The following is a 144,179-nucleotide window of genomic DNA, read 5'->3' on the forward strand; positions in this document are numbered from 1 at the left end:
GTATATATAGAATTCTAAAGAGAACATTCGTAGTCTCTGATTTCCCCTCTCCCCCCCCATTTCTGGGAATCTCATGACAATGTCACTGTCTATTTTGAGATTAGAAAGGAATTGGGAAGCATTGTAGTTTATAGTCAAGCCATCCCGGCTTAAATCTTGGCTCTGCTGTGTACTAGTTACATAACCTTGGGTAAAAAAGGCAACCATGTGGCTCAACCTCTTCATCAGTAAGATGGGTTAATAATTCTTCCTCTTTAGGTGATTGAGAAGACTTAATGAGTATCAATATTGCCTCATATGGTATCTGGAATATAGAAAATATTCTAATAAATATTCTAATTAAAAAATGTCTGAGCTGCAAGGAATCTCAGAGTTAATGATGTAGACCAACTTTTTCATTTTGCATATGAAGAGTCTGAGGCACAGAGAGATGAAATAACTTACCCAGAGTTTTTACCTAACGAGTGATAGTGTTGAAACTGGCCAGGTAACTAGATTTTCATGAAATTCCAAGGGAAAGAAGTCAACGTCTTATTGTCTAGGAGCAGACGAATCACGCAATAGTGCAAAATGGAAAGCATTTCTCTTTACATTTCCTGAGTTGGAAGAAAATTCTGTAGTATTAGCAAAGCTTCCCACATCAGGCATCTCCTTTTGTTTTGGGTTTTGGAGTATACGTATATTTACTACTTGATATCTGAGCTCCGTTTCTAGAATTTCCAGTTAGTAATCAACATAGGAAGTTTAGAAAGCCTGAGTTGGCTTTAAAAAAAAACAAAACAAAACAAAAAACAACAAGTTTATTGAGGTATAATTTACATATCATAAAATGCACCTCTTTCAAACATAGTTAATTGATTTTTCAGTAAACATATTAAGTCGGTCATCACAATCCAGTTTTAGGACATTTTTGTCAACCCATTAAGATCCCTTGTACCTGTTTATGGTTTATATTTCTTAACCCGAGTCCCAGGCAATCACCTCTATAGAGACTTTCTGTCTCTGTAGTTTTGCTTTTCTGGGCATTTCATGTAAATACATTTATATAATATGTGGCCTTTTGTGTCAGGCTTCTTTCAGTAGCATATTTTTGAGGTCTTTCCTGTTGTAGCATGGACAGTGTTTTGCTTCTCTTTACTGCGGAATCTGTGTTGACTTTCAATACAGGTTCTATTTATGTAACAGAGAAGTGGTAGTGGGGACAAGAAAAGGTTTCAGCCTCTCCAAATGTGTCACCTGATAAGCCTGCTTCTACAGAGTTGCCCAAAGTACCGCTTCCCACAGGGAATACACCAAGGTTGTGTCCTCTGGCCCTTTGCCCAGGCTGCGGGGAAGAAATGTTTACATGCTTGTCTCTGATGATTATGCCACTAAATGGTTGGAAAATTGCCCAACTAGGAGGCGGCAACTCAGATTCCAGCCGGTTAATAACAGCCTTGAAGTGCACATTAGTGAGGGGACAGTGCTGCACCTGCCGTTGAACTTGGGAGTTGGGGAAAGGAGTGAGTTCTCCTGGGGAGGCCAAGGAATGGTTGTGTAAGTGCCACAGCTGGGGGGGACCCTGGCAGGGGGCAGGTGTGTTTTCTGGCTTTTCTGGCTGTAAGAGAAAAGTACTATTGTGTAGTAGTTAAGCACACAGACTTGGAAGTCAGACAGGATTGGGTTGACCGCGTGACTTTGGGCGGATTGTGAAGCCTCTTGGGAGCTTTTGTTTCCTCGGATATGATGGAGTATATAGTCCAAAACTCGCAGGACTGTGAGAATTAAATGAGATGATGCAGACAAAATGCTTAGTAGGATTCTAGCACCTGGAAAATATTAAGTAGACATTTAATTTTTAACTCCTTGGCACTAGAGAGTCAAATCTACTGTTTGTGGTTTTTTTGTTTGTTTGTTTTTCTTGCTTTATAAGTGTCTTTAAACTAAAATTAATTGTCTTGAGTTAATAAAGCACTACATTTCTAAAATAAAAAATATTCAAAGGGTTAACAGTTTTAACTCAGAACTTACAAATTAATTTGCTTTCTCTTTTCCCTTCCTTTTCCTTGCCCTCGTTCATTTTCTTCCCTCCCTCCCTCCCTCCTTCCCTTCCTTCTTTCCTCATAGATGAAATAATAATATAACTATAATCCCAACAGCTAATATTTATGGTGCTCGTTTTATTTATTTTCTATTTTTATTTTTTATTTTTTTAAAGATTTTATTGGGGAAGGGGAACAGGATTTTATTGGGGAACAGTGTGTACTTCCAGGACTTTTTCCAAGTCAAGTTGTTTTTCTTTCAATCTTAGTTGTGGAGGGCGCAGCTCAGCTCCAGGTCCAGTTGCCATTGCTAGTTGCAGGGGGCACAGCCCACCATCCCTTGCGGGAGTTGAACTGGCAACCTTGTAGTTGAGAGGACGTGCCCCAACCAACTGAGCCATCCAGGAGCTCAGCGGCAGCTCAGCTCAAGGTGCCGTGTTCACTCGTAGTTGCAGGGGGTGCAGCCCACCAGGGGCCTCGTCCAACTGGCAAACTTGTGGTTGAGAGGATGCACTCCAACAAACTGAGCCATCCAGGAGCTCAAGGTGCCATGTTCAATCTTAGTTGCAGGGGGTGCTGACCACCATCCCTTGCGGGAGTCAAGGAATCAAACCGGCAACCTTATGGTGCAGAGCCCACTGGCCCATGTGGGAATCGAACTGGCAGCCTTCAGCTTTAGGAAGGCATGGAGGTCTAACTGCCTGAGCCACCGGGCTGGCCCTATGGTGCTCATTTTAGATTATAAAGCATTTTTCATGATTTTACCGCATTTGATCCCCACAGCAGTCCTGGAGAGAGCTATTATTATTATTATGTCCATTTTAGTATTGGAGATAATGTGATCTGCCCAATGTCACACTGCTCATAAGTGGTGGATCCCACCCGCATCATTAGATATTGGGAAATAGGTATTGTATTAGTTTCCTAGGGCTACAGTAATAAATTACTATAAAGCAGGTACCTTAAAACCACAGAAATTTATTCTCACATTTCTTGGAGGCTAGAGGTCTACACTGAAGATGGTGGCAGGGTTGACTCCTCCTGGAGGCTCTGTGGAAGAATCTGGTCCAGGTCTTTCTCCTGGTTTCTTACGGTGGCTGGCAATCCTGGTGTCCCTTGTCTTGTAGCCGTGTCATTCCAACCTCTGCTTCGGACGTCACATGGCATTCTTCCCTGTGTGCGCGTCTTCTGTGTCTCTGGTTCTGACTCATCTTTTCCTCTCTCTCTTCTAAAAACAGGAGTCATTAGATTTAGGGCCCACCCCAATCCAGGGCCCTATCTTAACGAATCATGCCTGTAAAGACCTTGTTTCCCAACAAGGACGCATTCTGAGGTTCTAGGTGGACATGAATTTTGGGGGACGCTATCCAATCCCCTACAGATCTGGAAACACAATTCTTAGTCTAATCTGAGAGATGGGAATTTAAATAATTATTCTTAATGTAAAGTTTAATCAGTATGTTGGAGAATGAGAATGGCAAGGAAGGGATTCTGGGCAGAGGTCACTGCCAGAGCAGAGGGTTGCTATGTCCTGAATAGCTTTTGTTGAGTGGTTATGTCCTTCAGGCCCAACAGAAAAGGAGCAAAGGGAATACCAGATGTATTTCCAGAAATGGAGGGCCTTATATATTCACCTAAGGAGTAGAAAATAGCAGAGCCGCTGAGCATTTTGGAAGCTTTCAGTGACTTGGCTTATCAACCATTGAGAGACGACCTTCTTTGATTTTGTCCATTTAGTCAAGAGCTGGGTGGAGTCAGGAAGAAAGGAGATTAAGTGAGCTCAGCTGGTATACCCAGCAGAGCTGAAAGGAGAGGTGGGGGAGGCATAGGTAGGGAGGGCTGGCAAGAACAGGTGGCTACATGGAGCTCCTTGTACCTGCCCTCCTTGAATGGGAAAATGTGACCTTCCCAAACTGAATTAAAACAGAGGAGGCAGCAGCTGTCTTATGGAGTGAAGGGCATATGATAAAGGCCCAAACAGCCATATTATATAAAGGTAAAACTCCAACCAAATGTCATCCAAAGAAGGGTGTTTGAAACTAATAGGCCAAGAATAACAACAGTAGCCTTTTACGGATTGCCTAGCAGTAAAATCTTAAAGAGCAAAGAGGCTGAGTTCATGGGGGAGGTGGGTGAGGAGTCAGATTCCTATCCTATTGTTGGATGGGAAACTCAGGGAAAAAGATGGATACAGGCAGCTTTATGGAGGAATGTACTGCTGGGCTGATGCTTCATGCCTGTGAGAAGAACACAAAGGGTTCAGTGGATCCCAAGGAATCTGAGAGAGCACCGACTATGTCTGCTGTGGTCACTGCTGTGGCCTCAGTGTGGGATAGTATCAGAATTAGCCAGTGCTCAGTGAAGGTTGTAAGCACAGGGCATGAAGGCGATTCAGAGCTTCCAGCACAGCCTGGACGTGCGAAAGAGCAGAGTGGGTTAGTGGGCAGATGGGCCTCTAGCACAGGTGGCTTGGAAGATGCTCCTCATCTGGGCCTAAATTCCTAATCAGCATACTCCAATCTGCCAGGTGTGCTCTGAACACGGGCTGGCCTGGCTCACCCTGCTTGGCCATGGCAAAATTCTAGATCTGCTCCATGTGACTTGTTCTTAGCATATAGCCCTGCTGCACTTGACACTCTCCGATGCCGAGTCTGCTCTTCTCTTTTCTATGTCTACATGTTGCCTTTGGATTAGACTCACCATTTCTTCCAGCTGGAACTTTGTCTCCCTCTGCTCTGTTCCCGCCATCTACACCAGGAATCTTGAGTCCACTCATTGTGGGCACCGCTCCTGGATAGTGTCTTTACCTGGATATCCCTGGCCTCCTGAGTGGGGCCGAGAATAATGGGATACAAAGACAGGCCCGTGTAATAGATGGTTAGATAAAGGAGCTTGTTCTTAAAGGAAGAGAAAAAAGGAAGCTGTTGAATTCGTTTTGGGAAAATTAGTCTGTATGTTTGAGCACACTCTTGATTAATGGGGGTTTCTATCCACTAATCTTCATTTTGAAATAATGAAGTATCAACAGTCCCCAAAATGTAACCCTTGAAGGCACCACAGGGTTTCAGTTTTATGAAAAATATGACTGCTCCGTTGCAGTCTGTTCGTTCAAGAACCATCTCTTCAACACCTGCCATGTGCAATGTGCTAGGCTTCATATAGGTGGAAACAGGGAAGAGGAGACACATTGGGTCCTCTCCCTCTCTACAAAATTCAATAGGTTGTGGGGACTCATGACCTGTGTGCACTTGACTAAAATACAAGGCAAAAAATAAAAAGAAAAAAGAAAAAAAGAAAGGAAAGGGAGGAAGAGCGATCACGCCCTGTGGGGGATTCAAAAGCTGAGTTTGAATCCAGCTGCATTGTGGTTTCTGTCTGGTTGACCCCAAAGGGTGGCTGGGTGGGGAAGGCAGGTTTTCCTGTCTAGAGTTTTAGATCAAAGCCTGCTTTCTGCCTGGCCCAGGAGTGCTGCTCACAGGGGGTGTGCCGCCTGCCTGCACCTCAGACAACTGCTCTTCAAACTGATGCAGACGATTGGCTGAAGCCTGCAGTTGGCTGCTCTATAATTCACCCTGCTGGTGGCTCCCCAGGTCCTCTGCCTGGCAAGAGGCTTCATCAACAGCAGCTCAACAGGATGTCCTCCGGCTCCACTCCCTTTCAGTGCAGGAGGTCTTATTTATAAACGCTGATATGTCCCTGAAGGCGATTTCTTCCTCCCAAAAGCAAGGAGGGAAAAGGGCCTTTTGCAGGATTTCAATCACTGAAACCACAAAATGAGAGTGCGAAGACACTCATTAACCTGCATAATGTGTCCCTTGGGGCCCAGCTGGGGTGTTTTCTTCTGTACATATGTCCATTCTCTGCTTGCTGAGCCCCGAGAGGTCAACCTCAGAGCTCTTTCTGTTTTTAGTGTTTTGTCCTGACCTTTTCCTTTTTCCTTGGGCCCTTTGGCATTTAATTTATTTCTACAGTACAGGTGGAATATCTATTATTTACTCAGCCCTTAGGAAGGTGATCTAAGACAGTGCCTGGTCTCAGATTGTTCACTTCATTTGACGGGAGGCAGACATATCTCTTGCCTTTTGGTGCTGTTGGTAGATATTTGGAAGATCAGGAAAAATTGCTTCCATTAACGGCCTACACCACCCAAACGCCATTGCACTTACATGGGTTTTTATTATAGTATTTGCACATGTGTCTTGTTTTGATATTTTAAAACAGTAAATCTGATGTAATAAAAATGAGATTTGGAGTCAGAGAAATCTCGTCATGCTATAGACTCAGTATTTGTTAGCTGTGTGACCTTGACCTCTTTGATTATCATTTCCCTTAAGTATAAGATAGGGGCTGTTCTGAAGATTAGACTAACACAGCATAACACAGCAGCAAAACAGGTGCTCAGGAAATGTTTCTTCTCCATCCCTTCCTCTTTGTCCTCCTAGAGAGAGGGATGACATTTGCCCCATTTGACTTCCCTTTCAGTGCCTTCCCTTGCACACAAAAGGAAGGGAGTAAAAAAAGTCCTCATTGATTAAAACAAATGAGTACATTGATGAATGAGTAAATTAAAGTCTATCTTCCTTCTTCAGAGGCAGGACAAATGAAGGAATGTGGTCAGCTTAGGCACATAGGTAGAAAGCAGAGCTACAGGAGGGCTGATAACCCTGCTGCTCCTGAGCTTGAAGGATAATGAACCCAGGAGAGAGATCTAGATCTGGAAAGGTGACTTAGCGCTGCCCATCTGGCAACAAAAGGGCCATTCCCAGAGCCTTCTGGGACAAGGTTTAGTGAACAGTGAGCTAGGCATTTTGTCTGACCTTGAGCACTTGTCTAGGGATCAACCTCCTTTTGATGACTTTGTGGAAGGCTGGTTAGGCCATCTGTTCTTTATTCACACCAATATCTTCTTCTAGTACTTGAACTCAGGCAAGAGAAGCCCCTGCCTTGGGTCCTGCACATAAGAGAGCACCACATAAAAAATTAAAAAAAAAAATTAAAGATACTTTATTACATCTATCATTCAAGATCCAGCATGACCTGTAATTCTAAGTATCTATTATTTGACTATTACAGTTCAAGCCCCAGGAGAAAAGTTTCTCCACATTTTTTTGCAACTTCAAACCAAAAGGTGATTGTGAAGGATTATTTAAAGGTTTTTCAGTTGTGATCTGGCTGGTGTCATAGATAGATTCCATTTTGGCCTACAGGAAGGATTTGAGCAGAGGTGCTTAGGTAAGAGAAAAGACTAATTAAGTTGTCAAGCCTTCCTCTCAGACAGCATGAATACAATAAATTCTTGCATAATGAACCATCATTTTCCAGGAGTACCATGTCCATTTTCTTCTCTTCATGTTCAGTTCAGATTTATATATCGAGAAGTACTCAAGTATCAACACAATATCTTCGACAGTTACCCATGAAGGAGAAAGAACACTTTACAATATTGAACAATTTATATTTTAAAGTTGTTTTAAACATAATGTGCATAAAGCATGATACTGATTCTTTACTCTGAGCTTAGATATTGCTTTAAATGATAACGACAATCATGGCATAAGTCATAGTGAATTGTATATTGAAATTAAAATAGAACATTTTTGCTATATGATGATTTATCCCTGTGACCCATACAATTCTAAACATGGTATGTACATTCATTTCTGAGTCTACATATTGTTTTGAAATGGGCAATTCCAGTCACCAAGTACAAATGCCGAGTTAGTACTTGCACGGCTGAGAGTGAGTGCTTCCTTAAATTTTGCACCCCTGGTGTTTTACTCTCCTCACCCTACTCCTAGCCCTGCTTCAAAGGGCAAGCTGGTAAATATATCCTGCTTTGCAGGCCATACAGTTTTGCCGCAACTATTCAACTCTGCCAAAATAGCATCAAAGTGCCCATAGACAATATAGAAATTAATGGACATGGCCCCGTTTCAATAAAATTTTATTTACGAAAATAGGCAACTGACATAATAGGGTCATAGTTTGCTAACCCCTGGTTTAAACAACAAACCTACTTTCTTTTCATGCCACCTATCCATTTTGGGTCACTATGGTTTCTTCCCCATATTTCTTTCTGAAACCCAGGTGGATAGAGCCTTGAATATTGGTTGTTGCTGTGTCAGAGGGAAGGAAAGGGATTTTAACTTGCCTTAGCAATTAAGTGCTCAAATCAGAAGGAACACATATTATTTCAGCTCACAATCCATTGGCTAGAATTAGTCATAGATCCCACCTTACCACAAAGGAGTCATATGAGCTATGATGAAGATTCTAATTAGGTGTCGTGAGAGAAAAGAGCAGGGCAACATAAAATCTAATTAGAGTTTAGGGAAAGACTCACGGAGGTTACATTTGTTCTGGGTTTCCAAGTATAGGTATTTTACAATAGAATTTAATTAGTATATGTGTTTCAATTAGAGTTAACATGGTATATATGTGTATGTGTGTATATATGTATATGTGTACCATATTAACTCTAATATATGATGTCAGATGAAGTTCACGAATTCATCCTAGAAAAAGTGATGCATACTGTGTTTCCCCGAAAATAAGACCTCGCTGGACCATCAGCTCTAATGCGTCTTTTGGAGAAAAAAAAAAAAAATAATGTAATGTAATATAATATAATATAAATTACATATTTTATATATTTATATATTATATATATAATATATATTTATATATGTTATATTTAAATATATATAATATATATTATATATATTTATATATATATATATATATTATAATATGTATAATATAATATAAGACCGGGTCTTATATTAATTTTTGCCCCAAAAGATGCATTAGAGCTGATGGTCCGGCTAGGTCTTATTTTCAGGGAAACACAGTACCTCATTGCTGAATGTCACTATGGTCACCTTCCAAGTACATCCGTTGGGAAGCTGTGCACTGATAACAGCGCCTTGTCAACCCTTCAAAGCAATTTTGGAACTCTTTTTCTGGCATGGCCATCAGAGCTGTTGTCATATTACCCTTTATGTCCTAAATGTCTTCCTTTCAATATTTCCTTTATCTTTGGGTAAAGGAAGAAGTCATTGGGGGCCAGATCAGGTGAGTAGGGAGGGTGTTCCAATACAGTTATTTGTTTACTGGGTAAAAACTCCCTCACAGACAGTGCCGTGTGAGCTGGTGCATTGTCATGATGCAAGAGCCATGAATTGTTGGCAGAAAGTTTGGGTCGTCTAACTTTTACACGCAGGCTTTTCAGCACTTCCAAATAGTAAACTTAGATAACTGTTTGTCCAGTTGATGCAAATTCATAATGAATAATCCCTCTGATATCAAAAAAAAGGTTAGCAACATCGTTGCAACAAGTTCACGTACTTAATTATCTTACCTTACTTCGTATATATATAAACTCTAATATGTGTTTATGTATATTCATATTATATATGTATTTCAATGTCTTTATTTACAAACTATGTATATCTTTATATTTTAAGTTGGTTTCTTGTAGATAGCATATAGTTGTCTGCTGCCTTTTTATTCATTCCGAAAATCTGTCTTTTAACTGTGTTTCAACATTTAAAGTTATTGACATGCATGATAGATTATCTTGCTAATTGTTTTCTATTTGATTCATCTGCTTTTTATAGTTCCCCTTTTCTCTTTTTCTGCCTGCTTTTGGGTTAATTGATAATATTTTATAATTCTCTTATCTTCAATAGTAGTCCATTATTTAAACCAGTTCCAAAAAAGTTTTAGTGGTTTTCTGGGGTACATAACATATATCTTTAATTATTTACAGCCTATCTTCAAATAATGTTATACCACTTCACATTTAATCTAATAACCTAAATTATTTTACTTCCAATTGGCCACTTTCTTAAATTTTGCGTTTTGTCTTACAGCTCATTTTTACGTATTCTATATACCCAAAATACATTGCTATTATTTTGTTTGCCTTAGTTAACTATTTCTTAGTGAGGAAAAAGAAAAGAAAAACACATGTTTCATATTTACCTGCTTTTGAAATATTTGCTATGATTTCGTTTTATTTTTAAGAGATCACTGTCTCTGTAGTGTAGATCTCCTGGCGGTAAATTATCTAAATTTTTATTTGTCTAAAGAAAGTTCATTCATGTTTGAAAGATATTTTCACTGGGTTTGAAATTCTTTCAGCACTTTAAAAAAGTCATAGTGTTGTCTGACAGCTTGCATAGATTTTGACATAAGTCTGTTGTATTTCTTGTATTTATTTCTTCTTTTGCATCTAATTCTTTAGCTGCCTTCAAATTTTTTTTTAATCTTTGATCTTTAGTAGTTTGAATATGAAGTATTTTAAGTTTTTGTTTGTTATTTATCTGGCTTGTGGTTCTCTGAGAGTCTAGAAAATGTTTAGCCACAATTCCTTTCGATATTTCTTCTTTATTTTCTTTCTCTTCTTCTCTAGGAATTCCAAGGATACATGTGTTTGGCATTGCCCCTCAGCACTTAGATCCTGTATTCTCTTCCCCCCCCCCCCATAAGGTTTCCTCTTTCTTTTTCAGTTTGTAATAAGTTCACTTATTCTTTCCTTAGTTGTGTTGAGTCTGCCGATGAACCTATGGCAAGCATTCTTAATATTTGTTTTTATCCTGAGAGTTTCCTTTTCCTCTTTATTATAGTTTCTATCTCTGTGAAAAATTTCTGATTTATTTATGCCTGCCATCCATCTTGTCCACTAACATATTAATAATAGTTAATTATATTAATAATTGTTCTTCTAAATTCCATGTCTGACAGTGCCACTATCTGAATCATCTGTGAGAGACTCCTTTGATTTTCTTTTCTCCTCATACTGGCTGGCTGCACAGTGTGTGTGTGTGTGTGTGTGTGTGTGTGTGTGTGTGTGTTGCATGTCTTGGTATTTTGGGGCAAACGTTAGATATTTTGTGTATAACAATAGAGACTGAGGTAAGACTAGGTATGCCTTCTGGCACATCTCTTCTGCTTGGCTCTTAGGGTGTGATATTGACTAAATTTAGTCATTAGTTGATCTGGATTTGGAATCTGTTGTTGCCATGCTTACGTTCCGCGCACCACTGACTTCAGATTTCTCAATCTTTACTTTGTACTTAGGGTGGAGTCTTGTTTGCTGGAAGTTTTTCCTCAGTGGTCCCGATTAACCTTCAGCATTAGGCCTCCCGTGTACTCTTCTCTTACAGAAGGTCTCTCTGCTCCTGACATTCGTCTGGCAGGAGACTGCTAGTGATTGTTATTTTGTACTTGCTTAGCCTGGTGGTCAAGGCCTTCTTGGTGATCCTGGGCCAGCCTCAGACTCAGTCAGGCCCTGTGTCTGGATATCAGGAGTAGCCTTGTCTCAGTGACATTGCTTCTCCCCACGAAGTGGGATACCAATGGTCATGGCCCAGGATGATGTCTTACCTGTCTCCCATTCCTTCTATTCTTAACTGCAGCTGCAAGGGGTGTGTAACTGTGTCTTGGGGCCACAGTGTTTGATGCCCTTCCCCCAGCAGCTGAAACTTTTTGTTTCTGAGGGGAAAAGGCTGAAAGTAGGACTCTTCCGCCTTTCCTATAACATGGTTGCTCCCTTCCCTGAGGCTCACACTGCCTGGATTTTCCTGGGGGTCCTGCTTTGCCCATAATCATTTTCATGAGCCACCAATGGAGGTCTGTGAGGAAAAACTGAGAGGGAGTGACTTGGTGTGTACAGCTCCCCCAAGCCAATGTTTCTGTACCCTCACACTATTGCATATTCAGCATCTATGCAGTCATTAGACATTTTAGTCAAATGATTTGTATCCACTCGTGTGGTGACTTTGTCTTCCTCATATGCTCTGCCACAGATAAGCAAGTGCCCGACTCTCCTGGTATGGAGGCTGATCAGTTGCCCTGCAACCCGAGTTCTCTAATGGGCTCAAGAAAATTTATGATTTTATAGATTAAGTGACTCTTTCTTTTTGTTACGGTAGGAAGAATATTCTTGCTAACTGTTTCTGTCCTAGTCAGAAGTTGGGGTTTTTGAATGACACCTGCTCTCCATGAGGACTGTGTTCTGCTTTCCATACTTTGGACAACACTGGTTGGGAATGAGGTTATTTTCTAAGGCTTCATTGCAATAATGCGTTTATAACATGAAACTGAACTATGATTATGAACTTATGTGAAATTACTTTGTCAAGTTATTTCTAACCACATTTGATTGAGTATTTTCATGTGATGGGAAAAACAAACAAACAACTCTTTCTTCAATGTCTAAAGACTTAGGTCGTGATCCTGTCTCTGCCACTTTCTCGCTTAGTGATCTCTGACCAAGTCTCTGGTCTTCTGGTTCTCAACTTCCTCTCTATAAAATTAGGATACTGAGCTATTGATTTCTGTGGTCCACAATCTACTATAAGGTCGATGATGCTGTAGTAACCTTTTATTCACCTAGTTGTACTACAGGTATTATTATTATTATTATTATTATCATTTAACGAAGAAGCAATGCAAGGAGAAGCCAATATTGTGTACTCTGGCATTGAATTCAGCAGAGTACTGAATTGTGGAGCTTGAGATTGTTGTTGAGAGAAAGTGGGGTTAGACCAAAACAGGAAGTAGGTGCTATGTTTTCAGCATACAGAATTCTAATCCAAAATTACATTGTTTCTGTTTCTTGAAGAAGGTCTAATTCAGTTACCCTTAAACATGCTGGATAAGTCACATGATACTGAGTGTGCAACTGAAATTATTTTATTAATCATTGTATGCGTGAGAGAGACATATATATATATATATATATATATATATATATATATATATATATATATATATATATACCTAAAGGGATGGAATAAGATCTGAGGTCTCTCACCTTTGATACCAGTGTCCTTTTACTGGGTCATGGTTCCTGCATGGGAGTTGCTATTCTCACCTCTCGGTTGTCTTAAAGAATCAGAGGCTTTTCTGGCTCAAGAATTTTTTAAAGGTTAATGTACGTGTTTTTTAAAGATATCTTTATTGTAAGGTAGGAAATTCAGCACAAAAACTAACTCCCTGTTTGGAATCACATTTCAAAGAATATAAACCTTAGAAATATACTCCCTTCTTTTATCCAATGGTACTGAATAAGAGAGGTCATCTCACTAGCTACATAGTGTGTGTGTGTGTTTGTGTGTGAGTGTGTTGTGTAAGCAAAAACCATGATATTGATTCTGAAATGAAAATTCATTCCGACCTTCCTCTCAATCTATCCAAAATTTACCCATCCTTCAAGATATAATTCAAATCTTACCTATTATAAGATAGCTTTCTTGACGAATTTTAGTCCAATTTCTGAAGTCCTGTAATATTTATATATTTCTCAAATGATTTAATTTGATAAATTAGCATAAATTGATTGAAGGAATTTTCATATTTCTACCTTTTATATCCTCAGCAAATGAATCGTAGGAACATAAGAAGTACTCAGTAAATACATTTTTTAAGCTTTTTTTTTCCAAAGGATTTTTAAATATATATTTATTATGTTTGGTATTAGGAATTAAAATGTATATGAAGGGTATGTTAAAATTTAGGTTGAAAAAAGTTATTTTCTTTTTTAAAAATATAATTTTATTAGTTTCAGGTGCACAAGACAAAGCAATACTTAGACGTTTATTGTTTATATCCCTCACACTGTGTGAATGCCCCTCCCCCATCCACTATCCCTCTGACATCGCACACAGCCATTACATTTCCACTGTCTCTATTCCTAATGCTGTACTCCGCTTCCTGTAATTAAGCTTATTTTTTGTTGAGATTTTTTAACCTCCTTCAAGATAAGAACAATATCTTCTTTATTTCATTTTAAAATAAATATCTATTGACCAATGGCTATATTCCAAGCATTTTTCTAGACACTGGGGAACTAAATAAAATAGGCAAATTCCCTGTCCTCAAGGAGCCTAAGACACATGACAAACAAACAAAAACATTGCAATGGAGATATGTTCTATGAAGAAAAATAAAATAGGGTGAGGGCCCTAGACCATGACTGCAGAGGGCTGTGTTTTATTTTATACAAGGCGGCTTCTGTGAATAAGTGACATTTGAACAGAGCTGGTGGAAATAAAGTAGCAAGCCATAAAGATCTCTGCAAGATAGTTCCCATGGTAATATTGTACAAATGCACGTATACTATATGATAAAGTATTTCATTATATTGAAGTCATGAATATTAATGGTTAGAAAGGTTGAGGTTACTGTGCTATCTCTCTTTGCTCTTGATTAGGGATTCGTGATAATTTGTGATGAAGAAACACACTTTTCTTATTTCCAGAAACCAAGGACAATAGATATGGAGAATTTTCTTCTTAGGAGGCTAATCTTATTAATATAACTCCCAGTTGAGCAAACCTTTTCTTTCTGAAGGATGGGGTTACCCGGAGATAAAAAAGATAGTTCCTGCTACACTGAATTCAACTGGAAAAAGTAGTAGAATGAAAGAAAAGGACACAGTCCTGGTTGGATAGTGTATGAGGTGGGTAATGTCATATTGGAAAAATGAAGTAAGCAGAAGTTTTGCTTTGAAGCCCCAAAAGAAGAAAACAGAAAGATACAGAGACAAGGGGCTCAAAAGTGTGATGGTTAATGTGTGAGGGAAATAAAGACTCAAGGTATAGGACTTATTATACGTTAGAGTAGTTGAAGAGAAGAGATTAGTGTGATGAGGACAAGAAAATCAAAGGCATAGCCAGACCTAGCCCCGTGTGGCCTGGGGATTGTCAATTGCTGAGTCAGTTCCCTAAGTGAGGAGGGATTTTGCCAAGTTGAATTGTAGATAGAATAATACAAGCTCTTGCACTCATGAATATTTTATTTATGTTCGTATTACATTGTCACTTCATGAATGAAATAGAGAGTGGTTTATTTAACAATGAAGAATGCTAACTCTGGAGTCAGACTGCCTAGATTAGAGGCCTGGCTCTGCCCCTCTCTCGCTATGTGACCCTGGCAAGTGACTCCATCTCTCAGTGCCTCAGTTTCTCCATCTAAAGTAGGATCATAATGGCACACATCTCCTAGGGCTGTAACGAGGATTAAATTAATTAAAATAGCTAAAGCATTTAGATAATATTTCTATTATTTGTGTTAATCCCTTTTGGTTATGTTGCAGTTTAGGAAGCTTTGCATAACATTGGTTAGCATGCTATCTGAGTATGTGTGGACCTTGCTATCCTTGCTAACTACCTTGATGTCCAGGCTGACAATTTGCTTGAGTCTACCTGTGTGTAGTGACTGGCTACAAAGGGGACTGAAGTATAAACATACGTATGTTTTTTAAGTTAAAGAGGGATGAGTACAATTGTACAATTACAATTTCACCATTAATCATGAAAATATGTTCTCTGTCTCAGGCTACCTGAAACTTGGAATGATACTTTTATTATTAGTAAAAAATAAAAGCTCTATCAGAAGGCATTGTGCCTATCCTGATTGTTGTAGCCAGCCCCCAGCTCAGTGTCACATTCAGTGTAGAATCTCAATAAAGATATGTTAGAAGGATGACTACGTGTGTATTTTAACCAGTGTACCGGAACTTAGAAACCCAAGAGTCGTCTTTAATAGAAGCTACACATGTCCCCACAGACCCCCCCTCAATGACCTTCAGGTCCAGATTTCAAAACATGAGACAGAGCAAGTCACATTTACATCAGAAAAGCTGTAAGGCCCAATTGCTATCATTAGTCTTATTTATCACACTTGGATTGTTAAAATTAAATGGATTTTTTTTAAAAAAAGTAAATTGCCCTCAAATACAAAAATTGGTCTACTGATGAGTTATTTACACCTGTGTGTGTTGGGCAGTGAAGGACCTCTTCTAGACTAGATCTCAGACAACTGGAGTTTAAAAACTGTGGGAATGTGGGAATGAGGGTGCAGCCTTCCAAAGGAGACATTGGAAAGATTGAAGGTGAGAACACTCCTTTGGATATGCAACTTCTAGAATGTTTGTTAGGAGGTCGGTCGTGTTATCATTACACCTTACACTGTGTCTCTAAGAAGACCAAATGAAAAGAGATGTGAATTTAGAGTGAATGAGTGAATCACTGCAAAGCTCTGCACAACTCTGGGGCCCTAAAGAAAATATTTGTGAATATTGTTGAGTTGAGCTTTTTTCAAGGTATATGTTATGCAGCTGGGATTACCTTTTAAAATCCGTTCTATGCATTATTTGGGAATGAAGGATTTTGCTTACAGTTCAGTTTCCTGTTTCACGATGTAAAAGATTTATATATGAAGGCTCTATGGTCAGTCGTATTGACCATAGGTTGGTGGTCTGGTTTATTCTCAGGAATTAGATGACGACTCAATTGTAGATCTGATGACCAGATTGATTAGACAGTAAATGATCAGGCCAAATAGAAATTACTACTTGGCATCAGTCAATATGACAATTTATAAATGGAATTGACTTAAAATATTTAATATAGTGCCCAGTCTAGAAAAGGATATAAAAGTTATTATCTAGAGCAGTGGTTCTCAAACTCTGGGTGTATCAGACTCACCTGTAAGGCTTGTTAAAGCACATTGCTGGGAGGGACTGCAGAATTTACATTTCTAGCAAGTTCCCAGATAATGCTAATGTTGCTGGTGCAGAGATCTCACTTTGAAGAGTATTGCGCCAAATAAAAATAAAAGAAAATAATTAAGCTATGTTAGTTGAATTGAACATATCAAACAGATATAGGTCATAACAATTATTTTCAGGCAAGAGCCAACAGAGCTGGGATTACATTTAGATATCGACTGAGAGGTATGGACTATGTAATATCTGTACCCCAGTAGTTTGAATATCAGGCAGTAGAATCTTTCAGTAATTACACTCCCAAACTGTTGCTTTACAACCAGAAATGACTGTTGACTGAACACAAAGTACATTTCAAATGAAGTCTTTTGGACAATGCAAGTTACTGGTAAAGAGGAGTTTACTTTTAGTGAAATCAATGAGCACTAGTAAGGACAGGCAGTGAAATCAGGCTTCAATCATGACAAAGTATTTGTCTGTGCATACAGCACTAGGATGCACTGAGGGGACTTAAAAGACTTAGCCCCTATGACATAGGCTAGTCCTTATCACCTCGAAGCCCAAAATCTCCAAACATAGGGAGCAAAAAGCATCAACAAGCAGCAAGGCATTATGGGGGCTCTACTGGATGGTACCGGAAATTGATTTTTACAGAATACAGAGGGAAGCAGATAATGGGGCTTCCAGTGGCCAGGCCAGGATTCATGGAGAAGTTCATCTTGGCTTTCACTCGGTACCATTCACCAGTAATGCCAGTTAAAACCAAGAAATTGAGGAAACTCTGTTTGTATAATTTCTGCTGCTTATTTTTTGTGTGTGGACTATTCCCAGAGAAATGAAACAGGTTAATTAAGATGCTAACTGTTGCCATAATTTCTGAGTGCAATAATACCACACAAGATTTCAGTATCACTAACTGATGTTTTCTCTTGCTTGCAAAAGCTGTGTTTATACAACTGGGGCAGAGTCCAAAAGGACTGAAAGAAGTTAATTAGTTCAATTTTCCAAGGCCTTGTCATCTGGTTCCAGGACAAGGGAACAGATTAACTCAATGAATATGCATCTATACATATATGCAAAAGATTGTGGTGATGATTAAAATTAATATAATTATACATTTTCACACTATGAAACCTTTGATTAAATAAATTATTAGCACCAAATGCAACACAGTTCAAGAATTTTACGATGGAAAGTTAGAGATAGAAAACATTTATCCAGATATTAGTGGTTCTCCAGCCATTGCCCAGTGCCTCAAAAATCACCTGGGTTTTAAAAACAATACAAATTCTAGGCTCTCATCCCCAGAGTCTTATTCAGAATATATGGAATGTATCCTGGCAATCTGTATCTGTTATCCAGTTCACCTAGTGATTTGGTTTCCTAGCCATATTGGGAAAACGTTGGTCAAAATATGTGCACAAGATGTGCACACACACTATACTATGCACCGAAAGAACTGGAATACTGGTAGGCTAGTCTTTGCGGTCTAGAAGTCCACAAGCTAGTAGAAGGAACATTTTCCAAACATATAGAGCGATTGGCAACACTCTGAAGCAATGCATTATAGGGACCATACTTGATACTACTGAGAATGTTTGGGGGAGGGAGGCAGGAAGGTACAACATTCTAGGGGCAGATCCTTGAGCAATAGGTGACCAATTCGTTTCTGAGATATCACATTCAAAAGATTGTTAATGAAAAAAAAAAAAAAAAAAGATGGTTAATGAGGGACCTTCAGCTTTGTCTGCAGCATGGCAGAGTGAAAGGGTGGCTAGGCTTGCAGTCTTTTGGATAGAAATGTTTTCTAGTCCGAGTGCCTAGGACAGTGTCTCACACAGAGTGGGAGCTCAATACAGATGTATGCATTGTCCTCTCTGGTCACACCTGTAATCTGTACCTTCATTCATGTCGTCCGTGGTTCAGTGTTGGAGACACTGAAGTCTGTGGATGGGAGGCACCCTGAAGGAACGCCTCAAATGAGCTGAAAATGATGACGTAGCACTTGGAGATTTCCAGTTCTTCTTGTGATGAGGCAGAGCCTGTCATTCATTTGATATATCAATGTGCCTCAGATAAGTCTTGCAGGGATGTTTGTCTCTCAGGGATACAACTCATTAGCATATGGAGCCTTCTCCAGTGACAATTACCTGATAATGCGTGTGGACTGCCTTTGCACAGATATTCAATGTAATTGTGCTTCAGGGGGCATTTTGACTAATAAGGCAAACCCATTACTCTTATTCATCGACAACAGTAAATGAATTGAACAATTAGTAGGAATAGCTTGAATGTACAAAACAAGGCATCTTGCATCCCAAAGTACTATAACTGACAAACTATGAGCACTGATGCTCCACCAGTGAGAGATGGAGCAACCCGCTTCACTATTTCCAGTCAGTAGAAAGAGAATGGCATAACCAGCTGAAAGGGAAGAATTCACCAAAGAAGATGGAACTGGATGATGTAACTGGCTCCACATGTGCCTATTGGATTGCTACCAAGAGAGTAAACAACATGTTCCATTTGTTGATCACAGAAAGAGGTTGATGTCACTAGGTAGCCGGAGCTTCAAATATAGAGTTGAAACTAATATCAGAACCATTGTCTATGTCTCTATATTTTAAAATGGAGTATTTGTGGATTTGAGGGGCTTGATAGGAGGGAGAAGAGAGGGTTGGGGAAACGGTAGGCCTCCATTTTCATATTAAATCATTTCTCTCCTCACAAGTATTCTTAGGCAATAAGAGATTTTGATTGCAAGTCACCATATGATTGTCAGCAGTACCATGCTGTGGTTGGAATAGCTCTTCAGGTCCCCTTGTTCTGTAGCAGGCCCTGTGTGATGCCTGCTTCCACCCTGCTGGTAGCACTTAAACACAGAACTATTAACAAATGCCATTAGCATACGTTCCTATCCTGGGCAGATAACCCTTATGTGCTAATGTTGAAATACGTGACTATAGCACTGTGGACTTTGATAAGTTTAGAAAAGGTAATTTGCAAATGATAGAACAACATTGTAATGTCTTCTTTTGCTATAGATTGATTCATAGGAAATATCTGAATTTTATGTACAGTTGGCTATTCCCCCCCCCCCCCAAAAGAGGGTATGAGTATCATTAGCACCTTCTTGACAGCACATGAATAAATCCCTATATACTCATACAGTGCCAGATAACATGGGGGAAGCAGAGCTAGACTTCTGAAGAATCTTACCTTAGGCTGAGATTCTGTTCTAGGGGAATCCTAGGAAACAATCACTGTCCTCAACTGTAGGCATAAATTAAATTGTTTTCTTTGTTTATGTCCTATGACTTCCTTATTCTCTTCAAATATTATCTAACTCTGGTTGATGTAACATTTCCAAAACTTTGGCTTTTATTTGCCCATCCAAAATATTATAATTTTTCTTCCTGCTTAAAAAAAATCATCTGCTTAATGCATACCACTTTTTTTAGGTTTAGTGAAATAATCTTGCCAAAATATTGCTTCTATAATCTCATTCACCTATTATAAAATTCTCAGTTTTCCATCGCCTTCCAAATAGAATCCAAATGTGCCACTCTGGATTTCAAAATCTTATACAGACTGGTTCCAATTCATCTTCCTAGAATTTTGTTGCCAGTATTCCTCAGGACACACACTTTGTTTTCATTAGACTGGTTAATTACCATCCTCAGAGACCTCTGCTGGCATCCTGGTCTCTGGTCTCCGTATCTTTAGCTTATATTGTTCTCTACCACTTAGACTATCCACCCCCTTCTAATCAAGTTATCTTATATAAATCTCATATAGTTTTTCCGATTCCACTTACGTATATATCCATTGCTCTGTGGGAGATAGAATACACTTGTTCTAACAGGGCATTGGTCTCAATAGCCAGGGAGCAAAAGGCCCAAAATAATTAGGAGGTTTTAGCATTTTCATGGTGCTTGGGAGAAAAAAGTTGGAGTTTAGAACCCATCATAAATGAGGAGATCTAGGAAAATATCCAGACTCTCACATGGATATAGACTTCACTTAGGGACATTCCAGAAGTAAACCTATACTTACGAGGTACAGATCAGTCTGAAGTTATCTCAATACCAAATTAGGCTGAGATGATCTGCCCTCCTACTGCTGCCAGAAGATAGAATGGGTTCTATTTGGAGGAAGACAAACTTTTCTACAGCTTCTATAAATTTTCACTTAAATAGAATTGAATCAAGAATCATCACACATAGCAAAAAGCTATAAGAGAAGACATAGGCAATAGAAACAGACTCACAAGTGACCTAGATATTAGAGTCATCAGACACAGTTTTTAAAATAACTGTAGTAACATAGTCAATTAAACAGATAAAAAGGTCTTGATTTCACCCAACTTAAATGATAAAAAGAAAAAAGAATCAGAATTGAAATGCTAGAAGAGAAAATTTTTATAACTGTCATTAGGATTCCAATAGATTGGTTTAATAGCAGAACGGACACAATTAAGAGATTAGTAAATTGGAAGATAGGTCCATAAAACATACCCAGAGGGAAGAAAGGGTGAAAATTATAGACAGAAAAGTAAAAGAGACATAGAATGTGGTGAAAATATACAGATAATCAAATTTCCAGAAGGAAAGGAGGAAGAGAATGGGGAAAAGCAACATTTGAAGAAATATTATTTGAGAAAATCCACACCTAAAGAAAATATCAAGCCATGTATTTCAGAATCTCTATGAACCCCAAGCTGGATAAAATTTTAATATACCCTTAGACATATTGTTAATTAATTGCTAATAGCCAAAATGAAACAAAATCCTAAAAACAGCCCAAGGGAAAAAAGTCACAAATTTCAAGTGAACAGGAACAAGATTGACAACTGTATTTTCAATAGAAATGATGACTAAATAACGACACATTTAAAGTAATTTTTAAAGTGCTGAAGGAAAATGACCAATAACTTAGAATTCTATATCCACTTAAAATATCATTTAAAAATAAAAATATAGAAAGATATTTTCCCAGACAATCAAAAATGAATTTGTGGCCAGTGGACTCATATTACAAGAAATACTAGAAGTTATTTCCTAGCTAAAACAAATGATTGCATATGGAAGTTTTGTTTAACAGAAGATAGAATGAAGAGCACTTGTAAGGGTAATTATGTACTTAAAACTCTAAAAAAAACCCAAAACCCAAAAACCAAAAACAAAAAAAAGCTAACCCTGGAATGTGGTCAATGGTGTTCAAGTATTTTAAAGATCTTGCATTGTGTGTTTAGTTATAAGCCAAACAATGTGGCCTATGTACCATTATAACTTATTAGAAGTTACTATAAGTTAGCAGACTCCAATAAGTCAAGGAGGTATATTATGATCTTTATCTAGTAAGGGAAAGATAATATTTAAAATTAGTAAACAATAAATGCTATATGAATATTATTTAGCAATATAGAGGTGACTATGAGAAGGAAAAAACCTAAAGAATGCATAATGATTGCCTCTGGGAAGCAGCAAATGTGAGTTAATTCAGAGGACAGTTATTTTTCATTTATTTTTTATGTTTAATTATTACTTTGAGATAAAAATTAAATTAAAATATTTTTAAGTGGGAAAGCAATGTGCTAGTTATAGGAAATATGAGCAAAAAGATAAAATAAAAATTACCCTAATTCTACCACCAGACTGTTCAGTGTTTGGTCATTTATAAAACCCGTATACACAGCTTTGAAAAACAAAATTAAAAGTATATTGCATTGCAATTTTTTACGCCTAAAATTTTATTATGAACATTTCCCCTTTCTATCTAATAAATCAAAAACATACATTTTAGCGTCTTCACAGTTTTCTAGCATGTATCTGACTATTGAGATTTTAACCATTAACCCATGGTTGAATATTTAAAGTGTTTCTAAATTCAGGAGTATTATAAATAATGTTGCGATAAAAATCCTTTTACATAAACATTACATACCATTTTACATAATCAGAGGTTACGTTAAAAAGGCAGCAGTCATTGTCATTTCCTCATAAAAATACTGAGTATTTTTAATGCTAAATCCTTAAAAATAGAACTATTTACTACTTAAAAATATGAATCATTTTAAACTTGATACATGTCACTATAAAATTGCTTTCTATGAAGATTGATGACTAATGATACTATTAAGGTGACGAAGTTGAGTGGTGCAGAGAATATGTGATTCAAAGAAAAGGGCAGATCAGGGTGAGCTGGAGTGGGCAGGGAAGACCCCCTGCATGAGTCTGGAGCTCACATCTTTTGGGAATGTATGCTGAACCATTTACCAGTGATGCAAAATATAAGCGATAAATGAGGGAGAAGTACGCTTCCTTGCAATTCCTGCTTCTTTGCTTTTCTAAAGAAAAATGTTCCCTAAGAACTGAAGCAGCTTCCCTAAGATGCAAAGAAGGTTGGCACAATCTGTGTGCCAATCAACGTCACTCAAGACATCCCCTCCCCCCACACACACACACATACACACACCTGGCTGCCAAACCCCATGCCAAAATTTCAGTTTCTAACTCAAGCTTAGTAACAGCAAGCCTTCCAATTGAAGTTTATCCTAAAGTAGGAGTACTTTTTGGTTCATATACATAACAAGCACATAACAGAGATAGTGAAAGATATATGTATGACTCTTTGTAAAGATTATTACTACACTGTGTTTATGTTAAGGAAATAACTTCTAATGGAAAAAAAAAAAGGAAATCGGTGTAACACCACAGGCTTATTCCTGCCTGCAAAGGCTGTGTTTCTGCAACTGGCACAGTTCTCAGAGTCCAACAGGACTGAAGAGAAAAAACAAACAAACAGGGATTGGTTCAGTTCGCTGTAGCCTTGTCACCTGGTGCCAACCAAAAGCTATCTGAGCATGATTACCATTATTAATATAACTCTTCATTATCACTTTATCAGAGCTTTGGATTTTTAAAAATCTATTAACTGCAAAAAGGATGCAAATGGGATATTTCATAATGGACAGTAAGGGATGGTTTCCCAATGAAGGTCTGTGCGCTAGTGGCCTCAGAATTACCTGGGGAGTTTTTTTTTTTTTTTTTTTTTAACGATTGCATCCCAGATCCATTCTCAGAGATTCTGATGCTCTTGGTTAGGAGTAGGGCCTGCAAGGCTGCAGTTTTAAGAAGCTCCACAGGGCATTCATTTAGTTGCACAACGAGGTTTGAAATTACAGCTCTTGGTCCTGGAGCGGGTACCACACAGTGTCTCTTACTTCACCTTTGCTGATCCTGGAATATATGTATGTAGATTGCAGGGCATATAAAGATGTCTTGACGTAGTTAAATTTGCATTTCTCTTGGTCCTAGAGAGAATGAATATTTTTGTATAAATTTTTGGCATCTTTTTATCTAAGTTGCCGCCTCACATTTCTTTTTTATCATTTTTTTCTATCAGGATGTTTTAAATTTTCTTTATTGGTTCTTAAGAGCTCTTGAAATGTTAAGATTTGCTTTCCATTTTCTAAGGGTATGGAAATGGCTAAAATAAAATTATTTTCTGAGAGGTCAATTTAGGAATTAACACATAACGGAGTGGAACAGAAATATGAAAACTTAGCTTTAAGAGAAAATGGCTACCTGGCTATCAAAAATTGATTGAATAAATGAATTTATTACCATATCTGAAAAAAGATCAGTTCATTGTTAGATAACCTATGGGAGTGAAATAAAATGTAAGTTCAAGTGTCCAGTGTTAGGTGGCCCAGTCAACACTGCGGTCTCGAGAGCAGACTTAGTCCTATCAACACGTTATTTTAGGTCAATGTTATTAAACATTCAAATCACGCCGCTAACCATTACTGATTTGATTTCATTCTCCCCAAGAAACTCCTTCATTTGCTCCCTATATGCCTATAGGGAGAACATGTGCTAGGCAGAGGGCTTGATGGTTTGATGTCTTGGCAGTTTTGATTTTCATTACAAATTAATAAACCAGCACCTTGATTATACTTGGCATCCTGGGCAAGAATGTGTTAGGTGGCATTTAAAATTGACTAGCTCCTTCTGCAGTTATATTTATTATTAATGGAAAAAAATTGCTCTTCTGATTTTATCCGTCAGCCTCATGAGCTTGGTAAATATGAGTCCAGCCCCGATAGATTCACTCACAGCCTCTCTCTGTCTCTGTCTCTGTCTGTCTCTGTTTCTCTCTCTCTCACATACACACACATCTCTCTGAAAACATGAAGATCAGGCTCAGGACTCCAACATCCCTTCTCTGGGTTCTTCTTTGAGACAGCTCATCGCAGCTTCTTGTACTAAGAGAGCCTTTTTGAGTATCAACGAAGATTCACCCTATTAATCCAGAAATAATTTTTATAGTTTATTATTAGTTTTTTTCTATTTTGTTCATAGTGTTTAAGAATACTACAAGATGTCAAATGTGGAATACAATTATGTACTCATAATTGTATGAATATGCTCACATTACATATTTGACTTGGTATTCTCTGGATGTGTCATAAATGCTTGATAATATCCATGAACCCCTGGTCTCTGCATTTTCAATTCTTTCCAGTGAAACTGATCTCTGAGCAAGAAGGGGAGTAGACAGGTGGTCTCAAGCTGAGAGGCTAGGCCCTGATTATACAGGTCCTTTGTCCATCCTTGATAATCTGGTGGTACTTAATTACCATGAGTTTAGGTGTTCTGGTAGATTCAAGAATACACGACTTGGCATGATGTGTGCAGGAAACTACAAAAAGTTGGGTGTTGCCACATGATAAAGTGTGAGTCACACAATAATGGGAGAAGAAGCCAGGGGGTTTAGCAGCAGCCGGAAGAGAAAGTCCTCATGCAACCTGTTAAGACACCAGAATTTACTTTGTAGCCTATTGGGAGCCATTGAGGGGCTTTAAAGCAGAGGATTGGCAAAATGAGTTTCTTATTTTTCAGCTCAATTCAATAGAATTGGAGGGGAGAAGAGAAGCCCGTCGGGAGGCTGTGGCCATAGGTCAGGAGATAGAAGATGAGGGCTGTCACAAGGCCAGTGGGGTAGGGGGCACATGCACAAGCAAGGGAAGCTTTGAAAATAATAGATAGGGCGAGGAGCAAGTACAAACAAATCCTTTTGCAATGTCACTTTGTTACTGTAATTTGAGAATTTTGTTTGAGGAGACATGCCATAAGCCCAGATCAGTAAGAGTTTAAGCATTATCAGAGCATTTATTCGTAATATCCTTTAAATTCTCATGAAACTCTCAGGTGTGATGCCTGCTTTTAAACATCAAGGAGCAGCTGAGGATTGCTTTTAGGCCTCCTGTATTTCTCTTCATTTTTCCCCTCTTCTTTCTTCATCATCGCGTTTGGAATGGTTTCAATTTTCCAAATAAACCTTAGCACCTTTCTCATTACCTCCCGACAGCTTTTACTCCCTTTCACTGCTGCTTTCTTAAAACCCCAAATTCCTATTATCTCCTGTTGCCAGGTCCCTGATATGGGGAGGGAAACCTATGATAATTCAACAACATCCAAGTTAATCTGTATTTCAGGAATTGCCTTTGGGATCAGATCCCAGGAAAAGAACTCTGAAGGGACTAAACCCTAATGGTGGGCAGCTAAGTTGAGAGACCTATTTGGGGGTAGACCAACGTTCCCCTTAAATATATCCACACTGAATGTCAAAGTACTGCTACTTGGTTATTATCACCTTTCAGAAAGGGGCTCATGATCTGGACTCTGCCACTTTCTTTGCATACCTGTGGAAGCACAGGATATTTGAGTAACTGATTTGAGCCTTTTGTCCGGTTTGAGTCCACTGGGGACAAAGGATAAGTAACTGGCAGTTTCATAATTAACAGGGTAGACCCGAAAACTGGTTAACTCAGAGTCCCAAGTGACTCTGTGTCTAAGAATAAGAGTTACATTTTACAGCTGAGACAAAATCCAACCCTTCCTCATTAAGGGTTCACTTCTGCTGTCACAGCTCCCTTCGTTGGCACAGCCCATGCCTTCTGCCCCTGGGCTCTGTTCTACCAAGTTGCTTTGCCAGTTTTGACAAAGTCAGATGTGAGATCTGAAGGGACCTTACCTCAGCCTGGAATTAGACTTGCATCCATAAGTCTGGCTTCCCCGGAGTCTGTCCATATAGTCTTAGCCTGCTGTGTCAAACTGTGTGGGACAGTCTTTAGGATGGGTTTCGTCTCTTTATTTCTGCCTAGTACTCCAGTTCCCCTGCTGGATTTGGAAGCTTGCCTTGAACTACAGCCCAATCAACTAGGATCTTGTCAACATGCCTAGCACTTGACATTCCATGTAATTTGGCAGCTGGGTGCTGTCTCCCTTAGTTCCGGCCACTGACAGGGGCCTTGTTCCAAATTAAATGGACCACCCAAAACTCCGAGGCTGCCACCCACCTGACTTTGTGTAGTGCCTTTGCCTGGTGACTCCTGGTGTCCAGCAGATGGGATCCTCATTAACATCAGGGAAAGCTGGAACCAACACCAGCCCTTTGGACTATAATGCAAATTGTCTTCTGTTCCTGGGGAGAAGGCAATTCTAAAGCCAGCCAATGTTCTCCCCTATGTCTGGTTCTGCCCATTCCCAGCTTCCGATCTCCACCCCTAACATGCCCTAGCGTGCTCTATGAAACTAATATATTAAGTTTCTGGTTTGTCTAAACTAGCTTTATTGACACCAAATCTAGCTTTAGTAGGATTTACTATTTCTGCTGCGTCTATAATATGTTCAGCAAAGCACGTAAACTTACAGAATAAAGATGTGGGAGTATATACTTCAATGCAATATATTTGGAAGGCAATAGTTGACAAACCAATATTACGTGGTAATCTTCTAATGTCCATGTTAGAAATTCAGCCAAGATGAATGAACTCTAAAAGATAAGTTTAAGAAGAGGATACATAGCTGCTCTTGATATGCGAGTGAGAATGCAGAAAAGAGATGCTCATTGTTTGATTTTTTTTAGGCTTCTAAAGGGAAAGAAATTCTTAGGGGGTTTCTTGTAGAATCGTTTGTGTGGAAAACAGTGGTACATAGGAGAGGAGAGAAAAGAGAAGAAATATGAGTAATTGGCTATTGTGAGGCACACCATTTTATCAGAGAAAGCTTTCAGTGAAGGTTTAATATAGAATAGTCCATTAGACTAGGCTCTCGATACTCACAGCTCCAATATTATACTTAATTGAGAGTGACATTATTTTCCATATCTAAGTTTCTAATTGGAAACAGAAAATGCATTTGATGCAAAAAATAGGGACTAAAGAATATCTAATCTCCCCTAAAAAAATCAAGCTTTTACAGTGCCTTAAGGTGAGTCAACAATAAACTATAGACTATGCCAAGTTTATCTTCAAGCCTTGTTCTTCCTATTTAGGCTTTTCATTATGTCCACGCCTCCCCCTGCTCCTGCACTGCTCCCATCTTCTCCTGCCCCATCTCAGATCCCAATGTCCACTTGCTTTTCCCTTTTATTCCCATTTATTTATTTGACTAATACTTATTGAGCATTCTTGTCTGACTCTCCCCCTCCATCTGAGACCTTGGGCATTCCCCCTCTTAGGGGCTGACTCTTCTGGCTGGGAACCTGCTGCAAAGAACTACCTAAATCTCAAACAACAGCCACAAATTCAAAAGTGAGATGTCATTAAGGTAAAGGAATTAAGCTCTAGTGCTTGACTCGCAAGTGTCAAACAGTAAATCAGACTGCTCTGGTAGTCAGCAAAGCTCTTCTGACCACATAGAATCACTTCATAGAGTTAGTAGCTAATTCCTCACACTGTGCAGACCTGCAGAGCTGTGGACTAGGACGCCTGGAAATGGGACACCGGCCAATCAGCTTTCACTCTTCTGTGCAGCTGGGCAGTCAAGTGTGCTAGACTTGAACCCAGGCCACCATGTTGACATTTTACAGTCAGGTCAAAGTTTGGGGCTAATAAAATTGGGCAGTGACTGATAAATCCGTTGCATAGTAGTTTGATCACGGAGTGCCAGCTGACTGATATAGCGTCTGGCATTGGCTCTCAAATGAAGCAGTTGATTGATCAGGCTGAGTTATACAATACAGTAACCGCACTTATCCATAGGGGTATGTTTCAAGACCCCCAGAGATGCCTGAGACAGCGGATTGTACCAAACCATATGTATACTATGTTTTTCCAATACAAACATACCTCTGCCCATCAACTCATAGAAAGGAATTCTTACTTATTTACAAAAATTCTGAGGCCAAAATATATGAAAGGAAATGGAAAGAAAAGTTGGGCAATTGAGGTAAAATAGGCTTATATCTGTGTCTTGGGCGAAATTATCTGGGGTTCTAACTCTAATGCTTAGGATTTTAAAAATGTTTCAAAGAGTAATTTACTAAAAATCGATGAAAATAATATCTATGCATACTTTGATTTTTTTTCTCCTTATGGCATAATATTGTTTTGCTCTGTCACTTACACTATTTAGTCTTTTTTTCAAACGCTAGTCTATTAAACAGGTGGAAAGGAAGCTTCTCATTTGGGCAGCTTCAAAGACAATACTTTTCAAAATATGCCAAATCCAAATAAGATGATAGCAGTAATTTGAGTAAAATAGAGATTATACTGAAAAAAAAAAGTCTTCTGTAACTGCTCCACAATCAAGCTACAAAAACAGATTTCCTCCTGCTTCCCTTTCATAGTAAAGCATTTCCCACAATCTGACCCTTGGCAACTGCTGCTCTGTCCTCCACCCCTATCAGTTATATACTGATAGTATCATAATCCACAAAACAAACATTAACTCTTAGTCTAATACGTAAAGAAAAGATTTTAAAAATAAAATTTGACTGTTGATAAATCCATTGTCTTCAGAGACATGTCATAAGGTGAGTTATTCAAAACTACTTTCAAGCATAAAACACCTAAAATTCTAAGGTAGAAGCTGAATAAAAAATGTGCATTTGGAAGAAAAAAAAGGAAAACATTTCTAACTGTTAAAGCTCATTCATATTAACATAATGAAAAAATGTCAGATATCAATATCTGACATTGAGGGCACAATGATCCAAAATTATTTTTCAGGAAAAGGGAACAAGATGTTGAAAACCAGTCAAATTCTCCTATAGAGAATTATTTCCTCATAACAGTCCTTTCTGTCCACTACCCTTTGCTTTCTCAGTCCTCCCTCTAAACTAAGATAGATATTCTGTTTTCCTTTTATAGCTCCCAATATTTCTCCTTCTCAGCACTTTGATCACTCTTAATTATATATTTAATAATTATTTAATATTTCTCTTCCTCATTAAATGGAGCACCAGGCACAGGCATTCAAACGTACTACTTTACTGATAAAATCTCTATGTCTTATTTAGGACCAAAGCTGAGATCCTGAGGGCAACGACTACATCTTTATATTCACAGGGCCTGGTACTGTGCTTAGCATGTAACAATTTCCAAAAAGTGTTTCATTCAGTGATGAATGAAGTTGTGAGAGGAGAATGCTATGACTCATTTATGCCATTGAGGAGAACCTTTTGGGTACCATGGTAGAATCAAAAGTTCATGCTCACCCTTCTATAATTTGGAGTTTTTAGGAGGCGGCAGTGACTCCTCCTTGGATGACGTTTTCCCAGTTACATGTCAATAGGGATGTACACAGGGGGATGCCTCAAATTTCTGGGCCTGTTTTTGGTTTAATGAAGTCATTGCGTCTTCTCTTTCCCCTTCCACTGACTGGATGCAGAGGTCGCTAAGGCCCCAAGGAATGGCATGTTCTCAAGACGGAAAGAGCCCAGGTCTCTGAATCATTACTTGTAGGAAAACTGCTTGCTGTCGTGCCACCTCACATATAATGCACACTGACATATCTGTCAGATAAACTTTTATTACCTTACGCCAGTGAAAATTGGGGGTTGGTTTGTTATAGCCGCTAGCCTAACCACAAAAGCCCAGTGCTTTTACTGCCTAAGAGAAGAGTAGATGCATGTCTGATTTTTTTGTTTTTTGTTTAAAAACAAAAGCAAAAAACTCAGCAACAAAAATAAAAACATGAGAGTATTGGTGTAGCCAAGTTCCCAGTGATTTAGTAGATTCGAAATGTAACATTTCAACCAAGAGGCTCTATCAAGAGTAGATTGTAGTAAAAAAACAAACAAACAAGAAAACCATACAGCAAAACAACTAGCCTAGTCTAATAAGTGGGAATCCAAACGGTCGTGTTTCTGAGGGAAAATAATCAAAAGAAGAAACATCAAGATAGCCTTTTAATCTGTTTAAAGGAAGTAGGCAGTAAGAGTAGGTGAGGAATTTGCAGCACAGAATTAGGGAGCAAGGGATGCAGACAAGACATTATTGTTGAAAGCCTGAATGAATATTTCTTATGTATTGATTAACTACTCTGAAGGTCACACCTCGGTTACTGAACACAAGCTTCCAGGCTTTCGGGAGCATGGCTAAGAGCAACTTTGAAAGTCTCCTTCCTTCATTTAAAGTTGGAATTGAGTAAAGGAAAACATTGCAGTAGGGACATTTAAAAGCTGAAAGCATCTTTCTGGCTCAGATGAATAATGGTCCATTCCACACACTTTGAAAAACTGAACCAAGGGAATGAAAATGATTTCCACACTGTTTCATATTTCATCCATTTGGTCAAGAAACAACTGTCTACAATGGGCAAAGTGCTGCAGGGAATAACAGAGTTTGTCCTCAGTCAGCTCACAATGTGTGTATTGGGCGGAGTGGGGATTGTGCGGGTAGATGGGGAGACAGGCCGAACAGAGAGCCATGATGTAGCTGTCTCGGACGGCTCTGTGAACTTATGAAAAACGCAGTCTTAGGAGGACTGTTTGCTCTGGGAAAGAATGGCTTCAAGGCAGTTTACAAGTGCCCCTGGGAAGCTGGTATCTTGGCCATGTGGGATTGCTAGAGGCAGTGAAACCAATTTTCCTGCAGAAGTATGGCAGATTCGGATAATATCAGCCACAGAAAGAGTTTCTGCAGATCTGGGTTTGTTAGGTATAGATGACAGCTTCACTCCATGCCACTGGAAAACTTGACTTCAGGACTGAATGTCACTGCCAATCTCTGGGAGACAGCTTAGCTGAAGGTACAACCTGGGTCAATAGGCCACATGCTTCATTTTCTAGATGTCTTTGCTCATTCCTTTCCAATATTTGGAAACGTATACCATATTGCATTAAAGAAAGAAGAAAGAAAACAAGAAAAAGAGAGAGAGAGAGAGAGAGAGGGAGAGAGAGAGAGAGAGAGAGAGAGAGAGAGAGAGAGAGAGAGAGAAAGAGAGAAAGAAAATACAAAACACCATCGCACAGTTTGAAAACGGGAAAGTGGGAGGGAGAGGAATTTGACTTCAGCAGAAGGAACTGGTCAGAATAATTAGGTATCATTGTTAGGCTGAGGGGTCAGAAGAAACCCAGATTTAAACAAAGCTGACCTGAGGAAGTCATCACATCTTTTTAATTTTTTTTTAATTTCTTTGCTTCATTTAAAAAGGGTCTTTCTTTTTAATTACCTAACCCATGTCGTATGCTACCATCATGATAAAAATTCAAGGCATGTTAACTAAATGCCTTGAAGGAGAAAAATCAGGTTGAGATTTTATGGAAATGATAGTAATTGATCTTGACTTTGAAAAACAAATAGGAACTAAAAAACCTTTTACAATATATAACATACATATAAAAACATGTGTATTCCTTAAAGTACAGGTGGCCGAGTATTTTGAAGTAGAAGTAAAATCTTTCTAGCTCTCAAAACTTGTTATGCCCCTTCCCTGACTTTCCTTCTTCCCTAAATGTAACCATTGTTCTGACCTTGAACACCACAGAGTTGTTTTACCTGAACTTGAACGTTATATAAATGGAATTATACAATGTGTATTCTCTCATGTTGGGTTCTTTTGTTAAACATTTTGTTACTAAGTGTGGTCAGTTGCATACTTTAGCTTTTCATTAATTTTCATTACTCTGTGGTATTCCTTTTGATATATATATACTGCAATTTATCCATTCTACTGTTGACACAAATTTGATTGTTTTCACCAGCATTTGGCTCTTATGAATAATGATGTTATGAACATTTTTACATGCTTTCTGGTGCACAGGTATATGAATTTTTCTTGAGTACATATCTGAGAATGAAATTGTTGGGTCAAAGGGTATGCATATGATTAACTTTACTTGGTAATATCAAAGTATTTGCCAAAGTGGTTGTGGAATAGGATTTCACAAAAGACGCTGTGGGGAAGAGAATTAGAGACAGAAAAAAAATCATGGTGAAGAGACAAGAGACATGGAGGAGGAGGTCGTGCTCCTGGACCAAGGAGTGTTTCGGGGTGGCTGGAGTTTCGAGTACATGAAGGATGCACTAATAGATAAGTCAAGTGTAGGTAGGAACAAGAACACAGAAGACCTTAGTAATACCTTTCCTGGAAACTGGAACTTCCTAAGTGATGGGAAATCATCAAAGAATCTGAGATAAGGGAGTGACATAACCAACTGTGCTTTAGGAAGACGAATCAATATAAACTCTCTGCAGGGTAAGGCCAAATATGAGACTCTGAATCAAAATATTGAGAATGGAAATCGAGAGCCATCGAGGCTATACAATAGCTGATGTTCTTATGGGTAAGTGCTATCTGTATTGAGTTCTGGGTTTGTTCTACCTTTCCCCTCTTTTTTTTTCTCTCTTTAACAACCATGGCTATTGACTTCTTTTAGAATGCCTTAATTTATTTCCTCTTAGTAAGATTTTGATTCTAATAATAAGAGCTTCTGTGTGGTCGTGATCAGGTGGAGAAAAACAGCTAAGGAAGGACAATTTTATATCTGTAATGACTGTTAGGTATAAGCAAGAGGTTACCCAGGAGCCTTTGAGCTTAAATAGTGCTGGTAAAAAATGCTGTCTGTCAAAAAGATGCCGAAAGACTTGGTGATTTCTAGTCTACACACCCAAGTATTGAGAAAAGCCCTGTCAATATGTAATGTTCTGTTTATAGTTTTACTAGGAAAGGCTTCGCAGTCTAAGAATAATTTGTATGAAGCCATATTAACAATTGATCACCAGAAGACCAATTTAGTCTGATTGTTTTATGATGGTATTAGCACACTATTAAGGGGACCAGATGGGTCAACAAAGAATTAGATAATTATGTGGCAAAGAAAGAATTCTGTCAATCAGTTTTTTTTCTAACAGCACAGAAAACTACAATAACAACCTCCTCCCCCCCAGTGTCAAAAGCTTGACATTACCCCTGTTTTTTCAACATGAGTCTGCCATCATTTAATAGCTTTGGGGTTTGGGCTCAATTAGTTTCAATCTTTGTGGCGTGAGCCTGAAACCTTGGCTGAGGCAATCACAATAAATATTTGGAAATTCCAGAAGAATAATTGTATTCCCTAGCTACAAGCAATTAAGCACTAGATGTATTCCTTGTAAACCTTTGCAAATGCAATGAAAAACATGTTTTAAAAGACAAATAATTAAATGGCTTCTTTCCTTCAGTGGCATTTAAGTAAAGGAAAATTAAAGCTTGTTTTTTTTACCTAGGAGGGAAAGATATTTCCTGCTATAAAAATCATGATGGTTTGTGCATACCCTGCTGGTAATCTTTCAGAAGTCGTGGAGAATGGGATAGATGCCAGAAAAAAGATGGGCAAAGTTCCCAAAAGTCAAAAAGAGAAAAAGAATGTTTTTCACACATTACTGGGGGAGAAACTTCATTTCAATTCCCTCCCATCTTCTTGAATACATTAATGATAAGCATTTTCAATTTGGAAGTATTCTCAAATCCTGTCCCAATACAATAACCTCCTCTATAATATCCAAATATACCCATTATCCATATAGGAAAAAAAAAAGACAACAAATAAAATTTATTTTGAGGTGTGTGAAGTCGTTAGGGCCTTGTAAAATGGGAAGACTTGGAAATTTACCTAATGAAAGGGAGGTTTTGTTACACCATCTAGAAATTTTTATTTATGGATTAAAAGTAGGAGAGAAAAAGGACATTTGAAGTGACTTTAATTTTTACAACAATCTAGTGAAATGGATACTGTACAGCAGAAAGTGAAAAAACTGAGGCTTCAAGAGATCATGTGATTCATCCAAAGTCACTTAAATAGTAAGTGGTGAGAAATAGATCCTTTGGTTTCATTTTTTCTCTCTTATATCTCTGTATTGGTATTCCCCCCACCAGACTCAGCTCTGTGCCCCATGCAACAACTATCCAAACATGACATTTTTCTTCTGCATGAATGCTTCCTATGAAGGGAAGCCCATTACCTATGATTTTATAGCTTTTTCTTTGCACTGATTTTTATTTTGCTTCTCTGGTTGCTCCTCCCAATCTCCTTTGGTGGCCCTTTATCTTCCACCTGTTCCATAAATGTCTTCCTTCCATAGTACTTCTTGGAATCAACAACATAAACTCCCTGGAGTATCGTGCTCCACGCATGGCTTCACCTAACACCTGCGCACCAATAGTTCCCACATTTACACCTGGGGACCAGATTGCTTTTCTGAGATTCATGTACCAAACAATATAGAATCGCCTAGGTATGATGTTGGATCATGAAATAGTTCAATCATTTGGCCCACATCCTTCCCACAAGCAACTCCCCCAACTCCACACCTGTTAGTCTTGCTGTGATCCCCGCTTTGCATCCCTGCCCACCCATGCACTCATATCAGAAACACCAAGGCCATTTGTCACTTCTGCCTGCCTTTGCTCCCCCCATCCACTTAATCATTAATTTCTGTCTCTTCTTGCTGCAGACGTTCACATCTCCCATCCTCTTCACTTCCGCTGCCCTTCATTCAAACTCACCTCATAGTTTGCCAAAATTACTGCCCAGACTCAGAAATCATCTCTAGTTCTAGAAGGGCACCTTCCCTATGGTAGTCAGGACGATTTAGATAAAACACTTCTCTTACTATGTCACTTCCCTTTGTAAATATTTTCAGCATGTCTGTGTCTTGACAATAAAAGAAACATCTTAGCGTGGGATAAAAGAACATCTATTCTTCTAAATGAGCCACTTCTTCTCCTCTCTGTACCAGGCATTGAGTGGAAAAAGTGTTTTTCCTAAAAAGTATTGAGTGTAGGTGAGTAAGAAGACATCCTAGTAGCTGAGTATCAGAGATTTCTCAAAATGAAGGCACGTTTGAAACCCTTGGAAAACTTTAAAAAAAATTAGGCCTCTATGTCTCACCTTAGACTGACAGAATTCAAGCACCTGGTCTTTGAGTCTGCAATTTTAAGAAGTATCCTGGGTGATTCTGGGACAAGTGTGCTTTTGGGACCCACAGCTGCAATAGATCAGAGGGAAGAAGGAGGACACCTCCCTCTCGTCATGACTTTACACTGTGTCAGGGAAGTTCACATGAACACACTTTTGCAACAACTAGAACATAAGATGAGGCCGATGTTAAGAGATGTGAGAATATGAGGAGTAGATTAGAATTTTTGCTGTTGGAAATCAAAGGTGTTGGAAACCAGGAAGCCACGTTTTGTCAAGGAAGTCCTTCTGAAAATTAGGTCTTGGTCTAGCCTCTCTGAGCTACATTCTTTGCTCTGACTCAAGTCGGGAGAATTTGGATTCCACAGGTTTGTTCTTTTAATATGTTACTTATAGCTTGCAAAATTGCATTTTGTTCCCCCAGGGAAAAGCCTATTATTAAGATACTCATAGAGAGAAGTGAGAGCTGATGGCTACAATATACAGCTGACAGGGGGCAATGAGGTGATGTGTGTGTGGGAAGGGTCTCTTGCCTGTACTGGTGGCTCTCAGAGATGGCATGAGAGTAAGAAGCCTTCCAAATCCACTGGTCCTCCTATGGTCCTCTGCACACACTACACTGTTCTCAACTCCATGTCCTCAGTCAAGCGTGCTTATGGTCCCCTATACACTTCCCTAAATCTTCCCTCTCATTCAAGGTGCACCATGAAAACTGGCTATTCCAGCTCATACTAATCTTTTCCTAAAACGTATTAGTGACCCTTGTAATCATCACCTCTTAACACTTGCTTTATAACAAGCTTTGAGTTAAACATTTACACAAAATATCTAATTTAATTCTCATGATAATTCCATAAATTCAGTAGTATTTTAGTCTTCTTTTTACAGATGTTTGGAGAAATTTGATAAATTGTCCAGAGTCACACAACCAGTAAGTGGCAGAGTAGGTTTTGGACCCCTACTCAATAATTCCCAAGTCCAGGACAGGATACTGTTTACCTTTAGCTTTTTGGTAATTATTTCATATGTGTCAGTTTGTTCTCTGCCCCCCAAGGTCACTGTAGACTCCTCAGAGAAGATCGTTGAATAGGAAGAGAGAGAGAGAGAGAGAGAGAGAGAGAGAGAGAGAGAGAGAGAGAGAGAGAGAGAATATCAGTGATGACTGCTCTCATACAGATTCATTTTCTGTATTTCTCTGCCCACCTCTGTGTCCCAGAAAACTAGCTTCTGTGAACTGTGTTATCCAGAATTTTCTTGACTTCTTTCTTCTGGTTGGGTGTGGCCAATGAGAGTCGGGAAAATGGAAGTAGGAGAGTGGAGGAGAGAGAGGCCAGGGTATTTCTTCTGTGCTTCATCTTTGCTTTGAGCCAACTTTCTTAATCACTGCATCCCTCCATTACTCAAATTTTGAGCTGGTGTCCCTCTTCCACGGTTTAAGTACTCAGTGGTCTCTAGTACTTCATTTCTTCCCCTTGTTCCCTTGGCCTTACAAGTAGTAGCAACTCCCCATTGTTGCTAGTTTCCGGGTGCCTCATTCCCCTGGATTGTTCCTTTTTCCACCCTCCTGTTGTTAATCCCATCTGCAATTGAACCATCTGGAATTCATTCTGTCTCCTGCTGGGATACGACCAGATAGACTTAGCACACTTGATTCCACACTCAGCTCTGCCACTAACACGCCCAGCTTTTTCTTACAGCTTCGGGTATATAAATCTAATTTTATAAGTAGATCATTATTGCCTGGATATCCCACAGATGTCTCAAACATTTCCAAACCTGCCGGTATATGTTTCCACAAATTCTGTTTTTCACCCTACATATCCTATGCTGGTTGACGGAGTGACTCCAGCTAGAAACCCGGAAGTCATTTTAAGCTCCTTTTGCTCCTTGATTGCCTCACAATGTCTACATCCTTAGTCTACATTTTAATATTGCTCAACCCCACCTCCTCCTCTCTCTCCCTGATGCTACTGCTTCTGGTTGGGATCTCATCGTCTATCACTTGGACAATTAAAGTGCAACAGTTTCTTAATTGGTTTCTTCAACTCTGGTCTTACACATCAACACTGCTGCTAGTGTGAGCTTTCTTTTCTTAATTTAAAAAGTAAGTAGAATCTTGTTGGGAAAATGCAAATCATATGATTATTATAAAGTTGAAAGTCCTCTCTCATCACCCCAAAACCACCCCCTGCTGGTAACTGCTGAGTTTATTTTGAATATGTTCATTTTCCTATGTATATAAGCCAAATACAAACATACATAGATGTGTTTATAACAATTGTATTATACTATACCTACAATTTAACAATTTAGAATAGTATAGGGAAGAGTTATCTTTTAAAAACGGAAATCCAATAATATTATTCCCTCTCCCCCTTAAAACTCTTCTATGGGTTTCTTATCATTTTAAAGATAAAGTCTAGGTGTTTCATATGGCAGCCAAATGCCCTTTACCCTCCATGATGAAACCCTCATCAGATGCTGCACCCTCATCTACTCTCACATTTTCCTTCTTACTCTAAGGTCCAGCCATATTGAAGGGCTAACTATTCCCTAAAAACTACTGAGCGTTTCATGCTGTCATTTACTTTGCATATCCGTCTCCATTTACATAAATTTGAGAACGCATCTTTCTTTGCCTACCATGATTCCCTGAAAATAAGACCGGGCCTTATATTAAGTTGTGCTCCCAAAGATGCATTAGGGCTTATGTTCAGGGGGATGTCATCCTGAAAATCTGCTAGGGCTTGTTTTCCAGTTAGGTCTTATTTTCAGGGAAACAGCGTAGTAGATTTTAAGCCCCTCAAGGAAACAGCCATGGCCTGGAGGTCAGTTAACAATTTCCGGCTTTTGAAACCCCCAGAAACTATAAAGGCTTTCTGAATACCAGTTTGATTTTTCATTGCCATCATGTCTTCTTAGATGTCTCAGTTTTGAGTCATAAACTGTTTAGCGGCAGTAAGGTAAACAGTCTTTATATTTGGAAAGGTATTTATCTGAATGTCATGCCTCATTCTCTAAATGTTTCCATTGCTCTAGTTTTGTTTTAAAATACCCCCTCATCACAGGTCTTCGTAATTTTCTAGAACCTAGATGCCAGAAAATGAATAACACTAATTAGGATATCATATTATACTTATTCCTCAAAATGCTGTGATGTAAAATAGGTTTTTAGGCTTAGAAATCTCGATATTGACCTCTATTATACCTTGAAAATAAACGTGTTCAAAAAAGCAAACAAACAGAAAACAGATAGGTAAGCACAAATGAAAACCGTTAGTGCATATACATACTACAAATACTATAAACTCTGGTGACAAAAAAAAGTAGGTACACATGAACTGTTTCTATTAAAATACTCTTGGGAAATGTAACTTGGAAGAAGGTTTACATTTCTGCCTTCTTTAAGAATGTATTATATGCAGAGTAGGGCTAACTGGATAGCTGACCTAGTAAGTCTGAATCTCGCTTCTTATCTTGGAAGTGATAAGCTGGTTGGAAAGCTGGTTTGGTAAAACTCTCTAGCACTCATACCTCAATAAATCGGGGAGAACCTGTGGAGTGCTATGCAGATGTTTTCAATTATTTCTATACATGTGTATTTCTTGGTTTTACAAGAGGATATGTCTGATTTGGTTCTGAGAGTATGAAACATGAGAGGGATTAATAATTGAATACAGGCTAGTAATAGTCCTTATTGATACTTACAGCTGAGTTCTCAAAGTGAAGGCTGACCAAGGGATATTTATTTTATAGAAACCCTCACTCTCTAGGGATTTCTGGTTGAGCATAGGGGAGCAAAAATGTCATCTCCAACCACTAAAGACGAGATCATTAGAAGTATTTAGAAGGTGTGCAGTCTACATTTTATAATGTTTTATAGCACTAATACTCCAAAACCATCCCACTGAGTGAGACGTTACTTAGTGACATGCACTAGTTAGATCTTAGGTATACTCAAGATATTTTTCTCTTGTTTGGCAGAGGGACAGAATTGACGAAACCACTGATAATTGCACTGTCCAGACCTGAAAGGGTCAGAAGCTTTCTCCAGGGCTCATGATGGCTACCAAATTGGGAGTGAAAATAGCCCTGAAAAATTAGCTTGTGAGCTGTGGCTAAAACTGTAATATGTCTGCTCAGACTCTTGCACAATTTTTTTCTTGTTTATTTTGCACAGTTTAAGTCCTTATTGTGCTAAGGGATGAAGGGGTAATAAAATGATGAATAAATTATATTAGCCAGATAGCAGTTAATCATTCCATAAAGGGCAGAAACAAAACCAATATTAGAAAATTATGCGGTATAGAGAGACACAATAAAACAAAGAATATTTTATCAATGTGAGCTATTTATAAGTGGATAGAGATTTGAAATTGCAAAGTTAAGAATGGTTAAAATAGTCATGCTGAGTACAGATGCCCAAGAATTAGGAATGCTGTGTGACAAATTGCTTCACTACATAAAATTTTAGTCTGTGACATCCTCCCTGTATTAAGATTATATCATTTTTTACACCAATAATGGGTAGACTATTAGTATATGTGTTTTAAGATAGGATAGATATTATTATTTGCCCAGAAGGAGATTTGGCTTGTAATAACTTATCTTCAATTTCACGCATCCCTTTGTGATGAGGGTGTGGATGCTGCCAGCTGCCATAAAACAAAATTGCATCAATGATGATTTAACTAGACTAAATTGGATAAGATCAGGAAACTAGAGCAGTGGTTCCCAAGATTGCTCCAAGGATAGCGCTGGCTGACACAGAAGCATCATCTGAGAATTTTAGTGAATATACTGATTCATAGGTCTTACCCCTTGAAAGTTTAATTTATAGGTTGGGTGTAGGGGTCTGAGAATATGTATTTACATTTCCACAGGTTATTCTGACGGGCAGTATGATTGGGATTCATGCTATAGACTTTACTTGTTTCTCAGCTTCTGTGAGTGTTTTATTCTTTTAGGTTTGTTTTCTTCCCTTTCAAATCTGCAGGAGTAGCTCAGCTGAACAGAGGGAAGGGGATTTCTCCATGCAGTGGTCCATGTGTATATAGAGGGAAATAGAAACTCACAGGATCTATGAATGATGGTAGCAGAAGCAACCACACCAGCTCCAGAACTGGGGTTGAGAAAGGAATCACAGAAGATGAGAATTAGAAGGTGCCGTGGCCATCAGACTCCTCATCTGTCATCTTATCATTTCCTTAGCATGGTGGGACAGGCAAAGAAACTCCCTTGGTTGCAACATGAGGGATATTTGAAACCATGTAGCCTAGCATCTTTTTTCCAGGAAAATTTTCCAGGAATCCATTCAAAGTAACCACAATGCAGCTAATGAGCCTAGGTTGCATTTTCAAGGTACCCTCAGAGAGCTCCTTAATTGTCTCTTAATCCCATGGTTCTTGTGGCGTCTGGTTGTGACTGAGTTCAGCGCTGCCCAAAGCAGCATGGCAGAGGATGAGCTTCTGAAGGAGGGCCTGGCAAGATTCCCTCTCAGAAGAAATGATAATAAGACCCCCAGGTCTATGCCAGAGAGCCCTTAGCAGATTGAATACTGGCACTCTATCAAGCCCTCTTTTAAGCTTCCTTCCTTATCCTGCCCACTCTGCAAAAATCGGCTGGGTTCACTGTGCACTCTAAGTCTCTCTGTGACAGTGTCTTTTCCCCAGATGGTAATTACTTTCTAACAGATTGAAGTAACTACATAGTCATTTGTCTCTGGGGATAAGCATCCTGGCCTATTTTCATTACATTTCTCTCTTATAATTGTCACACTCTTTAATGAGGCTGAAACACTCAATTTCCTGACCTCTGTTTCAAAGACTTTGATGTTCGTTGCCTGACAAGAGAGTGTAAAGCCCTAAGAATGAATTCTGGTAGAATTTTGGTGACCGTGCCCTGCCCCTGAATATTTTGTCTCTAAACTCTAGCACTGCTATTACATTTCCTTCAGCTAATATGCTTTCCTTTGAATCCTTGCTGTAGTCCGTAGTCAATTCCAAAGTTTTAGTTAACTTACTTGTTTGGGAGGGTGAATCAAAGCCTTCACATAAATCTAAAAAGTTAGAAATCTAAGACCAGTTCAGAAACCAAGAATCTGTTTATAAGTTAAAAACCAGCTACAGTAACACCTTACTTATTTACATATGAATCTCTGGCAGCCTGGACTACTACGTATGATCTCTTTCAGTGCAAGCATGTGCACGCACATGTGTGTTTTCCTTTTTCACATATATTTCAGTGCCTAGCACAAATGCTTCTTTAGCTTAGAATGGATAGGTAGATGAACAAATAAGGTGTCTAGAATACCGTCAAGAGCCAGAATGGAATTAAAAGAAGAAACTTTAGGGCACAGATATATACACACTGTCTGTATATATACACACTGTCTGTATATACAACAAAACCCTGTTACCCCAGAACAGTAGTGGTTTTACCTGTGGTATATTAATTGATAGCACCTCCATTCACTTTCAAATATGTTGGACATGATATATGTGGTCATCATATTCATATGCAATCTTTTCAGCTCCTTTATTAAGAACTATTTACTCTTGTATTTAATTCAGACAATTTTGGCTGTCCCCCACCTCCCTTTTGTTTCATTTTGTAGTATATTAGCATATTTTAAATGGCCAAAGAGGGTAGAGAAACTTACCCTACTTACCAAGAAGCCTCTTAAATGTATCATTCCTTTATAGCTTGTGAAGTTTTTGTTCTATAAGACAGGGAATTAAGGGACACATTTAAAACAATTTTAATAAAATTTATTGCAATAAATTGCAATAAAACTTGGTGTTTCACTTATCTAAAAAAACAACTCAATCTATTATATATCAAATAAACAAAGTATTACTATTATAAATAACATCTCTTCCTTGCTACTGTGCCTGCCGTATGTTGAGGTCTTCACTTTTGAGGCGATAATAAAATATACTAAAGCCTTGTTTAACCACTCTCCAGCTTCTAAAAGTCATAATTAACTATTTTTTTCTCTTTTACTGACTTTCAAGGAAGACCAACATGTCACATGAAAATAAATTAGTTTTAAAAAGAAGGGGAAAAGGAAAAGCAATAGTCCCTCTTGATTTCTCATAATTGTCATGGTCCCAGATCTCAATCTGTCCAGTTTCCTGAAATTTCTTTCTCCATCTCCAGTGTGAGGCAATGAGACTTGATGTTCAAGTAAATGATACAGCTAAGGACCGATGGCTTACTAGACCACCAACAAAGGGTTCAATTCCCTTCACTAGCCTGTCCATTGAGATAGAAGAGTGGACTTAATCATTACTTGAAAGATTTTCAGCGTCAAGCGGTGAACTCATTAATTCTGAGTTGAGTGGAAAATTCAGTTTATCAGAAGCCTCCTTCCTAAACAGCAACACGGAGTACCAGTTCCCTAAGAGTTTTGGCCCAATGTGATTTCCTACCATTGGAGATGTAGGATGTGCAGATAATAGATAGCTGAGTGGCTGGTAATGCCCAATTCTCCCTGCAATGGCGAAGGGTACAGAGGGGATATTACAGACAGTGTAGTTTAGGGCACATGGATACCACTTAGTAAAGCATCAAATGGAGGGAAGACAAAGGACTTCCTTGGGGGACATGTTTATATTTCTGCAAGTGGGAAAAATCTTATTTCAACCTTTGTCCTCCGTACTAAAAGAAATATTTTAATATGGAAAAAAGACATCCAAGGGGTAACTTGCTTAATCTCTGTGCCCAGAGCAAAATGTACGAGGTGTGATTAAAAAAAACATACAGTGAATATTTAAATTGAAAAAAATTATTACAGTAAAAGACACATTGCCATTAATCCCCCTCAAACTACTCCTCCTCACTTCGAACACACTGATCCCATCATTCTTGCCACTTTCTGAAGCAGCTCTGGAAGTCCTCTGTCATGGGTGTCTTTAGTTGCGCTGCTGTGGCTGCCTCAATATCCTGAATTTATTCAGAATGTTTACCTTTGATGGTCATTTTGACTTTGGGGAAGAGCCAAAAGTTGCCAGTGCCAGATCTGGTGAATAAGGTAGATGAGGATACACCGTATGTTTTTATTTGACAGAAATTGCCATATACCAGAAGCAATATGTGACATGGAGCCTTTCTGTTGTGATCACAAAATATGGTGAATGTTGCTGCTGAGTGTCATCCAACAAAAAGGCAGTGATTTTAAATCCTGAAAGTGGTGCGTCTTGTTCGGTGCAGTTAGTCAGGTGCGAGCTACAGTTGAGAGAAGATGTGTTTTAATGTGTGCCATAAATCATCTTCCATCATGACAATGCTCAGTGTCACACGTCGCTTCTGGTATGTGGCAATTTCTGTCAAATATTAATAAAAACATTGCAGTGTGTTCTCATCTAACTTATTCACTGGATCTGGCACTGTGAAAATTCTGGCTCTTCCACAAAGTCGAAAAACCATAAAAGGTAAATGTTTTGAATTGATTCAGAACATTGAGGCAGCCACGACAGTGCAACCAAAGACACTCACAAAAGAGGACTTCCAGAACTGCTTCAGAAAGTGGCAAGAATGAGGGATAAGTGTGTTCAAAGCAAGGGGGAGTCTTCTGAGGGGTATTAATGGCAATGTGTCTTTTACTCTAATAATTTTTTAAACATTTAAATATACACCCTCTTGTTGGATCACACCTTGTATGTTTCCTCACTCAATGCCAATGCAGATGCAGAATGCATCTCAGCTTCTCTGAATCTTATCCTTCCTTCAAGGTTAAGCTCAAGTTCAGAGTTCCCCCCATCCTCAGCCTTCCTAGTCTGTACACAAAGCAGTATTACCATTGTCTTCATCATCTGTTTTTCATAATTGGAGACTGGCTTTTCTGTCTCATGACAGCTTTAAAAATGGCACAGAGCTTCCTCTCTCTAAAGTGGTTTAAATGGGACCCTACCCAGAGGCGGCAGACACTGAACACTTTCCTGGCCTTCTCTGGCCTAATGAGCCCTCAATTATTGTTTGGCATTATTAAATGTCAACAGTAGGATGGCTCCCCTCTGGGAACGCAATGAGAATGGCAAGAAATAGAAGATTAGAATTGAGGAACCACACAAATAGCTTTTATTTATTGGCAAAGGGGAAAAAAAGCTACTAAATTTCAGCCCGGCATTCCTGTTTATCATCTGTTGCCTGCTTCCCCTTTTCCTCCTTGAGGCCAGCAGTTCTGTCTTTGCTCAATGTAACACATTCATGTGACAAGTTCTATTGCAATCATATTAATAATGGTGTTAAAAAACACGCATTTGCCAATCGTTTAAAAGAAAATTTAAGCTGCATGATTTCCTGCCCACACTCCTGTATAAGGATTTTCTCTGACGTTGAGGATAGAGATGATGAATCTAGCCCTCTGGAGGTTTTCTTTTCTTTTTTTTTTTTTTTCTTGTGGAGGTGGCTTGCATTTATTGAGTGCTTCCTATGTGCATGGCCCAGAGGGAAGTGCTTACATTCCTCATTTCCCTTGGTTCTCACAATCACCCGTGAAGTAGGTATCATTGACCACATTTCATAGAGGAGAGAACTGAGTGACAGGAGGCAAAGTAACTTAGCTAAAGTCACAGGGCTGGTCATAAGGGGGTGGAGCTGGAATTCAATCCCAGGATGACTACGGCTAGGCTCCAAAGCCTCCTGTTTTGCAGTAGAATGTGATGTTGGTAAGTGGATGCGGCCACAGGGCAGTAAGGACAAGGAATGTCTATCTGAGTCTTTGTACTGTTTTGGGATTCCTCTCCTTTCTGTCAGAGGATGTAAGGGCCCCAGACATATCCCTATGGATGGAGAGAGGATGCAGGCTCTTCTACTTACATGGAGATTTGAAAGGAGGGCCTTTACTGCCTCAGGGTACCAGAAACCTGATCTCCCACCCAGGCACTGCCACTGGCTTTCCATGAGGTCTTGTTTCTTCTCCTGTGAAATGGGGACACCAGCATGTATCCTTCCCACCCCACAGGGTTACTGTGATTCACCAAGGTAATGTCAAGGGTACTCAAAGCTTGGAAGCTGTTTGGGTGGGATGACTTTTGAGACAACTTCTAACCCTGAGATTCTATATTATAGATGCATTTCAAGAAGACTTTGAAAAGCATAAATCCCTTTATAAATGTAATGGATTATTAAGAGCAGGGAAGTGTGATACCAGTAGGCACGTAGGGGCTCCAGATATAACTCTGTGATTTTCTGCTTCATTTGCTTCTTGCAAAAGATTTAGAAAAACTGGGAGCATGTTGTTTTCTCTCCCAAGGGCCTGGAACTGGTAGCGGGGAGAGTTAAGGCGTCACAGAATCATGCAGCAATAAAAACAATTTTTACCTTAAATTGATTTGTAGCTTTTCTACAAGGAACTTGCCACATTTCCTAGATGTTGAGATTATTTGAGCGGCCTACTTTTTTACAAGTTGGTGTTAATGGTATTGTGCTGTGGTGAATACAATGATTCCAAGATGTAAAACTGGCATGTAATACCTTGTGTATATCTTTGTACAAGCAATGGCATTTAAGAACTCCATTGTGATTCCTATGATGGCAAATAATTTCTCCCTTTCTTTTTCTTGTCCTTTTTCATGTATAATGATCAATTAATAACCAGAAAGGAGGTACCAACATTATTACTTCTGTAAGGCCCAGTGGACCCAGTGTTCCAATGCCATGAAATAGGGGCATTCAAACAGCTTTTTCTCATCTCAAATAAATAGAGTTAAGGAATGCCTGACACCCTATTTCCACTCCCATGCCCCAATTTGTGGATTTGGTGACTCATCCTCAGGGATAGAAGAAGCCCGATGTCTGAGTGACAGCTTTGTTACTTGGGAGTCAAAACTAAGATGGCCTCATTGTTTGAAGATCTCCCTCAGATCTGGCCCCCTTTCATTCTTGCACCCAGATGGCCTGTCCTAAGTTCAGTGGTGGTGGAGCCAGCCCCTAAGGGCTCATGGAGGCTCATTGCGCACATCTAACTAATCGGCAGACGCTACAATTAGGGGTTCCCATGCTCCCCCTAGAAAGCTGGTAGCTAAACATTTACCTACACAGCACTGCCCAAGTCATTCCTAGCCTATGCTTTACAGTACTGAGACTGTCCCTGTGTACAGAACCTGCCCGTCGAAGGCCATTCCTTTGATGTTCCCTCCAAACATGGTCTCTCTCTTTAGGTGATGTGTCAATATTTGTTCCTCTTATTATGTTGTAGAAGAAACACAGGATTTAGGGATTTGTGCATTGTACTTACTACCTCTAGACTTAGGAGAAACTATTCACTCTTTGATGTTCTTACCGGTAAAATAAGGTAATTAATAATACCTATTTCACACAGGCTGATTGAGAGGACCGCAGACTTAAAACGCCTGCCCATCTAAGCGGAAGTGCTTCTTGTCATCTCCACTCTGTAGAACAGTGGTCGCTGGTCCACCAGAGCAGGTGGGAAGGCTACATTAGCGCTTCTTTCAATCTTCATTTATTCTTAAATAATTTGAATTTTGTGTACGTTTTATCAGGTATAAATATAATTAGGGAGTTGTAGTATATATAATTTATGAGTGTATATCTATACATATTGGGGTGTAAGGAAAAATAGCTACTGATGAGTTACATAATCAAAACAATTTGACCTATCTGCAGTGAAATTGTTATCTTTAAGGATGATTGACATATTCATATTAAGGCATTAATTAGCAATAATAATGATTATACATCACCAAGCTATGTTTGACGTTTTAAATGATACAATTTGACTGTTTTAATGTCTTATAATAAAAAAATAATGTCTCTAAGCATTGAAGAACATGAACATTCTTGCCTCCTTAAGATATATGCTTTATCCTTCCCGTGTTTCAGGTATTGGCTATGACCCACAGAGCCTAAAATGTATGCCGTCTGGCCCTTTACAGAAAAAGCTTTCTGCCCTCTGCCTTATTATCATTAACTTATTATAATTATACTATGAGAGAGACATACACATTATTCAAATAGAGATGCTGAGATTTTTAAATTTTTAAAATTTTACATACAAATGTGAAGACAGGATTTAATTATAGATCTGGTAATTCTAAAGCCTGTGTTCATTCTGCTAAACTGCACTGTAATTTCCTGTAGTATTTACCATGACCTGCTACACATTGAACAGGTACAAACAGTAGGATAGGCAGGAGATCACTAGTGGTAACATTTGGGCTCAGAACATTCTGAGGGAAAGTTACACAGTATTTTACTATGGGACCCTGGTGTATGTGCTACTATTCCTGATCCTGTGCTATACCCATGACACATGTTGGTAATTGATTAAAGCACTACTTTCTTGCTGAGCCAGGATGCAGCCACAGAATTCTTAAGAACACAACTCTCCAGGCATAATATATGAAACATAATTGACATTTCTGACAAACATGAATACATGGATATATGAGTATCTCAGTCTAATAGAAGACTGAGGTAGAGATGAAGGGAATTACGAAAAAATGAGAGAAACATGAGATTATATTTATTTTGTCAGCAAGAATTTCATTCAGGAGGAACATATTGAAGAAATCCTCTGCCCAGCATATAGCTAGGGATGGGGGCTATGGGAGAGCAGACAGCAGTCTAGCAGAGGGTTTAGGGTCATGGACTCTGGAATCAGAACGTCTGGATCCAAATTCCAGTTCTGCTGCTTACCTGAGAGTATTCTTGGGCAGGTTTTACTTATTCCCTTATTTCTCAGCTTTCTCGCTCAGTAAAATGAGAAAATAAGAGAATCTACTTTATGAGGTAATTGTAAAATGTAGCTGACTTAATTTTCATAAAGCATGCAGAGCTATGCCCACTATAAGGTAAGTGCTAGTATAAATGTTATCCTCCTATGATATGGCCCTCAATGTCCTTGAAATACAGTTGTGAACTCAAGACAAACGCACAGAGAAACTAAGAAAAGAATACAATGTAATGTAGTACAAACCATGCCCACAGTCTTTGTTTTTCTGGGTTGTGTGCTGCTCTGCATGTTTCTTTCATCTGTAAAAGTCCAAGATAATGAACACTGTGAGTCACTGTTTTCTGCAGTTGTGTATGATGGTGTCCCACAATGACTTTTCTCCATCACCTCACAGATTTGTCCCAAGACAGTACAGTCTCATGTTAGATCTTGCTAACCTATCATGTGTTCTTCCCCCCTGTCCCCCCCCACCCAGCAATAGTCAAAGAGACATTTTTATCATTGGGACAATTTCGAAAATAATTCATGTTGCTCTAGTGCTTTTCCTTTTTTTTTTTTTTTTTTTTTTTTTAATTTATTGGGGTGACAATTGTCTCTAGTGCTTTTCAATAATATTGATTTACCGGTGCATTTAGTCCGGTAGCGTTAAGGTCTCAGGATGCCATAAAGTATCTGCAGTAAGGAGTTTCCTTTAAATATTCACAATAATTCTTTCCAAGTTATGGGAACCATTTGTGTTATAATATTCAACTATAATACCCCAGGGATATCTGGGCAGTCAGTAAGGAGCTAAACTACCTTTTTTAGTAATCCTCTAGAGAAAATCTTCTATGATATATGACTTCAAATATCTCTTAAATATGCCCTTATAATCTACAGCTTTAAATACTAAATTTTTAGAGATGATATTTTCTCAAGTAAGTTCACAGGGGAGAAAATCAAATTTTAGCGCTGCCCCTCATTAAGCAGAGTCAAAGATGAAAAGAAAATTGTTTTTCTGCTGAAATTTCAGAATTCTCCTTCTGCTCCTTACCTTCCTCCTCCTCTTCCTCCTCCTCCTCCTTTTATTAAATCAATAAATTTAAAATGGTGGGTAGTGAATAGGTCCAGGTGTCACTAGAGTTTTCCTGTTTCTGTGTAAAGAGAAGACCTCTCTCTTTGATCATTTAACAAAGTCCTAGAAAAGACATAAAAAATATAAGTTGGAAAACATGGAATCCAGCAGTTAAATCTTTATGAAAGCCTCCTGGCCAGGACACTTACACTGCTATTTCTACAAGCCAAGACCTCTTACTCCAAAGGTTTCAGCTCACATGGAATGGAATGGAAAAACCACCCAGGCTGTCATCAGACTATACGGGAGGGTATCTCTCCTCAAGTATCTCCTAATGGAAATTCTGTAAGCACTGTAATATATACATTTGGAAATGTCAAAAGAACTAAGTGGGGTGATTATAATGGAATCTTCTCTTGTTCTGGATTATGGTCTCAAGTTAGCCATGTTTTCATTAGCCAGTCTTTTGTCCTTCAATTATTGATAGATGTGGAGAATTGTATCATTCCAAACATGTAGAAAGATGACTCAAAAAGACAATGCTGGTCTTTAGATACAGCAAATTAAGTTATTACAAATATTTATTCCCTTCACTGGGCCTGTAGGGGAGGTATATACTCACCCCCTTGATGTGGAGTTTGACCACGTGACTTGCTTTGACCAGCAGATCAGAGGTAAAAGTGACAGTCAGTTTTGAGCCCAAAGCTTTAAGAGACTTTACATGTTTCTCCTCCACTCTCTGGGAGCTGTTGACCTCGGCATGAAGAGTACATTCATCAGGGAGCTGCTGCTCCAATATGCATCCCAGTCTCAAGAATGAGGCATGTAGACCAAACCTACTGAAGCAGAGCTATCATTTCCAATCTGTAGACCCATGAGTTTGAGAAATAACTGCTTGTTTTAAGACGCTGAGTTTGGAGTGAGTTGTTAGGCAGCATTATTGGTCGTGGCAATCACTGATTGATACAGGCCTTAGCCTTAAGGTTCCTGGCTAGAGGAGGTTTTCTTAAAAAAGTTAGTTGTCTGATCTTCGTATCAAGCAACTTAGTAGGGAACTGGACTATATAAGGCATGGGAAGAGAATGGGTAGGACACATCTTACTTGTCACTCTACCATTTTTCATCAAATCTCCCAAAGCCCAATTTATTCTCATGTTAAGCTTTGATTTAGGTGTGACTGTATACTGCTACCAGATTAGAATTTTCGATGCCAAAAAATTGTTTGCTCATATTTCTAAGTTCGCCATGTTCTTTGGGTGCTTATGGCTTAGATTTGCTAGCTACTCTCATTGATTCCTAGTTGGTCCATTCATTGAGGAGGAGACAGTGATATAGTAAAAAATATGTAGGAACAAGGAAAATCTGGGTTCAATTCCCTAATGGGTTACTACCTATGTGTTCTCAGAAAGGTACTTATGTCATTGACATTCAGTTTCCTCATTTATAAAATGGCAATAATATTTCTTTGCAAGTGTGTTTACGGTGAGAGAGAGAGAGAGAGAGAGAGAGAATATTAAGGAAGCAGCATGTAAATTAAATAAAATGTCCAGTATAATGTCTGATACAATCTTTCATGATTGAGTGCTTGGCATCTGCTATACACCAAATGCTTTTAGATGTATTTTTCTTGTTATCCTCATTAAAAAATGAGATTGATCCCATTGTCAATTTCATTTGATGGAGGAGAAAACTGAGGTAATGGAATTTAAGTAACTTGTTCAAAGTTATACAGCTAAGGAATGGTTGAGAAGAATTTTTAACCCTGGTTAGAATGTGTTAGGTTGCTGCAAAAGTAATTGCGGTTTAAAAGGTTAAACACAATTGTAAAAACCACAATTGCTTTCGCACCAACCTAATAGAAAGTATGCAAGAAAAAGAAACCATCATTTATAGCCTAACAAGAGCAAATTAGATAAGTTAAAAAGTCGTAATTTTTAAAACCCGTAAACTACCCAAGGATACAAATCAAATAAGCTTTTGAAAGGAATAGGCTCTTCGTAGGAAAGAAGAGTCTCATGGCTGTTTTCCTCCCTAGGGACATGCCAGAAAGAGGATGAAACCTCTTCATAGATGTGGCTAAGGGGAAATCAGTCTGACTTTTGACAACCTTTGAATGCCCACTTGTGGACAGACACGATGAATGAAAATCCCAAGGATTCAGTCATAAAGCAAATATGCATCCAGTCTCCACATATTTCCCATGAGTGCACGGAGACAGCATAGCAAAGGTTAGGGGCAGAGACTGAGAGCTGAGAGAGGATATTTCTGAGGCAAAACAGAACTTCCCTGAATGCAAGTCAGTGATTAGCCAAAGCATCAGGAGAACTGAGCAAGACCCCCGCCTCCATCCTGAGGTACATGGAGCTTTTAGGATGATAAGAAATTGCCACTTCAAAGGATGAGAACAGGCAGAAGTGCTAGGAAAGATCCCCACCCCCACTCCACCCCCCAAAGATGCATGGGGCCTCACCAAATGAACAGCAATAGCCTAATTAGGATTGAGATAAGGCAGAAGAATTAAGAGAGAACCAAGTTACGCCCAACCAGGTCTCCACTGAAAGATAGGGGTGGGCTGCAGGGTGGAGAGAGGTCCTGGAAGCCAGGGGTAGGGACAGAAAGCGACCAACATTCTCCAGTGGCTCCAAAAAGGTGGTCGCTGAGCTACAAAACTGAGAGGTCAGTTACAGGTACTGTCGCTTAAAGTCTGCTGACTGATTGTAAAGCCTAAAAAGATCTCTGGAGTCCGGGTGGTGTGCAGGTCCTAAGCTCTGCTAAAGGAATATTCAGCTCCTGCCATAAAAACATTTGAAGCCAGTGGTAGACTGAATCTTTTCAAAGCTATGACAAAACCCACACCCAGCTCAATTATAGATTAGATAGTCAGCCTCCCCAAAATGATGGTCTGAGAAAGGAATTTGTGTGATCTTATCTGGGAATAAACATTGTATATTCAGTCTCCACTATGGGCATTTTTATACACAATGTCTGGCTTACAAAACATAAAAATAATCAGGAATTAAAGAAGCAGGAAAATATGACATATAATCTAGAAGCAGAACCACAGAAGTATAAATTATTTACTGTCTGGCCATTTACAATAAAAGGTTGCCAACCCCTGATCTAGGGAAAGAAGAAGCAATATGAGTATGTTTAGGGAAGCAATATTAAGAATGCAAACAGATTTCTCATAAAAATCATGGAGGCTAGAAGTCAGTGGGGCAACACGTTTAAAATGCTGAAGAAACAAAGAGAACTGTTAACCTGAGACTTTCAGTTCTGCATTGGCATTCATTGTCAGTTATCAAATTTTTTGTTGTGGAGTACATGGAAGCCAACCCCACAGATCTTGATAATTAAACCTGAGAAGGTAAAGTTAATCAGTGTCAAGCATAGGCTGAATCACTGAATTAAAGAAAAAAGAAAATCGCTCACAAAGAAGTTAGCGGAAATGTGCTTTACAATAACACGTGAAAATGAGGCAGGGCTTTGCAGGGCAGGACACTCAACTCTGCTTGCAGTATTGTGTAGATCTACATAGACTCAAATGATACATCTATCTCTGCAGTCTTTCTATGACAACTTCTCTCAGCTGTGGTTTCCTTCTCTGTGAAGTAGAGTTAATAACTGCCCCCACCTACTTTATGTAGTTGATTTTCAAACCATAGGAATGAAAGTGAATGTTGTGATCTATTAAAATGCACTTTGAATATTACCAAAATATAGATTCAACTATTAATCATAAAACAACAAGACAACGAAAACTATCAGCAATAAAAATCAGTAAGTGTATTCTATGTTCCATGGATATAATTACCAAAAGAGAGGTGGTGATTTTGTTCTATGGTGTCCTACTTAGACCATTTCAGGAGTTTTGAGTTCTGAATATTACACATCAAGACAGACAGAAATAGACCTACTAGGGGCACATTCAGAGGACAGTGTTGAGAAGAATTCCAAAATTCTTAGGTGCAAAATATTTGAAAGAATGGGGGATTATTCCTAGGTGAGTAGTAGCCTTGAAGTAAAGAGATTCAGGGGTCCCAAGAAACAAAATGGGAAAGCATGGACTTTTGTGCAAACCTCCATCTTTGGAATCTTGGCTCAGCCACTCCTTGGCAGCATGGGCCTGGGAAAATTAACTAAGCTGCTTGAATCTCATTTTCAATATGTGTTCAATGGAGATAAAGTTATCTAACTTATTATACTTTTGTAAGGATTCAGTGAGATAATATTAAGTAAAAGAATATATAGGATAGTTTTAGATAACTCTTAGATAATAGATGTAGAATAATTTTAATTACCTGTAAAGTACTTTAAATCAGTGGGAGCTATATAGAAATGGAATTGATTGCTTCTCTTTGGTTGAGGAATTTGACTATAAGCGTATTCCAATAGCATCAGTATGTGGTGGACTATAGGACATTTTAAGTCCTTTCCAATCTTCAGGTCCTATTTGGACAATATCAGTAAATAGCACAATGACTTTATTTTCATCATGAAGAATTTACATGTATGTGTACATAAGATGGGGTAGATTTGAAGGGGTCAGGATAGATTTATGTACCAGCCTGGTCAGAAGAGCAGAGCAAACTAGAATGAAATAGACATAATTTTACTAACAATTGTCACCTCAATAAATTTAATAAAAAACAAACAACAACAACAAAAAAACCAGCCTCTCTTACTGGATGTCAATCAAAATTATGGGCCTTTGTCTCTAAGTTTCATAGATTTTTCATAGCAAGAACACAAGTGTTTTTTTTTTTTTTTTTCCCATTATAAGAGCAGGAAAGCCCCATAAATCTCTATGGAATGTTTTAAAAAATGTACTAAGTATCAGATGAACTTTTGGAGCTGTCTAATAAATGGAGTTTCATATTCTTTAAGCTGAGAGACAGGAAACATATGCTTTGTCATAACTGCAGACATTTTATTTATTAAAGAAAAAAACTAACAATGGCAGACATGTCTGCAAAGATGACTAGAAATTGTCAGATTTGTGGACATGTTGTTCTTTGTCTCACGCTCTAATAATATGCAGAAGTCTGGTTTAAAGAAAAGGTCTCCTGTTAGTATTGTATCAGCAACAATGACTGAACTACAAAGGAATGCATAAAGGGAAATGTTTTTAATGGGATACTTGAGAGCTCTTTGAGAGACCAATCTGGGGAAGGAAAATACATTCGGGCAAAAGAGATGTTGTGATTGCCATGGACCTGCCCGGAGACGCTTTCTCCTGAGATGTTAATGTTTTCCTCTGAATGAGAGGTTCTAGTTTTGCATGTTGATTAAGTTAGAATGTGGACTAAAGGAGTTTTTAATCATAATTTACTTTTACATGCCCTGGTTTATTTACACTTTCTTTCCCCATTTACAGTTGCATATGTGCAGGGAAATGAACCCTAAAATTTTAGGTGGAATCAGTCTTACCCCTAGAGTCAAAATTAATTTGAGGTCCTCTAGGCGAAATAGCTAATTACATACATGAAGTTTTTTCATTGATTTTTGTATTACCTGTTCTCTATTACTTTCACCATTCTCAGAAGTGCCTTCCCCCCCATCGCAGTCATTACACTTTTAATTTGTTTTTAACACCCTTATTGCGTTGTAATTCACAAACTATGCAACTCACTCACTTAAAGTGTACAATTCAATGACTTTTAGTATATTTACAGAATTGTTCACTTGTCACCACAATCAACTTAGAACATTTTCATTACCTCCAAAATAAACCCATGTTCCTTAGTCATTACCTTCAATCCCTCTAACCACCCAGCCCTAGGCAACCACTAATCTACTTTCTGCCTTTTTATCCTATTCTGGATATTTCATATAAATGAAATCACATAAGAGGTGGTCCTTTGAGTCTGTTTTTCACTTAGCATAATGTTTTTAAGGTTCATCCACATTGTAGCATGTATCAGTACTTCGTTTTTAAAATTGCCAACTAGTGTTCCATTATATAGACACACCACATTTCATTTATCCATTCATCAGTTGATAGACACTTGGAGCTTTTCTACTTTTGGGCTATTATGAATAATTCTGCTGTGAATATTTGTGTACAAGTTTTTATGAGGACATGTGTTTTCATTTCATTTCTCTTGGGTATATACCTAGGAGTAGACTTATTGGGTCATATGGCAAGTCTCTTTAGCTTTTTAATGAACTTCCAGACTATTTTCCAAAGCAGCTACACCATTATACTTTCCCCCAGTAATGTATAGGGTTTCAATTTCTCTACATCCTCCCCAACACTTATTATCTGTCTCGGATTATAGCCTTCCTAGTGAGTATAAAGTGGTATCTCACTGTGATTTTGATTTGCATTTCTCTGACGGCTGATGATGTTGAGCATCTTTTCATACATTTATTAGCCATTTGCATATCTTCTTTGGGGAAATGCTTAGTAAAATTTGTTTGCCAGTTTTGAAATTATATTGTCTTTTTATAATCAAGTTGTAATCATTTTTTATATTTTCTAGATATAAATCCCTTATCAGATAATATGATTTACAAAAGTTTTGTGGGTTGTCTTTAAGCCATCACATCTTTTTTTTCTCTCTTCTTACTGATATTTATTCATAGGAATGGCCTACTCGGCCATGATAGTTTTAATGATATAAATGGCATCCTTCTTCCCAATAGCTATCACATTCACTCACCTGGGCATCTACTAGGTAGCAGCCTTAATTACCAGGGATGCAGTTGTCAGTACGCAGTCTTGTTCCTGCCTTCCTGGCACTTATAATCTAGAGAGGGGGAAAGACCTTAATCAATCATTGAGATACCGTTTTACTGCTGAAAATTACCATCTAGCTCATTTACCTTTGCTTTCAGTTAGCTCATTTACTAATCCAGTGCAAGTGCCTCTTGCTGGTTACACCTTCAATATAGCACATTCTCACTTCTTTTAAAGGGCTTGGGTTTCTGTCTGCAGAAAGAACAATTTTAAGAACAGCTACATGGATTGGAGAACATTTGGAAGTAGTGGTACAAGTTAAACTCTGCACAAAGGATCAGAAATTTTGTAAAGATCAGTGTGAACCCCTAGTTATCCAAATAGCCTCCATAGGGTAAACCAAAGAAGGAGACTGAAGGGAATATGGGGACAAAATACTCTCTAGCATAAGGGACATTAAGAAGCCATATGCAGGATTCGCCTGCAGAATCGATGAGGACTATATTTCTTACCCAGTCAGTTCTTATCTGATTAGGAAATTTGTGCTTTTTAATTGTGATGGTCATTTTCTACTTTGGCGCTAGGTTACCCTTTGGTTCCATAAAATATAGCAGTAAAAAGAAAAAATCCAGGTGTCTGAGCATTGAGAAAGTTCAAATTGAATTCAGATTTCTCGTTTCTTCTAAGATAAATTGAAGTAGGCTAGAGTCTTTTCTCATTTAGAAACATGGCACCTACTTGGGGTTATACGGCACAGAAATAGTACGTGAAGTACAGATGGTGATGACGACGATGATAATGATGATGATGGTGGTGGTGATGATAATAACTCACGGTATCACTATAGTGTTTGGATTGTCGAAGGATTCTCACATACATGGCCACCACATTCATTGCCTAACAAGAACCAAGCAACATTTCTAAAGAACGCTTCACTAGCCATGTTTCTTTAAACTTTTTAGTGAAGTATAACATACGTATAAGAAATGCACAGACTGTAAGTCTGTGGCTCTATAGATCTTCCCATATTGAACACTATATGTAAACAGCTAAGGGAACAAATTATTACCAGCATCCCACAAGCCTCTCTTTACACCCATTTAATCAATGATAGTCTTAACAAGTAACCACATTCCTGACTTTTAATACTATAACTTACTTTTGTCTCCTCTTACCCTACCAATAGTTTGACATTTTACCATATGTAGTTTTTTTTTCCTCCTTTTCTCACTCAAGATTATATTTGTCATTATTTCTCATTGTTCTATTTCAAGACGCTATAATTTATCCATTGTTGTGACATTTGGGTTGTTTCTAGTTCATAGCTATTACAATGGTGTTACTAGGAACATATTTTAGATTTTTTTCCCCTGGGTATAGCTCTAGCAGTAAAATCACTGACTTATGATAAGGTACATGCATGTTTTTAGATTTAGAATAAGCTACCAAACAGTTATCAAAAGTGACTAATGCAATTTAAACTTTCACTAGTACTATATGATGAAACTTTGAACTAACCCAAATCCTGCCCAAATAGTTGGTATTTTCTGTACCATACAGCCATTTCTGAGGGTATCATTACTCACAGTTTGAAAATGGAGACCCAGAGGCACCATGAAATGAAAAGCTTAGAGGACAAGTCTACTGGCACAGTGTTGACACAATATTCTTTACACTCAGCCTATTGCTATGATGTTGTTTCACTTGGCATTGAGGGCTTCGGTATCAGCAGCATGGAAGATGACAAAAAATATCAAAATGCATATTAAGACTTCCAGTTTCAGGCGTGACACATTCAGAGCTTAAAAGTTGCTGTTCCCATCCTTATAACAAGAAAAAAACTGGACAGACTGAAAACTCAAAGACTTGGTTTTGCTCATTGGCAAACTGAGGTCTCAGGGTACACGGTCACTCAGAAATCGAGAGACAGGTGAATGCAAAGAATTAGAGTTGGGATCTGCTTAGAGCCAGAGCCAAAGCTGCTGGAGCCGTAAACTGGCGGGTACACTTAAACAGCGATTTGATGAATAGCTGGAGGCTAAGTGTAGAGCAGCATGTGAGTGAGAAACTCGTGTCTCCCCACCACATGTACATACTGTCATCCTGCTCTCAGAGTCAGATGCACGCTTTATCATGAGGCAGGACCAAATCCCCTCTTCACATCCAACCCCAGGTCTTAGGAAGGGAAGTTGGAGCATCCTAGTATAGTCAGTTTCTATCCGTTCCCCACTGCTCTGTGCTGACTTGCTCAGTACTGAGACGACAGCAGTTTGGCTAGAGAGAGTTTAGCTTAAGCCCCGGGATCTGATAACCTCTAAATAGCCAGAGAAGAGGCTGTTGACAGACAAGGTTACAGTGCTAGAAGGGTATCAAAGCTTCTTCTCACTCAGAGCCCCTTTCTAAAACAAGTCTCTAATAAGCTTAGCCACAGAGAAAGGCAATTGCAGGCATTGTTCTTACAATTCATAATGCAAATTGGTTAGAACACAATAGATTAATTGGAGAACATGGTTTGGATTTGCATTATGCAGATAGCAATTGGTTATAATGTGATCAAGTGCAGGAACTAGCACCTTGGGAGCAGGAATAAAAGCCATTGGCAAGATGTGCAGACACACACCGTTCCAGCATCTCAGTGGGTAGCGATCAGTTGACCTCCAGTTCATTTTTCCCCTGGGACATAACTCCTGGAGAATGGAGTTGGTGGGTAGCTCCACCCTCTCCGGGCTCTGTATTTATAGATCTCAGAAGAGAACTAAGTTGTGGGCTCAATTATGCTCTCTTAGTCACTTACAATTAATTTTCTCCTAGGTGTTCAGAGCCTTGGACTTAAGATCTATTATACTGTATACAATTTATAGGAATTCCAGGATCCCAGCATCCAGGAACTTTGCGAATAAATCAAGAACCAAAACCTACATCTGCCCAGTGTTGCCTCAGGGAGGCAACAGGTACAGCAGTATGAATTTCAACATATGTCCTCTACCTCCCCAAACCTCCCAGCTTCCTTCATCAAGGAAATATGAGCACCACGAAGAATGATTTCAGATAATCTTTGCCTTTTTATAATTCCTAAAGGGCGGCATAAAAATTAATTCCTAACTTTCTAAAAATAATTTAAAATGACATTTGTAGAAGAGAGGAGCATGGACTCTCACAGGTCTTCGGAAATGTGTACATTTGTGAAACATAAGGTCCCCTTGAGGTATAGGGGTCAAGTAAACAAGGAGTGAAATGCACTCACGTAATTGGCCACCATGTCTGTTACTAGTTCAATGCTAGGCATCAAATTAGTGCAAAATAAAGGAAAACACAAATAGGGCATAGCCTTATTATTTTTCCCTTTGTGAGGCAGGCACACATTTACTTACTCATCTATGTGGGCCTGGAAGTGAGGTTTAGGAATGGTTGCAAGTGGTCGGTGAAGCTGTTGGTGTGGACGATCTCTGGAGTGCAGAAGAGAAGAGGATTGAGCACACGTCCTGGGCACACTGGCATTTAAGGGGCAAACAGAGAAAGAAAAGCTTACAAAGGACATGCTGAAGGAGGGGTCAGAAAGGAACAAGCAAAACCAGAAAAAATACAATATCCCAGAAGTGAAAGGAGGAGGGAGTTCCAAGAAAGGGATATTGGGGTCTGTTAAGAAGTTGTGTTGGCCTGGGGTCCTCTCAGAAAGGAGATTCTGAGACACTTGGGTAGTTTACTTTGAGAAACTACCAAAGAAAGAAGGAAACCAATATCAGGTGAACTATCTAGCTGACCCCCACTAGACAAGAGGGGCTGGACCTCTCTGGGCCTTCTCAGGAGTTGTGAAGAATAAACGTCTGAACTGGGATGGAAAAAGGAGGCATTTGTCCATCAGCTCTAGTCCTCCACGGCTCAAGGTCTACACCACAGGATGGGAAGTCCCTTGTACTTCCAGGTTTGTGCTTGGTGAATCCAAGAAGGTCCCTCTCAGGGAGCTAGAGAAACCCAGGGCAACAAATGAGAGATTCAATGTGTCAGGGAGGTAATGCTTTCCAGATGTTTTGAGTTTTTACTCGTGAGAAACTGATGGCTACAGCAAAATTAAGACTTAAGTGCAGATGATGTAAGCCAGAGCATAAGACTCCAATGCAGAGGTGAAGTAATAATCAGGGCAATTTGGTAGATGGGGGCACACTAGCTTGAGCAATGCAGAAACACTTTTAGCTCCAATAACCCAGCAATGTAGGCCTTCATAACGTCAGGTATAGCTGGATCCAGAGGCTCAATTGATATCTACAGCTTCCTTGAATCTTTTTTCAGTTTTGCTTCCCTTTGTACTGGTTCATTTTTCACAAGATCTCTCCAGGGTACAAAAATGGCATCTAAAAGCTTCAGGTTATGTGGGATTTATAGGTCACACTCTCATGAGCAAAGGTAACTTCTCTTCCATGATTAATATCGGTTCCTTAAAAATAACTGATTAGTCTGATTGAGTCATATGACTATCAGAGGTCTAATTCCTGTGCCCAGGGTGATGCGGTATGCCTGTGCCATGTACTTCTGCTGTGACCTCTCAAGCAAGACTCCCTAATTGATAGACCCAACAGGAGCCACAGAGGGGTAGCTGTACAAAAAGAGAATTTGGGGAGACTGCCGATGGAGCAGAAATAGACATAACACATGTTTCCCAACAGTATGGGAAAGAGAGTATTCAGGAGATTGCTAATATAGAGTCACTGAGTGACCTGAGTCCATGTCTATCTGTTACTTACCAGTTGTGGGATGGGATGTTGGACAAATTGCCTAATTTCTCTGAATCTCAGCTTCTAATCTAACATGAAAGCAAGACCAATCTATTTCCTTCTTCTGATTTTTTTTTTTAGAGACCCTTTTACTTAAAAGTTTTCAATATTAACATAAAAAGCATCCAGGTTTAAAACTCAGAACTGCCTGCTGCAAACAGTGTTCTTGAGGGTGTTTTTTTTGTTGCCTTTTTTTTTAATTAAAGTGTATTGGGGTGACAATTGTTAGTAAAGTTACATAGATTTCAGGTGAACAATTCTGTATTACATCACCTATAAATCCCATTGTGTGTTCACCACCCAGGGTCAGTTCTCATTCCATCACCATATATTTGATCCCCTTTACCCTCATCTACCACCTCCCTCCCCGCTTACCCTCTGGTAACCACTAAACTATTTTCTGTGTCTATGAGTTTTTGTTTCTCATTTGTTTGTCTTGTTCTTTTATTGTTTTTGGTTTTTATACTACATATCAGTGAAATCATATGGTTCTCTGCTTTTTCTGTCTGACTTATTTCACTTAGCATTATAATCTCAAGATCCATTCATGTTGTCACAAATGGTCCTATTTCATCTTTTCTTACCACCGAATAGTATTACATTGTTCTATATATAGCACAACTTCTTTATCCATTCATCTATCAAAGGACATTTTGGTTGTTTCAACCGTAAATAAAACTGCAATGAACATTGGAGCACACATGTCTTTATGGATAAATGTTTTCAGATTTTTGGAGTAGATACCCAGGAGAGGGATTGCTGGGTCATATGGTAATTCTATTCATAATTTTTTGAGGAACCTCCACACTGCCTTCCATAGCGGCTGCACCAGTCTGCATTCCCACCAACAGTGTATGAGTGTTCTTTTTTCTCCACAGCCCCTCCAACACTTGTTACTATTTGTCTTGTTGATGATAGCCATTCTAACTGGTGTGAGGTGATATCTCATTGTGGTTTTTATTTGCATTTCTCTGATGATTAGTGATATTGAGCATTTTTTCATATGTCTATTTGCCATTTGTATGTTCTCTTTAGAGAAATGACTCTTCAGGTCCTCTGCCCATTTTTCAATTGGGTTGTTTGTTTTTTTTTTTTTGTTGCTGAGTTGTATGAGTTCCTTGTATATTTTGGATATTAGCCCCTTATCGGAGGCACTGTTTGCAAAAATCTTCTCCCATTCAGTTGGTGGCCTCTTTATTTTGTTGATGGTTTCTTTTGCTGTGCAGAAGCTTTTAAGTTTGATATAGTTCCATTCATTTATTTTAGCTTTTGCTTCCCTTGCCTTTGGAGCCAATTCATAAAATGGTCTTTGAACCCAAGGTCCATAAGTTTAGTACCTATGTTTTCTTCTATGCAGTTTATTGTGTCAGGTCTTATGCTTAAGTCTTTGATCCATTTTGAATTAATTTTGGTACATGGTGACAGATAGCAGTCCAGTTTCATTCTTTTGCACGTGGCTTTCCAATTCTGCCAGCACCATTTACTGAAGAGGCTGTCTTTTCTTCATTGTATGTTCTTTGCTTCTTTGTCAAAAATTATCTGCCCATATTTATGTGGTTTTATTTCTGGATTCTCAATTCTATTTCATTGGTCTATGTGTCTGTTTTTCTGAAAATATCATGCTATTATGATTATTGTTGCCCTGTAGTACAAGCTAAAGTCAGGGAGTGTGATACATCCAGCATTGTTCATTTTTCTTAAGATTGCTTTGGCTATTTGGGTCTTTTGTGGTTCCAAACAAATCTGATGATTTTTTTGTTCTATTTCTTTAAAAAATGCCATTGGGATTTTGATGGGGATTGCATTAAATCTGTATATTGCTTTGGGTAATATGGCCATTTAAACTATGTTGATTCTTCCAATCCATGAGCACAGAATGTCTTTCTATTTCTTTGTGTCTTTTTCAGTTTCTTTCAAAAATATCTTATAGTTTTCAGCATATAGGTTTTTCACATCCTTTGTTAAGTTTATTCCTAGGTATTTTATTCTTTTTGCTGTAATTGCAAAAGGAATTGTTTTTTTAATTTCTTTTTCTGAGATTTCATTGTTAGTATACTGGAATGCAATGGACTTTTTACGTTGCTTTTGTAGCCGGCAACTTTTCTGTATTCGTTGATTGTTTCTAATAGCTTTTTGGTGGAGTCTTTAGGGTTTTCTATATATAGCATCATGTCATCTGCAAAGAGTGATAATTTAACTTCTTCACTCCCAATTTGGATGCCTTTTATTTCTTTCTCTTGCCTGATTGCTCTGGTGAAGACTTCCAACACTATGTTGAAAAGCAGAGGTGGTAGGGGACAGCCCTGTCGTGTTCCTGAATGTAGAGCAAAGGGCTTCAGTTTTTCACAATTAATTATGAGATTAGCTGAGGGTTTGTCTTATATAGCCTTTATTATGTTAAGGTATTCTATACCTATTTTATTAAGTGTTTTAATCATAAATGGATATTGTATCATGTCAAATGTTTTTTTCTGCATCAATTGATATAATCATATGATTTTTGTCCTTTATTTTGTTTATGTGATGTATCACATTGATAGATTTGTGTATGTGGAACCATCCTTGTGCCCCTGGGATGACCCCACTAGATCGTGATGAGTAATCTTTTTAATGCATTGTTGCATTTGATTTGCTAGAATTTTGTTTAGGATTTTTGCATCTGTATTCATCAGAGTTATTGGTCTGTAATTTTCTTTTTTTGTGTTGTCCTTACCAGATTTTGGTATCAGGGTAATGTTGCACTCATAAAATGAGTTAGGGAGTACTGTCTCTTCTTCAATTTTTTGGAAGAGTTTGAGCAGGATTGGTATTAGATCCTCTTTGAAGGTTTGGTAGAATTCACTAGTGAAGCCATCTGGTCCCGGACTTTTGCTTTTGGGAAGGTTTTGGATGACTGATTCAGTTTCATTACTGGTGATCGGTCTGTTTAGATTTTCCAGTTCTTCATGGTTCAGCCTTGGAAGGCTATATGTTTCTAAGAACTTGTCCATTTCTTCTAGGTTATTGAATTTGGTGGCATATAGACTTTCATAGTATTCTTGGATGATCCTTCGTATTTCTGTGGCATCCGTGATAACTTCCCCTCTTTCATTTCTGATTTTGCTTTTTAGTGTCTTCACTCTTTTTATCTTAGTGAGTCTCGCCAAGGGTTTGTCAATTTTGTTAATCTTTTCAAAGAACCAGCTCTTTGTCACATTAATTTTTTCTATTGTCTTTTTGTTCTCTATTTCATTTAGTTTTGCTCTGATTTTTATAATTTCCTTTCTTCTGCTGAACTTGGCTTTCATTTGTTCTTCTTTTTCTAGTACTTTAAAGTGTAACATGAGGTTATTTATTTGGGATTTTTCGTGTTTCTTGAGATAGGCCTGTAATGATATGAATTTCCCTCTAAAAGCTGCTTTTGCTGCATCCCCCAAATTTTGGTAGGATGTATTTTCATTCTCATTTGTTTCTATGTATCTTTTGATCTCTCTTGTAATTTCATCTTTGACCCAGTCGTTCTTTAAAAGTATGTTGTTTAATCTCCATGTATTTGTGTTTTTTCCTGCTTTCTTTTTGCAGTTGATATCCAATTTCAAAGCCTTGTGATCAGAGAATATGCTTGGTATGGTTTCAATACTCTTAAATTTGCTGTGGCTAGTTTTATGTCCCAATATATGGTCTATCCTTGAGAATGTTCTGTGTACACTAGAAAAAAATATATAGTCTGATGTTTTAGGATGAAGTGCTCTATAAATGTCAATTATGTCCATTTCATCTAATGTGGCATTTAGGGCTGCTGTTTCATTATTTATTTTCTGTTTGGACGATCTATCCATAGCTGTCAATGATGTATTTAGGTCCCCTAGTATAACTGTGTTTTGGTCAATTTCTCCCTTTAGTTCTGTTTGTAGTTGCTTGGTATATTTTGGTGCTCCCTGATTGGGGGCATAAATATTGATGACTGTTATGTCTTCTTGTTGTATAGTCCCTTTTACCATTATGAAATGTCCATCTTTGACTCTTGTTACCTTTTTCACCCTGAAGTCTGTTTCATCTGATATCATTATGGCTACACCTGATTTTCTCTGGGTACCATTTGCTTGGAGTGTCAATTTCCACCCTTTCACTTTGAGTCTATGCTTGTCCTTTTAGCTGAGATGTGTCTCTTGGAGACAGCATATGGTTGGGTTAAGTTTTTTTCATCCAATCTGTTATTCTGTGACTTTTTATTGGTGAGTTCAGTCCATTTACATTTAGGGTGATTATTGATATGTGAGGATTTCCTAACATTCTATCTTTAGTTTTCTGGTAAGACTGTGTCTCCATTGTTTCTTTGCCTTTTTATTGTTGTCTGTTATTTTTGTGTGGTGATATTCTATGATTTTTTCCCTCTGTTTCTTCTTTTATTACAGTACATATTTTAGTTCTGGATTTCTTTGAGTGGTTACCATTAAGTTTATGTAAAAGAAAGTTTTATATTAGAGTATTCCATTTTCTTCAGCACACTTACTTTCTCCATTCCCATATTCTGGTTCAGGCCTTTACTCTCCCCCTTTTTATGTTTTGGTTACCACAAATTGTCCCTGTTGATTGTGGTCAAATAGCCTCCTTTAGTATTTCTTGTAATGCAGGTCATGTATTAGAAAATTCCCTCAGCTTCTGTATGTCTGGAAAGGTCTTTATTCCTCCTTCATATCTAAAGGATATCTTTGCTGGGTATATTATTCTTGGCTCATAATTTCTCTTTCAATAGTTTGAATATTTAGTTCCACTCCCTCCTGGCTTGAAGAGTTTCTGCTGAAAAATCTGATGATAACCTAATGGGCTTTCCTTTATAGGTTACCATCTTCTTTTCCCTGGCTGCCTTGAGGATTCTTTCTTTGTCGTTGATTTTTGACAGCTTTAATACAATGTGCCTTAGAGAAGTCCTGTTGGGGTTGAGGTGATTAAGTGTTCTATTTTCCTCTTGGATTCAAGGATCCAGTTCTTTCCACAAGTTTGGAAAGTTTTCATTGACTATCTGTTTGAATATACTCTCTGTTCCTTTCTCTCTTTCGTCTCCTTCTGGTATGCCCATTATTCTTATATTGCTCTTTCTGATGGAGTCAGAAAGTTCTTGTAGAGTTCTTTCATTTCTTTTAAGTCTCAAGTCTCTTTCTTCTTCCATCCGTGTCATTTCCAGGTTTCTATCTTCGATGTCACTGATTCTTTCCTCCATCTGGTCAACTCTACTACCTAAGCTGGCTATTTCATTCTTCATTTCTTCTGTTGAGTTCTTAACACGTTGCGTACGGATCACGAGAATCTTCATTTTTTTTTGAGCCATGCGTTAAGGACGGATAATGAGAATTCTCATTTTTACTGTTGACTCTTTTTATTTTGCATATTTTATTGAATTATTTGTGTTTTGTTAATATCTAACGGGCAAATGTTGTTAATGAATAAAGTCTGCATCATATGTACACTTTTTAGATTTCATTTTTTTTTCTTTCTAAAAAAAGAGTGATTTTGAATCGGATATATTTTTTCACCCATGAGTCATTTCATGTGTTACATTTACAACAGTGGATGTACGAATAAACAGAGTTTTCCAGAACTGTAGTGATTTGTTTATAACATTTGGAACCTTAGTATCCCTTAGGCGATTTTGAATTATGTTATTTTTGGAAAAACACCGAATTATTATTTTTTTAACTCTTTGGTGATACCTCATGAAATACATATTATCCCACTGCACAAAGGAAGCTGCTTTCTGCAGTATCACACCAGGAGGGATTACTAACATCATAGGTGAGTAAATCCTAAAAAATTCCATAGAAAAATAATAAATGACATAGAAGCATTTACGCTTTAAAGAGAAGAGTGCATTTTAAAGTAGTTTCTTTTAAAAACCTGCCGGAACAGAGGGGTATGAGGGATTTAAACCCCGCCGTACACAACGTGTTAATCTCCAGAAATTATCTTTGGTTCTTTTTTAAAATTTCGATCTCTTTGGTAAAATGTTCATGTTGTTCTTTGATTGTGTTTCTGAGTTAATGGAACTGTCTTTCTGTGTTTTCTAGCATCTTGTTGAGTTTTTTCAGAACTGCAATCTTGAATTCTCTGCCATTTAAGTCACATATTTCTATATCTTTAAGTTCATTTTCTGGAGACTTTTCACTATCTTTCTGGGCTGTCTTGTTGCCTTGGCTATGCATGGCAATTAATGACTTATTGTTTCTCTTCCTAGACATCTACAGGAGTGGGTTCTGCAACAGGTTGATAGGCAGAGGTCTTTCTTTTGTTTTGCAGTACGTGTTGGTAGAATGTTTTATTTTCTCTCTGACTGCAGCCTTTTTTTCTCTCTCACACTGTAGTGTTATGTTTTCTCTGCATTATTCCAACTCCTCACACAATGAGGGGATTCCCTGGAAGGCAGGCTTCTCTGTTAACAGTTCGCCTGGGTCATAGAGTGCCATGTCCGTGCAGGGATGCGGAGAGCTTTTGAAGTCCCCAAGCTCTACCTGCACTAGATTCAGAGCACGTGTGTTTCAGCAGTTCTGTTTACTCCTGCAGGCATCCACCCAGATAGGTGGGGACAGGGGTGGGGTGAGTTGTGAGAGATGGCCCAGCAATGGCGGCGACCACCACCATAGCTGGTCCTGCTTCCACAGCTCCCTCCCCTTTGCTGGAACTAGTTGGGCTGTGAATCTGTGTCTGTGGACCACAGTTCTCAGAACTGCAAATATTCTGTTGTTTGATCTGACACTGCTACTGTTCTGCTTCTATCACCGGGCAGGTGGGGGCGGGGTGAGCTCTGGGAGGGTAGGGAGGGGGCGGCTAGTCTCAGTGACTAAGGCTTCCATTTTCTGTGGCAGTGAGGGCTTAAACCACCATTTTCAGCCTTCTTCCCTCAGTCTTTTCTCCGAGGTCTCTGCCGTGAGCGTTGGGTTCAGCCATGTTATATGCTGTCCCCTCAGCCCTGTGGGCCATAAGCGGAGCCCTAGCAGTCCGAGTTCTTCCTTCTCCCGCAGCTGCGGCAGTTCTGGGATGCAGTGAGCTTAGAGCACTGAGCTAGGTCTGCGTCCTGTGCCCACATGGCCCCGTCTCTGCACTTCTCCCTTCCCTTCTCCCCTGCTCATGCAATTTGCCCAGCTTTATGTTCTTTATGTGCCTCTTAGTCTTGCCTGTCTACTGCACAGGGAGTCCTTTGTGGAGTTATAGTTGTTCAATTTGTTGTAAATTCCAGGGGAGATTTCCAGAGGCTCACTTCACGCCACCATTTTGATCTCTTGAGGGTGTTATAGTCATTAGAATTCCCTTCTTTCTTTGAGACAAATGCTGACCTCACTGGTGAATTATGCTTCAAAGCCACTGTAAACTACAAAGCCAATGAATATTCTCTGTCATAATCCTCCATCAACATCAATTTGCGGACTCCTTTGATGTATCAAAAACAAGACAATATCTACTATACAATATTCACAGCATTAACAAGGACTAATATAAACACCATTTCACTTAACACAATTAACCAGTTTAGGTACCTAGAAATCAAACTCACTTCGTCTTTCAACAGATGTGGATGCCCCTTGAATACAAGAAGCATCCAAACATTATTTGCTAGTACTGCTTTTTACAAGCTCTCTCACCAATGCTGTGGGTTTGAGAGCTGCATCTGGACAAGTTAAAAAAAAATAGTTTTGTACCACCAAGTCTCTACATAAGCTGTCACCTGTACAGCCTTTCATGTCAGCATCATCATCAATCCCACCAAAGGCTTCGAAAGTTCAAACGCTTTCTGGTTCCATATCAGCCTTGTATTCAGGGTTGATATGATTTCATGGAATAAAGAATGGTGGATAACAATGGGAGACCTACTGTCAGTTTGATATCATTATTCTTAATTGGGAAAATATGTAGACAGAAGGAATTCTATGGCAGAATATTTGCAACATCATGAAGTGCTTCTTCCAGAGAATTTGAAATAATACTAACTACAAAGATTAAACGGAGGCTTTCTACTGTTGTACTTTACAATAGGAAGAGAGACAATGTCAGAGACACAAGCAAAAATAAAATATCGTGTACGATGATTTTCAAAGAAGAGCATTTGCTAAGGAAAAAAAAATCATGATAGAATTTAAATAACACAGTGAGGAAAGAATACAGTTTTACCCAATAAGTTCTATTTGAACATTAAATAATTTACTTGAATGTCTGGAGGTAAACTGTACCAGCTGAACCCTGTGCTATCAACTACACTGTTTTGGTTTGTATCTGCAAACATTTCACTTTCAACCACTCAATATTTCAACGCTTTCTTTAACACAACTTCAACATTCCTTTACTTCTCTTTGTCTAAATAATGTCTGAATTACTAATAAATATACTTAACATTGGACACAATAGTTCTGAAAATGTTAGTATGAAAGTATTCTTACTAATACACTTACTATTAGTTTAAACAATTGAATTTTCACCAGTCTATTCCAACAAGAACCCCGGTCTGTGTTTCCTAGCCAGAAGCATTGGAACCAGTGTTGTGACCAATGCCTGCTCTAAACCCTGCCTAATCTTGCTGTCATGCCATCTTGTCAGCTACTGAGAGTAGGAGCCAAGGGAGGGACACTCCTAAGAGATAAGGATAGAAACATCTACTAAGAGACAGCAGAGTAGTTTCTTCTCATCATACAGTAACCGCCACCCCCACCCCCCCAGGCTGCATTTCCCTAATTAAAGAAAAGCTCTTTCTGCTACCTTGCTCTGGTAAGGAATGGAATTTCATCAAGACAGGCAACTTGTGTTCCTTTTTCCTGTAGGCACATCATAGTTCAAGACATTAACATTTCAAAGTTTCCCATTTTAGACAGAGCAGCATTGAGTTATTTTCAATCCATAAGCAGCCCAGGGCGAACCTTGATTCATCCGAGTTCATTCATTCAACTTTTATTGAGTGCTGATTTTGTGCAAGTCACAGGCAGGGACCCTTTGGGGATACAAAGATGAACAAAGCATGATTCCTATCCTCTATGAGTTTAACATCTAGCTCCGGAGGTGAAATATGTACTAAGTATGTAATTGTTGAATAAATATTGAATAATGTAGATCCAAAGGGGGTAAAAAACAAAAAATTCCCATAAAGGAGACATATAAAGAAATACTATTTCAGGTCATAAAAGGCAAAACTGAGTTCTAGCTATCAGGGAGAACAGGAGAGATTGGGAAAGGCTCCTTTGTATGGCTAACATTCCATGCATTTGATTTCTTGGAAAGATCCTTGGTGGGTACCAACTATATGCCAGTCACTGTGCTTGGCATTTAGGCTGAAGCTTAAGAGACCTAAAGGCATTGAATGGGATTGGAGGTTTTGGATTACAGTACATTGTAGTGTGCTGGATGACTATTGTAATACAAACCAGTGCAGTACAATTGATATCACAAGGGTTTTGTTAATGGCTCTTATTAGTTCATAAGAGCTCATTATTAAATGTTCAGGAATTTCGTAAGCAGTTGACCAATCCGTGATTGAAATCATCCTTGTGGGAATTTGCTATGAAAATCAGCAAACACTACAACTCAGGGTTTCAGGGTCCCTTGCCTCCAACCCCTGCTCAAAGCTATTTGTTAAACTTTACTGGCATGGATATGTTCTGGGAAGGGCTATAAACGATAATCCACTAATTATTCACGTGATTTCCAGCAGTTTCCTTGCTGGTCTACGGTTTTGCCCATATGTAGGAAGTGTGATACTTAAGGTTTGTCTTACTTTAACATCCGATTATCTATAGAGGGGAAAGTAAAATGAAACCCAACAATGAAAGGGCTAGTAAGGATCAGGGCATTTCTCCTGCCTTCCTGCTTCATGTTGGGCAGGTGCTCAGGGAGAAGTGCTAATAAGCATTGATCTCCAGGCTGTAATGAGGGGGGCTGCAGGGGTCGAGCCTCTCCAACGGAGTGCTGTTGTGCCTGCTATGAGGTCGTTTGAAGTGGCAGAATAGAGCCCTGGGCTGGAGAAATTGGGAGCCCTCTCTTTCTCTGCTCCTTGCTGGGTCTCTGTGGGACTCCAGGGCAAGTCATTTAACCTCTCAGTGCCTGGTGGGCGTCCCCTGCAAATTAGGCTCCCTCTCTTTTCCTTGTGCGGCTGCGCGGCTGCGTGGTTAATGTTTGGAGAATCCACAAACCAAGCTCAGGTTGTCTGTAAGTGGAAGTAAGCCAAGTGTTGTGAAAATATAAAACACTGTTGTCTTACTTGCCCGGGAGGGCAAAAAGGCCTTGGAGATCCAGCCAACCTGTGTAATAGCATCAGTAGCCCAGTCTTAATGGTATCTGGATATAGAGATGATGGATGATACTTTTGTCCTACTGAAATTTTCTACTAGCCCCTGCCAGTGGCCTTGACTGCCTCTTTCTTTTTTAATTAAAATTTATTGGGGTGACAATGGTTAGTAAAAAATTACATAGGTTTCAAGTGTACAATTCTATAATACACCATTTATATATCACGTTGTATGCTTACCACCCAGAGTCAGTTCTCCTTCCATCACCATGTATTTGACCCTGTTTACCTTCTTCTACCCCTCTTCCCCCCTTACCTTCTGGTAACCACTAAATTCTTGTCTGTGTCTATGAGTCTTGTTTTTTATTTGTTTTTCTTCTTCCTTTGTTGCTTTCAGTTTTATCTCCCACACATCAGTGAAATCATATGATCTTAACTTTTTCTGTTTGACTTATTTTGCTTCTTTGAAGCTTTTTACCTAAATTTTTCTTTTTCTGCTCAGTGAGCAAAAGCAGAATCAAATGTGGAAGAATGTGGGAGTTATGGAGAGGAATGCATACTTCCCCCCTAAGATGTACTAGGAGGTTTCAAGTGTATTTTCTTGTACATCAAGTCATAGCTTCCATTCCTCCATGAAGTTTCCCAATAATACACATGAATTCAGATTCCTTGGAAGGTCCTTTGATTCCTTCACCAAAGCAATTCTGCCAAGGCCTCCCTGTCTGCCACAGATGAGTACTCTGGGCATTCATGAAACTAGCAAGTGTGACATTCGGAAAAGATTAGACTTGGAGGAATCAGCATTGGGTCCAAATATCAGCTCTGCCGTTTTACTGGGTGATTTGGGTCAGGTCACCTGCACTGGCTATAGGCAGACATTGGCAGGAGATGGAAAGGACCAGCAGGAGTCTACTTTGCCTCTGTCTTTCTCAGGTGCATTCTCTAGAGTGCTGAGTCTGCTTGGTGATTCTCACTATCCCAGAGAGTGTGTCCCTGGCTCCTGTCATTTCTACCTTTCCTCTTTGCCCCTCACTGCCTTCCTGCTTCGGCCAATAATTGTGCTACCTCCAGTTTCCTGCTTTACAAGTCCTTGGTTATAAATATTGAAAGCCATTTGTTTGTTTCCCTGACTGGATCTTGATTGATAAAGAGTTGATAATATACCAGACCTGTTTTACAACGATAGTGTGAAAATTAAAGAAAATCCTATTTGGGTCCTTAGTAGGATAAATTCTCAATAAATGTTCATAGGATCCAACCTGTTATCAAATCTTTTGTTTTCCAACATCACAATTTTTTGGCCTTTGAAATTCTAAACATCTTTCAAAGCTCCATGCACATGCTACTTTCTTCATGAAGTTTTGCTCGTCCCTAATCAGATAGGATTGCTCTTGATTTTTCGCTCACAGCACTTTATACATTTGTTACAGAGTTTAGCGTATTCTGCCAAGTAGTTAATTATTTGTGAATTTGCTTTCTCCTGCTAATATGTAAAGTTCTTACTGTCTTTCTATTTTTGTATTTCTCCCCAGCCCCCCAAACAGAAAAGGTGCTAAAATATTTACAGAACTAAATTGAAAGGAGTGCCCTTCTTTTCATTTTTTTCTGCAACTTGATTCTGTAATGTGAGGGAGTATGGCAGATGCTGGGACTAACTCTCCAAATCAAGTGTAGATGAATTCTTGATTCAGTTCATAATAATAGAAGCTTCTTGAAGAGTGCAACTGTCCCATACTTGGGCTTATGTTTTACGTTAGAAACCCATCAAATATTTTATCTATCCTGAATTCAGTAGCTTTCACATACTAAGGACATTCATATTCAAATGCATGAGATATGAGAGTGTTTTTATAAATGAATAATAGAAAATCAGACATTTGATTTGTGTTATCATATGGGATCAATGAGCATATGTATGAAACCACATATCTAGCGTCTATGATTGTGTCTGAAATATTATAGGTGCTCAATAAATATTTGTTGAATCCTTGTGTGTGTGTGTGTGTGTGTGTGTGTGTGTGTGTGTGTGTGTGTGTTTTGGGTAAGATTTTGGAGAATACTGCATATTTATAGTTACCTCCCAGAATCCATTCTCTCATATAAATTTCAAATTTATTTATTTTTCTTTTTTACGTAGTCTCATTTATTACTTTATTTTCAACTTTAAGGGAAACTCACCGTCAGTCTCTCTTTTATTTTCCTTTTTTTTTTTCTTACTCAAATGTGTTACCCGTTATTTGGCATCTGAAAAGCTTCTTAAAAATATGATGTGGTTCAGACTGTTTCTGAGATGTCAGTGGTAGAAAAGAGGGTAACAGAAGACACCCACGTCGTGGAATGAAGACTATTTCTTTTCTTTCTTTATGCTGTCTCACCCACTCTTCTCCCTACCCCTTCTCCATCTCACACCCCCATCCATGCTTCTTGTCCCTTGTCCCCCAGCACCTCCATTCCAAACTACCCTGCAGCAGTTTTGGTCTACGTGGAGGGAGGTGAGGGTGATTGCTTATGGAACATTATAAGTGAAAGGGGTCCCAGCATTTAATCTAGTGCAAATATCTTGATTTATAGATTAGCAAATGGAGGCCAAGAGTGAAGTAAACCCCTTTAGCTCACAAAAGAAACTAGCAGAGGAGTCAGAATTTTGGGTTCCTTGATTCCCAGTGGAATAGCAAGTAGATACAGAAATTTCATATTACATGTGGCAGGACCCACCTGTAGGAATTGACTCTCCAGTGCTAGCTTGCCCCAGAATACTAACTAATGTAATAGGAAAATTCTTTGTGATCGCCTAGATATAGTGGCCACTCTAGTTTCTCCACTCTGACCCTTCCAGCTTTCAAAACTTGTCTTATCCTCAATCTCACCTTACAAAGAAAGAGTTCTATTAGCTTAGGCAGTATTTTTCTTAACCTCTCCAAGCCCTAGAGGGTTGAGCTAAATTTCCCTGGAGATAAGGGCCACGTTTCTGTCAGCTTGTTTCATCTTCCCTAGAGTCCCTGAGCCAGGGTTCCTTTCATGGACTGTTCCTTTTCATTGAGCGTCCTTGCCAAGATTTATGAGACAGCAAAGTGAGAAAGAGCAACGTCAACTGTCCTATGAAGGAAAATTAGATTCTGCTAAATTTAAGGAGACTTTAAATGAATAAAAAGATCAGAAGGTTAAATACTATGAAGTAGGATAATAGATTAATTTTAGAAAATAACGAAGTCATCTTAATTATAGGTACAATAGAGTGGAAAGCTCGATAAATCCCATATAGTCCTTTTATAGGCCATGACACAATTAAATAACTGTTCATTTTATAGATAAGACTATATCTTCGACATAGACACTGTGTACTGGGGAATCATCCACACTGGGCCCTTAACCTGACACAGTCTCATTCTTACCGAAAAGAGCCAAGAAAATTCAGGTCAGCATTAACTGTCTGAGAGAAATCATGAGCTTCAGAAAGGGAAGAGATTTCTCCATTTAAAAACAAAAGGTGTGGATGCTGGAGTATATCGGTTATAGGTACAGAGTAGCTCACCCCAGGTACAGTGGTGGTAGAGTTAAATAACAAATTGGAAAGATGTAGTCCCCCCTTATAATATCTATCTGGTCTACCCCATGCCCTATTCTGTGACATGACCGATTGATGACATTTTCTCAATATTATGAAGTGTAACTTCAGGACTGTCTCCCTGGTTCTCCCCTTCATTCCATGTTGCCAAGCCCCTAAGGACATTCAGGTACCATTACACAAGGTCTTTATACAATTTAAATCAGTGCACATGAAACAAAGCACTGCTCATTGGGCCTTTTATACTTCCAGCTGGAGATCTTCTGCCTGGATATCTTTCCCTAGATGTTCCACATACCTCTTTTAACAGCTACCCTTCTCCTGGTTCACTCTTTCTAGTCTCTCAGCTCCTAACATTGGTGTCATCATTGATTTCTCTTCCCTTTATTTTCATATCAAATATGTCACCAAGTCCTGGGAGGTCTTCCTGGGCAGTATTTTTCATACGTTTTTTCTTCCCATTTCCATCGGCACAACTTGGTACTTATCCTCAGTTTCTTGACAGCACCACTGACTTTTAAAGTGTTTTTTGTGTTTTTTTTTTCCCCTTCCAGCATTTCTCTTCCATTTCGTCCTACATGTTTCTTCCCTGTTATGCTGTCTGAGTCATTGAACCCACATTTGTTAAATGTGTACTATATGTGTGGTGCTAAGTGAACAAATGAAAAACTTATGGACCTCCACCTCAAGGAACTCAGGTTAGAGTGAGACAGAGTCATAGGGACAGTGGAATGTAACGGTGAAGAAAGTAGTCAAAGAGGTTTGATTCCAATCTTGGCTCTGACCCTTCCCAGCCAAATGGCTCTGGGTAGCGTAAGTGTTTTTTGCCTGCAAGTGGGTATAATGAAAGTACCTACCTCACATATTTATCACAAGGATAGAATGAGATAATCCATGTGAGCATTTAAAATAGTTTTTGGTACATAACAAACTATAAATCATAGTACCATTATTATAAAGCAATACTCCTCAAACTTTCTGTGGTAAAGGACCATTTTTTGTGTGTTTCTTTGATTTGTAATACATCATGAGCCAATTTTTGGTTTTACTGTGCATGACTTATATGAAGCTCACAAAACATGCAGCTCAACACTTCAATATGGCGACCTGCACCTTGGTCTATAATCTGTTCTATGAGACACGTCTATTGCTTGAATGTCTGGAGGTTAGGGCAGTGTCCATTGTGGACCCATAACACATTCATGGGCCAGAACCAATCTGTAGACCACAGGAATTGAGTAGCACTGGAATAAAATACAGCTTTGGTTATTCTCCCGTTCTTCTTCCATAAGTGGGACCCCATGAGCTAATCAACACTGTTAATTTGACAGTAATTTAAGAGCCTTCACATTCAGGCCACATCTTTCTATTCAAATTTCATGTCTCATGACTTCCTTTTACAAACTTGAGGCTTTAGTTCAGCGGTTTTTAACATGGTTTCAAGACAAGGTATAGAGAAGAAGGTGCAGGATAATTCACTTTATCTTAGCTTCTTTAAACACTTCCAACTTTGAAATCGTCTTGCTTTTTTACTACCTGTATTTTCTCAGGAACTTAATCTGGTCTTATTGGTTACTATATTCCTGATGCTTAAAACAGTACCTGGCATACAGTAAGTGGTCAATAAATATCCATGGGGGACTAAGTGAGTAACAAACATTCTGCTGCCAAACACATTTAAAATTCAAACTACTAAACATATTACTCAACTGTAAACTCTTTAACATTTGAAATTACTTGCTTTTACCGAGAAGCAGTTCTTTTCACCTAGAACAACATTTTCTTCCTATCCACCTTCCTTGTCATTGCATTTCTAGTTACTGTTAATCCACTAAATCTCACCTGAATGACTTCCTCCAATGCAGGCTCCATGCAGCCTTCTTCTGCTGTTCCATTATATAATTATCTTTATTACAGCACTTTCTAACATGTTTTATTATTTATGTTGCATGTCCTGTACTAAATTACAAGGTCACAGGGGACAAGAGTCTGGCATAATTCATATTTTCACATTCAAAACTGTTTAACACAGTGTCTAATAGGTCGTGGGAACCTAATACTGAATTATGTGGATTACAGCTGAATTCCTTAGGCTCCAATTATATCTCAAGGACCAGTTCAAATTTTGCCTCTTCCATGAATATTCCCACCTCAACATAATATCTGTTCTGTAAATCCTCATAGTCTTCTTAATGTTGATCCTTTAATTAGCATTTTAGAATTTCATTCATGATTTTATTTCCTTAACAAATGTTTATGTTTTGCTATTGTGTTTAGGGAATTGTTACAGATATCAGGCAGATAATAAATAAGAAAACTCCTGCCTTCAATAACTGTGCAATAGGATTTTCACTATACACTTTCTAGTAGTGTGTGTGTATTGTTGTTTTCCATAACTTGAGTACATATGTACATATACACACCCTTGAGGGCAGGGATCATTGTGAACCTTCTACACAACATAGTTTAGCCTGCAGGGCCTCGCAAACACTCAGTACAAATGGAAGTAGTTGGTGTTCCACACACACAGACTGGTATATCCACGTGGCACAAGCTTATTACCTCTTATTAGAAGGCAATTATCTGTCTTTTGTAGTGAAATGTGATAACCATGTGACATTGATGCTGTGGACTACTAATGCAGGTGAGGGCTGACAATGTTATCTTCACCTGTAGAGAAAGCCTGCAATAACCCATGCTCCATAGACCTCTTAAATCTGCTGCCTTGGGAAATAATTAGATGCAAATAGAATGTGATAGGAAACATTTACCAGTCAGGTAGAGTAAAAACTTTGTTAATTTGAAATGCAGAGGACCAGAAAAATGAGCTCTGAATTAATTGGGTTTGGATTATCTGATATTTTTATTAAGGGCATTTAGTCATTTAGGCAATAACAGCTGCCGTTTGAATTTTTCAGGGTTGGCCCTCTGAGGTTTTACTGTCAAGGCGTGATTTCTTATGGCAGTGATGAAATGAGTGCGTTTAACTATTAACCTTTGCAGTTGGACATACATATCTAGGAATTTGACCAGATTTTCACCAGCCTACCCGAGTTTCCATCTATCAGGTTTTGTTTGATTTCATTCCTATCTTTACTGACTGCCACGAGCCATGACTCTCTCCAACTTAATTCTTCTCTTTCTGATAGCAGAGGGAATTGATGGGTGCCTTTGAAGCCACCAGAGGAAAAGACCATCTGCTTGTCTGATGCTGTACATCGCGTCATCTTAATGTGTTCAATTGCATGACTGATCTGTCTCTTTATTTGCATGATAAATGTTGTAGAAATCTTTCCATTAGAAAGTCAGGAAGAATAATAAGTCTCTGACCAAGGTGGAAAGTTCTTTGGGACTATTCTAAATCAATTTTGAAAGGTGATATTCATAATACAAAAGTCAAGGTTACCTGTGATCTCTAAGTAGACAAAACAAAAAACCCATTAGAATATACTCATGAGATAGTCTAAGTTTGTAAACACTGCTTTGATATTTTGTTAGGCAAAGAGAAGTGACAACTCGCTGGCAGAAACAAAGGTTTGCTTATTCTGCTTAGCTAAATCTAACAACAGCCTACAATTTAGTAAGAAAGACAAGATAACTGTACATAACACTTAGCAACACATAAATAGATCTAGAGTAAAATAATGCAAGTATCAAGCTAGTGATAGAGACAGTTATCAGAATTTTGGAAGGGATCCTGACTACATGTGAGGAAAGATATCACATGATTGAACCTAAGTTTGAAAACTATTGAAAGTGTTTCAGATATAATAGATGCCAAATACTTGCTTACTGCACAATTGATAGGCTCTCCTAATATGGAAAGGCCAATTTAATTATTAATGGCATCTTTTCATTTTACTTATTGATAATGTATCTTCTTATAGTACTGGCACCATTTCTCCTGCTCTTCATTTAAGGTACTGCAGAGACTCTTAGTCTTTCAAAGTGAGGAGGGATTCTCTGATTCAGTTCTGTCATTGTACAAATGCAGAGATGAGTGACGTGGCCTGTGTCCCAGAGCCAAGAGCTTGAGTTATAATTTTATCAGATCAGAGTCCTGGTCCCTTGGCTGCCCCCCAGTCATACTCTAGGGTCTCCTGTATCTTCTACCATCACCATTATCCCATTCAACTTTACAGAAGAAAGGCATCTGTAATTATTCTGGGTGGAACTGAATATAAAGTGCCTTTCCCTTTTTAGACAATGCTTTTTGTTTTTGTTCTGGTATTTCATTCTTTCCTTTTAATTTTTTTTAAAATGAATAGCCTTTATAGTTTCAGATTCACAGTGAAATTAAGGGGGACGTACAGAGATTTCCTATACACATCCTGCCCCTAAATATGCACAGACTCTTTTATTATCAACATTCTCCACCAGAGCAGTGCATTTGTTACAACTGGAACCCCTACATCATTATCACCCAAGGCCCATAGTTTACAGGAGGGTTCAACTCTTAGTGTTGTACATTCTATGCATTTGGATAAATGTATAATGGCATGTTTCTACCTTTATAATATTATATAGAGTAGTTTCACTTTCCTAAAATCCTCTGTGCTCTTTCTGCTCATCCTCCCGCTTTCCCTTCCTCCTTCCCCGTATCTTTTTTTATTGTTTCTATAGTTTTGCCTTTTCTTTTGCTTTCTTTTTTTCCCTCCTTGTCACAGAAAGTCTATTTCTGGAATAGATGAACACGGACACTCAAGGTAATTTGTATTAATTAGTCTTGTGTTTAATAAGTAAATGAATGGATATATTTTCATTATCCTTTAGGCTCACATGAAGTACTAATTATCAAAAATACATTTTTGGCTCACAGGGAAGACTGGATTTACAGATTTCCCCTTAAAGTGGGTTGACTTCAGACTAATGACCTTGAGGTGAAGGTCTCTGTAATTCAAACCCACTAAGCCATCCAATACCTGGTCTTTTCTTAATAGGTACAGATTATATTATTTATGGGATATGGAGAGGTCATTCAACTGACCTGGTTCCATCCACTGAATGAGTTTGCTTTCTCTTTGAGAATTTCTAGTCAGTTCAAGCTTGCTTGCTTCTTTTCTTTTCTTTTCTTTTCTTTTCTTTTCTTTTCTTTTCTTTTCTTTTCTTTTCTTTTCTTTTCTTTTCTTTTCTTTTCTTTTCTTTTCTTTTCTTTCCTTCCTTCCTTCCTTCCTTCCTTCCTTCCTTCCTTCCTTCCTTCCTTCCTTTTTTTGTTACATGGCACTGGTTTAAAAAAAAAGTAATTTTGGAGCCCATGGTTTTGGGATTAGAAATTCCTTTAGCTACCAGAGGACAAATGCAGTCTTTTGGTATGATCAATGGCTGGCCTAACGGCTTATCTGAATGGTTTGTTTCTGAACAACTTCCCCAAACTAGTAATTTTAAGACCTTATTATAGTATGCTCAGAGTGCTATGAAAGAATGATCTCTATCAAGGTCTTAGAATTCCGGGGGGGGGGGGGGGGGGAAGTGCTTGAATAAGGATATTGAAGGTTTCCCTGAACTAAAATTTTCAGAAAAAGTGCTTGAGTTATAATTGTCATGTCTAGTAGAAGATTATGAAAGGAGAAAAATAAAAAATGAGAACGAACGCCTTGGATAAGAGAAAAGCAGGTGCGATGTTCTGTTTGGGCTGCTACAACAACAATACCACAGACAGAGTAGCTTCTTAACAGTGGAAATGTATTTCTCAGAGTTCTGGAGTCTGGGAAACCTAAGATCAGGGCGCCTGCAGATTCAGTGTTTGGTCAGAACCCGCCTCTTCATTCTTACCATCTTCTCTCCGTGTCCTCACATGGCAGAAGGGGTGAGGGTGTGGTCTGGGGCTGCTTTTGTAAGGGCACTAATCCCATTCCTGAGGGCTCCACCCTCGTGACCTAATCACCCCCGAAGGCCCCACCTCCTACCACCATCACCTTGAGAAATGGGTTTCAACATGTGAGTTTTATGGGACACACATTCAGTCTATAGCAGCAGGGTAAGGGGTCAACATCTAGGAAGGCACTTGGAAGAGTGGATCATTTACATAGTGTTTGCTGCTAACCATCTTCCCTTGATCAGAACACTGTATGGTAGCTTGGAACATTAGCCTCACGTTAGAGATGAAGAAATTGAGACACAGAGAGGCTACCTAACCTGCAGGGAAGTGGCAGAGCAGGGTTTGAACCCTGGTAGGTAGGCTGCAGAGTCTGCTCCTCTGCTCCCAGGGAGCCAGGTTATAACTACAGGAGCCAGAATGGAATACAAAGAGTATTTGGTGACCCAAGTAGAGGATAGTTCAAAAGTGCGGTGCTGGCCCAGTCAGCAGGGGAGGGCTAGGGCAGGCAGGGAGGGGAGTAGCTGGGCAGGCATGGCAGAGCACAAATGCAGGCATGCAAGCCAGACAGCGCTCATGCCAAAGGCTTGGAAGACCGGCACCTACTTGAACAGTCCAGGGTTTGCTGGGAGCCTGGAAAGCAGGCTGCACTTCCTGCTGCAGAGACGTTTTTATTCTAAGAACAAGTATCCTCACTGCCAGGAAAGCTCCTTGCTACTGCCTGCTGATACAGAATGAAATCACAGGACAGAGCAGCTCAGATCGCAGAGAACAGACGAGGTAATTGGGTTCTTGATGGGAAGAAGTAGGGGATTGCAAGGTCCTGACAATTAATTTAGAATCCCGGGACAATGACTTAATTACTTCACTGAGGCTTTCCCAGTAGGTATTTCAAGTTAATCTCTCTCTCTCTCTCTCTCTCTCACATTTTAGGAAGTCACCACAGACAGAATATGGATTTCTGTAGGTCCTTTTCTAGAACAGAAGGACACTTTTAGTTATGATGTTCTGATTCTCAGGATTGCCTCTCATCCTCCAGAAAACATTCTGTTCCACATTTCCAGGGTTTCTAATATCTATTGCTCCAAACAAGTATGACAGTGTGGCAGACTGTCCCTCAGGGATTCCTGCCCACCCGTGGGTTATTTTCCTAACACTCTTATGCCCCACACAGGCATTCCGTACTTCCAGACGCTGCTTCTGCCAAGCTTCTCAGCTGCTGGTTATTTTTGTGTGTCTGACCAAGCAAATCTTTCATTTCCATCCTGACCTCCCAGCCTCTCACCTGCTTCGCCTAGAGCCGTGAGGTGTAAAAATGGCTGCAAAGAGGGCCTGCTTTTCTCTGATGTTATCTGCATCTCTCAGTCATGGCCTTCCTCAGCTCAGAGGAGCTGCTATAAGCAGGTACCACACAAGCATTTCTGTCCTTCGGATTCCTTTAGCCCATATTACATGGCATTTAGACACACTACATGACTCATGGGCAGAGTCACCAGTGTGGATTCACTGGATGACGGACAGCTACCAACAGTCAGCTCTCCAACCATCAATCAGGAGACACTCAGTCCCCGCCCGATTTCTCCCATTTAGTTGGGTTTGCACCTTATTGCTCTGGAGCAAATGAACAGATTTCATTTCCGAGTGTGTTGACCTGGTTAGCAAAACTCCTGAGTGATCGTGTTACACATCTATGTGAAATACAGGATAAACCTTACAGTGACTTAGGTTTCCTATCTGTAACATTGGATTAGTTCATGCTAAACAAGGGATCCTTTAGACATTAGGTTGTCCATAAACTGTGTAGCTACATGTCTTTGAAACACTGCTGAAAATCAGAGAACCTTTGTTTCCCAGATAACTCATGCTACTGTAAATCTCTTAGTGTCAGATCCAAGGAAAGAGTCACAGGGTTTGTCATAGGCTAAGTTGGCAGAATTATAAAATGAGAGGCATTGCCTAAAAAATGGTTTCTTAGACTGATGCAAAAATGAGGCCTGAGATCCAGCACGTTCTACAGGCAATTTGTTGCAAGTCCTTTGAACAACCCGACTTAGCACTCCAGCCCCTTCTTGCCTCCTTCAGAGTTTCACACTATTTATAGCAGAAAGAAATAGGTCCAATCAGAAATATGCCAGCCACGTAAAAATGTAGGGGACGGTTCTGAAACTGGACAAAGTTGAACTTCTCAGAAACTTGTGGTGATAACACTTAAGCTTCAGTAGTGTTAGTGGTGCCAGCCCAGAAAATGAGACCAATTAGTCAAAGTTATGTTTTACGCACACAGAAACGCCTTCAACATATTCGTGCTAAACATGTGCATTTCCTTTTTCTTCCCCTTCCACTGTATCCCCTTTGTAAAAAATCAGTGCACCTAAATGAGTCTGACTGAAGCAGACCCTAACCTCAAAAGCATACAACAGCAGACCCTGCCTTAAATAACCCCAGGAATCAAGTCGCTAGTGCTAATCCAAAATCATCAGATTAAAGTGCAGTCTTGTCGAGAGCGCAAGGACTCACTCAAAGTGAGTTCTCGGGACCATTCTTGGGACCAACAGCACGTGTATCAGCTGGGCTCCACACTAGACCTGCAGACTCAGAAACTCTGAGGTGGGAGGAAGGGGGCAGCCATCTGTATTTAACGAGTTCTCCAGGGGTTCTGACGCACCTCAAGTTTGAGAAGACTATAAATTAACTTTAGCTGCACAGTGGAATAACCTGTGCAGCTAAAGTTCTTTCTTTCCTTCCTTCCTTCCTTCCTTCCTTCCTTCCTTCCTTCCTTCCTTCCTTCCTTCCTTCTTTCTTTCTTTCTTTTTTTCACTGGTGCTTTGTCTCCCATAAATTTCTAAATAACTTGTCTGGAGCACAGTCTCCACACATTTTAAAAGTGCCCCTGGGGGGTTTTGAGATACAGTCAGAGTTGAGAACCAGTCTGAAGTCTTGCTGGTAAAAGTTTGAGAACCTTCTCAAGCTGTGATGTACATGAAACTCACCTGGGGAAGGCTGCTAAAATGCAGATACAATTTGAAAAGGTGGGATGGGGCCCCAGGTCACATTTCTAACAAAGCTCCCCAGTGATGCCCAGTGAGAGGACTACAGTCTGAATCCCAGGACCAAAGGCAAACTGACTATTGGCCACTCCACTGTGGATGCTGGAAGACAGTGGAGGCCCGCTCCTTGCTGCTTTTCTCAGTTGAGAGTCAGCTGTGTTACTTCCCCAACAGAACACCCTGTGTGCAATAGGTGTAACTCATTGTAATTTAGTTAAATATTTTTGAACACCGATAAAATATTACTGTGAAAAGAAAGATAGCCCCCCTCTCCATGTTACTCTGAAAAATAACTTGAGAACTTTTGAAAATTTCAATAAAGACAAACTATCCTAGGGGAACAAAATAGGTCCAGTGAAATGTATAGGCAAGTCAGTCAGTGTCATCAAAATCTAGATAGATTCTGCACACAGAATGCTTTGTTAGTGATTTAAAAATTATGACTTTAAAGAAAACTGTACTGGAAATACTGAGGGTTGGCTTATACCATACAGGTGATATAGAATTGTTATCAGAGGACCAACACTGAAAAGTGTTCCTCTATCAAAAGTTTTACAAAAAAATCAACATTTGCCTGTTTCAGTTAAAATAAATTATTTGATACCTGCATGTGTCATTTTAATGATTTCTTGCTTCAATGGACTTTATTGGTTGACTACTAGTTTTGAATATGACAGGTAAAGAGACCGCAAACTAATTTTGCTTTATAAAAGTGTTACTCATAACTACCTTGTATGGCACATTAGCCACACACCAGGCACTATGACAAGTGTTAGCATTTATTTTAGCTGTTCCACACACGAGTCCCTGGAAGTAGCATTAACATTCTCATTTTAGAGCTGAGGAATGCAGGTGGTGTCTTCTGTTCTCATGTTTAGCTGGCATTCTAACATCCAGCACAGACTGAGAAATATGAGATTCCTTATAGACTAGTAAATCTATCTAAGAAAAAAGTTACAAACATCCAAGGTACAGTGAACAACAAGTGCATAATTATTACTTGATATGGGAGTGAATCTGCTTATAGGTACTGCATTGTTCTGTTCTCAACCAACAAAGTGGTTGTATAGATACAAAGGTGGGATGCAAAAGGTAACAATCTCCTGACCTGGCTGTAACTAAGCTTTTCAATTTTATCACCACCTCCAACCCCAATATGCACACGCTCACAGGTGCATGCATGCACACACACACAAACATACACACATGCATGCATGCATGCACATGCATGCACACACACATACACACATGCATGCACACACAAACATACACACATGCACACACTCACACACACATGCATGCATCCATGCACACACATACACACATGCACGCACTCACACATGCATGCATCCATGCACACACATACACACATGCACGCACTCACGCACACATGCATCCATGCACACACACATACACACATGCATGCACACGCAGGCCTGCACACCTACACAGAGGCCCAGCTGCAGTGGACTTCTTGACCTTCCGTGTGCTTTCCTATCATTATGCCGTCCCCTTTGCCTGAAATGCCCTTTCACCTCTTTTCTCACTCGGTAAACTTTGATTTATCTTTAATATGAAATATTTCCTCCTCTAGGAGCACTTAACCAAACGAACCGCTCTGTCTCTGGTGACTGTGTGTAGACAACTTGTCACTAGAAGCTCTAGGTAAGAAGAATGAATTTGGCAGAATGAGTTCATTCAACACATTCTTGTTAAGTGCCTACGCTACCCTGGCCGCGACCATGGATGGCACTGCCCTGCCTCTATGGGATTTACATGTGTTTGCTCTCATGTTCCCCTTTCCTGCTACGTTGCCTGCACTTCCTGAGTTTTGACACTTAGCTCAGGGCTGCAGTTTAGTTACTGTCTGTATGGACTCTCGGACTTCCCCAAATTGGCTTTGGTCACCTATACTCCTGCCTGCCCTTTAGGAAATGATTGTACCCAAGATATTGTTGGATTGTAAAAACAATCTTGCAGTCTCTTGATTTTTATTCCTTCTTAACCCTAAATTATTCCGGAAAAGAGAAGCCCCGTCTATGCTTTTGTCAGGCTTTTATGGTTGTGTACACAACAGCCTCTCTTTATTGTGCACTTTCAGAGCAAAGACTGTCTTATATATCTTAGTTTTCATAGTTTGCTGTTCTATTTCTTACTATTGTAAAATGTACACAATATAGCATTTACCATTTTGACCATTTAAAAATGTACAGCTCAGTGACACTAATTACATTCACAGTGCAACCATCACCACCATCCATCTTTGGTACTTTTTCATCATCACAAACTCAAACTGCACACCCATTAGACAACGATTCCTCATGCTCCCCTTCCCCCAAATGCTGGTATCCTCTATTCTACTTTCTGTCCCTCTGAATTTGCCTATTCTGTGTATCTCATATGGAATCATACAGTATTTGCCATTTTGTGTCTGGTTTATTTCGCTTAGATAATGTTTTGAAGATTCATCCATGTTGTAGCATGTGTTAGCTTTTATTTATTTATTATTTAAAAGGCTGAATAATGTTCCATTGTATGGATATACTGCATTTTGTTCATTCATTCATTTATCGATGAGCATTTGGTTTGTTTCACCCTTTGGCTCTTGTAAATCATGCTGCTATAAAAATTGATGTATAAATATTTTTTGAGTCCCTGATTTTAATTCCTTTGGGTAGCATTTTATTTTTAAACTAGTGTGTAGCACAATGCTTAGTTCAATACTAAATAAATGAAGGAAATCATTTATTGAATAAGGGATACCTAATACCTTTTAAAGTCTCATGTTATTTCTATTTTTTCGAAATTCCCATTGCTTCTGACATTTCCCCTTTGCTTTTCCTTACCTAAAACCACCAACAAAAAGGAAGCAAAACGTTGACAAATTACATTTATTTTTAATATAAATGCTATATTTTTTCTGACCTATTGGATGAGACAGGAAATTTCTGGGAAAGATTGGAAGATAATTGCCCAGAGAGACGCACAATGAGGAATCAGGGGATGAATGAAAGATGCTTCCCAACCAGAGGTACAAGCTTCTGGAAACCAAGCCAATCATTCGGTTCCACTTGCTTGGGCCACACCAATAAAGCCAAGAAGACAGAAAGCCAGACATTTGTAACATAAGGGTATTGAGCAAGAAGGTACAAATCAATGGCAGTGAAAGGTGCCATGCAGCTGGGTGTTGCTCTGGCCAAGAGAAGCCATGCAGTGTTCTACCCTATTTCTCCGAAAATAAGACCTAGCTGGACCATCAGCTCTAATGCGTCTTTTGGAGCAAAAATTAATATAAGAACTGGTATTATATTATATTATATTATACTATACCTGGTCTTATAGTAAAATAAGACTGGGTCTTACGTTAATTTTTGCTCCAAAAGACACATTAGAGCTGATGGTCTGGTTAGGTCTTATCTTGGGGAATACACGGTAGTAAGTTCCATTGAAGGCCATATGTTTGCTCCTCTGATCACATCCTCTTATTGGGCAATCTAACCATCTGAGACAAAAAGATAAGATGGTAGAACAGGTAAGGCGGGATTTGAGGTCTTTTAAGCAGTGGTCTTTACCAGGGCCATTTCTTTCCTCCTTGCCCCGAGGGGACATTTGGCAATGTCTGGAGACCTGGAGATATTTTTGGTTGTTATAACTGTGTGGAGTTGCTAATAGCATCCATTGGGCAGAGGCCAGAAATGCAACTGAACATCCTCAAATGCACAGGGCAGCCCCCACAAGAAAGAATTATCTAGCTCACAATGTGAATGTCAAGTTGAGAAACCTGTTCTAGAACAATCCCCCCACTCGCCCTGCCACTTTGCAGAAAGATAAAGTGACTGATGCATGGTACTCACTGCCAGTCAGAACTGCAGCTGGAATACCTTAACCTAAAGTCTGATACTTTTATTTCTAGTGTTCCCAGTGTGGGTTTTGTAGCTTAATATTTATTTCCAAAGTGCTTGCATGAACTTGAATAAAATGTTCTATTTTTAAAAAAGGAAAGGAACTCTGCATATAGCATTTCCTCTGCTGAATCTATAAACTATAGAACCCAATAATTGCTTTCTCCTCTACTTCCACTGGAAGTGTTCCTAGGAATAAAAAGTTGATATTTGCTAAGTGCTTTGAGCTCTTTTTGAAAGAGGTGCTAAAAACTTCTTTAAATTATTTTTATCACCTCCATAAACTTTAAAAGCAAAGTATCATTCCTTGTCAAAAGCAGGCCTTACCCTGATTTTCTTAAATTATAACCTCCGATTAGCTATTGAAACTCCCTGATTACATGCTGACATTGTGTTATCCTGGGATTCATACCAGTTAAATCTATGAAATAATTGACTGCAGCCTGACAAGGTGGTGAACTATGGTTGTAGTTCGGACCAGAGCTCCAAAATACTGCGGAAGATTTGCTGCTTGAGCTCCCTTTGTTTCAAATATGAGGTAAGTGCTATGATTTTCTATATTGATTAATACAGCCAATGTGATTTATTAACTTACTAATTACTAAGAGGGTTTTCTAAGGACTTATCACTCTTCATGAAAAACCATCATACTGGAAGTAACCTTGAGGAGTCTTCATAGTTTCTCTGTCTGCCTTCAGAGAGGACCACAACACAGTGAATTCCATCTATCACCACCTCTACTCCCCCACGAAAACTCTGCTGCCTTCCTTGGATGATTTAATTTAAGCCGTTTTTTGAATGACCGCCATCATAAGAGTTCATTGTTCTCTCTAAATGGAGGAAGTGAGGAGCAAACAGAACTGACTTATTCTGGAAGTTGTAAGAATGGACCACAGATGGCCTGTGTCCTAAACGCTGGTCCAAGAGAGACTATATAATGAAAGGGGTTCAGTTGAAAGATGCATGCATGCTCAGGCAAGTTGATCTCAGCTATTTTTCTGAGGAAAAATGGTTAAATGGTTAATAAAGCCATGCTACGCCTGTCAACTGTAAAGATCATTATCACAGAGGGATTGGTCCTCCTTCTCATAGCCCCTGGGCCTACTTAGCTAAGGGTGCAGCACAGTGTGCTCCAGTGGCTGTTCCATTGTTTTCCCTTCTTAGGCCAGCAGAAGTGGCAATTGGGTGGGAAGGTTGGCACCCAAGGACTTCTTTTGGAAGTTGCATTTACATGGCAAGCATGGGGTTTTATTTAGACTGTATGCATGTCAAGGAATGGCTTGGGAAGGCCAATGGTGAATATGAGGAGGGGGGAGGTTAAGGATCCTAAATTGCCTCTTAGTTCAGCTGCTCTGTTTCACATATTAGAACTTGCAACTCAGATCTGCTATAAGGTGAGTGGGAGCAAATAGCGGGCTGCAGGGCAATCGGGGTAGGATATTAGATGTCAGATGATATCACAGATCAGGTGATCCCAAATCTGTACCACTTGTCTTGAGGATATTCACACAGCCCAAGCAGGAGTTCCAGCTGCTTACCAAGCACATCCACCTGCATTTTCTCTTGGCATCTTAAACTCGAGGTGTCTGAAACCACACTCATCTCTTTACTCCCCAAATCATCCTTTTTTTCTGGCTTTCCCCAATTTTTATGCCCAGTGAGGTCTCTATCTTTCCAACCCCTCTGATCTGAAACTTTTCACATCTTATATTCTCTCACTTTCTTGGCTCCCAAAATCTAGTTTTATTGACTCTTTCCTTCCCAAATCTGTCAGTCTGATCCTTTTCCATTTTCATTCCCTGATTTCGGTTCATATCACTTCATACTAGGCTCTTTCTTCTTATCTAATTGACCTGATAGTCTTGAAAAAGTGTCTAAAATGCCACTTTGGAGGATATTTTTGAAGTAAATATTCAAGGGATATTTATTAAGTGTCCCCAATATGCTACCAGGTACCGTGCTATGTGCTCATTATGGAATGATAAACAAGAGCCATTGTCTCTACTCTCATGAGTTTTAGTGTAGGGAAGGGGCAGATAATTAAAAATAAAAAAATAAGTAAGTTTATTAACAATTTTAATTTAGTAGGTGGTATGAAAAACAAAACAAGACAAAACACAGTAGAATAAAAGAAAATAACTGGGACCAAAGGTCGTGACATTTAAGGATAGACCTAAGAGTTGAGAAATGCCCTGCTATGATCTGTGGCTCAATTTCTTTCTATTGAGTTGAGTTGAAATTCCTTGTCTAAAATAAAGTTATTATTTTTAAAATTTTTTCATTGCTCCCTTTATAACCCCCCATATGCCAATCCAAATAGACCACATGCTATTATTGAATTCTGCTTTGTATATTCGCATCTATATCTTTGCCAAGCCTTTCTGTTTGTGGGCCCTTGCCCTTCTCCCATCTCTTTCTAGTAAGATCAGAGCCAAAACATACCTACTTCGTGAAGCATTCATCAGTCTTCTTATCTGGAAGCCATCGATTCATTCTATGGACTGCCACTGAAGGATAACAATAATAATTATTATTTATTATTTTTATCTCTCACCAAACACTTACTTTATACTTTCACACACAGTAATTATTTGAGTTCATGATCTGCATTCAAACAAACAAGGTTCATAGTTCTTTGTCCCCTGAGATTGTCCAACATAGCCCCTTGATCTACATAAGCATCTAATCATCATTGGTTGAATTAATAAATAAATTATCTTTAAAAAGGGCACCAATCACATCCAGTAACTGGCACAGGAAAGGAATGTGTTCTACTCTCCTCTACAATCCTAGCACTTTGCACATGTCTAGCACGTAAGAGGTGTTCAACAAGCGTTTGTTGAATTAAAAGTCCAAGAACACACAAAGTCAGCAGCAAAGAAGAGGGTGGAGCTCATTGCCTGCTAATCCTTGAGTTCCCTCAACCCCCGGGGCTAAGAGTTTGCCAACCAAAGGACATCTTGACTCCAACAAATCCATTTCTTTTTGGCCTGGTTATTTCCATAATGTCTTCATCAACTCCATCATTTCAAGGAAACTGTCAGCTGTCACAAGTTTGTACTGACTTCCTTTTCAGGTTGGTTATCACTGTCTCCTGAATATTACAAAATATTTGAGAGAGTTTTTCACCCTTTTCTGAAAATTACACATAGAAACATCATTTTCAATGCTTCAAAGTTCTGGCTCTTTCCATGGCACAGTTACTACCCCCACCCGCCCACCAGTTTCCATGGCGGTGTTTTTTCCTTTCTGCAAAGCCAAGCCAGATAAAAATACACTCCACAGATGCTATTCTGAATGTACATTCATCAGCATAGATAGTCTATGGAAGGAAGATGAGAGAAGAGACAGCAGTACAACAACCTGGGGGTGAAGCTAACAACACCCAGCAGAGGTATCTCCATGGAGCTGAAACATGAGAACTTAAGACATGGGAAAGTTTAGTGTAAAGTTATTTCAGTAGGTGGAGGGTTCTGGGAAGCAAAAATGCACTTTCCCCCAGAGGAAATATCTAGCATCCAAAGGATCAGCAACAATGGAGAGAAAGAAAGAAGGAAGGAGAGAGCCTTTTATATGATTCTTGTGTGTAGTAGCTCACGCATGAAAGATACTCCCCAGTTAAATTAGTCAAGATTGTAGTCCTCATTATTATGAGAAAAAATTGAGCCATTAAAATAATTATTCCAAAATGCGTATGTTGATAGTAAGGTATGTTTTATTGCTTCTCTGTTTCAGGTTATTGAAATCCCTTAAGAACCATTATCTTATTAAGTCTTGTTATATGGTTAGAAGGTTGAGGATGGGAAAATTATTCCTCCTTTGCAGTCTAGGTGATAAGGGTGGAAGAGTTGTGTGAATTGTTGCAGGTCACCATGCAACAGAAATTAACAAAAGAAATTATACTGGATTTCGAAGCTGTCCATTCTTGAACTAATGAATTTCCACTTTGTAGTTCATCTTCACTCATGTTAAGATACTGACTAACATATTAGAATGACTCTAAAGTGCCTCATTTACAGTTCCTGTATCTCTGTTTATTTCTTCTATTCTTAGAATTAAAATAAAAAGCCTTCATCAACATTAGCAAAAATATTTTGCCTCAAATAAGTCAGAATCTGTCAAAGAAAAGCCACAAAGATTCCCCCCCCCCTTGGAATATCTTTAGTTCATATTAAGAGGAACGATTATCTTCCTCCAAAGAGAATATCTCCTTTAAATCTTGAAAGAGTATATTTTGACTTGCCAGCATTTCCATTTTTTCGTTATCATATCTTTGTTTTTCCCCATTGGGAGGAGAGATGCTGACAGAATTTTGTGACTCGGACTGTTGGCATGTTCTGTGCCTTAATTTTCACTTTCCTTTTTTCATTATATTCATATAGAAACGTCCCATAATGCTCTCCATGGTTCCCTGTTTCTCTTTGCCTTGTTAGAAAAGCTCTTCTAGGGGTGTGTGCCCCTGGATGTGGTTGAATTAATCGATTATACTCTGGTTCTGCCTTTCCAAGGTTAAAGAAATGTTGATTTGACATCTGAAACTCTGAAAAGCCTTTGAGTTCAGATCAGAATCTTTTCCATGGCAAGTGGATTTTTTTTTTCTATTTGTGCCAATGGGTCCCTTCACTGTTTTGCTCTCTTGAGGCTATTAACATGGAGATAGTGTCTTTTATAGATAAAATCTCCCCCTACCATTGCCTTTCTTACCTGAAATCCTGATCTTTCATTTTTGATATCACAATCACTTTCAAAGTAACAAGCTGACATGTAACCACTTGACATGCTTGAAAAAGATGGAATATATTTTTAGCTGCTTAATTTCCTAAAGCATTTGGGAAAACAGTCTCGCTATGTAGACAGTTTATTTCTACTCTCTATTGACGATAGAAGAATAAGAAAAAGAAAGTCCTTTTGCAAGAATTTTTCTCTCTAACCACTATACAATTTTGAAACTTTAAATTACAAATTGTTTATGAAAATTCACAAATGCCAATGTTCTTTGGAAATACAAGAAGGGAAGCTAAAAGATATGTCGGTGAGAAAGAAAATGAAAGATGAAGGATTTGAATTTGTTGGCTGAAGATGTAGCAGTGTTTTCAGAGAATCATGGTTCTTTCGAGCCTTCTTGTTCTCGTCACAATTCAAGTTCACTGGCTTGCTGTCCATCACCAATTGATACCATTTCCTCTCTGGAATCCCCTTGTTTCCCCTCCATCTTTCTAACCAAACTAGTTTTTGCAGTTCTTGCCCTTTTTGGGCTTCACTATTACCTCTGTTGTTGATGGTCTTCTTAGAGTTTCTAAGAAGTGACTCAGAGTCACTGTCAGAGACTTATAAATTCCTTCCACTTGGAGACAGTGCCCTTTGAGACTCAACAGGGAGCTTCGTGGTGCCAGCTTTAAGAGGCTTTGTGGTGCCAGCTTGAAGAGACTCTTCAGTGTGGAAGAGTCCCGTACATAATGTGACTGGACTGTCCTGTTTCTGTCTTTTGTCCCAGCTCCTGCTTTTCCCTGGTTCTCAGAACATTTCTTATCTAAAATGTTAGCAGAAACAGAAACATCATGAGCCCTAAGCTTGTATCCACTTCAGATGTTTTCTTTATTCTTAAAATATAGTTCAGTGATGGAATTTTCTCTTTTCTTCTCGTCCTATGTTATCACTGGTGATTTAAAGGAATAGGTGAAGACATTTGGGCTTCACATATGACCATCCACATGGAATCATGTAGAGTGATACTAGGGACCTGGGCCTGTGGATCCGTAGGCCACTAATATGTCTGCAGCAATCCTGACAATATAGTTCTCCTGAGGTCAGATTATCCAGTCACTTCATGACCTACTGATGGGCAAATAACCTTAGTGTCTGTGAATCCTGCTCATCTGAATTTTCTGGAAAACATCATCACAAAAACAAACAAACAAACAAACAAACAAACAAACAAACAAACAACAGATTTTTGAGCCAAAGTTTATAATCTCTAATATATAAGCTCTGAATATAAAGCCAAATAATCTTAATTTAATCAATTTATGTGTAATTCCAACAGCCAGCCTTACATTTTACAAAGGATTTTTTATTAAAAATATAGCTAACATACAATATTATATTAGTTCTAGGGGTACACCATAGTTATTCAACATTTATATACCTAAAGAAGTGATCGCCATGCTAAGTCCAGCAACCATCTGCTATTGTACCACGCTACACAATATTATCGACTAAGTTTCCCATGCTATACATTACATCCCCGTGATTTATTTGTTTTATACCTGCAAATTTGGACCTCTTATTCCCATTCCCATTTCCCCTCGTTTTAATTTTTCAATTACAGTTGACATTCAATATTATTTTATATTAATTTTAGGTGTACAGCCTAGTGGTTAGACATTTATATAATTTAAAAAGTGATCCCCCTGAGTAGTCCAGTACCCACCTCGCAGTATACAATTATTAATGTATCATTGACTATATTCCCTATGTTTCAATTCACATCATCATAACTATTTTGTAACTACAAAGTTGTACTTCTTAATCCCTTCATCTTTTTCACTCTGTCCCCGGCCCCCCTCCCATCTATAACCTCAACAAATCTAGTGCCCATCTGACACCATACATAGTTATTACAATATTATTGACTATATTCCTTATGCATACTCTACATCCCCATGACTACTGTGTAACAACCAATTTGTACTTCTTAATCCCGTCCCCTTTTATCAACCACACCCCCACTACCCTCCCATCTGACAACCATCAAAATATTCTCATCTATGAGTTTGTTTTTGTTTTGTTTGTTAATTTTGTTCTTAAATTCCACATATAAGTAAAATCACATTGCACCTGTCTATCTCTGTCTGATATACTCTGCTCAGCACAAAACCGTCCAAATCCATCCATGACACCACAGATGGCAAGAACCCATTCCCTTCCATGGCTGAGCAATATTTCATTGTATGTATGAACTGCCTCCTCTTTATCCATTCTTCCATCAGTGGACACCCAGGCTGCCTCCACATCTTAGCCATTGTAAACACGCTGCAATTAACATTGGGATGTAACATCTCCTCAAAGTAGCATTTCAGATTTCTTTGGATAACTATCCAGAAGTGGGATTACTGGGTCCTTCATTGTCCTTTCCTAGAGCATTTTTTTTTTTTTTTAAGATTTTATTGGGGAAGGGGAACAGGACTTCATTGGGGAACAGTCATGTACTTCCAGGATTTTTTCAGTGTCAACTTGTAGTCCTTTCAATTGTAGTTGTGGAGGGTGCAGTTCAGCTCCAGGTCCAGTTGCTATTGTTAATTGCAGGGGGTGCAGTCCACCATCCCTTGCGGAAGTTGAACCAGCAACCTCGTGGTTGAGAGGACACGTTCCAACTGACTGAGCCATCCAGGAGCTCAGTGGCAGCTCAGCTCAAGGTGCCATATTCAATCTTAGTTGCAGGGAGCAGAGCCCACCATCCGTTGCAGGACTCGAGGAGTTGAACCGGCAACTTTGTGGTTGAGAGTCCACTGGCCCATGTGGGCATCAAACCAGTAGCCTTTTGGCGTTAGGAGTATGGAGCTCCAACCGCTCTGAGCCACCGGGTTGGCCCTAGCCTTTGTTTTAAAGTTTATTTTGTTTGGTTATAAGTATTGCTACCCCAGCTTTTTTTTTCTTTTTTCCATTTTCATGAAATATCATTTTCCATCCCTTTACTTTCTGTCTGTGTGAGTCTTTCAATCTGAAGTGAGGCTCTTGTAGGCAGCATATGTAAGGGTTTTATTTTTTTATCCATTCAGCTACCCTTTGTCTTTTACATTTACATTTAAAGTAATTGTTGATAGATATATAGCTGTTGCCATTTTATTATTTATAATTTTGATTTTTTTCCATCTTAAAGATGTCTCTCTAACATTCCTAGTAATACTGGTTTGGTGGTGATGAACTCCTTTAGCTTTTTCTTGCCTGGGCACCTTTTTATCTGTCCTTCAATTTTTAAATGATAGCCTTGCTGGGTAGAGTGCTCTTGGTTGTAGATCCTAACTTTTCATCATGTTGAATATTTTGTGGCAATCCCTTCTGGCCTGCAAAGTTTCTGTTGAGAAGTCAGCTGACAGTCTTATGGGAGCTCTATTATAAGTTACTATTATACTTGTCCTTCTCTTGCTGCTTTTAGGATTTTCTCTTTGTCTTTAAGCTTTGCCATTTTAATTATAATGTGCCTAAGTGTGGGCCTTTTTGGCTTTATCCTGTTTGGGACTCTGCACTTCCGGGACTTGTAAGTCTATTTCCTTTGCCAGGTTAAGGCAGTTTTCAGTCATTATTTTTTCAAATAGGTTCTCAAGCCCTTGCTTTCTCTCTTCTGGTACCTCTATGATGTAACAGTTGTTACTCTTGATGTTGTCCCAGAGGTTTCTTAAACTACCCTCATTTTTTTTTTTTATGGATTTTTTTTTTTTTTTTTTTTTTTGCTGTCCCAATTGGGTGTTTTCTGTTACCTTGTCTTCCAAATCACTGATTTGATCCTCTACTTCATTTAATCTGCTGGTGATTCCTTTTAGTGCATTCTTCATTTCAGTTATTGTATTCTTCACTTCTGACTTGTCTCTTTATTATGGTTTCTTTGTCCTTTTTTGTGCTTGCTATTTCTTTGTTGAAGTTCTCACTAAGTTCCTTGAGCATCCATATAACCATTGTTTTGAACAGTCTCTCGTAGGTTGCTTGCCTCCATTTTGTTTAGCTATTTTTCTAGAGTTTTCTCCCGTTCTTTCATTCGGGAAGTATTTCTTTGTTTCCTCATTTTGGCTGCTGCTCTGTGTTTGCTTCTATGTATTAAGGTAGATCTGCTATATTTCCCAGTCTTGGATGAGTGGCCTTGTGTAGTAGGTGTCCTGTGGGGCCCAGTGGCACAGTCTTCCTGGTGACCAGCTCCCGGTGCTCCAGGAGTGTCCCTTGTGTGTGTTGTATTTGCCCTCCTGTTATAGTTGAGACTTGCTTGCCACTGGCACATCAATGAGTAGGATTGACGCTCAGACTGATTGACTGTGGAGTTTGGCCACATCCATAGCTTATGGGCTGCTGTGTGGGAGACTTGTCTCACTCAGTGGGATTCACCTCAGTAGGCTCTCGTGCCTGTTTAGACCAATCTGTGTGTGCAGCTTGTAGGGCTAATTGGGCAATGTTCTGTTATGGTCTGAAGCCAACCTCCAAGTATGTTGGTTCTGAGACCTCCTGGGAGGGTCTCTGGTGCAGGCCAAGATCACCCACTGTGACTTTTTGGAGACTACTTGCTAGGAGCTACAAAGTGATTTGTAGTTGTTCGCTGCCTGTGCTAAACCTGGAGGTGTGTGGAAGGGAACACATTATGAATCAAGGATATCTGCCACCAGAACCAGGCCTGGGGTAGCTTTGCAAAAAGCCAGAATACCCTGAGGCCTGCTGCCACCTGATGGCTTCCTTAGATTTCAACTGCTGATAGAGCCTCGTAATTTGTGCAAGTTGAGGCAGGGTCTGAGGCAGGGTCTGAGGGAGTCACTAGAGTGGGAAGAGTTGTGTTCACCAGGTTAATGTAAATTCTGGTTTGGTGCCAGTGCTGAGCCTGGAGCTACTCAGCAAAAGTCTCAGAGCACACTAATCAGTAATTGCCTGGTGGAGGCCTGCCAGTCTTCGATAGTTTCTCAAGAGAGAGTGCAATATGGGTGGGGCTGGCTCTTCATGGAATTGGGTGGGTCTGGGTCCCAGTGAGTAAGCAGGGTGGAGGAGCAGAGCTCACCAGACCAATCAGATTCAGACTTGGCCGTGGTGGGGGTGGGCTCAACACAGGAAAAAGAGCACCCACCTGTCAGCTGTATGGGAGGAGGACCTCACACATGCAACATGCTGATTGTCCTCTAGTTCTTCCCCCAAAGCCACATGCCTCAGTCTGCCCCCCTTTATGTCTCTGACTCCTCCCAAATCACTGTCCTTTCACAGACACCCAAGGTGAGTGTCTGCGAGTAAGTGTGTCTGTGCACAGGCCATTAAGAGGATGTCTGGGTGTCCCACAGCCTTCTGTCCCACCCAGAAGGTTGGAATCTTCACTGTTTTTCACAGCTAGATGTTGTGGAGATCCTCTTCCTGGCACCAGTACTCAGAGCTGGGGAGCCTTATGTCAGGGGTTGGGGTCCTCTGCTCCTCTGGGGTGAACTTCGGTTACTGAGATATCCCTCCTGGTTCTCAACCGCCACATGGAGGTTAGGAGTTCATTCTGCATCTGTGCCCCTCTTCAGTCTTGATGTGGCTTCTTCTTTATATTTTTAGTCATAGGACTTCTGTTCAGCTAGACCTCAGATTGTCTTCTAGGTTGATTGTTCTATAATTATAACTTTAATATGTTCATGGAAGCACACAGGCACAGTGTTTACTCCTCCATCTTAGATCTCTACTGCTGTTATTCCAGCCTTACATTTTGAAAATGCATTTGGGATGTCCCTACATATGCATTTGAGGATCACTAGCTTTATGTCTCTAAGCCTCATCTATAAAATAAGAGTAATAATATTCGTTATACCATGGGGATATTATAAATATTAAATTATATAATAGATGCAAAGTGCTGGGTACAATGCCTGCGATATGAAAGATACCTAACGGTGGTTGTGGTTAAAAAGGAATTGAGACAGAGAGGTCTTAAAAGGCTGATAGAATTAATAGTCTGAGGCCTGAAACAATTCTGAACTAGCAACTGATGATGACAGTCTCGTGGTTTCTGTTCTGTTTCCTTTGGAAAGAATTTAGGCAAATCATTATGGTTTAGGCAAATAAAATCAAATCCCCTAGTGCTAAAAAGTCTTTGTGTTCTCTGGTTAACTCTTGTCTTTATTTCCCTAGGTGCCTATGGCTTCTTCTTTTCTTCTTTTTTCTTTTTTAATTTCAGATATGAGAAGTGTAAGTAACATCATTCCTAGCTGTTACATCCAAGTAGACTTTAGGTCTTAGTATCGCCTATGTCCAAAGAGAATGAAGTTTACTGCACTCTGCTTTGACCTTCACTCTGTGGTCCTCCTGTCTATCCCACCTTCTTTTCAGACTCAGTCCCACACATTTGATAAGATCTGTGAAACCTGGAAGCAGAGCACATCACCAAAAAATTATTTGCTGTTGACCAAATTGCTATAAAAGTCCCTCAGCTATTTCTCATTTATTTTTCCTGTGAGTATCTATTTGTGCTATTTCCATAGGAGATGGCTGGAAATAGTTCTTAAAGTTGTAACATATTTTTGTTTTGAGTTACTTGGCCTATAAATGTGTTTGTTTGTTTGTTTGTTTGTTTGTTTATGACAGCAAATCATTTTCCAAAGTGTTGGCATCTTCCTTTGTTTTCAGATGATAAAATATAAAGCTTGTGGATGGACCAGTTTGTATATATACAAATGAATTTGATAGAAAATTAGAATTGAGCATGGATGTTGAGAATTCCATAATGTGATAACTATGGTTTACTTAATAAATATATCTTTCTTGGATTATTAATAGTCATTGTGGCAGGGGAGGAATGTTAATGTATAGATAATGACAATAGATAATTTTATTAGTCTATAGATTGTAGTTATTAGGTTGGTGCAAAAGTAATTGTAGTTTTTGCAATTATTTTTAATGTTTTAAACTGCAATTCTTTTGCACCAATTTAATACATTATTTTTATAGATTGGAAGGATTTTGCATATTCTACAAAAAACTTTGTAAAATATTTTATTATGTTATATTTATGCATAAATTTCTTCAATGGATTGAGTCCAAACTCTAAACCTAGTCTTAATCTTCCCATCAAGTCTCAAGTTCAAGTTATGTCCAGTGTGACATAAGCTAGTCTCTTTGAGCTAGACTTGGCCCTGAATACATCATTGCCCTTTTTTCCTCTGAACTTTGCTCATATATTTCTTCCCAGTCCATGGGAACCCTTTCCAAATTATCCCCAACCCATAGTGACTTCTCCCCTTAATAGTAGACTGGAGAAAGGTAATTATTATTTTTTTATACCTCTATTACACTTACGTTTGTTACCTGGGATTGTCAGTTACATGTTGTAAGGTCTTTGAGGACAAAAACTATTTCCTTTCATCTTTCTATCCCCAATAACACCTAATACATATTATGATTCTCAACAAATACTTGCTTGATTACTAGACTCCTCTGTTGCAATAAAAAAAAAAAAAAAAAGATCTCCTGTGCTTATGTGTATTAACCTCAGGTCACATAATTGTGGACCAAGTTTCCCACTATGAGACATTATGGAGTTTCCAAGAGCATTGGTCTGCTCTCCTGCAGCTCTTTTGCAAAGCTATATTATCTCAACAAGTGAGCTGATGCAGTGGTTCAAGCTATTATTTAAACAGTCATTAATTGAACAGTGAAGTGTTCTGCTCACCTATGATTGTATAGGGAACTATAAATATATGTACAGTTGTGTAATTATCTCCACCAACGCTACCTTTCAAAATGGCTAATTATCACAAACATAAGAAATGCAAATGCTATCTCTAGATGCTATTCAATAGGACACACACAGGTACTATAATTCTATTAGAAATAGCAACTGTGATTTCATTTGCTCAAATTTGTAGTGCCTGGCATGTTACTTTCCCAGTGACTTGTGATTCTGGCTTGCCCTCCAAGACCCCAAGAAGTGGACCTGTGATTTCAACAACTAATTGCTGCTTTGAACACTAGATTCCAACAGCTGAGTTTCCTGAGCTGGAACTCCAGTCTTCCCATGACTGAATTTCCATACCTATTATATTCATTTCTTCAGAGTATTGGATCCAACTACTTGCTGTCTGACCTAGGAAAAAATTACTTCCCTTCTCGTTTTTATTCTGTAAAATGGAATTAATACCAAATTCACATGGATGTTGTGAGAATTAAATATATATTAAATATATATATAATATATATATATATATATATAATATATATATATATTGCATGTTACACATGTTCAATATGTTCTCTTCCTATTTCCTATTCCCAGCCTGCCTATCCTTTAACTGATTAGTCTTGATATGCCAGACCCCATCTTCATTCTCCCTTGCTGTCCCTTTGCTCCTGCCCCTACACCAAGTAGCAGGGACAAATGAGACCATTGACCAAGCATACCTGAAACATCGCAAATGATGTCAAATAGTATTATTATTATTTTTTACAATGCTTGTTGTGCCACAGTATTTTTTATTTTTGAAAAGAAAAGGTATTATTGTAGCTAGAACATAGAAATAAAGGGGGGAAATAAGATGTAAGGTGAGCCTGGAAAACTAAACTAGGACCAAATCATTTAGAGTGTGGGGGGCTGTGGTAAGAAGTTGTATTCCTCAAGATTCTGTCATTGATTTCTTTTCTCTGCTGCCTCTTCTTTGGAGGATTTATCCTCTCCCAATATGTCAAATGGCATCCCTGTGGTATACCAGTTGACCAAAGCTTGCTTTTAGGATTCCAGAAATGTATTTCCACCTGCTTTATGTGTATGTCAAGAATTAGACTCCTTACCGTTAGCTCCTTCCCCATGCTTTTCTGTTCCCCTTCCAGTCAGTGAGACCCTACCCTGAATCTTCCTGTAGCTCAACTTTTATTTATCTAAAAACTACTTATTTTTGTGTTTCTGCAGATACTGTGCTGGAAATTCACAAAGGGAAAGATAACAATTCCTGACACATAGCTTACATTTTGTTTGGAAAATAATGATAGAAAAGTCGTATTTTCTGGTTTTTGTCCTATGGCTTTTCCCCCCCATTCATTCTCATCTTGTTTGCTACTTCTGCCTTCTTTCTCCAAAGTTTAAGTTTTGGAGTTTCCTACAACTTGATATATGAATCTCTTCTGTCTTTCAAATTTATATTACCAGCTTAGATCTCTGCTCTGAATTGCTGGCTAATTAACATGAAACTTAACTTATCTTCCCTACTTGGAAGTCTAACAGACATGCTTATCACATTTGTGGGGCTTGAAAAATATGTCCACACATGCTTTGACACTCCTTTCCCTCAAGATGGAGTATGAATTCCCTTTCTCTTGAAAGTGAACTGATCTTAGTGACTCACTTCTAATGAAAATAATGCAGTGGAAGTGATGCTGTGTGATTTCTGAGACTGGGTTAGAAAAGCTAATAAGGTTAACAGGCTTCTACCTGGCTGTGTCTATCGTAAGACACACATCTTGGGAGTCCTGAGTTGACGTGTAAGAAGACAGGCTACCCTAAAGCCACCATAGTGTAGAGACTGTGATGAGATTACACAAAGATAGACACACAGGAGGAATCCCAGCTCGTCTAGTCCCCAGCTGTTTGAGTCTTCCCGGCATCAACCACCAGATTTATGAGAGAACACGCCTTCAGGTAATTTTAGTCCCTGCCTTCAAGCCTTTCAGCTGATGACAAATGGAGCAAAGATGAGCTAATCCCCATGAGTCCTGCCCATACCACAGATTTGTGAGCAATATCAACGTGGTTGTTACAAGCCATTAAATTTTAAGATGGTTTGCTTTGCAGCTATCTTAATTGGAACAATGTCCAGAATGAAGGTCCTGATATTCTCCTTCACACCTGTTTATTGTTCAGTCTTTCAACCTTAATTAATACCAAATCTATTCTCCCACTTACTTGGGCCAAACTTTTGTCAACCTCACTTTCCCCCTTTCTCTCATCCACTTCATCTTGTCAGAATATTATATCATCTTGACGTCCATAAAGAGCCAGAGTTTGACTCTTTTTCACCACTCCCACAGCCACCAAGGCATCATTTTTTATATGGATTATGGCAATAGTACATTTGGTATATTTACTGTGTTAATAGCCCCAATTATTTACCCCTCCCCGCACCCATGCCTTCCACCTATGGATTTGTAGCTGCTCTGATTTAGAGGGAGAGAAGAGTTCCCTTTGCTTTGCCTTTTAGTTCAGTCACGTGATTTGCTTTGGTCAATGTGAGGCAAGCAAATAAATCTTGCCTATTTCTACTTGTTCTCTCGCTTCCCTTTGATTGCCTTAAGTACAAGCCTGGGTTGTCTTGCTAGAGCACGAAAGACACGCATCACAGAGTTAAGTCATTTTCGTTACCTAAATTGAGTCCTTTTCAGATTAGCAAAGCTGCCTAGACAACCCAGCTGCCCAGAGGCATGAATGAGCTCAGCTATGACCACAAGACTTGCTCAGCTGACTCACGGGTTCATGAGCATTTGCTTCAGCCAGTGTGTTTTGTAGTTGATGTTACACAACATTTTCGTGACTTACACAGAAATTGATGCCAGGAGTGAGATGTTAAAACCTAAAATATATGTCATTGGCTTCATCTCTGAAAATGGGCCACAGACTAGAAAAATGTCAAGGAAATTGTTAGAGGAAACTGAAAAAATGGGGGCTATTCTATGTAATTATGAAAGAGTTGGGAAAGCAGTATCTTATGGTAACTTGGAAGATGGAAACTGATGATTTTTTTGGATTTGAACAAAGAGATCTCCAGGTTAAAAATGAGAGTGTCAGCTTTTTGATAGCTACGTACAATGTATTACTTTAAGGAAGAGCTACACTGTACCACGAACTGGCTGGTTTGAAAATAGAATTTAAAGGGGTATATATACATAGTGCCTAGAACAGTACTTGACAGTAAGTGCTCATAAATATTTGTGGAAAGAATTAATTATTTATTTGCAATTTCAATAGGTAGTATGAATAAAAAGCATACAGCTCCATGAGATGCTATAGCACAAGAACAATTATCTTCTTAACTCATTCCCAGAGATATTTGAATTAGAATGGATGACTTCTGGGCGGTTTAATTCATCACCATTAAAACGTACTGGTGTCCTGACATAATCCTTTATTGTAGACTTCTTAGTGAGGTTAAGGCATCCTTCCAGAAGTCACTCACATAATACTTCTTAGAAATCTATGTACATGATATTTCCTGCTCACGTAGTTCCTTTTAGGTTGCATTTCTCAGTCATATCACCATGTCTGATTTTTTAAAAATATCCTTCCAGGCAGACGTTAGAACCCAGAAATAAAAAGAGATCTCAGAATGATGCCTGACTAGCTCTTGGTAGAAGAGAATGATTTTCTTCCATTGTCTGTGATTCACAGAATGGGGTTTCTGGCTAAATATTGACCACGGCTCGTTGTCTACTCTGACCTTAGGTTTAATTGTAGGCAATTCTTCACCTAGATTTTGGCCATTACCTTTTCCACATTTTCAGTACTTCTCATATTTTCCCTCCTTCTGTTTTTCTTCTTCACCTTCCCAATTGACTAACATAATTTGAATTTTGGTCTTGTCTCCAAAGTGCTGCTTCCTTTCCTACTGCTTGGTACCCTCTGCACCCTTGATGAGTCTGTCCTTTGCAGGGAACAAGACATCACTGAGCACTTCTGGGCCCAGGATGACCCTGACAGCATCAGCTTGTGTGTCCCTCAGGTTGGTCCCAATTCAACAGAAGACTGTCTGAGTCATCCCTAGGGCCAAAAAATAACTATGAAATAAGTGTTTTCCCAGTTCTTCAAATATACTCTTGTTTAGGGAAGAACAACTTTAACAAGCTTGGTCTCTGGGGAGGTAGTTTGAAAACTACTTATTATGTGATTTTGCATTTGGCAGAAAGCTTTTTCAAGTGAACCTAAAGCTACTGGAATCCTACCTGCTGAGCAGACTTCCTGGGTTGTGAAAGAAACCCTCAGTTTCAAAGCATTTCTCCAATTTATATGCAGTACTCCTGTACCTCCAGTTGCCAGGAACTGCTCTGAAGCTTGCCTCACAATATCAGATTTCTCTATCAAGTAAAACCAAATATAAGCTATGCTTGTCACCTTCTGCATGAATTTAGGAAAGGCTCCAATGAGAACTGAAGAATCAGAGGGCAGCAGAGAGTCCCTGAATTTAAGGTGTGAGGATACATCATCTGTCTAACTTTAACACCTGGACAGAACTTCACCATGGCAAACAGTGTGGCTCCCTTTAACACAGCCACCGTGTGAGACTAGACTCTTGTCCCAAAGGCTGGTTTTGTTTTAAATCTTACCACGTCTCTCTTCCCAGTACTTTCTTTTAAAATCTCAATGGTAAAACTTGTATATGGCAAAAACTTGACTGCATAATGAAAAGTAAATGTCTCTCTCACCTCAGACCTTCAGTCCCTTCTCCAGAGACAAATACGGTTAAGAGTTTCTTATAGACCTTCCAAACACTTCACATGTATATGCAAGCGCATTGCCTTATTTTAACATGATAAATGAGAGAAGACTATTTCCACAATTCTGTACCTTGACGTTATCGCTTTAAAATCTTGAACGCCTTTCCATAATCAGCACACAGGGGTGAACCTCATACTCAAAAATTGCTATCAAGTATTTCATTGTCTGCATATAACATACTTTATTTAACTGATGGGCAGTTAAATTTTTTTAGTCTTTTGCAACTAGAAAAATATAGTACAATAAAAATTCTTGTATTTTCATATTTACATATATGTAGCAACTCTATGTTTCTGAGAAATTCCTATTAGAAATTCCCACAGTTTAAAAATCATATATGCATTTAACAAATTGCTATACACTGTTAAGCGGTTATAGCAATTAATATTCTCCCCAAAATATATGAGACCATCAGGTCCTCATACTTTCAGCAACACTGTGTATTATAAAGCTTTGTTATATTTGCGTGTATGATTAATGAAAATGGTATTTCAGCTTTAAAATAATTAATCAGTTTGCATATCTACCCTCTCTAATAATTTTATTTCATCTATAATCATTAATTTCCTTATTGGTCAAATCGGGATGATAATAACACTGAACTCAAAGTATTTCTGTGAGGTTTAAATAAATTAATACAACTAAAGCACTTAGGACAGTGCCTGACATAGCATAAGCTCTCGGAAATTAATTGCTACTTACTGGTAAGAGTAATTACCATTACTCTTATTATTATCAGCATTACCTTGTTTATGTGTATGCACAGTTTATGTTTCTGTACATATGAATAGTCTGGCATGTGCTTTGCTCATTTTCCTGTTGGATTATTGGTATGTTGATCTATTCAGATCCTCTGTCCATTTTTAATAGCATTGTTTAGGTTTTTGTGCTATTGAGTTGTATTTCTTTATATATTTCAGACATTAACCCCTTATCAGACACAGGCTTACCACGAAGACATGGCAGGTTTAGTTCCCGACTACTGCAATAAAGTGAGTATCACAATGAAGTGAATTATAATATTTTTGTGCTTGGAGGGTCTCACCTTCAATTTGTGGAAAAGGCAACATCGACATTAACTAGTGCGAAGAGCAATAAAGCAAAGCACAATACAGTCAGGTACACCTGTAGGTCATTTGCTATATTTTCTTCCATTCCGTTGCTTGCCTTTCGTTTTGTTGATGGTTTCCTTTGCTGTGAAGAAGCTTTTTAGTTTAATGTAACCCCACTTGTTTATTTTCACATTTATTGCCTTTGCTTTTGGTGCCAGATTCAAGAAATCATTGCCAAAACTGATGTTAAGGACTTGCTGTCTATGTGTTTATCCAGGAATTGTATGGTTTCAGATCTTACATTCGAGTCTTGGGGTTAGTTTTTGTGTATGGTCTTGATGGTCCAGTTTTATTTTATTTTTTTAACATGAAGCTCTCTAGTCTTCCAAGCAACATTTATTGAAGAAACAGCCCTTTTCTTATTATATTTTCCTGGCTCTTTTATTATAAATTAATTGACCCTATATGTGTTTATTTCTGGACTCTTTTAGTCTGTTCCACTGATTTACGGATATGGTTTTATGCCAATACCATGCTGTTTTTATTATTATAATTTGTAATATAGTTTAAAATCAGGGAACGTGATGCCTCCAGTTTTGTTCTTTTTTTGTCAAGAGTGCTTTGGCTATTCGGGGCCTTTTGTGGTTCCCATATACATTTTAAAATTATTTGTATTATCTCTTTGAAAATTTGCCATGTAATTTTGATAGGGATTACATTAAAACTGTAGATTGTTTGGAGTAGCATGAATATTTTAATAGTATTAATTTTTCCAATCTATGAGTATGGGATATCTTTCGGTTTATTCATGACTTCAATTTCCTTCATTGATGTCTCACAGTTTTTAGTGTATAGGTCTCTCAGCTCCTTGGTTAAATTTTTTTCTAGGGATTTTATTATTTGATACAATTATAAATGGGACTTTTTCTTTGTTTCTTTCTGATAATTTGTTATTAGTGTATAGATATGCAGCTGATTTTTGTATATTAATTTTGTCACCTGTGCCTTTACTAAATTGTTTTATTAGTTCTAACAGTTTTTTGTGGTGCCTTTAGGGTTTCGTATATATAATATCATATCATCTGCAAATAATGACAGTTTTACTTATTCTTTTCCAATTTGGGTGCCTTTTATTCCTTTTTCTTCCCTAAATTCACTGGCTAGGTCTTCCAGTACTATCTGGAATAAAAGTGGCAAGACAGGACATCCTGGTGTCGTTCCTGATCTTAGAAAAAACAAAAACAAACTTTCGGCTTTTTACTATTGAATATGTTAGCTGTCACTTTGTCATATATAACTTTTATTATGTTGGGGTATGTTCCCTGTATACCTGCATTGTTGAGAATTTTTATCATAAATGGATATAGAATTTTGTCAAACTTTTACCACATCTATTGAGATGAACATATGATTTTCATCTTTCACTTTGTTAATGTGGTGTATCACACTAATTGATATGGGGATGCTGAATCATTCTTGTATCCCTGAAATAAATCCCACTTGACCATGATGTATAATTCTTTTAATGTATTGCTGTATTTGGTTTGCTAATTTTTTATTTTAATAATTAAAAAAAAAATTTCAATTGCATTTGACATAAAATGTTATATTAGTTTCAGTGGGATGTGGTCTCAGGGAATCAACAGGATGGGGCAAATGATTTTAGCCAAGTTGATGGAGACTCAGGTGTGGTAGCTGCCTGTGTCAGCATGCAGGTGGTGGGGAGGGCTCAGCAAAGAAACCATGGCTTCTGCCAGCACTTCTGTCTGGAAGAAAGCTGCCCCTCCAACCCTCTCCCTGAAGCCAGACAGCTCAAGTCCTCCTTTTATGTCCCTGGCACCTTTCCAGTTGCTGCCCCATCTCTGGAGCTCAGAGTGAGTGCATCCATCAGCAAGTAAGTCTGTGCTTTAAGAGGAATGCCTGGGATTCCATCAGCTCTCTGTCCCTCTCAGCCACAATCTGCTCTGTTTTTCACAGCCAGAAGTTGTGGAGACTACTCTTCCTGGCACTGGAATCCTGGGCTGGGGAGTGTGGGGTGGTGCTGAAACCACTCGCTCCTCAGGGAGACCTCCACAGTTAAAATTATCCTCCCAATTTTCGCTGCCACACACAGGTCTGGCACTAGCCTGTTCTGGGTCTCCCCCCTCCTCCTACCAGTATGGATATGGCTTCTTTTGTATATCCTTAGGACTTCTAGTCAGCTACACTTCAGGTGATTCTCAATGATGTTTGTTCTGTATCATTCAGAAAGGCAGAGGGAGAAAAAGTAACCTTTCTACAACTTTAATAGGGGTTGGCAAAGTGCCACCCCCCACCTCTGTCTGTGAAGCTCCCCAGGGCCTCAAAGCCCGTTCTTCCCTGGCTTCTTTGTAGAACTAAAGCAAATACATGGAGCACTGTTTACCAGAAGCAGCCAATGATGCCCCAAGGAGCAGTTATCCCTGAACTTGTAATGCTGTCAGCAGAGAAAATGCTGATGCGATATTTGAAACCGAATTCAGGGGAGAAAGGAAGTGGTCCAGAAAAAGAATGAATAGGCGTAGCAGTGGTTCCCTTTAAATGTCCGCCAGCAAGGGCAGCATGTCCCAGTATCACCCTGAGATCAGTAATTAGAACTGACATCTAAGAATCACAATCTCCCTAAAGTGATAAAATAACCCAAGGTGACCATATATTCTGATCTCGGTTTCCAACTGTTTGGGATGAGTGGGTAGCTTTCATGGAAAACCCACTGTTACTAATAATAGCAGGCATATGCAGTTTACTCTGTGATGGTTCTTAAACTCTTACTTTCATTAAACTAGTTTGATCCTCGCCACAAACTTATGAGATGGATGCTGTTCTTATTTCCACTGTACAAATAAAAAATTGAAACTCAGAGAATATAAATAAAGTCACTCAAAGTTGGGTGACTTGTAAGTGGTGGGACCAAGATTCCAGCTCCAAAGTTTGTGTTGTCAACCTGTACCCTCTCTGCAGACTAGACACCAGGGTATTAGTGGGAACTACTCAGAATGTATTGAGAACAGAGGCAAAACCCTAGACCTGGGCAAGAGGGTCAGAGAAGAGCTCCTGTGCAAAGATGGCCAATTAATCATCTAAATGAGGAGTAAGAATTAGCCTGACAATGGGGGCTGCAAAGGGAGCAATAGGTACCATGACTTGCAGAATAAAGAAACTGGGGCATTTTCTGATAAATGAGTCTATTGCAATATGATTGGAGTGTAGAATTTAAAAGAAAAGAGGGAAAATGTGAGGCTGAAAAAGTTAAGCAGTGACCTATTCCCAAGGGGCCTTACATTGTCTTTAACAAGTGGATTGTGGGTAGGGGTCTGGAGAGAGCACTCTCTTTCCAGTCCTCCTTTTAGTATAAATGGGCAATGTTAGATGAACTTGCTTTCTTTCATATCTAACATATGGGGATGCAATTGTTGATAAATTTGTTCATCATTGGTAAGCAATTTAGCAGCATATCGGCTTTCTGGACTTCTGGACTTTCTGTTCTCATTCCAGTATAGCCTTTAGAAAAAACACTGATGGGTAAAAACTTTTTCCCTGGCCACGTTCTGTTTCTCTTAAAGATGATTTCTGCATTGTCAGGATCACCATGTTTTCCAGATGCTGCCTCAACCATAGAGCCCACAAAATAACTCTAATAATTGCAATGGATCGATTCTCAAATGTCTAGCCCAGAGAAACAACACCGCTTGACACAGATAAAAGCATAGATTACAGAAACAAAGTCTGTGTTTTGACCTCGGCTGTCCACTTCGCTGCTAGAGAACACTGGACAAATGCCTCAGTTACTCTGCCTTAGTTTTATCATCTATAGATGGGGGGAAATAATAGCACCTACCCCTTTTGGCTCACATAGATGATTAAATGGTTTATTACATGTCAAGCACTTTGAACAATGCGTGGCTCATAAGAAGCACTTAATAACCATGAGCTGTTATTGGTATTTGTCAAAGATAGATAGAGATTGTGTTATGAACAAAGAGCTATGGGAATACAGAGAAAGTAGCAATTTATTAGGGTAGAGGAGTGTTCAGAAAAGATACCACAGAAAATTTTGCATTTTTCTGTCCTTTTTTTGCAGAAAAGACAGACATAATACCATCCTCCTCCCCTGCCCCCTCAGCATTAGAGCAAGTACTTCTTGTCTCCGAAGGAGTGTTTATTGCCATGTTCTTGAAAGAGGGTCCTAACCTGTAGATCACTAGGTCAAGCTGTCTCTGATGCAGAAAGGCTCAGGACATCATTTGTTCACATCATGTCCTAAAAAATTGATGTGTGCTCCTACTTTAAGAAAATCTCATTTATAAAAATCTAAACTGGAACGATAAGCCACTGGCCACATTTCAGCAGAATTATTTACTCTATAAAGTGATTTGCAGCAAGGTTATTTTTTAAAATATTAATTTACAACATCTTGACCTGTGCTTTTTATGGAATGGGTGAACATTAGCTGTGGAATTTGAGTTGCTTAGCTGGGGTAGCAGTGAGCAACTAACTAATGTTATTTCTAAGTCTTGCAGCTTGTAATTGACATAGGTATTACCACCCATGCTTTACAGTTAAACCAAGATCAGAAGTTTAATTGTCTTAGTTTACAAATCCAGTTTATGAAAAATCCTGAATTAAAAACTGGACTCCAGTACCTGTGATTGTCTCTATATGATACAACTTCCAAACACATAGGTTTAAACATACTCCAGTAGGAATTGTCTCTTATTTGGTATTATAGTCTCTCCACTAAGAAAACTACAGGTCTTTAAATCAGAAGAGATTATCAGCTTCTAATTTGTTTTTGCTAGAGTGTCCTTGCTACCTTTGGTCCTCTCTTCAGCTTTGGTGGCAACGTAAAACCATCAGCTTAGCCTCCTGCTCCTACCTAATTCTGCTTTTTCACCTCATTTAACAAAATGTCAGCTTGATGGTAGAATTCACTGCTTTGCAAAACATAAGATGGAAATTTTACTCAATGACCCAATCCTTAAAACTCTAATTAAACCTATTTCAAGCCTCTGTCTAAATGTGGAGCTGACAATTTAACTGGTTGTTCAAATACAGGAGGAAAGAGAATGTTCTCCCCGAGTAGGACTCTAATCCTTTTTACATTGGCAAGAACAAAAATGTCTCTAAAGTAAACTATTTCTTATGTAGTGAAAATTTTCCATGATGCTCTGTTTTTGGGAGCACTTCTGGATATCATATTTTAGCCATTCACAGGTTAATCACAATCATTTTTTTGTGTGTGTGTGTAGTTGATGTTACTAACCATTTGCCCTGAATCCACTCACGAAAGCATTACCTTAACTGCTACCCCAAAAGAAATAAATTCCCCCAAATTTGTCCAGCCATACCTATTCTTTCAGACCAAGTTGCTTTCAATCTGTCTGACTAAAATTTAGTTCCGCTCTGCCTAACAGATCACCTGGAGTTGGATCCTGGCTGGCAGAACTTAACTACCAGATTATGTGTTTTCTTAAGATAGCAGACTACAGAAAATTTTCGTTCTCTCTCTCTCTCTCCACATATTTGTTATTTACTTGTCCTCAGCCCAATGGGTCAAGAGGTCTACTTGGACCTCAGCAATACAAGTTCTCAAGGAAGAGATGAAGAAGACAAAGGAAAGTAAGATTTAGAACCAGTATGAAGCTCTCAGTCTTGGCAATGCATAAAATAACCAAGACTTTGTTTTGCTTCCTTTCTATATTAGCATTCCTTGTGTTGAGGCTCAAGTGGTGGGAACACTGACAAAGACAAACAAAAATGTCCAAACTGAAAGGGATTTAAGATTACCTAAGCCACCTACTGCCATTTATTGATCATTTTGCAGAGATTCAGACAGATGAGTTGCCCAAGATCATTGAGGTAGTCAGAAAACCAGGTCTTTGGTATTCAGCCTATTGAACTGTGCACCAGAAGCAAGGTCACTTGTTCATTTTCTGTGGTCGGTAACTGCCACCATTTAGTATGGTTTTCTTTACTTACAGTCACAGAAGCTGGAAACTACACTCAAGCATAGAGCCCCAGTGATGGGTGTGGATTCATCAAAAAAGAAGAGATTGTGCAGAGTAAGAGGCGGTATTCTGGAGGTAAGATACTGCCTTGTCTTTTAAACTTCTAATATACTTAGATTGAGTATTTAGGAGGTTTAAAATATAATTTTATGATCACATTTTTATTTGAATGGATAATATGGTAACTGGAGATGAGAAAACAGTATGGTGGAGTCACACTATTGCTCCGTCCACCCAGTGACCTGCATGATTTCTAACTTTACTAGTACCACCAAGATGTCCCTTTGTTGGATTACGGTCCCTTTGTTTTCTGTTTGGCATCCATTTATCACATCTCATGCATGCGAAATCTATAGATTTTAAGTGACTTCTAATTTTCAAGTTCCCCTCCCCCATTCAGATCCATGTTTCTTGCAGGGAAGGGGTACCAGCACTGTAGATATTGACATGCTAGCCATAGCTCTGAGGTCCAGGAGTCGGTACTGATTGTGGTTCTTCCCCAGTGCACTGCTCTGTGTGCTCAGTAGCTTGCTGCTGTCAGTGCTGCGATCTTTATATTTGTTTTGTGCTGCCCCTGGTCAATTAAAACATTGATCCAATATTCCAATTCTCCTTGGCTTTGCTTCAGCCTGTCTTTTAACATTTGTCTTTTCGAAATTGCTCTGGGCAGGGCTGGTTTTAACAAAATTGTAAGTTTGGAAAAGTTGGTTTTACCTGTATCTCCCTTTTCTGTGCTCTTGCTTCACTCCTGGCTTTCCCCTGTCACATCACTATAGGAATAAGACTTCCAGGGAGGTCTGAGTTTATAGGTATTAGTTGGTAAAGCATCAATCATTCATTCATTCCTTCCATTCATCAACAACTTTTTATCGAACACCTACTGTGTTCAAGGCATTGGTAATTTGCCTAACACATTCATAATTTCTGTCATAGGCTCCATGTTTTTTGCTAGGTCATTTCAAAAACAACTTAATATTTTGCATTGAAATCAATTTACTGTCTATTTAAATTTATATCAAAAATAGATTTGGGAGTTTATATTTCTTGCTTTTTTTAATTAAAGTTTATTGGGGTGACAATTGTTAGTAAAGTTACATAGATTTCTTGTCAGGAAGGCAAACTAAGCATTGGGTGCTGACTCTGTCTTCCACATCAAATCTAACAGATGCTAGAAAAGATAAAGTTCATGAGAGCAAATGTGGAGCTTCTCATAACAAGTGGTATAAAATTGTGAAAATGCCTCAGGAGGCTTAAAGCATCCGGATCTCTTTTTAAGTGAAAGACGTGGCAGCCTGGAGCAACATGAGAAGGATTGGTAGATGGTCCCAGGCACCCAATCCTTCTCTCTCTCAGATTGCCCAGGCTGGAAGGCATGACCTGGCAGCACATGCCCTTGGCTATAGCTTAGGGTACCTCCAATATAGCAAAATGTGATTGGCACCCACCAAGTTCCCAGAGTCCTAAAAAGAAAAGGATTGGAATAAACAACTACACAGTACCTCGAAGGCCTACTCTAGATTATTAGATTTGCCTCATGTGTAGTGTGATTAAGAAAGCTGGGATAAAATCTAGACATGAATGAGTCATAGCAAGTCAGCCCAGAGCCCTGATGGGATAGGTATCTGACTAGCTATATGTATCCATCCAACAGATAACTTATGGCACGGCTGCTCTATTTTAGACATTGTTATAAGTGCTGAAGATAGTAGTAAATGATACAAAGTTCCTACCCCAAGGAATTTTCACTCTAAAGGGAGAAAATGGACAATAAACATGTAGTAATTGGATAATTTACCATGAGCACCTTCTCCCATGTTCTATCTCCAGTATAGGCCAAATAATTGCCACACAGGTTGAATATCCCTGGACAAAGGAGAGCCGGGATGATGTGATCATTAATGTCATGGGGCACAACATGACTCTAGGAAAAGAGTGGAAACAGTTAAGCAAATTACAGTTGTCCCTCGGGATCTGTAGGATATTGGTTCCAGGACTCCCCGAGGATACCGAAATCTGAAGATACTCGAGTCCCTTGTACAAAATGACGGAGAACAACGCACACAGTCGGCCCTCCGCGTCCTTGGATTCCCAACTGTGGCTCAAACACTGTTTTCCATCCATGATTTGTTGAATTAGCAGATGCAAAACCCTCAGATACTGAGGGCAGACTGTATATCAATAGACAATCCACTTAGAGCTCCCTTTCCCCCAAATCACGGCTAGAAGAACAAAGTTAGGATTAGACTTCACTCTTCCCAGATATAGAGGGAGCTAACCCTGCAAAAGGACTACCAATAAGATAACAGTACAATTTTAAAGTCACAAAATATTTGATGAGTGTGACCACAATTACAACAACAAAAATACATGGTAGAGAAAGCAGAGCTAATGGAGCAGAAAAAAACACAAACTTTGAATAAGCATAATACATATCCTCAGGGAAATAAGGAAATTTATTCTAAACATGGAAAAGGGACAGATGTTTCTAAAGAAAAACTAGTTAGAGATATTGGATGTGAAACAATGTAATTATTTAAATAAGGGTTCCATAGAAAATTTAAATAGCAGAATAGGTACAAAGACTTAATTAATGGGCTGGAAAATCATATTGAGAATATTATCCAGATTAAGGGGATGGCGTAAATAAATGGGCAGAACGTATTTGAAACAAATTCAGAGATAAAGAAGATCAAATCAGAGTGCAAACATTTATTTAACAGGAATTCCAGAAAGGAATATTAAGACGATAATGTGGGAAGGTAATCTTGGAGGAAAAAGTGAGTAATTTCCAGAACTAAAGGAAAGCACATGACCTTAGATTAAAAATGGTTTCAGAAGGTGAAGCAGCACACATTAAAAAAAAACAAAGAAATAAAAGCACACATCCAGACACATCAGAGTGAAATTTAGCAAATAGCTTCCAGAGTGAAAAACAAATCATCTATAAAGCCACAGGCATGAGGTTGGACATCACATTTCTCAAAAACAACAAGACAATGAGATCATGTGTTTTTAGGGGTCAGGAGAAGGAATTGATTTCAATTATCCAGAAAGTAGATATTTGAAATGATAGGGTAAAGTAAAAATCTTTTCACGTTAACATTCATAGACCTTATCTAAAGCTTTTGTTGAGCATAGTCTCTAACAAGAATATAAATTAGTCAGGAGGAGAGCAGGAAGAATTATTGAGAGCAGGAATAAATAAGGGAATTGGTAAATATTATATGTTTCGTATGTGGAGAACTGACCCTGGGTGGTGAACACGCAACGTGATATATCGATGATATAGCACAGAATTGTACACTTGAAATCTATGTAAGTTTACTAACCATTGTCACCCCAATAAATAATTTTTAAAAAGGAAATATATACCTACAAAATCTAATCTAGAATTTAATGTCACATCAAAACAGGCGACGTGAATTGCAGTAGGGTACAGGGGAGATAAAAGTCAGCCGAAGGTCTTATCGTGTGTGAGAGAGAGACATGGATATTAAAGAAATTGAGACATTGACCTAAAAAAGAGAACTATGTGCTTTAATGGAATTGTAACTATCAGAAAAATGCGATGAAATACATACAAGTTATGACAATTAAGTCTGTGAACTTGTTGCAATGATGTTGTTAACCTTTTCTGATATCAGAGGGATTATTTATTATGAATCTGTACCAACTGGACAAACAGTTAGCCAGACTTACTATTTGGAAGTGTTGAAAAGGCTGCGTGAAAAAGTTAGACAACCTGAACTTTTCACCAACAATTCATGGCTCTTGTATCACGACAATGCACCAGCTCACATAGCACTGTCTGTGAGGGAGTTTTTATTCAGTAAACAAACAATTGTATTGCAACACCCTACCCTCCCTACTCACCTGATCTGGCCCCCAATGACTTCTTTCTTTACCCGAAGATAAAGGAAATATTAAAGGGAAACATTTTGATGACATTCAGGACATCAAGGGTAATACAATGACAGCTCTGATGGCCATTCCAGAAAAAGAGTTCCAAAACTGCTTTGAAAGGTGAACTAGGCGCTGGTATCAGTGCATAGCTTCCCAAGGGGAGTACTTCGAAGGTGACCGTAGTGATATTCAGCAGTGAGGTATGTAGCACTTATTCTAGGATGAGTTCACGAACCTAATTGTCAGACATCATAACCCTCCCCTTGTAAGTGTGAAAGCTCATAATGACTCCTTTCAAAGAATACAGTATGGAGAAGGGGAAAACTATAACTTTACAGTGAAGAAACTGGACAAATACAAATTCTCTCAATCAGCTGGTCAAGATTAATATCAACAGGTGAAAGTGGCACTCAGTCTCTGTGGTCTTCCTGCCATAATCCATAAATCCAGTTTAATCATGAGAAAAACATGAGGCAACTCCCAACTGAGGAGCATTCTACAAAATACCTGGTTAGTACCTTTCAAAACTGGTCAAAGTAACCAAAAAGTAGTGAAAATCTGAGAAATGGTCACAGCCCAGAAAAGCCTGAAGGAACCTGATGGCTAAATGTACTGTGAAATTCTGAATGGGAATAGAAAACAAATATATTGGGTAAAACTAAGGAAATCTGAATAGTGTATGAACTTTAGTTAATAACAACATATCAATACTGGTTTATTAATTGTAAGAAATGTGCTCTGCCAATGTAAGATGTTAATATTTAGGGATACTGGCTGTGGGGTATGCAGAAACTCTCTGTATTATGTCCACAAGTTTTCTGTAACTCTAAAACGATTTTTAAATTGTTTAAAAAGTTCATTTTAAAAAGGCTAGCTGACAAGCTAGTTTTTTTATTTTAATTGATCATAGTACTAATGTAAGATCTTAGTCTATAAAACTCTTAGAAGAAGACATAGGAGTAGTTTTTGGATTAGACAATAGTTTCTAGATATAACACCAAAAATATTAGCCACAAAAGGAAAAAGAAAATCAACAACACCAAAATTAAAAAAAAAAAAAAATTGTAGTGCAAACAATACATCAAGAAAGTGAAACAGCAACCCCCCTGAATGGAGAAAATATTAGCAAATGCTATGTCTGATATATATCCAGAACATATAAAGCATGCATACAACTAAATAATAAAAAGAAAATGCAATTGAAAAATGGGTGAGGGATATAAACAGACTTTTCTTTAAAGAAAATATACAAATGGCCAACATTTGTGTCATTAGTCATTAGGGAACTGCAAATCAAAACCGCAGTGAGATACCACTTCACACCCACTGAATGGCTACAATAAAGTGTTGTCTAGGATGTGAAGAAATGGGAAACCCATATATGCTGCTTTGGAAGTTCCTCAGTTTGTCAGTTCTTCATACTGTGGTCTAGCTTTTCCACTTTTATGTATATACGTAAGAGGAATGAAAACACATGTCCACACAGACTTGTACATTAATGTTCATAGCAGCATTAATTATGAGGGCTAAAAGAAGAAAACAACAACACCAGTGTCTACCAGCTGATGAATGGAAGCACAAAATGTGGCATATCCACACAATTAAACATTATTTGGCAATAAAAACATGAAATATTGATGCATGCTACACTGATACATGCTACAACATACATAAATCTTAACATTATCCTAAGTGAAAGAAACCAGACAGAAATGACCACACATTGTATGATTCCATTTGTATGAAATGTCCAGCATAGGAAAATCCATGGACACTGAAAGTAGATTAGTGGTTATCGGAAGCTAGAGGTGGGAGGGAAGGACGAGTGGCTGCTAATGGGTGTAGGTTTCTTTTGGGGGTAAGGAGAATGTTCTAATTTAGAGAGTGGTTATATTTGCACAAGTCTGTGAATAAACGAAAAGCCATAGAATCATGGCCTTTAATGACTGAATTTTATGGAAGGAATTCTATCTCAACAATGCTGCTATATATATTCAAAATTAAGCATTTAGAAAATTTGAAGATAACAAATACAATGCTTGATTGAGTAAACAGAGAACATATTTCGTCTTTGGCACCCATGAACTGTTCTTCAAAACCAGTCATGTAGCAGGTCACAGAGGAATTTCAACAAATTCAAAGAACCAGTACCATACACATACACGTAATGGTCTTTGACCACCATGCCGTAAAATTAGAAATTATTAACAAAAGGACATATTTAACATTCCTGTGTGAACCAGATCTATAATAATCATGCCTCTATATAACCCCTGGGTTAAAAAGGAAATCAAAAGTGAAATTGTAAACTACTACAGCTAAATAAAATGAAAGCAGTGCATTTCAAAATGTGCGTTACGCTCCTAGAGAGTACCAAGAAGGAAATAATAGTTTTCACTATAATTACCAGAAAATAAGTAAGGCTGGAGATACATGAGATTCAATTCAATAGGCCAGAAAAAGAGAAACAGAACACATTTAAAGGAACAAAAAGAAATGAAATCATAAAAAGAAGGCCAGAAATCAATGGAGTACAGGAAAACAGGGTAATTTTTAAAAAGCATGCTCTTTGCAAAACCAATTATAACAGATAAACTTGTAGCTAAACAGACCACGATGAAAAGAAGAAACACAACATGCAAATTCAAAGAAAAATGTGAAAATATGTAAAATATAGTAGATTGTAGAAAGGCATTAAATATAATGAAAATTTGTCATACTCATATGCTAACAGACTGGAAAACCTAGGTAAAGGAATACATTTCTAAAAAACAAAACAAAACAAAAACCCCACATAAAACAAAAAACAGTATCATTATCCTAGAAGATATAGGAAAACATAAAAGGACATTAGCCATTCAAAAAACTGAAATGGTAATAAAGACCAAATGTACCTTGGACACGTACTTTGTAACCCTTTTTCCATCACACTTTTTCTGGCTCAATTTTTGGGCAACTAGTTCTTCCCCCTCCAGTCCACTTGTCAGATTGCTTCTTGACTGATCTTTTTAAATAGTAAATATAATAATGACCCTTCCTGCTTATGGGTCATATAACTGTGAACTGCCTTCCTACAGATTTAGGGTAAAATGCATAATCTTTGGCTTACTCTTTGCCCCATTTCTCAAATGGGTTATGTTTCTCTGCTTTTTGATGCCTTTGCTCATGCTTCCCCCTCTCCTTGGAATACCTACCCTTTCAAGCTTTTCATCATCTCACTATTTCTCATCCCTTAGACCTCGAATAGACAACTTACCCCTAGTCTGATTCAGCTTTACTCACTTTGCATTCTTGTTGCAATCTGCAAATAAGTAAATAGTATTTGTTCTCATAAATAGAAAACCAGTATCACTTGGCATAAAGGGAAGGCAGGTGAAAAACTAAATAATTTTTAGCATTATTTTAAATGGATACCATGGCCTGCTCTTGACTCTCCACCTGCGGTCTATTCTCAGTTTACTGAAAAGGATATCACCATATGTGGGACAAGTGGTAAAAATAAGCACTAAACCAAAAATTTTTTCTCTTTGATATTACAGAAGGATTGAGAGAGAACTGTAAATAGAATAATTTCCTGATTTCAATAGACATAATTTTATGTCCCATACATAGGAGTAGAGATTTGTCTAAGGTATGATTTCTGTCCTCAGGGAATTCCTGTAAGATGCCAACTTTGCTGTAGTATTTGCATTCCCATATGGGCTCTTAAATACTTTAAAAAAAGAAAAAGAAAAAAAGAGAAGAAAGAAAAACAATATGGACTTTCCAAAAATCATAACCAAATTTCAATGTAGAGGAAGCTAGTTGGGGAAAAATGGTGCACTTTAATTTACAGCTTGTAAATATGTAGTTGGCTGCTTATTCCTGCATTTTGTCAGTGGTGGTTGATTCCTGCTTGTGGATAGTTAAATGCTATCCACAGGTACCATGTGACAGTGAACTTGGTACAGCAAGTTTTATCCTGAACATAGATAAAAGCAGCTGATCTGGAGTCCTCGTCTTCCTTCAGGACACCATGCAGGTGTCTGGTAAAATCAAACACTTGCTGACGAGAGCTGCCATCGCCAATATGTGCGCGTGTATTTGTGTACCTATATCTATGTATCTATCTATGTATGTATGTATCTATGCATCTATATATGTATGTGTGTATGTATGTATGTATGTATGTATGTATGTATGTATGTATGTATCTATCTATCTATCTATCTATCTATCTATCTATCTATCTATCGATCTATCATCTACCTACCTACCTATCACCTATCTACAAGGTATGATAAAAAAATATGGTGAATGTTTAAGTATAAAAAAATATATATTTAAAAATTAAAGACACATGGCCATTAATCCCCCTCAAACTACTCCCTCCTCACTTTGAACACATTTATCCCATCATTCTTGCCAGTTTCTGAAGCAGTTCTGGACGTCTTCTTTCATGAGTCTCTGGTTGTGCTGTCATGGCTGCTTCAATGTTCTGCATTGATTCAAAATGTTTACCTTTCATGGTCATTTTGACTTTGGGGAAGAGCCAGAAGTCACATGGTGCCAGATCCAGTGAATAAGGTTGATGACACACTGTAATGTTTTTATTTGACAGAAATCGCCATATACCAGAAGTGATATGTGACACAGAGCATTGTCATGATGGAGGATGAAGTAAAGACACTCATGAAAGAGTACTTCCAGAACTGCTTCAGAGAGTGGAAAGAATGATGGGAAAATTGTGTTCGAAGTGAGGGGGAGTATTTTGAGGAGGATTAATGTCAATGTGTCTTTAACTGTGATAATTTTTTAAATTTAAGTATTCACTGTATTTTTAGGTCACACCTCATATTATTTATCTATGTATAATCTATCTATGTATCTCTCTATATATGTATCTATTTTTCATGTATCAATTTATGTATCTATCTATCATCTATCTACAGGGTGTGCCAAAAAATGTACACAAGTGGACACTTTGATCAATGTGTTCAAGCAGTAGTTCTTCATAAGCAGAAGAGTCTGGATGCTGATGGTAACCACTTTGAGCACCTCTTGTAATTGCAGAAGTGAAAAATGGCTTGTATTCATCTTATGTTATCAGTATATATTGAGTATTGCAATTTTAATACAGTTTTTCTTAAAATGTCCATACTTTTTCTTGGCATCTGCTCTATCTATCTATCTATCTATCTATCTATCTATCTATATCTATCTATCTATCTATCTATCTATCTATCTATCTATCTATCATCTATCTATCAAAATATAAAGATATATACAATTTAAATTTAAGTGGGAAATGCTTTGTGAGGTTTCTAAGTTTCTTTTGATGGTAAAATTAGTTTTAGAGAAATTGTTAAAATGTACTGGTTATCAGATTAAAAACACCTCTGAATGTTACCATCTTTCAATTGTGATTACTCCCAGTTTAAGTTAGCACAATTTCTTGTTAATCTACAGAAAATTGGTTTTATAGAAACTCCAAACCGTAACAAAATACATTTTTTCCCTAAATATTTACTTGTAATTATCGCTGTAATCTGAAGAAAAAATTAATTTAGCCTCTATTTCTAAGCCACTAAGAAACATAAGTAAGTAGACAAACATTAAATCAGAGTGTCTGTCTTGCAAATTATAAAATCTCAAAGTTAAAATAACTATAGATGTCATCCACCTGGTGTGGTAGAAAGGAAGGGTGAATCAAAATTGTGGAACAATTTCCGTGAGCCATGCCCTTCATAAGCACGATAAGGATATGGAAACCCAGGAAGAATATTTACTATCCAAGGTCAAACAAATAAAACTGGCAGAGCAAAAACCAGGATGCAGACCATCCTGTCTCCAAATATGTTTTGGCAGTGCCATACTGCTAATTTCACCCAGATGGTATCTTCTAGTTCCAGCTGGAGTTCTTATTCTCCCTAACAAGCTGCATGCCCTTAAAAGTATTAGCCATACTTTTTTTTAAAATCAGGTTTATTGAATATAATTTATAGGTATATAAAATATTATTCAAGTATTCTAAGATTAATGAATTCTGACAAATGTATTCAGTCTTGTATCCACCACAACAAATCAGGATGTAGAATATTTCCATGGACTCCAAAAGTTTATCCATACTACTTCATCCCTGACAAGAGGGTGCAGACCTACTTTACTCATACCTCCCTGCTCTACACAAGTATAAATCCTACAAATGGCACAAGAGACAAACAAGAGGTGGTTTTTAAAAAGTCAAACTGGCTTGGGACCCCATGACCAAAGGAATAGTACAACAGCAGGACATCTTGCTTTTTCCTCACTCAACAGAGCAAGGCCACTGATATCCAGTGTGTCCTAACCCATGACCTAGCCAATGATTGAAGCCCAGGTAGGCTCATTCCTCCCCACATTGAATAGGAGTCCCTCTGATAACATAAAGTGAAAGGAATTTAACAAAGAATGCCTTAGTCAGAGCAAGGAGCCCCAAATCAGAAACTGTTTTGTCTACATGGGTCTGAGGTTCTAGTCTCCCACCCACAGACATCAGGGCAAGCAGGTGAAATGGGGAAAAGTGACATGGTCACAGCAAGCATCTCAGTGTAAGAAATCCCTTTATCTCCATGCATCCAAGTCTCTCTGCCTCTGTTAAGAGACATTGGGGTAACTAGAGACTAATGGTAGAGAGATCCCTCCACACATAGAGACACATGGAGACCTTGCTGGGGGAAATTTCTTTCACACCTCAGGCAGTATAAGCAGCAACCAGTGGGAAGCCCAGAACACCAGATAAACCAAGCTGAGCAAATATACTAAAATAGATCTGAAAATTAAAGTGTCATTGAAACTGTAACCCACAAGGGTAAGCCAAGACCTGTATGCTAAATCTCAGTAGGGTGATGCCCTGCCAAAATAAAAGATTTAAGTAGAAACCAGGGTCTTCTAATATAACAGACAAAATGTACAGGGTACAATAATCATGAGTCATACCAAGAACCAAGAATATGACAACTTGAATGAGAAAAGATAATCAACTGAGGCCAACACCAAGGTGAATCATATGCTAAAATCTTAAAAGGATTTTAAGATAGCTGTTGTAAGAATACTTCAACAATTCATTACAAATTCTCTTGAAACATATTAAAAAATAGAAAATCTCAGCAAAAAATAGAAATTATTGAACTGAAAAATATAATAACAGAAAAAAACTCATTAGAATACAATCAATGAATTTGAAGACAGAGAAATAGAAGTCACCCACTATGAACAACAGAAAGAAAGTAGATTGAAAACAAAAAAAATGAACAGAAACTCAGGACCTGTGTAGCAATAACGAAAGCTCCAACATTCATGTCACTGAAGTCCAAGGAGAGGAGAAAGGGAGTGGGGCAAAGAGTATTTGAAGAAATAATGTCTAAAAACTTGCCAGAGTTGGTGAGAGATACAAACCTACAGCTCTAAGAAACTGAGCAAATCCCAAGTAGGATAAGTCCAAAGAAATCTATACCAAGACACATCATAATTAAACTTTTGAAAACTAAGGATAAAAAAACAACTAAAGACAACCCCCAAAAACTGACACATTACGTATAGGACCTACCAATTTAAAGAATGAAAAATTTCTTATCCAAAATCAAGGAAGTCAGAAGGAAATGGTACAAAATTTTTTAAGTGCTGAAAGAAAAGAACTGGGAACCATGAATTCTATAGCTACTTAAAATATTTTTCATGAATCAAGGAAAAATAAAAATATGCTCAGATAAAGGAAAACTATAAGAATTTATCACTATTAGGTCTACCCTTAAAGATCGCCTTACGGAAGTTCTTCAAACAGAAAGCATATGATAAAAGAAAGAATATTGGAACATCAGGAAAGAAAAAGAGAAACAAAGGAAAGAACAGATATATATATATATATATATATATATATATATATATATATATTAGACTATCTGTAATGGACTGAATGTTTGTGCCCTGGGGCCCTAATCTGATAGGGCTAGTACCCTTATAAGAAGAACAATGGACATCAGAGCTTTCCCCCTCTACCATGTGAGAAGTGAGAAGTCATTGTCTGCAAACCAAGAAGGGAGCTCTCCCTAGAAACGGAATCAGCTGGCACCTTCATCTGAGACTTTCCAGCCTCCAGAAGTGTGAGAAAATAAAATTCTCTTGTTTAAGCACTCAGTCTATGTTATTTTTAAATGGCAGCCTAAGCTGACTTATATACTCTTTTACTTCATGAGCTTTACAAATCATAATGTAATTATTGAAACAAAAATTATAACATCATCCAATAACCAAGCAATAATATTTACAAGTGGAGAAGGTAAAGGGACATAAATGGAAGTGAGGTGTCCACATTTCATCTAAAATGGTAAAATGTTGGTAACAGCTGGCTATGATAACTCTGATATGTATGTTAAAGTACACAAAGCACTATTAGAAACATGGAACAAAAATATGCACTTAAAATATTATAAGTAAATCAAGATGGAATCTTAAAAGATTACAAATATTCTACAGGAACGCAAGAGAAAAGAAACAAGAGGATAAAAAGCAAAAGAAGTAAATAGACACAAATAAGAATATGTCAGACTTAAGTGCCAACATACCAATAATTACCTTAAATATAAATATCTAAATGCACCAATCAGAAAACACAGATTGTCAAATTAGATTTAAAAAATGACCCAACTATTTGCTGTTTATATATATTAAGAAAAAAATTAACTCACTTTAAATTCAACAACATAGATAAGTTGAAAATAAAAGAATGGAAAAACATATTATGCAACCACTGATTAAAACTCAGGAATGGTGAAATATCTGAAAAAGTGGAGAAGACAAGGGAATAATACAAACAACTTCAGAGCAAAGACAATTACTAGAGGTAAAGGAGGGTATTACATAATGATAAAAAGGACAAATCCTGTTGTATGCACAAATTCTAAATGTACACACAACAAACAAGAGAGCTTCAAAATACAGGAAATGAAAACCAATAAAGCTGAAAGGAGAAATATATGAATCCACAATTATAGTTGGGGACTTTAGCACCCCTCCCTCTCAATAGCTGATGTAACTAGTAACAGAAAATCATCAAGTATATAGAACAAAAAACAAACAAACAAACACCATTAACTATGAGGACCTAATCAACATTTTATAGGACACTTCACCCCAAAAAAGCAGTATATCTTTTTTTTTTCCATGTGTCCACAAAACATATATTAAGATAGATGTTCTGGGCTATAAAACAAACCTGAACAAATTGGAAATAAATGAAACCATACAGAATGTGTACTCTGACCATAATGGGATCAAACTAGAAATCAATAACAGAAAGACCACAGGAAAACGGAAAATGAAACATTTATAAATTAAACAACACATTCCTAAATGATCCATGGATTACAAAATTAGTATCAAAGAAAAGAAAAAAAGTACATAGAACTGATTGAAAATGAAAACACTACTGAACAAAATTTGTGGGATGAGAGTAAAGCAATGCTGAGAGGCAAACTTATAGCCCTAAAATACATGCATTAGGGATAATGTCTCAATCAATAATCTGTACTCCCACCTCAACAACTCAGAAAAATAACAGACTCAAAGCAAGCAGGAGGAAGGAGATAATAAAAATAAAATCAGAAACCATTAATTTGAAAATAGGAAACATGAAACAATTTTTTCCTCAAAAAATAAATTTCCTTGAGAAAAATCAACAAAATTGATGAAGCTCTAGAAAGACTGAAAAAAATAAAAATAAAAAGAGAGACGACACAAATCACCAATATTAGGAATGAAACCGGAGCTCTCACGAGAGATTATGTATCCACTAAGGTGTAAGAAAGGAATACTGCAAACAAGTTTATGTTCATAAATTGGAAAATTTAGAAGAAATGGACCAATCCTTGAAAACCACAAACTACCAAACTCAACCAAGGTAAAATAGACTATCAGAATAGCCTATAACCATCAAAGAAATTGAATTTACAATTAAGGTATTCCTGAGAAAAGAAATTTCTAAATCCACATGGTTCCATTGGAAAATTCTAACAAATGTTTAAAGAAATAACAGCAACTTTACACAATCCCCTCCAGGAAATAAGAGAGGGAACACGTTCCAACTCATTTTATGAGATCAGGCTTACCCTGATATGAAAAGCAGATTGAAAAACAAAAAACAAACAACAACAAAAACAAAAAACAAAAACCAATCACGCTATAGACCAATATCTCTCATGACACTAGATGCAAACATTCTCAAAAAGATATAACACAATTAATCCAACAATGGATAAAAGCAATTATACACTATAACCAAGTGGGATTTATTCTAGGATATCAAGGCTGATTCAGCATTCAAAATTAATTAATGTAAAGCATCAAAAAAAAGCATTTTCAAAATCCAATACCCATTTATGATAAAACCTCTTAGCAAACTAGGATTAGGGCAGTATGACCTTAAATTGATAGAGAGCATCTACAAAAACCTATAGCTAACATCACACTTAACGGTGAAAAACATATATGTGTTTTTCACACAACGGTGAAAACAAAAGTATATATACTTTTTTTTTTTTTTTTTTTTTTTCTGTCTTCTCGGTCATTTGTGATCAAGTCAATCCCCTTCCACATTCCCTGGTCTCTGACAACCACTGATATGATTTCTGTTCCTATGGTTTTGCTTTGTTGAATTTAATATAAATTGACTTGTTATCTTTTGAGTGTGACTTGTTTCATTTAGCATAATACTTTTTAAATCCGTCTCTGTTGTTGCATGTATCAATAGTTTGTTCCTGTTTATTGCTGAGTTGTACTCCATAAAATGCACATACCACAAGTTTTTTTTTTTTTTTTTTTTTTATCCATTCATCAATTGAAGGGCAGTTGGTCTATTTCTGGCTTTTGGTCGTTATAAATAAAGTTGTTATAAACATAAATATATGAGCTTTTGTGTGAACATTGGTTTTCATTTTACTTGGGTAAATATCTCAGAGCTCTATTGCTAGGTTGTATGGTAAGTTATGTCATGCTTTCCCATTAACATTGTATGAGTGTTCCAGTTGCTCTGAATCCCTGTCAGCACTTTGTATTGCCAGGTATTTTTTATTTCTCAATTTTAGCCATTCTAGTAGTTGTTTAGTGTGCACTCTACCGTGCCCCTCACTTTTATCTAAGATATGTTAGAACATGGGCGTGATTAATGATATGTAAAAGTGGTGGCCACGTATCTAGTGTTTGTTAGAGAAAACAGAATCTCTGTATTGTGTTGAATGTGTGACATCACTTACCCTCAGATAACCTTTCTGGCTTCATCTATGTCTATAACAAGTATCCTTCCTTCTTGCCTTTTTACTGTTTTCTAAACTTCTGAAGCAATTTTATGCTCGTTTGCATCCCTAATTATTATTATTATTATTATTATTATTATTATTATTATTTTACAGTTAGGCTGTTCCATCTATTTTGAACACCCTCACTTTCTACCTCACAGAACTCAACTTCATCTTTCAAGATTAAATAAAATTTCAGTGTTTCTCTGTATCATTTACCAATGATACCAATGGGGAATTTGTTCTTTGCTTTATTTTGAAGGGACTTTATGTGTGACTCTGCTGAGTAATTAGTAATTAGCCTGTAGTGTGACAGACATCTGCTTTGGGAAAAATGCTTTTCTGCTTGACTATGAGCAGTCCGTGAAGAAATGGAAGCTGTGACTTATTTTTCTTTGCATCCCCTAGGACCTAATATCAACATTATTTGTTAAATTTAGTAATGTGGATTTTGTTGTTTTACAATATCTAGAAATGTTCCCTGAAGTCTTAAAATTATTTTCAATGCAGTTTATCAATGTTGGCATTTGTATGCTCTGGAAGTAGATGCTGAGAAGGTATTATTGGAACAAGTTTCTTACTGATGGTCTTACATGTGCTAGATTCCTCTACCTCCAAGCCAGTGTTTCTCCACCAAGTTTATCCCAGGCCCCTAAGATGAATCTATAGCTAGTTTTCTGCTACTGCCCATCTGCGGAAGTTATTTTGTTGAGTTTGACTTTATAGAGTTTGTATTATGATATCAATAGGTATTTTGAATGTGCTTTTTCAAAGTCCATGCATCTCCCTGGTCACCTACCCCACCTCACCACACTTCACCCCATCCTACCCCATCCTATCTTGACAATCACTGCTCTGAACCAGTCCTCTCAACCTTGATAACTCAGATGTTCAACAGTTCTGTAAAGGGTCCAAGGACCCAACCTGAGAATCTCTGCATAAAAATTTAAGCATGGTGGGGTCTGCACTTGCGACTACAGGGGTCAGAGGTACAAGTGCAGATGCTGTGATCATGTGGCAAAACTCTGGTATATAAGATGGTCGTCCTGAAAAAGTGTGTGTTAATACGATTTAGATTATCAAGAAAGTAAAACACAAAATTAGAATATATCATAGAAAACTTGCAACTGACTCCCCCAAGAATATGTCTGTGAAAGGCCATATTGGAGAAATATTATCCAAATGATCTTCTCCCTCTTCTTTTTCCCCCACTTTGACATCTGAAGAATCCCTTACCATGAAGTTTGTCTGTTTTAGAATTGCAAGATTAAGTTCATTTCCTCCTGCAGTCTCTAGTGCAAATGGTTAATTTCTCTTCTTATAGAGAAGTACTCGTGTACGAAAGAAATAAAAAGACGGAATTTGGTGTGCAAGGTATTTATTAGGGATCAGTAACCTTGGGAGAAAGAGGATGTGGAACTGTGATGCAGTGTCAGAGCCTTAGGTAGCCTGAGAGATTTCACTCCACCGTTTGGGCTGAAATGCCTGGGTCTTTATAACCTCATCTCAGTCAGTCATTTGGATGTGGGTGGATCCCAGAGAGGTATGAATTTGGGTGAGGTGACTCTGCAGCTGAAGCAAATCCTATCTACAGTAGTTGACGGCTGGTGGCTATCAGGTAGGGTGACAAGGCTTTCCTAGAAGGGGAAATGGGTGGGAAATCTCCAGGTCTATCACAGTTAATAACAGTAGCTAATATTTACTGTGTACCATGTGCCAGAGTATTACAAAATGCCTTTTATGCACATCATCTGATTAATTCTCACCTTCTGCCCCTGAAGTAGGTGTTATTATTCTTCCCATTGTGCAGATGAGATAACAGGCTAAGAAGGGTAAATGGTGGGGCTTGGATTACAAACCAGGCAGTCTGACTCCAAAACTCGTGTTTCACCATAATGGGATCCGTGCGAACTACTCTGTACTTAACTGCAGCTCCTTGAAACTTGGTAGTCCATATGCAATGAATAATTTTCTGTTAAGGAGAAGAGGAATGCCCATTTTCCTCCCATCCTGAACATTATATAGGCACATTATTTAGAAAAGCCTTATTTTGTTTATTTGAGCCAAGTATGGTGTGGCCTGATATGAGAATAATTTCCTTTCTGGTCTCCTGCAAACTCCATAGACTGATATGTCACTGGGTCAGCATTTGAGGTGAGTCATGAGTTAGTCCCACCTGCCTGCCATGTTTGTGTTAATGAAACACAACAACTGAAGTGCTGAGAAGCTGTGGAGAGCCAGAGTATGGCCATTGGCATTTCTAGGCTGTGCATTTTACAACCTTCTAGGGACTCAGATGAAAGTATAGCATTCACAATGTTACTTTTAGCTGAAGAGCTTTTCAAGATGATAATTCACCTTTAGATTTCCATACAGCTGTAGGTAACAGCGTGAACTAGCACTGACATTCAGCGGTGGACGTCATTTTCCCTCAATTATCTTTTGATCTCTATTAAACAACCAAATGAACTTTGAACAGGTGTGATTTAACAAAATTCCTTGGCCTTCTCAAGCTTCCATATTTATCAACAAGGTAATAATACATGTGTATATTTTTTATATTAGATGTTTCTAGTGTATCATCTTTTTCTATGGATAACTCAAATAAAATAAATATAGCTGGTCCCATTTATTATTAGAGGTGATAATTTGCAGTCTAAGTATGTTGCCATGGATACCCAAGACCCCCTACCCCCCACCCCCCAAAGACTCAGGCCTGGGAGTCAGGGCTTAATCCTGAGGTGCTTTTCAATAGCACCAGCTGTCCAGAGCCTGAAAGGCGTGGCAAATTACACCATTATTAGAGTGAAATGGCATGGCTAAGCTAATTATTTGTGGGCTTTAGACACAGGTGTTCATAAAAGGCTGAATGTGCACTCCTAATCAAATCTGATTGGGCCAGAACAACAGCCCAGCATGGAACTATCAAAGAGCTGTTTATGGTGTCTTTCATTTAAATAATAAAAGAGGCCACACTGCAGGCCTTCTGTTCAGTAGAGGTTTTAATGGGGCTCTGAGATCATCATTACAGGTAATCATATTTGGTGTTTCCCCTTGACTTAGTCCAGTCCTAGAGACCTGTCTTGTAATAATATTTTACCTGGTACTAACACAAAAATTTGATATATTTCAGCCATGCCATGACAATTTCCACTTAATGCTACTTTCAGAACTGAAGATTAGAACTTCATTACAAACATTCGCTTTTGGCTGTTACCCATCCAGAGAGTTGTTAATTCCCCGAGTATTTCCATTTCGTTACCTGTGACACTTCTCTGATAATTTTTGTGTTCATAATATAGTAGCAAGTTGATTCAAAAGTATGATTTGAAATTTTCCCTCATTTAATAGTATTTGATTCATCTAATATTTGAGTATCATCAGTTGTTAAAATGCATATTTGATGGAAAATGTTACATGGAGTCATCATAGCTTGATATTATGCTGAGTGTAATAAATCACTTTGAATTTCTCTCTCTCTGCTTCTTTCAATTAATGAAAAGAACACTTCTTTGATGTCTATAAGACATAAAGAAGTTTATGTTATGAAACAATGCTTATACATCCAATACTTAGCTTCCAAATAATGGTGATGTAGTAAATTCATTACTCTGACACTATTTGGTAAAGCTTGGTTCATCTATTTTAGTTTTCCATGGCTACTATAATGAGTGCATGTTTTAGAAAGTGATACACTTAGCACTGCTATACAATAATGTTGAAATACCTAGTAGATATTTTGCTTTATTTTTTTTCACTCCACACCCTCACTGATGCTTGTAAATTCATAAATTTGAAAACATATTTCTTTTTTTTTTTAATTAAAGTTTATTGGAGTGACAATTGTTAGTAAAGTTACATAGATTTGAGGTGTACAATTCTGTAATACATTATCTATATCTCACATTGTGTGTTCATCACCCAGAGTCACTTCTCTTTCCATCACCATATATTAGACCCCATTTACCCTCTTCTAGAGCCCCCCCCTTACCCTCTGGTAAACCCTAAACTGTTGTCTATGTCTATGAGTTTTTGTTCCTTCATTTGTTTGCTTTGTCCTTTTGTTGTTTTCGGTTTTATATACCACATATGAGTGACATCATATGGTTCTCTACTTTTCTGTCTGACTTATTTCGCTTAGCATCATAATTTCAAGATCCATCCATGTTGTCACAAATGTTCCTATATCATCTTTTCTTACTGCCGAATAGTATTCCATTGTGTATATATAACACAACTTCTTTATCCATTCATCTATCAAAGGACATTTTGGTTGTTTCCATATCTTGGCCACTGTAAATAAAGCTGCAATGAACATTGGAGCACACGTGTCTTTATGGATAAATGTTTTCAGATTTTTTGGGGTCGATACCCAGGAGAGGGATTGCTGGGTCATATGGTAATTCTATTCTTAATTTTTTGAGGAACCTCCACACTGGCTTCCATAGCGGCTGCACCAATTTGCACTCCCACCAACAGTGTATGAGGGTTCCTTTTTCTCCACAGCCTCTCCAACGCTTGCTACTATTTGTCTTGTTGATGATAGCCATTCTAACCAGGGTGAGGTGATATCTCATTGTGGTTTTTATTTGCATTTCTCTGATGATTAGTGATGTTGAGCATTTTTTCATATGTCTATTTGCCATTTGTATGTCCTCTTTGGAGAAATGTCTCTTCAGGTCCTTTGCCCATTTTTCAATTGGGTTGTTTGTTTTTTTGTTGCTGAGTTGTATGAGTTCCTTGTATATTTTGGATATTAGCCCCTTATCGGAGGGGTTGTTTGCAAAAATCATCTCCCTCTCTTCATTTTGTTGATGGTTTCTTTTGCTGTGCAGAAGCTTTTAAATTTGATGTATTCCCATTCATTTATTTTAGCTTTTGCTTCCCTTGCCTTTGGAGTCAAATTCATAAAATGGTCTTTGAACCCAAGGTCCATAAGTTTAGTACCTATGAAAACATTTCTTTAGCGAAGTAGCCTGTGTGATGACAATTGAATGAAGATGTACTTACCCATTCTCTGGAGACAGAGTGAGCTATTAACAGAGACAGATGACCTCATAAATGTGTCTATGTGCAGATCAATATGATGGAGCCTACCTACTATGTGTATAAATGTGCTTTTGGATGAATAAGAACGCTGTTTGTGTCTCTGAGTCCATTCAGTCAGGGTATCCTTCCTCCCTGCTGTTGTTCACATGGGAGGAGAGTGGGAGTTGACAGTTTCTCGAAATAATTATGTAGACTTTATAGATGGTGATTAATAGCTTTTATAATATCTTATGTAAGGACACAAGACTTCCTACATGAAGGTAGAAAGCAAATATATTACCTCCTTACCCAGATCAATAAATATTGTACACAGGGAAAGTGTGTTCTCAGAAGTGAATAAAGGGAGAACTTGGCAGTGGCCTCTTTGAACCTTCAATGGTTGTATGAACTATCATTCTTCTAAATTGCTAACTATCATTCTTCTAACTAGCTAAAATTCAATAATTATCTACCATACACCTACCATGCTTACGGCTCTTTGAGAACACCTTAGACACAAGTAACTACCTGCACTGTTGCTCTTATGTTTTTTTATAAAATATATCTTTCATCTTTCATCTTTCATAGACCAGAGATATAACTAGTCAATCATTTTGGGGGAACATAACTACATCTTGATTCTTTTTGACCTTGTGGAGTAAAAAACTGCTTCCTCATTTTTTTGTGAGAGTAACATCTCTAGTGAGGGGGAATTCAAGACCTCTGACTAGGAAAAGGAGTTATTTGAGCACATGTATCGATTAGGAGTGGAAAGGATATAATGTAGTAGTAAACCCCTAAGCTCTCGGGCTAAACACGAAAGTATTTCTGTCCATGTAACATGTTCATGTAAGTGAGCAGGTGATTTTGCTCATTTTAGTCATTAGAGGCCCAGATGGATGAATGCTGTATCTTTATTCCTCCTTCTACAATCACCATAATAGTGGGAAGGTAAATTATGAACCGTCTCTTAAAGTTTATGCACTAGTGACACAAGATACTTCTGCATACATTTTATTAGCCCAACAAATCATATGGCCAACCTTAAATTCAAAGGGCAGTGCTCAAAAAGCAGGTAGTGGAGAAATATTTAGTGAGCAGAAATAATGACTACTATACCACCCTCTAAATCACTTGTTGCAAGTGAATTATTTACAGACTAAATCAGCTCAAGAACTACATACTTAACTAGTGCCTAATTAATGTTGGAATCCATAGAGAGAAAATAGGAGAAGTGATTGTATCAAGATATCAGACATGCACCAACACTTTCTTCTGTTTGAAATCACCCAAAGTGACAGAAATACTATATATATATATATATATATATATATATATATATATATATATATATATATATATCTTAATTTTAAATATCTATATTAGAAATAAGAAAGTTTAAAATTAAATTAAATGAATTAAACCTTCACTACGAAAATGAGAAAGAAAATTGTAAAAGGAAAACAGTTAAAAAATATTTACAGCAGTAGTAATGAAATTGAAAATATTAAATCAGTCTTGAATTTGATTTGTTAAAAAATCGAGTTCTTTTAACACATCAAAAAATAGAAAGCTGCTGGTAAATTTGATCAAATAAAAAAGGAAAGACTACACAATAAACAATATTAGCTATGAAAATAAGTACTTATACAGATGAATACAGAGATAGAGGAAATTTTAAACTATTAAGGAGTAATGTTTTCTATTCTATGCCTTAAAAATGTTAATTACTTAAATAAACTTGTGAAAAGGTGGAAAAAACTAAAGAGGGAACTATAGAAAAAAATGAAATGGCACTACTCCAGAGCATAGAAAATGACTTAATTTTCCCCAAACCAGATAAGATTATACATCTATAGTGACAAGAGTAACCATAACCAAATCTCACTTATACACAAAGAAGAAATGACCCAAAATAGAATGGTAGCAAATTCAGGCTAGGACTGTATTAAAAGAGAATTGCATTATGATCAATTAAGGCTTGAGTATAAATAAAAATATAACTTACATGAAAAAATCAATTTGTCACAAACAGATTAAGTGGTAAATTTTGATAAGATGGTCCAAATTACAAAGTTTGACTTGTATATAGATTTAAAAAAATAACTTAGTAAATTAAAAATAGAAAGACACTTCCTTAGTCTGGTAATGTATAACTACCAGGAAAGATGAGAAACACCATGCTTAATAGTGAAACATTAGAATAATTATACTAAAATCAGTAGCATAGTAAGGATGCTCACTATCATTTCATTAAGACCTGCTAAAGATCTTAACCCAAGTAATAAGATGAGAAAAAGAAATAAAAGAACTTAGATAGCAAGAAATAAATTGTCTATCAACTTGATTAAAAAAAAATTAACAAAGGGGAAATGATAGAAACAGACATTTGACAGGAGATTTAAATATAAGGCCATAAAAAAGGAGACGAACTATATTAGGGTTTTCCAGAGGAACAGAACCAGTATGGTGTGTGTGTGTGTGTGTGTGTGTGTGTGTGTGTGTGTGTGTATATGTCTGTTTGTCTATTTATCTCTCCATGGAGAGATTTATTTTAAGGAAATGGTTTATGTAACTATGGAGGCTGACAATTCAAAATCTGCAGGGCAGGCTGGCACACTGGAAACCCAGGGAAAATTTGATCTTTCAAGTCTGAAGGCAGTCTGCTGGACAAATTTTGTTTGCCTCAGGGAAAGTTGGTCTTTCACTATTACAGCCTTCGACTGATTAGATGAGACCCACCCACATTGTGGTGGATAATTGCATATTATCAAAATTGTGTATTTTTCTTCTTACAATAATGACAGTAGTTGTAAAGTGGAAATTTACTCAAGAAGAAATAATACCTAAGCTCATCCTTAAGCAGAAATATACCAAGTGAAATAATGTTGTGTTTTACCCATCAGATTTGGCAAAATTTATAATTTTGATAATACTCGATGTTTTAAATTAATTTTTATGGAGATATAATTGACATAAAACATTATATTAGTTTTAGATGTACAATGATTTGATTAATATGTATATTGTGAAATGATTACCACAATAACTTTAGTTAACACACATGTAACACACAGTTGCAATGTTTTTTTCTTATGATGAGAATTTTTAAGATTTATCTCTTAGCCATTTTCAAATATACAATATGATACAGTTAACTATAGTCACCATGCTATACGTTACATCCCTAGGACTTATTTGTCTTATAACTGGAGATTTGTACCTTTTGACCACTTTCATCCATTTTGCTCACTCTCCATGCCTTATCTCTGGAAACCACTCATCTGTTCTCTGTATTTATGAGCTCAATTTTTGTTTTGCTTTTAAGATTTCACATATATCAAGATCATACAGTATTTGCCTTTCTCTGTCTGGCTTATTTCACCTAGTATAATGCCCTCAAGTTCCATCCTTGTTGTCTAAAATGGCATAATTTCCTTCCTTTTCATAGCAGAATAATAGTGCATTGTGTGTGTGTGTGTGTGTGTGTGTGTATGTGACATCTTCTTTATCCATTCATCTGTTGTTGGACGCTTAGATTATTTCCATGGCCTGGCTACTGTAAATAATGCTGCAATGAACATGAGAGTGCATATATCTTTTTGAGATAGTGATTTCACTTCCTTTGAATAAATACCCCAAACTGGAATTGCTACATCATATGCTACTTCTATTTTTATTTTGGAGGAAACTTCGTACTGTTTGCTCTAGGGGCAGCACCAATTTACATTCCTAACAAAGGATTCACAAGCATCCCCTTTTCTCCAAATTCTCGCCAACACTTGTTATTTCTTGTCTTTTTGATAACAGCCATTCTATGCTGATACCTATTGATCGATTGAGATCAAACACACTTGATAGTTAAAATTGTGTAATTCTCATAATATCTATCTCTGGGAAAATTTCACTTTAACATGAAATGCAAGGGAAAGAAAAAGAAAGGTATGTGCTCTAAGAGTAGATTAGAAATTAGCATTCAAATATGACAATGGAGTAGGGGAGGGAAGAGTGGGACCTTTCTTGATAATCCAGGCAGCAAACTGTCAAGCCCTGGAAAGGTTACTACTTATTGGAGACTGAGAAGCAGATCAGAACTCATGGGAAACAAGGATGAGCTAACAGAGAACCTCATCAATTACACTGAGGAGTAAAGACTGTAACTGTCAGGTGTGCACAGAGTAACGGGATGAAAAGCAGTTGGGGTGATCAGTTGTGGGGAATCATACGTTTTCAGGTCTCCATGAGGTCATGAAGATAATAAGAACCTGGATAAAAGTAGCCAATATCTGTATAGCAATGACTCTGAGCCAGGTTCTAATCTAAGCACTTCACTTGGATTAACTCATTTAATCCTCATAGAAGTCCTTTGATGGAAATGCAGTTTCTATAACCCCCATTTCACCTACAGAGAAAGGGAAGCAAGATCACTGAAGCAAGTAAGTGATAGAGGAAGGACTTGAATTCAAGCATGCTGGCTCTAAATTGTCTTCTGGTCCCCGATGAAAGTAGGAATGTCAGAAAAGCTTAGGCACAGAGTTGATTGAATCTTTCATTTGATATTTTCTTGCCCTGAAGGTCATAGGATGAGATGCCTAGAGATGAAAAAGACACCTTTCAGGGGACACGGAGAGGTCACTCCCTGGTTCCATAAATATCACAATTTCATGTTTCATAGCTGCTGATGATGCTAGTTATACCGCCTTTCTTAATCAATTTTGGTATTTTCTCCCTGTGAATATTTTCCTGACATTTCCTCTTCCTCTACAGATAATAACTCAGGCTTCATTTACCCCCAGCATACATCTATCCCGTAATTGACAAACACTAGTGCATTCATTGATTGCCACTGCTGTCTTCCCACTGGACTCTGATATCTGATCTCCTTGAAGGCACTGGCTATACCATTGAGTTAATCAGACTCTTTCTAATGATGAGAAGCAGAACCATACCTTGACCCTGGCTGACTCATTTAAATTGGGTTCATTATAAGGACACACAGAGAATAGGAACAGAAAACACTCCCAGTGGCCTCCTGAAGTACTAGACTATCTATTCTTCAGGGCACAGTTCCTCTGTTGCTACGTTGGTCCTTGGCATTGGGCAAGTACCCCTCCGTGATCATAATGCTCCTCAGTCTGTTGACTCAACTTCTGTTTCTCTCTTCTACTGTACCTGCTTTTTCTGCTGCCGAGTCACATTTTTTCTATGTATCTCATATGCAAATTTCCCCAAATATTGAAATTAGCCACAGCCCAGAATAGGGAGCCGCTGTTGACCAGCATTCATGTACAAGGACACCTCTGAGATTACTGACTACAGCTAGACTATAGCCAGTCATATTTGTGCCAGGCACTGACTCCTATAGACCCAATCATGGCCGAAGTAGTAATGGACACATATGGTATGCCGTGCCGTATCATGGTGATACATGGGTAATAGACCACTTGTGGTCAGTTCCACCAATGGAAGCTGTAACCATGGGGCCATTAAGATCACCATGTTGTATGCGATCATAAAGCTATTTGGGTGCTCAAAAAATCCAACATAGTGTCTTTCATGTATCAGACACACAGTACTGGTTAAGTGATTTTCTGAACTGACCACAGATACCTTAAATAAAGCCGGAAACCACAGTGTGTCCTGAGTTCTTCATTTGTTCAATCATTTAGCAATCATTTATGAAATGTGTATTAGGTCCAATAGGTGTCAGACAGTGTGCCGGGTGTGAAACGCAAAATTCAATAAGATAAATTCCCAGACTTTGAGAATTGTGGTGTAAAGGAAGATACTGGCAAGTAAACTAACCATTACGGTACAGTATTGTAAGTATTGTAGAGGAGTACCAATATATCTTGGGCTTGAGAAGGGTCAGGAATCGTCTGCTTCCCAAAATCCCAAAAGAGAGAGGTGATCAGGGTGAAGGAGAGGGAAACATAAAGAATTTGGAAATCTGCCATAAAAGAGTTTACCACAAAATCACTGAGCCATGGAGCTGAAAGAGGTTTTTTAAAAGTTTGCTTCATATCAAACTACTGGTTTTTAATTATCCTGCCTTGAACAATTAAAAGTACACATTAGGAAAATTCTCAAGTGAGCTGAAGGTTACTCAAGTACAATTATTGGAAAAGGATCAAATGGCATAATGTGAAGTGGCCTTTTGCTCTTAATTCTTTCAATTTAGTTAACAGGACTGTGCTACTGGGCCCCCCTCTGAGTTGGTGATCTATATGGATTTCAATGTATGTACTGTATGGCATTTAACAGAATTATCAAGATGCCCCAGCTCTCTGCTACTTTTAATTCACCATTTCTAAAAATCAATCAGTCTTGGGAAGGATATAGTGTATGCATCAGAGAAGCTTCAAATGCTTAGAGTTGTTTTTCAGTCCTTCTATTAGGACAGAAAAGAACATGATCTTCCCTTTGAACCAGCACAAAATCACTCAGTATTTACTACTGGGAAAAAAACAAAAAATTACCTTCTTGCCAAATCTGTATGGAAAGTATTGAGAGTTTACTCTGTGAGAGTTTACTGTGTTAGTAATTTACATATGTTTTCTTATTTAATGCTTGCAACAACCTTGTCAGTATCATTATCTCCATTTTAAATGAAACCCTTCAGTTTATCAAAGGAAATCATTTAAAAAATAAAAGGCAAGCTACAAATTAGAAGATTTTTGAAACACATATTGCTACCCAGAATATATAAGGGATTACTAATCAATTAGAGAAAGATAAACAACCTGATAGAAAAGTGGGCATTTTAGATTCCTCAAACAAAACAAAACAAAACAAAACCCTATTTATTAAGGAAATCTGAATTACTAAACTTAAAGCTGAAAGAGAGGTCACCTTTACAAAGTCTTAGAGGTATTGCAAAAGGAGGGAGTTAGACAAGGGTTTTTGCAGGGCTTTGATGTCTGGGCTTAATGGTTGAGGTAGGTCTTTCATAGGAAGAAAGTGGTTGGGATTGGACTAGGTTTGATACATAGCATTTTAGAACTGCTGGACAGAGAGGGCAAGGGTCTCAAGACAAGTCCTTTTGAGTAAACTATTATCCTGATAAGAGAGTTATTTTTTTCCAGATGAGCAGACTCTTTTTTCACATCCCTTGGTATATAAGAAGTTCCTGAAGCAAACAGTGAACTTATATTGAGCCACCATCCGGTCTTTTAAGTTACATATATAATCATGTTGGGTCCTCTCAACAGTTACATTGGGCAGACTCAGTGTCAGCATTCCTTGCCTTCGTAGTCATTTTCCAGACTAAGCTGGAAGATAAAGCATTACCTTCTTGGGACATGATTAATCCAGATCCATGCCATGGACTGTGGTGTTGTGATCACATATCAAGTTTCTGGTAGTGGCCATTTCTACTTTTATAAGTATTAGGTATTTATGTTCTTTCTATTGGATGACCATTGTGGATCACCTGACAGTGTAGGTACTGAGCATTTGAAACAATGGAGAGTTGAGCAACACAGAAACAAAACACTAAGATTTTGATCAGTATTCAGTTCCCTTGTAAACCGCGAGTCAAAGCTGCTCAAATGAAACCAGATTCCATTTCCAATCTGAAAATATGAAGCATACATAGAACCAGATATGAGTATTCGACAAATGATATCATTGTTTTCTTCACACTCCCCCTCTCTATTTTTCTGTCTCTCTGTTTTACAGATCTTTTTAGTAATATCACAAATATCAAGATGTAAGTACAACATTCTTCCCCATAGATGGCATATGTTCTACTTTGAGAAGCCAAAACTGTATCTAGGACTGCTCTGTTCTGAATCCTCATGGTGCAATCTCACTACCGCTTCAGGTGAGGTGTTTTTTAGCCCTAGAAGTATTAGCTAGCTCCCTTGTTAATATGTGAGCCAAATCATTATGGGATGTTCCTCAGTTTTCAGTTCTCTTGTACGGTATGAAATGAAGAGAACCTGAGGAGAAGAAAGCAGCTCAGAAATCAGTCTCAGTGGTTAAGGTTTTGCATCTCAAAATGAGAACCAGCTTTTCTCCTTGAATTGTTACCGACAGAGCTTGCTTGCTGAGAGGGCAAACAGTTGAGTCAAAATGGAGCATGAATGATATCAGGGACTAATCTAAAGGCACTCGTGAGTTTACCAAGGGCACAAATCCCTACCCAGGTTTCAGGTAGTAGCCGATAGCCTGTGCTTAAACCACTGTTTGGAAATCTTGTACCTGGAAGTATTCTTAATTGGCCCATATGCCAGTGGTAAACCAACACTTTGTGTGTCATACTTGAAAGTGAAATATTTGATGCATTCCTATTATATTCCGAGATAATTCAAGCATGTCCACTGTCACTTCAACTACCGGTAATACAAATAACTACTATTTATTATTTACTGCCATGAAATGTACCAATCACTTCACATATTTATTTATTCTTCACACTGGACCTCTGAGGAAAGAGGCGACTGATATCCTTATTTTGAAGGTGGAGAAAGGGACGAAGAAGACAAAGAAGGAGGTTAAGATAATTTACTCAAACTGGCTAGCAGTGAGCCAGGATTTGGACTCAGGCAATCTGGTTCCAGATTTTTTTTTCTTTTGTGTTCAAGCTCGTTGATTTGGTCTGCGGCACACAGGCCTGCCTTTCTTGGTGCCGCCCGCCGTAGGTAGCACGATGTTGTTGCAGTCCGTGAGCTTGTCCTCATTCAGAGGGTCAACCACGTCCTTCCAGATCAGCTCCTCCACGCACTCGAGGGTGACCATGGCCCCAGAGGCGCACAGCACGGCGCACGACTCTGCGCTGCCCTCAGGCAGTCGCGGGTGGCCTAGCACACGTGATGCTCGTTGTGCAGATGAGTCCCACCTGGTCCACTGAGCGTGGAGCAGCAGGAAGCGCACGCCAGACGTGCGCCGTGGCTTTCCGGATGTGAGAGGCGGGTCAGTCGCGAGACTGCTTCTGCAGCTTGGTGGTGGCTTTGCGGGTGAGTGGCGGGACACAGACGCTGGGCAGCGCTTCGTGCTGGTCCTTGCTTGTGGGTCAGGCGTCCTCTGGCCCGTTCCCTGAAGCAGCCGTGGACGTGAAGGGCCGGCTCACGCTGGCTGCCTCCTCCTCCAGGAAGCCCCGCGCCTGGTCCTGAGCCACAGCATCTGCATCTGTTTGGGCTCCTCCTGCTAAGCTCCTGGCTGCTTCTCGCAGGCTGGTCTCCTTTTTGTGTTGGTAGAAAATGTACTCTAGGATGGCCTGACGCCCAAATAGGAAGCCACCTGCGATGATGTCGGTCGTGGCAGGGTTGCTGAGAGGCAGCAGCAATCGAAGCCCTTGATAGCCTCCTGGCTCAGTCGAATATTCTGGGTCCCGCAGCCTGAGATCGTTTTCCTCCTGCTCATGGTAAGTGTAGACGGCAGTTCTTGCTGTGCCACGTCATCCTTACAGCGCACCCTGGCTACTCTGTGGCTTCTTCAGTGTGCCTTGCACAGGAAAGGAAAGATAATTTTGCTTCATTCATGTAGCCAGCTCTCTTTTGATTGGTGTTTTCATGCTATATCTTTTCCCATCCTTTTACTGTTCACCGTTTTATTCCTTATATTTTGTGGGTGACAAATAATTCTGGCTTTTTATCCTGTTTGACAATCGCTCTTTTACTTGCAGTGTTTAGACAGTTCACATTTAATGTTATTATTGATAGGGTTGGATTTAAAGCTGCCATCTTACTAGTTGTTTTTTGTGTTTCTCCCATCTGTCCTTGGTTCCTTTTCCTCTCCTTTCCTGTCTTCTTTTGGGTTAACATAATGTTGTTTTCGCATGCCATTGTAAGAGTTCTTTTCCTTCAAATGTGCACCGTTTGTCTGGATAAAGAAAATTGCTATAATTTCCAAAAGCTAATAGTGAAGTTATTAGGTTGCAGTCTTATATTTCTGCTAGAGGCTCTGTTGGAGCAAACAGTTAATGTTACAGCTCAGCTCTCAGCCCAAATACTAAGTTTAACGTATCTGTAGAGTAGGAGAATGGATCAAGTATGGCATTTTTATGTCCTTGAATATTATACAGCAGTGAAAATTAATGTAGCACTGTCAATTAACATAAAAATGATGCATTTCAAAAACAGTGAAACAAGGAAGTCATTAATGAATACATCCACTATGGAATAATTCATGTAAATTTAAGAAAGCATAAGTAGTAAAACTATAAATAAAAACAGGAATGATGCAAACAAAATTCAGAATAGTTCCTTGCCCCTTCTTCCACAAGACCAAATAAGAAGAGGATGAGGATGTGATCGGGGAGTGTCACAGTGAGCGTTTCATTAGTAATGCCCATTTATTAAGTGAGTGGACTAGGCGTGGCTCTTCAATTTATAGCTGTTTAAACTCTTTATACATTATATGTATTTTTTATTTTTTTAAATATTCAGTAAGAAGGCAAAATGCTAAACTTGTATAGTGCTCAACACATACTCTGTCACCCTCTTCCCTTTTCTAATCAAGTACCACCTGGCATTCAGTCACCAATCCATCAGGGCACTTTCAAATTGCTGCCACACTCCAGCCCTCAGTTTTATCTCTGCACGATAAGGAGAAACTGTTTTCATGACCACCAAGGTTCCTTACAGAAATAAAACACTTTGATTTTGTAACTATATTTGAACTTGTCAAATGCAGACTTCTTCTTGGTTTCAATTGATTATGTTCTAATTACTTATTTGTGACCCTAAGATTTCAATGAGGTAGAATCTTAAATAGATTCCATATGATTTTCAGGTAGGTGATAGGAATAAAGATTAAGAAATGCCTCTTCATTTTTAGTGGGTGGGTAGAAATACGATCATGCTAAACTTTTCTTCCTATAAAAAGCTTTTCCTGGATTTGAAGATTCTTCACGTGTATAATTTTTGATGTTTTCCATGAAAGATTTGCTTTCCTAAGGATTACAGCTTTCAGGATACTAGAAACTGGATCAACTCTCCTTTCTCCTTCAATGCAGGAATTAGTCTTTCATTTCTCTGCGTGTAGTTGACTTTATTATCTGACAGAGGAAACATTTTTGCCCGTATCTTTTTGGCAGACTGTTTTTCTATGGTTTTTGACAAGCCAGCATTTCCCATCATGGAGGTACCTTTATACCCATTAATCAAGGGCAGCATGTGTGTTACATGAATTCATGTACACACAGCCGTGGGGACCTGGAAATAATTGTTCATAAGCTTCGGTCACTCTGCCAGAGCACACACCCCCTGCTATCCTGCCTTGCCCTCATTTTCCCTCTCATTCCTCCTTAACCTCAAACCTCAACCAGACACTCTTCAGTCTTCTCTCTATTTGCTTGCCCTCAGAATGCTCAGACTATAATCTCCAAGTGCAGACTGCTCATTTCCTAAAGATTTGGATTTCCTGGCAAGGAAACTTAGAGGCAGGGCTGTTGCCATCTGACTATAGCGTGAAGTCCCCAAAGACTCAAGGCCTCCTGAAAGCCTCTTCAGATGCTAATATTCACACAAAGTGCCTGTGGCCCCAGCTGGCCTTCACCTGGAGCCCTGACAGGCAGGAGCCTCCAGAATGAGGTCTTGGTTTCCATAAAAATAGGACAGGCACACATGGGAAATGGCACAGAGCTAGCACAAGCTATAAAATTATTTAAAATCGGCTTCCAGTCAGTTAAAACTAATTGCTGAGAAGACAAAGCCCAAGCAGGAGCCCCCTGTCTCCTTTCTTTTTGTAATTCACTTGAGACAGGGGAGCTTGAATCCTCTAATGCCCACACCTAAAATTAAACGATGCTACTAAATTCAAGATGCAGCCATTGTTAATATTCAAGTATGTTTTCAGCACAGCAGCAATGTGCTACGTGCTAGGGTGAAAAATATGAATAGTCATTTAGAATTGTCCCTGGGTTTCCTTAATTTTATTGGGGTACCTTGTTTAAATGTAGCGTTATGTTTATTATTGCGGGTCTTACGACCGATGTTCTGTTTTTGCTGGGTAGAGTTTGCAGCCCATTCATTCTACTTTCTGTGAAACAGATTTGTAAATGAAAAGTGACTTAGTTCACCAACATATTCCAGGATTCAGCAAGCTGAATATATACAAGCCAGGAGGACTCCTTGCTCTATGCCCTTTTTGGGAACTGGTTTAGAGAAGAGCTGTACAGCAATCCTTTCCCTGCCCATCCCTCATTTTCACATGGTCT

The 144,179-nt window shown here is 38.4% G+C and overlaps 1 protein-coding gene and 1 long non-coding RNA gene across 3 annotated transcripts; one reads left to right on the forward strand and one right to left on the reverse strand.

Moving 5' to 3' along the window:
- Positions 1 to 1,435: 1,435 nt before the first annotated feature.
- On the forward strand, positions 1,436 to 120,814 carry LOC109440954 (uncharacterized). Of its 2 annotated transcripts, none has more exons than XR_012498628.2 (3): positions 1,436 to 1,536; positions 111,750 to 111,851; positions 120,280 to 120,814. It is a non-coding gene; the product is annotated as an uncharacterized LOC109440954 (long non-coding RNA). The 2 variants fall into 2 exon arrangements; XR_012498629.2 differs by lacking the exon at positions 1,436 to 1,536 and adding an exon at positions 81,190 to 81,338.
- A 19,785-nt stretch (positions 120,815 to 140,599) lies between these two features.
- Positions 140,600 to 143,097, reverse strand: LOC148758428 (nitric oxide synthase-interacting protein-like). The gene is made up of 3 exons (XM_088797617.1): positions 142,939 to 143,097; positions 141,090 to 141,374; positions 140,600 to 141,055 (listed from the first exon to the last, which is right to left on the reverse strand). Exons 1-3 carry the CDS (start codon positions 143,095 to 143,097, stop codon positions 140,600 to 140,602), a joined length of 900 nt encoding a protein of 299 aa, XP_088653743.1.
- Between the last annotated feature and the right edge of the window lie 1,082 nt (positions 143,098 to 144,179).

Source organism: Rhinolophus sinicus, chromosome 4 (genome assembly GCF_057876585.1).
Source record: "Rhinolophus sinicus isolate RSI-liver-muscle chromosome 4, RSI-T2T, whole genome shotgun sequence".
In the NCBI taxonomy this organism is placed as follows: domain Eukaryota; kingdom Metazoa; phylum Chordata; class Mammalia; order Chiroptera; family Rhinolophidae; genus Rhinolophus; species Rhinolophus sinicus.

Coding starts and splice junctions, on each gene's coding strand:
- LOC148758428 (XM_088797617.1), bottom strand. CDS start 143,097: ATGGGAAATGCTGGCTTGTCAAAAACCATAGAAAAACAGTCTGCCAAA. Junction 141,375..142,938: donor GAGAGTTGATCCAGTTTCTA/GTATCCTGAAAG, acceptor TACCATGAGCAG/GAGGAAAACGATCTCAGGCT. Junction 141,056..141,089: donor TGGAGGAGGAGGCAGCCAGC/GTGAGCCGGCCC, acceptor CGGCTGCTTCAG/GGAACGGGCCAGAGGACGCC.